Genomic DNA, 136012 nt, shown 5'->3' with positions numbered 1-136012 from the left:
CTGTGGGACTAACCGGAGGAAGACAGCTTGCTGTTTGAACTGATACGCGAACTACAGCATCGCGTGAGCAACTGCACACACCGAGAGCGCGTGAGCAGGGCTGCAGTGACGGTGCATGGACCCTCTCTGGGCACTGACAGCCCCATCAACCTCGTGAGTGAATTTGTTTGGTTTTGTTGCGCGATTCGCATGAAGCGGCCAATACAGTTTTAAGGCCTCAACGTCCCCAAGCTACGATTCAGGCCTGCATCAGGAACAGTGGTGTGTGTGGGGTTTATAGAAATTCTGGTGTGCCGGCTTAGGTAGGCTATTGTTTTGGGCCCATAGGTTAAAGGGTATAACTGAAAACTGCTAGTTTTATGCATGTACATGCTGTTATATGTAACCTGTTGATTTGGTAATGGTATTGATTTAAAAACCTCAGAAAAAGGATACGTTATACATTTTACATATACATTTTAGCCTGTGTTGTGTTTGCAGTTGTTTGATATCCATGAGAGCAGAGTATTTTTCTGATTTTTGTTAAACAAAAGATCAAACAGTTAAACAATAAAGACAATTTTTCACAGCCTTCTTTGCTCATATTTACCAACGGTGCCAATGTCAGTGGAGGGCACTGTATATAATATTTGGTGTAATCAGACTTTGATAGAATTGTGTATTCGTTCATGGGTGCATGCTTGCAAAAGCAAGTGTGTGAGTTTTAATATCAGCTGTAGAATGCCATTTGTATTACGGCTCAACCTTTAAGAAAAATATGTGACTAATGACAATGAACAGTTTACAAATACAAAAGTAACACACAAACTCTGTACAACGGACAAAGCCCTTTTAACTGTAATATAAAGTTTCTGCAGCTTATTGATGTTTTTCTTTAGCGTTCTTTCTTGCTTGATTAAGAAATTACTTTATAGGTAACATTTAGCCCAGTGGTGCTCTTTAACACTTGCTGTGTGCTCTTCAGCACTTCATTTAATGTGTTGCATGAAACCACTGACAGCAGAATGTGCAAAAGCGGAACAGAAATGCAGAAAGACAGAACATCTAACCACAGTTTGTATAATATCTAATGTCTAACTATTTGAAAGCTTTTAGGTTAGTATTAGCTGAAATCCTCTTATTGATCATTACTTGCAACCACATACCATGGTAAATCAGTGACTGTGGATCTCACATGAAGTCACATGATCTAGCACCAAATACTTGGTTCTGATGTGGGGATGCAGCTATCATCAGTGTATTTAGCTTGTGATAGAAAGTCAGTATTCAGTGTGTGTGTGTTTGTGTTTGTGAGTGTGTGTGTGTGTGTGTGTGCGTGTTTGTGCATAAATCTATAATATCTACAAACATGTCCAGCCTTTAATGTATAAATATGAGTCATAGACACTTCTCTATGTCAGTTCCTACCCAAACGTAATCATAAAACGTGACTAAAATAGTCTCAGAGCTTTATCATGAAACTCTCTTCATGTATAGAGAACTCTAACTAGGACTCATTAACCCATGCATTAAGTGAACAATCGTGAAACAAAAGCTCATAATTCTAATATGTATTAAATGTGTGTGTGTGTGTATGTTTCGTGAAAGTTGACGAGCCGACGCTGAAAATTCAAACCTCTCAGCATAATACAGTCATCTTTTTATAGTCGAAGAAGGAGATGCATCTGAGTGCACTCTTGTGGGTGTCGTCTACATAGCAAAACAAGGGAGAGAGAGAGAGAGAGAGAGAAAATATGAATAAAGGGGATGCAGAAATGAAAAGTGAATATCAGAGAGTTAAATATGAAGGGTGAAATGTGATCTGCATCCTTTATGTCACCTCAAATAATGAAATACTTCTGGGCATGCTGTTATAGGAAACCAATCAGTCACTGTTACCAGAATGGAGGTGGAATATTTGCCTATAAGAGCACATCCCGAAATGTTTTATTCCTGGACCCTGGAGACTCCTTCCATAATTGTTCATTTAAACATCTCCGTACAGAAAACACCTACACATGACTTTTAAATTCATTTATGCAGCGTATTCACCTATTTGTCACTACAGAAACAATAACATATCAGAACAAGCACGTGTTAATATAAATAGTTATATTTATATTAACACGTGCTTGTTCTGATATGTTATTGTTATTGTTATATGCAAGGCCATCTTCTTCAACAGCACCGTAAGTGATCCGTTTATAGCTGCAGCTACAAAGATCCAAATATCTACAGTCATTCATACAGCTTAAAAAAATTAGCAATGGGCATTTACTCTCACCCTCCCATCCATCTGTGCCATCTCCATTAGACTTTAATGTCTTTTCTAATAGCTGGCTAAGAACCGATAATCATTTTGATCATTACAATTGCCTAAAAACCTGGGAGTGGCCCGGGATCCCATGCTGCACGATAATCACATGGCCAAAGACTGCTTTATATAAAGTTTTGTTTGGATTTGAGCCTCACAGCATCCACTGTGAATAAAAACTTCAGCTGGAGAGAAATAAGAGACAATGTCGTCAGGTGAAATGAAGCACCATGTAACTCTGCTGTGTGTTCTGAGCTGCAGAACCAGGTTTAAAGAAATGCAAATCTTGTGTTCTTACTGTACACTGATAATCTGGGTAGGTAATCCATCTGAATGCATCATGAATGCTTTTTTTTTTTTAACCCTACCACATTTTACATTTCACACCTCAGTTAATCCCATTCCGGTCTTGTAATGTTCTACACAGAGGGAACATGACAACTCTTTCTCTTTCTCTTTCTCTTCCTTATCTCTTTTTGCACCTCAGCAGTGCAGCGGTGTTGTGGCCTAGTTTTATTCATTTTATTATAAACTCTGCAGAATGATGTGCAGCAATTTCAGCCATCTGTCCACATATTATAAGTAAATAAACCAAGACAGACCGTGCTGTTATACAAAAATAATCCCTCTGTCTGATACAATGCAATCCGTTACCACACTGTTGTAAGCTATAATGCGAGTGGAGACGTACGCAAATGCAATAAAATAAAGCGTAATTTATTCAGAGGCAGGTAGACAAAGCCAAAATGACCCTGGATGACAAATTATTGTTACAAATATCCAATTAAAAGTGAAGACAGACACACTCTTATAAAGTTCGGACTTTATTGTAGATAACAGTTTTGATTGTTTGATATTTTGATAATCCAATTGATAATTTGGATAATTGATTGTTGATAATAACAGAAACTTGTTGATCTTTGTCTGTTCATTTCACAGCTAAACCTTTCTATTTGGTATCATGCCCTGTCTCTGGCTCAGTTCAAAAGGCCTTGACTTTGACTCTTTTGAGTTGACTCAGAGACGGCGTCATTGTCTTAATATAGAGACTGAATAACAAATCTTTTACAATCATATTGTGAATTGTTAGACTTAATGTTCAATTAAGTTAATGTTAAAACCTGGCCAGCAGGAGCCATCTCTGCTCTTCAGGACTGTTTTGAGGGACATGTTCAGGGAGGCTGCAACTGACAGCAATTCCACAAACTCGGAGGAATACATGGCGTCAATGACCAGCTACATCAGCAAGTGCATTGATGACATCACTGTCTCCAAGACCATCACCACACGCTCCAACCAGAAGCCGTGGATGACTGTGGAGGTGCAAGCACTACTGAGGACCCGAGACTCCGCCCTCAGGACAGGTGATAAGGCGGCCCTAAGAACAGAGAGGGCCAAACTGTCCCGGGCCATCAGAGAGGCAAAGCGTACACATGCCCAGAAAATCCACAGTCACTTCATGGGTAGCGGCAACACACGGCGCATGTGGCAGGGCATTCAGGCAATCAGCAACTGTGACAGTGATTCCTCCCTTCCAGATGCGCTGAACAACTTCTACGCTCAGTTCGAGGCACAGAATGATGTGGCAGCGAGGAAGACAACCCCTCCCCCCAACAACCAGGTGCTGTGTCTAACCACGGCTGATGTGAGGAAAACTCAACGCAGCGTCAACCAATGGAAGGCTGCTGGACCAGACAACTTTCCTGGCAGAGTGCTCAGAGGATGTGCAGATCAGCAAACAGATGTTTTCACTGACATCTTCAACATCTCCCTGAGCAGCGCCATCGTTCCAACATTCTTCAAGGCTACCACCATTGTCCCCGTGCCGAATATGTCTCCAGGGTCCTGCATCAATGACTACCGTCCCATTGCACTCCCATCCATCATGAAGTGTTTCGAGAGGCTCATCGTGAGGCACATCAAGACCCTGCTGCCCCCTCACTGGACCCGCTGCAGTTTGCGTATCGCACCAACCTCTCAACAGATGATGCCATCGCCACCACCCTACATCTGGCCCTAACCACCTGGACAAGAAGGACACCTACATTCAAATGCTGTTCATAGACTTCAGTTCAGCATTCAACACAATCATTCCTCAGCACCTGATTGGAAAGCTGAACCTACTAGGCCTGAACACCTCCCTCTGCAACTGGATCCTGGACTTCCTGACTGGGAGACCTCAGTCAGTCTGGATCGGGAACAACATCTCCAGCACCACCACGCTGAGCACTGATGTCCCCCAGGGCTGTGTGCTCAGTCCACTACTGTTCACTCTTCCGACTCACGAATGTGCAGCAATGCACGGCTCCAACCACATCATCAAGTTCGCCAATGACACGACTGTGGTGGGTCTCATCAGCAAGAACGACGAGTCAGCATACAGAGAGGAGGTGCAGCAGCTAACGGACAGGTGCAGAGCCAACAATCTGTCTCTGAATGTGGACAAAACAAAAGAGATGGTAGTTGACTTCAGGAGAGCACGGCATGACCACTCTCCATTGAACATCAATGGCTCCTCCGTGGAGATCGTCAAGAGCATCAAATTCCTTTGTGTTCACCTGACAGAGAACCTCACCTGGTCCCTCAACACCAGCTCCATAGCCAAGAAGGCCCAGCAGCGTCTCTACTTTCTGCGAAGGCTGAACAAAGCCCATCTCCCACCTCCCATTCTCACCACATTCTACAGAGGAACTATTGTAAGCATCCTGAGCAGCTGCATCACTCTCTGGTTTGGAAATTGCACCTCATCGGATCGCAAGACCCTTCAGCGGATAGTGAAGACAGCTGAGAAGATCAGCGGGATCTCGCTCTCCCCCCATCACAGACATTTACACCTCATGCTGCATCCACAAAGCCACCAGCATTGTGGATGACAGCACACACCCCTCACACACACTCTTCACCCTCCTGCCGTCTGGAAAAAGGTACCGAAGCATTCGAGCCCTCACAACCAGACTGTGTAACAGCTTCTTCCCCCAAGCCATCAGACTCCTCAATACTCAGAGACTGGACTGATACACACACTCACACACACACACACACACACACACACACACACACACACACACACACACACACACACACACACTCTAAACTGAACACCATCCCATTCTCATTGAAATATTTGCACATTCCTGCATTGACACTGTTGCATTTTTTGCTGCCACTGTATTATAAAAAATATAGTTTCTAATTTATTGTCACTATATACACTTTTTATACACTTTACCTGGCTGCTACCACAATAACTGCTATGTCCGTGTTTGGTATAAGCTAATCTGCTGAATACTAAGTCATAGCATGTTATGTTAACATTTATACCATTTTTAAATTATATTTTTACTCCTTGGCACCAATCTCTTGCACCACCTGTATATCACACACTTCCAGACTAAAACTGTGTACTGTTCGGCGCTACACTGTCACTTGCTGTGCCTATTGTCCTGTTTTAGTAGTACTGTACTGTCCTGTGTTGTTAGCACACGTCTGCACGTGCACTTTATGTAGGATGTTTGTAGATCTTATTTACTTCTGTGTCGTCTCATGTGGTTAGTGTGTTGCTTTATGTAGCACCATGGTCCTACAGGAACGCTGTTTCGTTTCACTGTGTACTGTACCAACTGTATATGGTTGAAATGACAATAAAATCACTTGAACTTGAACTTGAACTTGTTGTTGTAATAACTCTTCCATTCAAAGAATTCTATGTCTATTACTCTTAGTAGCATGTCCCTTTACAGTCAGTCAGTATAACCTCTCACCTCTACCTGTCTGATTTGGCTCCAGATGCTCAGTGCTCTCCCTTGATCTCTGGGCCTGTCTCAGCCTCACTTTTGGAAGCATTAGAAATTTAATTTAGAGTTATACATCATATATCTCTATATTATGCTAAGATACAGTACAACTCATTTAGAATATTTATAGTGTGTTAATTTTTTTCATCCGTATACTAGTATTAATATACAATTTAGAGGTTCCGCCATAGTGAGTTTACTGATATCGACAACTAAGTTGGGCAAGGTCACTGAATGCGAGCTGAGACGAATGCAGGCGCAGTTCCACTAGACAAAGCTGAGTGTACACTTCTCAATGTAAAACAGACACACAATGGTATAAATAGACAAACCAATTTAGGGGAAACCAGAAACAGCTGAGAATCATAATGACACATGAAGGAAACAACCAATCACAATACATGGGGGTAGACAGGACAGAAACCAAAACAAAACACACGTGGAAAAGAAAATGAAGACATAACAACCTGGAAGCATGTGTTGTCAGGATTCGGAAGTTCAAGTGAGAGGGGACATCCCTGGCAGGCAGTACCTGTCGATAACTGATTAATAAGCTCTATTTGTCCTTCCAGCCTGACGATCCATCCGTCTCTGCACGCATCTCTGCTTGCCTGTCGGACATCTCGGTCTGGATGAGGGAACACCATCTTAAGCTTAACCTGGCAAAATCTGAGCTTCTCGTCATCCCAGCCTATCCCTCAATCAACAACCTCACTGTACAGCTCAGCTCACTCACACTCATGCCAACCAGGACGGCCAGGAACCTTGGGGTGATTCTTGATGACAGCTTGACCTTTACAGACCACATCTCAACAAATGCAAGGTCCTGTAGGTTCATCCTGTACAACATCAAGAAAATCCGACCCTACCTCACCGAACAGGCTACACAGATACTAGTCCAGGCTCTTGTTATCTCTAAACTGGACTACTGCAACTCACTGCTTTCAGGCCTCCCAGCCAGCTCCATCAAACCCCTTTAGATGATTCAGAATGCTGCAGCGTGCCTTGTCTTCAACCAGCCCAAGAGAACCCATGTCACACCCCTCTTCATCTCCCTCCACTGGCTTCCTGTAGCTGCCCGCATCAAATTCAAGGCCTTGATGCTCACCTACAAGACCTTGTCAGGAACAGCACCCTCCTACCTCAACTCTCTCCTGAAGGCCTACGTTCCCTCATGGAATCTGCGATCGATTAGTGACTGACGTTTAGTAGTTCCCACTCAGCGTGGCACAAGGTCCCTTTCCAGAACCTTCACACTAACTGTTCCTCAGTGGTGGAATGAACTTCCAATCTCAATCCGGACCGCAGAATCTCTCACCATCTTCAAAAAACAGCTAAAGACCCACCTCTTCCGTGAACACCTAACCAACTAATAAAAAAAACAAAAAAAACAAAACAAAACAAAAAAACAACAACAACAAAAAAAAAATTATATATTTGCAGTTTCCACCTCTACTCTGTGCACTTTGCTTCTTCTGGAACTCAATTAATGGATCTTGTATGGTAGCACTACTTGTATTGTTCTCTGCTAGATATATCGCTTTGCTTGTATTTTTCTCATTTGTTAGTTGCTTTGGATAAAAGCGTCTGCTAAGTGAATGAATGTAATGTAATGTAATAAAGCGATAGATTTTAAACTTGATATTCAATGAAAACATAACACTCAGAGTGAAATATTGCTGGACTTTATTACAGAAATAAACAGTACTGGCTGTACCATGAAAATGTAGGCTTTTGTACTTATTTGTAATGAAATAAGATGTACTTTTTTTTAATGAAATAAGAAATAATGAAATATGAATGATGAAATAATAATGAAACTTTTTAATAAGTGGTGTAAGGTGTGCTCATGGAGAGGTAGTACCTGGTGGGGGTAGCAGTCATACTCCTGCGGGGGTAGCTAGTCCACCTTTGGTCTCCACATGGCGCTCAGCTCTCACCTGTGGCTCCAAGAAGCTGCAGTATGCGCAGCGGCCACACCACGGGCAACGGCTTTGACTGGCCGGCTAAACCAGGTTGAGGGTAGCTGACGGGTCTCAAACCGTCGGTGAGTTTGGGGCTTGTCACCCATAGCATGTAAAGACTGGATCCGGCGGACTGCACGGAGGAGCCATCAGCTGGTCAACGGGCAGGAAGATGGACCCAGCAAAGCGACGTGGAGCGCTAAGAGCACGGCAAGACACATAGGACACCTTGGTCATCCACTACATCCAGTCTCCATTCCAGCTGTCTAGACTACATCTTGCCACTGGACTAAGTGGGGCCTGGACGAGAGAGTGAGGCTGACGTAGCGCAACTCTCCCTCACTTTAATCCAACTCACGCGCAAGTCATTTATGTCATCATCCTATATGAGCTCCCTGAGAAAACTGCTGAAGATCAGTTGGCAGGACAAGGTACCAAACACAGTGGTGCTCAGTCAGGCTGGCATGACAAGCATCCACACCATGCTGTGCAAGGCACAGCTCCGATGGGCTGGCCATGTTGTCCGCATGCCGGAAGAATGCCTACCCAAGAAGATGTTCTATGGAGAGGTACAGCAAGGCAAGAGATCTCACGGTGGTCAATATAAGAGGTTCAAGGACACCCTTAAGGCCTCGCAGAAGAAATTTGGCATTGACCCTAGCAGTTGGGAGAATGTCGCTGCTGATAGATCTGCTTGGCACAGTCAAATCAATGCCGGTGTGGCAGCCTTTGAGCAGAAAAGGCTGGCAGACGCAGCTGAAAAATGTGGTCTGGGCAAATTCAGGAATAGCAGTTACAGATCTCCCAGTCAGCAACCTGCTCATCCTTGTCCTCACTGCAACAGACTCTTCCGGGCTCGGATTGGATGGATCAGCCATCTCCGGACCCACCACCCAAGTGAATAGATGACATAAATGATGCTCTTCGACACCTATGGACGAACATCAATGAAATAAATATAGAAATACTAATATATTTTAACTATTCATGAACACTCCAAATAACTCCTTTTCGTTGTCGATGTCAGAGTGTAGTCTCGCATGTCAAAACAAACACCACGAGGAGACAATAGCCGGGTTTCCATTGCAGTTTCACGCAAAATACAAGCGATATTTTAAGAATGTCAACAAAACATGAATGCGAATGGTCTGCTTTTCCATTAAATGACGGATTAAATCTGGGTTTTCCTCTTGCGATAGTCATTACAATTAAACATGGTGATGAATCTCCAAGATCTGATGAGTGTTGACATGGTGATTTCAACTGCATCCACCACAATAGCCATGGTAGTGTTTAATAGAAGGCGACGAGGGCATGTAATGCATGCAATCATGGAAAGGCAAGCCCCTTATACCTGGCAGCAGCCACATATCCAAGATTTCTGGGAGATCATAGATGAGCACCTCAGAAGATATGAGTTGGATCACACAGGCAACATGCAGTTACTGGAGCAGAGAGAGATTGTTGATTACTATCCCCTGGCTGCTACCTTGAAGCACCACATTTGCCTGCCATTTTAGGTGCATGATTTTAGAAGTTAATGCCAGGGTTTGGAGGGTTACTTTAAAAATGTATTCCGTTACAGCTACAAATTACTTCATAAAAATGTCATCAGTAACGTAATCCAAGTGTCACAATATGAAAGTAATGTAATCTGATTAGTTTTGGATTACTTCAGGGTCACGTATGTAAATAAAGTCAAGAGAAAAGCAATATCAACCACTGACTGTAATGAGGATTGTAATGCAAAACTGATACCTGTCGTCTCCAGTGAGCGGACACAAAGTGAACGCGGCTGGAGAGTGTGTGAGAAATGGAAACCACAGAGCGGATTTTGATTACAGAATTACAGAATGCTCTCTGCTCAACTCTGCTCATACAGCCTACAATGCTGTTACACCTACCAGAGGGGCTGTTACACCTGTGAGGGCAAATGGGCAGTGGCTCAGGCCACATAGCCACATCTCTTTGCATGTCCCTGTAATATATAATCATGTTAAAGTTCACAAGAGAGAATAAAATGACATACAAATTCATTTAAAATGGTAATTATCACTACCCAGAAATCTCATTCAGTCCCTCCAGGATTTTGCGATTTTATCATTGTAGAAATTAACACAAAATCAAGGAAAGCAATATTTGGAGTAACTTGCAATTTTTCAGAATTACTGATTGTCTGCAGATTTGGGCCAAGGCGCATTAAGCCAAAGCCCTCTTCGATTCACGTGCGTCAAACATGAGTACAGCTAAAAAGTCTCATTTACCAACAAACATCACTGCCCAACAATTTCGTGCAATTCCAATTTCACCAATTCAAGTAGTTTTCTGTAAAAAAGCACAAAAACCTCCACAGGGACATTACAGCTTCCAGTAAAACCAATACAATTCTCATAATAATCATTAAAACAATTACAAATTCCATCAGGGTTTCTATTATTTTTTTTCAGCACAGTTATACTACCAAATTTATTGATATGTATAAGAATATAGCTTCAGAGTTCTTTGCTGAACTGAGCTAAAGGTCAATGATGATATAAAAAAAAAACACTGCTGGAAAAAGGTTTATTGGGCATTCATATATATTCACTGTCACGATCTCCCATTTAGACAGCACTGCAGCCTGCAGCGGGTTCGGAGAGCCGGAGTAACTTGACTTTCTTGCTCCGCTGAGGACGTGGCTCTGCTTTCCTGCTCCACTGAGGACGTGGCTCTGCTTTCCTGCTCTGCTGAGGACGTGGCTCTGCTTTCCTGCTCCTCTGAGGACGTCGCTCTGTTTCCGTGCTCCACTAAGGATGCCGCTCTGCTTTCCTGCTCCGCAGACCACGTCGCTCTGCTTACTTGTTCCACTGAGGACGAAGCTCTGCTTTCCTGCTCTGCAGAGGACGTCACTCTGCTTACCTATTCCGCTGAGGACGTTGCTTTGCTTTCTTGCTCCGCTGAGGATGCCGCTCTGCTTTCTTGCTCCGCAGAACACGTCGCTCTGCTTACTTGTTCCGCTGAGGACGACGCTCTGCTTTCCTGCTCTGCAGAGGACGTCACTCTGCTTACCTGTTCCGCTGAGGATGCCGCTCTGCTTAACTGTTCCACTGAGGACATTTTGCTTTGCTTTCTTGCTCTGCTGAGGACGCTGCTCAGTCTCCTGGTTCAGCTGGAGACATTTTTCCCAGGGGACCAGGACCGCCAATGGAGGAGAGTGTTTCCTGTTGCTCCAGGAGAGGCGCCCTTGGGGGGGGGGGGGGTTATGTCACATTCTCCCCTTTAGACAGCACTGCAGCCTGCAGCGGGACATCCCTCTGCTTTCCTGCTCCACTGAGGATGTCACTCTGCTTACCTGTTCCGCTGGAGGAGAGTGTTGTGGGGGGGGGGGGGGGTGCGCGCTTGGAGAGCCAGAGTGCGCACGCAAGCATGAGCCAGGTGCCAGAGAGCGCACTATCTTCAAATGTTGATGACGGTCACATTGTTTACTGTGGACACATGCGTTTGTTTTGTTTCTCTTCTGTCACTTCCCAGTTTTGTCGTTGGTTGTTATTTGAGGGTGTGTCTACATTGGTTTCAGCCGTCAGCACTCAATGCTCAAGGTTTGTGATATATACCCCTCGCCTCCCAGTACACGGCGTGGAGTATTATGTAGTTAGATTCATTCAAAGATACCTTGATAGATAGCTAGCTAGATAGATAGTTTAGTTTAATGAAGTTTAGTTTTCTTGTCGCCACGCTTTTGTTTCCCGCCTCTTGTTTCCCAGTTCCCGTTTCATGCTTTGTGTTTTGACCTCTTTTACTGTGACCTCATTTTGGATTCCTGGCTAGCCCAGTATATGTCTGTTTGCTGATCGCCCGACCCATTGCTTGTTTTTGACTATGCCTCTGTTTCACGATTTGGATTTGTCTGCCTGCCTCATTTAATAAAACGTCTTTACCTGCACTTGCTTCCGTACTCGGGACGTGACAATCACTGTAACAACATGCAAATTCATCTAATTCATTAAAGATCACCGTATTTCACAAATATAATTTCAGCATACATCCAACAATATACAACAATATAGTCAACCACACACAATGCACACAATTTGAGGCTGTTTTTCTGCCATAGGACCTGGATATTTTGTTAGGATACGTGGCACCATAGCAAATCAAATATCAACAGATATTAAATGAAGCTCGGACCTTAACCTGAGTAAGTAACAAAGCTTCTCATTATGATGTACACCCTAACAATGTTTATATTGTATAGCAGGGCCTAGTATGTCATTTTCCTGATAGAAAGCTAATCAGGGGCAACTATCCCTGAGGAATGTATTGCTGTATAGCCCAGACCACATAAAGCTTTATATATGGAAGGGAGGGGACTCCTGCCTTCCCAGATGGCAGGGAGATTTGTAAGAAGATGCATCAACTATAATTCTTGCATCTGTCAAATATTTTAATGATTTTAATAAATGTCACCTGAATTTCATGGAACTGTTTGTTTATTTTGGGAGCATTTTAGTAGAATATTAGCATATAAACAAATGGCAATTTACTATAATTGTCGGGAAAAATATATAAAGACCTTTGTGTTATTTGTGTGTTATTTTTAACACATCTTTGTGTGGAAATGTTTAACATACAGCATGTGTTAAATGTACTAACACATGTGTTGTCCTTAAGTAGACACGCAGTGTGTTAAAAATGAACACATGATTGAATGAAGTTTGTATCAATATATTGACCCATAAAACCATTACCGTACACTAGAAAAAGCAAAAATGTGCGAAAGCAGTCCAGTTTATGATAGTAAATGCACCGCTATCTTCATTAGCTTTGGCGAAATTGTTTGTAATGCCCACTGTGATTGTAAATTGGTTACACAGTTTTTAAAAAATCTTTTAAACATTTCCTTTTGATCAAAATCTGATGTTTTGGCCTTAAACATACGACTTATTTGAGTCATTTACTTCAAGGTCTATATATAAACACCACTTTAACAGCTCTAGCAATACATTTCTGAACACCTTCTTGTGCATGAATAAAGGAGATATCATGTTGACATGTTTGTTTATAATGTGTTATATTTTACATTTTCCACGGGTAAAAATAACCCTGAAAATGTTACCTATTCATGAAATAAAATTAACCCAGCATTTTGTAAAAATGAAACCATCCTTTATGTTGAAATACAACCCATTTGCTGGGTTAAAATTAACAACCCAACTTGATGGGTTAGTTTAACCCAAAATGTGTTCTGTCCTATATTTACCCAGCCATTTGGCTAAAAAGAACCCAATTTGGGTTGTTATTAACCCAGTGTTTTTAGAGTGTAGTGTTTGCCCTAAGCTTCGGCATTGTTCGTCACTGTTGTGAAATGAAACCACTATTAAAAACATCCCAATACAGCCAGCCTAACTTAGCCTAAAGTAAAATAGCATCGTTCAGGATTGGAAATGCCCCCAAAATGAATAAAAATGCCCCCAAAATTCAATATATGAATATCCCCTGCATGAGTTTTTTAAAATTTATTTATTTAGAACAGGATATAGTTAAGCAATAGTACATGAGCAAGAGTGCTGTTTTCCCGAATATCAGCACGATTGAATATGTAATATTCATTTTATTCAACAGTTCAATAAAGAATAAGTTCATATTGACAGTTTTTAGACACAGTAATGTCCATTTTGACTGTTTTTGCTCTATTTCGCCAATGAAAATAGTTCCAAACAAAGCAGAACAGTTGTGTCTCCCAGCAACACAAAGTCTTGTTTCTTGAATAGTTCAGTGTTTTTGAACGAATCGGGCGAGTCAGTAAGCATATCGACGTTTTCATGCAACCAAATAATCCGATAGTAATCCAATTGATGGCTCAATCGGACTAAAAAGTCTTCATGTGAACACCTTTATTGATCCGATTGTGCTCGATCCAAATGAAATTTCGATGGGATTGGAAGGGGTGGTTTATTCTTTTTCTAATCCGATCAAGAGGAAAAAAATGACCATGTAAACGCTTGAATCGTATTATTTTCTCAATCAGATTCAAAAATACCTCGTGTACATGCACAGTGCAAATGTTCACTTCTTCGGGTAAGAACAACTCTCTCCCACCAAACTTGACTTTGTACCTTCATCCAGAGTTATTGGAGGTGGAATAGACATAAGTGTAACGTGGTGAAGCTATACACTACACTGCTTGTAGTTTTCTTCGTTGGCCGAGTAAAGTGAGTAAGATTTGGGGGGAGAACCGTTTATATATGTCAACAAAGCAAATAAATCCTATTAGGTCATTTGGTGTCACGTCCATGGCTTTCTTTCTCCGCTATTGTATGGTTGGCATGAAAACAGATGCTGAAGCTTTGTTCGGAATACATATAATGCACATATAAACAAATATTTGAATTGGATTGCAACGTTTAGGTTACATATAAACAGATCTGCAATCAGATTGAAATTATTCGGATTGACGAAAATGGGTGCATGTAAACATAGTCAATGACTCATTCATGAAGAGTCACTTGCTTCGTTCATGAATGAATGAGCCGTTTTGGACGTATAGGTTGAATGAATCATTCAATGACTCACTTATTAAGACAGTTCCTTGCCGCCACCTACTGGCGGTTTTATTTTCATATATAAAAGTATCGTTTCAAAGTATCAAAATTTTACAAAAATTTGACTTTTTACAAAGCACTGGCACACCTTCCATGAATAATAAACGTCTCATAGCAGAAAATTTTATATCATTAATTATACACTTTTCCTTGTTTTATAACAACACATTTTTTAATCCATCGGTTGTTATGTTGGGTTGTCCACCATGTAGGTCCTTGTGTGTTTCTCTTGTCACAAATGAGCTCTGCAGTTATCAGTAGATTCACCTAATTTGATATCAATCAAATTCCGTTCAGAAAATAGGCAAATTATTGCGATTCATCCATCAGACTGCGAGAGAGTGAAGCATGATTCATCACTCCAGAGTGCATGTTTCCACTGCTCCAGAGTCCATTGGCGATGTGTTTTACACCACTCCAGTACATAGTGATCTTAGGCTTATGTGCAGCTCCTCGACCATGGAAGCCCATTTCATGAAACTCTAGATGCACAGTTCTTGTACTGCTGTTACTTCCAGAAGCAGTTTGAAACTATGCAGTGAGTAAATCCACTGAGAATGGATGGTTTTATGCACTACGCACTTCAGCACTCAGGGCCCCGCTATTTGAGTCTACTGCTTCCTGGCTGAGCTGTTGTCAGATGTACAGTAACAAGGCAGAAATTTCATGAACTGACTTGTGGTGAGATTGTGTAAGGACAGAGGTGTATTGTATAATGACTGCAAGGAGGAAAGACTTGCTTACAGTAAGTGTTCTTGCTTAAGAGGTTGCTGCTCAATGCACTCCAGAGTTTTGTTTTATCTGATAGGGTATTTGACATACTGGTTGTCGGTGGGCAAAACAGCAGCAAAGGAAGTAGGATTAAAATCCCCTGATTTAAGGAACAGTGCTTATGGCTGGAGGGTCTATATAGTCCATCAGTCACATAATGAATGACATCACACTGTGTGTGAATTCCCTGGGACATAGTGTGGTTGTATGCTAACCGCTAATGTATGCTGTACACAAAACTGTTTTTAATGCTGACGAGAACCTAAGATTACACCATTTGTTTTTAAGAAATAATGCAAGTACCTCTCTGCTTTTGCAACATTCCTTGTTGTCTTTATCTGCTCTCACCATATGAAAGCCCCCAGTGGTAGTGTTAGTAACAGGGTATTGGTATGGAGTGTTCTACTATAACAACTGTGGCTAAATCCTACTTCATGCATTTTACTTTAATGATGAAAGGATACCAGACTCTCGGGGCGCTATAATGCCAAATCAGCTAATTTAGTCTGTCAGCTGCTAATGATTGCCATCAATCTAACATTAGCATAGCCTAACTAGATAGAACATTAACTAAATAGTAACACTAAATGTATCCTTAACATACCTGTAGAAAACTAGCAATTTGAGAAGAACATAAAAGCTTTATATACACTTACCTCATTTCAGTTCATCATCATCTTTTTTTTTATTATTATTACTTCACTCCACAGCTCTGCTCTTCATGTCACTTAGCAGTCATGGATGCAAGCATGCCAGAAATAAGTTCACTGAAATTATCCAGAATAATTCACCTTTGACCTAATTTATTAAAGCTGTATTTTTTTTTAATCAGTTTTTACAATACCTGTACAAATCTGTCTTAGAATTTGTATTTAAAGTTCTGATTCTTGAAAAAAAAAATTAATCAAATGAACAATTAACTAATTTACACATTCAAACTACACATTTAGTTATTGTGGATCTAAAAATATTAAAATTTTACATGTGAAGTACAGCAAACTACATTTTTACAAACTGCTGCTCATGCTATGTCACACAAATTTAAGGACTGGTGCACATACTTCTTAATGAATGTGATCTTGGTTTGACCTATGAGCTTGTTACTCATCACATGAGAGAAAAAAATACTCTCACTTGCACACCTTTTTTTGTGCTTCGTGGGATTCCAGTCCCAATGCACACCTCTGTACTCTATTCCAGAGTCTGCACAATGTTCCAGAACTAGACCTGCTAGTGGTAGACACATGCCTTGGTTTTGTGAGCAACATTTTTCTGTAGATGTGAGCTGCTAAACTGACCCGTGAGGCACACACTGAGCCAAAGGACCAAGATAAAGTGCTGTAGAAAGGCCATGTGTTCTGCATATCAGGATCAAAGAACAAAAGTAAATGCCACATAAAAAATAAATGCTAAAGTAAAATGATTTGAACTAGTTATATATAACTATATAATTATACATCTAGTAATTTATTCCTATAAAGAAGAAGAGTTGAAAAAGTAGTCTTTAGTAGTCAGTTTCTTTATTAAGCTTTCTTATGTATATAACATGATCTTTGTAGGTGGATAAAACATGAGCTAAGCTAGAAAGTTAAGAAATATGGTAAAATATGTTTATTCAAATAGAAGTGTCAGATTAATTCGGGTTAGACTTTTGGCTGTTTGCCCACATTTAGAACAGCAGCATTCATCAGGTTCCATCAGACTACCACAGATTTTTTGCAGAAATAGTTAACAAAGCACCGACGTTATTGCTCTGCAAAATGCTCCTTTTTTTAACACCATGATCTAAATTACTGTCTTACCTACATACAGTAATATTAACATACATTGTGGGTTTGCATTGTCATTGTCATATATATTTTATATATATATACATATATATATATATATATATATATATATATATATATATATATATATATATATATATATATATGAATACTCATGAGTGGTAGACGATCTCATTGACAATAGGCTGAGGGAGAGAAAGGAACTCTGCTTATTATACTCACTTATTAAAGTAAAAACCAGTTGACATGTATTTCCCTCAGGAGTAACACAAAAAATCCTTGGAAATAAAATACGTGACTGTTAAATGAGGTGCTTTTTTTTTACAGCAGAAAAATCAGCCAGCTATCCTAGTCTCCAGACATACAGAACAGGATGTAGGATCTGCTGCTCTAGGCAAAAGGACATATTTTGTCCATTATTGCCTAGGACCAAAACAGAAGTGAAATTAGAGGACGGTGTTGATGTGGAAATAAAAGACCAGCACCTGACTCTTAACTCCATATAAACAGCCCACACAGTACAGCTGTCAAAGACCAGCATGACACACACAGTCTGATTTCCTTGCAGGGTAAGTGCTTTTACTGTGTACCTTTTTTTTTTCTTTTTTTTTGTGAATTAAATAAAAAAATAAGCATTAAAATATTTTAAAGGGATTTTAGTCAGAACGTGTTTCCTTCTTTTAACTTTCACTTCTTTCTTTTTTTTTTTATAATGGTTTTATTACAGTTTACCCACAGTTTCCAGTTAATTAAATATAAAAACATTCAAACAAGCGCTTCATTGTATAACTACAGTAATTGTTTGTAGGCTATTTAATGACTTATTCAATGTGCACTCTCAGATTGTAATTGAAGTGTATTAAGTGCTTTATTAACGTGCGCTTGATTGGTGAGCATGAACGTGTTTAATTAGAATGATCCAAATAGGCTTTTTTCCAGTTAACATTCCTCAGTTCACACTGGATTGAAGTTTATCTTTTTGATTGACAGTGTGACAGAATATGTGTCAGAATATGTGTCAGTTGGTTAAGAATTGTGTCAGATTGATTTGTCAGACAATTTCCTCTGACAATTTCCTCCTGGCACAATTTCACAATTATTTGTATTCATTAAGTCAAAAATGAGCAAGGATGGTTACTTTTTTAATATTATTAAGTCATATGCTAATAATTTATTATTGAATTTTTACTTAGGGATGAATAAGGTTTATCTTAATAGATGACAGACTTTTAAACAGTGGTTACATAATGTATGAACCACTTGGGGGTGTACTCATGAAGGAAAATAATTGACAGCGAGGTGGTGTGATACAGACTGATGCGAAGCTGAGTTGATGTTATCACAAACTTGATTATTTTCCAATAACAGCATGTTTTTTTTGGAGAAAAAAAAATATTAAAGAATGACATCATACCTTTTGTCCATTTATATTTACATTTAATGTTGTGGAATGTTCATGACAAAAAAAATCTTCTTCCTCATTCTTGTTATTGCTTCCATTATAACAGCTATAACCAATTATTCTATCAATTATTCTAGCCTATGTTTTTTTCCTGTCTCTAACATTTAATAAGACAAAAATGAAGCTGGTTGCATTATCAAGAACTTTCCAGAGTTAGAAAACATTCACTGACACTGGGGACTACTTCCTAAAACACTAAATAAAAGCCTCCTTACAGAAAACGTCACCATTTCAACAATTACTCACATTTTTAATCCTTTTATGTGGATTTCTGTCGGGACAGTTTATGCCCCTGTGTAAGTTGGTTCTATAGAAATTATCAAGTATTTCTTATTCTATTTATTATTTATTATTCGGCTTAGATTATGTGGAGCATCTGCATACAATTCCCTCTGTTACTGTACTATAGAAACTATAATGTATTAGAGTGAGCACATTAAAATAAAATCTGTGATTTGAATTTCAGCCAGAACTACAGTTAAAGATGCTGTTATAGAAAATGATCAGGCTTGGGGATTAACGGAATACATGTGTTACGTAATCAGGATACAAAAAACTGGTAGTAAATGTAATTGGTTACAGTTGCATCAAAAAACAAAGTACTCAGATTTCAAATACGTTTTGTAAAAAATGGGAATACTATCAGGATAATTTTTTTTACATTTAAAAGCAAAGAAATTAATCTTTTGACATAACACAATATTAGACAGCTGCTTCTGGTTCTCTCTTGCCAGTCGTGACTCACATAAGCAACCTTCTAATGCATGTGCAAATAATTTTTATAATTTGGTTGAAATTAACAGAACTTGTTCTCTGAAATGCTTTTTTATTTTTTATTTTTTATTTTTTTATGGTGACCATACGTCCTCTTTTTTTTTTGGGCCTTAAAAAAGTGTCCAGCCAGGATATCTAAATTTGAGAAAATATACGGGATTCAGCTTTAGTTTCGTTATGATGTGCTTATGGTCTAATACTGCATCATGTGTGCGCATGGTTGCATCGCTTTAACCCCGCTCTGTAATTCCCACCTTCTCACACACCAATTGGTTGATTATAAAAGGCTTGCAGCAACTATTTGACAAATTCCTGCCTCACAGCCATTAACCTACTCTCAGCCAACGCACGAAGGTGAAGCGCTGTTGTGTATGGAGTCAAATAGTTGCTTGACAATTGCAGCATTTGCCAGCTGTCCAGAGTCGAAACAATGCCCATGGCCATGTAAGATAATTTTTAATTTCATGTTATCACATTGCTTCGTATACATGGCCATTCAAATGTGTAAATGATGGCAGAAGGTTCACTCATGGTATCTGATATCTTACTTTATTCCATGGACATTCAAAAGAATGTAGGAAAAAATGTCAGACGTGAGCAGAGTGAAACCAATTTTGTTTATATACAGTATCTCACAAAAGTGAGTACACCCCTCACATTTTTGTAAATATTTGATTATATCTTTTCATGTGACAACACTGAAGAAATAACACTTTGCTACAATGTAAAGTAGTGAGTGTACAGCTTGTGTAACAGTGTAAATTTGCTGTCCCCTCAAAATAACTCAGCACACAGCCATTAATGTCTAAACGGCTGGCAACAAAAGTGAGTACACCCCTAAGTGAAAATGTCCAATTTGGGCCCAAAGTGTCAATATTTTGTGTGGCCACCATTATTTTCCAGCACTGCCTTAACCCTCTTGGGCATGGAGTTCACCAGAACTTCACAGGTTGCCACTAGAGTCCTCTTCCACTCCTCCATGACGACATCACGGAGCTGGTGGATGTTAGAGACCTTGTGCTCTTCCACCTTCCGTTTGAGGATGCCCCACAGATGCTCAATAGGGTTTAGTCCATCACCTTCAGCCTCAGCTTCTTTAGCAAGGCAGTGGTCGCCTTGGAGGTGTGTTTGGGGTCGTTATCATGCTGGAATACTGTCATGCGGCCCAGTCTCCGAAGGGAGGGGATCATGCTGTGCTTCAGTATGTCACAGTACATGTTGGCATTCATGGTTCCCTCAATGAACTGTAGCTCCCCAGTGCCGGCAGCACTCATGCAGCCCCAGACACTCCCACCACCATGCTTGACTGTAGGCAAGACACACTTGTCTTTGTACTCCTCACCTGGTTGCTGCCACACATGCTTGACACCATCTGAACCAAATAAGTTTATCTTGGTTTCATCAGACCACAGGACATGGCTCCAGTAATCCATGTCCTTAGTCTGCTTGTCTTCAGCAAACTGTCTGCGGGCTTTCTTGTGCATCATCTTTAGAAGAGGCTTCCTTCTGGGATGACAGCCATGCAGACCAATTTGATGCAGTGTGCGGTGTATTGTCTGAGCACTGACAGGCTGACCCCCCACCCCTTCAACCTCTGCAGTAATGCTGGCAGCACTCATACATCTATTTCCCAAAGACAACCTCTGGATATGATGCTGAGCACGTGCACTCAACTTCTTTGGTCGACCATGGCGAGGCCTGTTCTGAGTGGAACCTGTCCTGTTAAACCGCTGTATGGTCTTGGCCACCGTGCTGCAGCTCAGTGTCAGGGTTTTGGCAATCTTCTTATAGCCTAGGCCATCTTTATGTAGAGCAAGAATTCTTTTTTTCAGATCCTCAGAGATTTCTTTGCCAAGATGTGCCATGTTGAACTTCCAATGACCAGTATGAGGGAGTGATGACACCAAATTTAACACACCTGCTCCCCATTCACACCTGATACCTTGTAACACTAACAAGTCACATGACACTGGGGAGGGAAAATGGCTAATTGGGCCTAATTTGGACATTTTCACTTAGGGGTGTACTCACTTTTGTTGCCAGCGGTTTAGACATTAATGGCTGTGTGTTGAGTTATTTTGAGGGGACAGCAAATTTACACTGTTACACAAGCTGTACACTCACTACTTTACATTGTAGCAAAGTGTCATTTCTTCAGTGTTGTCACATGAAAAGATATAATCAAATATTTACAAAAATGTGAGGGGTGTATTCATTTTTGTGAGATACTATTTATATGATTTGAGTAGTGTGTCTTTTTCAGTGTATTAAAGTCTGCATTCATAGTAACACTGTTTTGAATGCTATTAAGACAAACCCCCCCCCCCCCCTCCAAAATGAAATAAAATAAAATAAAATAAAAATAAATAAAAAGGTGTTTTTGGAAAACCAGAATATGGTCACTCTAGCTTTTGTGATGTAATGTTACCTGCATCAAGCACAGTGATCTTTTATTTATTTATTTCATTAAAACAAATCCAAACATGTTTTTAAGCTCTAAAACAAGCTCTAAATAAAAGTATTTTAGATTCATATTGAATTTCTCTTGTCTTTATTTACATATGTGACCGTGAAGTAATCTAAAAGTAATCTGATTACGTTACTTTCATATTGTGATACTTGGATAACGTTACTGTTTAGAATTTTATGAAGTAATTTGTAACTGTAGCAGAATATATTTTTAAAGTAACCCTCCAAAGCCTGAAAATTAATAACATCTTCTAAATAAGCCGTATCTGAATAATCAGCATATGGAGGATAAAATACTGTCCAAAAGTCTTAGGCACATGCAAAGAAATGCTGTTCAGGAAAGATCCCTTCAAAAATAAAGAAATTAAATGTTTCTACATTAAAAAAAACAAAAAAAAAAAACAAACAAACTATAAAGTGCAATAATAAACAGTAATAAATGAAACAAAGTCACTATTTAGTTTGAAGACCCTTTGCTTAAAAAAAAGAAAAAAGAGTAGTCTCTGGTACACTTTCTACAGTTTTACAAGGAAATGAGCTGTAAGTTTTATTGAGCATTTTGCAGAACCAGTCACAGTTCTTCTGGAGACTTGGACTGTCGCACTCGCTTCTTATTTTTTTTCAGTAAAACCCAGCAGACTTCATTGTGTTTTCTGTCTGAAAAGTGTTCTCTTACATAATATTCTTTAGTGACATATTTAATTTTTTGCTGGAAAACTAATGTTTGGGAATATCAATTTTTTTTTTTTTTTTTTTTTACTCACTTAATAATGTAGAAGTCATAAAATAAAAATCTATAACAAGGTTTGTACTAAAAAAAAATAGGGTGCCTAAGACTTTTGGATAGTACTGTATATAAAGTATCTGGGATGTGGCAAATTTAACTCCTTTTGAAGGTTTTGATGTTTATGTTAAAATGTGCTTTATGTTTACTAAAAGTAGATTTTGTTAAATCAGTTAAAGATACTCAATCAGTCAAAAAATAAAAAGTAATGTGTAATGATAAAATAATAATAAGTTGCAGAAGACCAAGCCTTAATTGTACCTAACTCCTGCTGTAATAAGTACATGAAGCTAAAGCAGTATTCTTGTTTCCACAGGGGGAAAGTGGGATGAGCTTTTACAATTTTATCATGGACACGACCGATTTCATGCTTGATTATGTATCTACGGACTATGCAAACTACACAGATGATAACCAAACGTACACGGATATGTCTCACAATGGACACGAATTTTGCTCTGGAGAGATTCTGTGCATGTTGCTGCTGGTTGTGAATGTGATCATCACTGTACTGGGGGTTGTGGGAAATGGTGTGGTGATCTGGATCGCAGGTTTAAAGATGAAGAAAACGGTCAACACCACCTGGTACCTCAGCCTGGCCATTTCTGACTTCATATTCTGTGCCACATTGCCCTTCAACACCTTTTACATAGCCACATCTGACTGGATCTTTGGACTTTTCATGTGCCGGTTCACCTCCTTCGTGATGTTCCTCAACATGTTCAGCAGCATCTTTCTTCTCGTCATCATCAGTGTGGATCGCTGCATGACTGTCATGTTCCCTGTTTGGGCACAGAATCAGCGTACCATAAGGAAGGCTTCATTGATAGTCCTTCTTGCATGGGTTTTATCAGTGTCCTTGAGTATCCCGTCCACTATTTTCCGTGACATTCAGCACCACCTAGGCAGAACCCGGTGCCACAATAATTACTTTAGCCAGGACAGCCACAAATCTATAGCCATCTGCCGGTTTATTTTTGGGTTCCTTATACCTTTCCTGGTCATCGTTGTCTGCTACTCAGTCATTATATTCAAGCTGAGAAGCAACCAGATGGCGAAGTCCACAAAGCCGTTCAAAATCATGACCGCTCTCATCGGGACTTTCTTCATCTGCTGGCTGCCGTACCACACATTTGTGCTGGTTGAACTGAACCAGAGCCTCCCCAATGACATCATAGCCTTTGGGCTCAAGATCGGAACCGCAGTCGCTTCAGCTAACAGCTTCCTCAACCCAATTCTCTATGTCTTCATGGGCAATGATTTCAGGCAGAAGTTTAAGAACTCCATCCTGTCTAAGATCGAGAATGCAATAGGAGAAGAAGGGCGCACCATGAGCCGCTATTTATCCCGTTCCAGTTCTATGGATGCCAGAGCATCGACTCACATCTGATTTGACCTGAAAATATAAAACCGATAGAAAATCACGTCCTGATTCATTTGTACATACGATATATCAATAGGTCATATTCTGGTGGGAAATATACTTTTTGAACAATCTTTTGGTCTCAAAGTGATTCTGTTAAATTCAGTGTTAATTGTATAGCACATTTAACAATATGTATTGCCACAGATCAGCTTTACAGAAATTCAGCTGTAGATTTAGATCCCTAATAAACAATCCAAAGGGGCAATAAAAAATAGATTCCTTTAGATGACATGAACAAACTTTCCCCGAAATGGTAACCCATTCTCCTCTGGGTGACACACCAGTTAAACGGATCATGAAGTGTAGCTGGTTGGATTTGCACATGTATTATGATATGAAGAACTGGAAGTCAGTAGAAGTTGCTTGCTGAGCTGTCAAAAACTGATGCAGTGAAAGTATGTACCTTTAGAATGTGGACAAGAAATATGGACAAAAAAGACCTGCTATCAAAGGAGGAAAAAGAAATCACGGTAGGAACTGCACTTGCTCTTGTTCTAGTATGTATTTTAAAGGAGTAAGTGTGAGGATGTCAGTGTGAGGTGTAAGTGTGAGGATGTAAGTGTGAGGAACCTGTTAATCATGCTAACCGTTAATCAATTTCATTTGTACTCCATCTTTTTTGTTAATTGTCCAATGATCACTGTATTATCTTACTAATATGTTATTGGTTGCGTCAATGGCAAAATGTAATAAAAACATAGATCATAAAAAGTAAATGGATTTTCAGGAAATATTTGAATGATTTGTTCAGTACCTTAGATTGTACAGATTTATTGACTCTTCATTCATTTATACAGCACCATTCTCAAACCCAAGGTTGCTTTACAATTGTCGAAATCTTAGTTATAAACAATAATCGTATGGAAATAGTTCTACAGAAGCCCCTCCAGTGTCTGGAGAATTTCCTGCATATTTGTGATGGTGGGAATGTAAATAAGAGACAGCCAGAATATTGCTTGATTATAACTCCTTGTTCCTCTCAGGGAAAAATGATCATTTTATTAAACCTTAAATACATGATTATATGCATTCAGAGAAACTTAAACGGGTTAATAGGGCTTAGCACAGTCTGCTGTATCAGTGGCAGAGCCTTTGCCTTTTTACTCATGAAAAGCTCGAGCCTATTAGCTAACTATCATTCCAACATTTCTCCCATCCACGCTGCCTCCGGTTTTATTTTTTCCCCTCCTTAGTCACGTCAGGGGCTAATGGTTTAAACAGACAGGGCAGAGGACCTGTACTGCTATATATTGTGTCTCCATTTTGCCCTGGGGATTCAGGAGGAGAGAAGTCCTCTGTCTCATCTGCAAACTTTTTCTCACTAAGGCTCGCCCCCTTTCCGTCTTCCTCCCCTGCCTTTCCCTGCCACCTCCACTCTCCCTCCCTTCTTCACACAGCCATCCACATGCATTTCAGCTGCATTTTTCAAAAACAGCTGAAAGGGGGACTGAAAGCTGAAAGGACTCTTTAACATTACACAAAAGGTAAGAGAACAGAACGTTTTGTGTTTTGTGGTTAGCCTACACCATACTCTTCATCAATATTAATTCTTCTAATTCTTATATTCACTCAATGAGCAATAGAGGCTGCTGCTGCTGAAGAGCTTCAAGAAAAAGTTTGATACATAAACATGAACGGTGGTTTGCAGACAACGTTGTTTTGCACGGCTGCTGGCATCTTACAAAGCTCCTAACTATCTTAATGTTAGTTTACCAGTCATCTCATCATCTTGATTTGGTGTGCTGGTGGAAAAACTGCTCAGTTTTGTACATTTGGCCGCGTCAGTTTGAACTTCTTTTTTAGCAAGGTGCCGCTGTCGGGCGAGTCAAAAGATAATTACGTCATCATTAAACTGCACTCTTCGAGTGGGCTGTGGGAAAATAATAAATAAAAAGAGTGGGGCTGTGGTAAAATGGTGCAGTCAGCCTAGAGACATTATCCATATTTCAACCCAGTGCCATGACATCGGCTCGCGGCTCAAAAAACAGACCGGCCCACTGGGAATTCTCCCGGTGCTCCCGATTAGCCAATCCGGGCCTGTGTGTGTGTGTGTGTGCGTGTGTGCACGCGTGTGTTTGAGATAGAGATATGTTGGTTAACTGATGTGACAGATTAGTTCTGCATACAAAAAAATAAACAAACAAAAAAAGAGCCTAGGCTACATCTCTACATCTTTATGTAGAGCACCAATTCTTTTTTTTCAGATCCTCAGAGAGTTCTTTGCCATGAGGTGCCATGTTGAACTTCCAGTGACCAGTATGAGGGAGTGTGAGAGCTATGACACCAAATTTAACACACCTGCTCCCCATTCACACCTGAGACCTTGTAACACTAACAAGTCACATGACACCGGGGAGGGAAAATGGCTAATTGGGCCCAATTTGGACATTTTCACTTAGGGGTGTACTCACTTTTGTTGCCAGCGGTTTAGGCATTAATGGCTGTGTGTTGAGTTATTTTGAGGGGACAGCAAATTTACACTGTTACACAAGCTGTACACTCACTACTTTGTACACTACATTGTAGCAAAGTGTCATTTCTTCAGTGTTGTCACATGAAAAGATATAATCAAATATTTACACAAATGTGAGGGGTGTACTCACTTTTGTGAGATACTGTATATAGACAAAATTGGTTTCACTCTGCTCACGTCAGACATTTTTTCCTACATTCTTTTGAATGTCCATGGAATAAAGTAAGATATCAGATACCATGAGTGAACCTTCTGCCATCATTTACACATTTGAATGGCCATGTAATACGAAGCAATGTGATAACATGAAATTAAAAATTATCTTACATGGCCATGGGCATTGTTTCGACTCTGGACAGCTGGCAAATGCTGCAATTGTCAAGCAACTATTTGACTCCATACACAACAGCGCTTCACCTTCGTGCGTTGGCTGAGAGTAGGCTAATGGCTGAGAGGCAGGAATTTGTCAAATAGTTGCTGCAAGCCTTTTATAATCAACCAATTGGTGTGTGAGAAGGTGGGAATTACAGAGCGGGGTTAAAGCGATGCAACCATGCGCACACATGATGCAGTATTAGACCATAAGCACATCATAACGAAACTAAAGCTGAATCCCGTATATTTTCTCAAATTTAGATATCCTGGCTGGACACTTTTTTAAAGCCCAAAAAAAAAAGAGGACGTATGGTCACCATAAAAAAATAAAAAATAAAAAAGCATTTCAGAGAACAAGTTCTGTTAATTTCAACCAAATTATAAAAATTATTTGCACATGCATTAGAAGGTTGCTTATGTGAGTCACAACTGGCAAGAGAGAACCAGAAGCAGCTGTCTAATATTGTGTTATGTCAAAAGATTAAATTTCTTTGGTTTTAAATGTAAAAAAAATTATCCTGATAGTATTCCCATTTTTTACAAAACGCATTTGAAATCTGAGTACTTTGTTTTTTGATGCAACTGTAACCAATTACATTTACTACCAGTTTTTTGTATTCTGATTACGTAACACATGTATTCCGTTAATCCCCAAGCCTGATCATTTTCTATAACAGCATCTTTAACTGTAGTTCTGGCTGAAATTCAATTCACAGTTTTTATTTTAATGTGCTCACTCTAATACATTATAGTTTCTATAGTACAATAACAGAGGGACTTGTATGCAGATGCTCCACATAATCTAAGCCGAATAATAAATAATAAATGGAATAAGAAATACTTGATAATTTCTATAGAACCAATTTACACAGGGGCATAAACTGTCCCGACAGAAATCCACATAAAAGGATTAAAAATGTGAGTATGTTACGAAGCGTAGACGGAGACAAGCGCGGGCGAGCGGAGAGATGGCGTGTGACTGAACACAGGACGAGAATCTACTCGGGACCGAGCAGGTAAGCTGTATATCAGGGACGTAGGCAAAAGCGTAGTGAGAGACGAGCGTGAAGTCGAGCACCAGGGAAAACACTTATAATGAAACCGGCTTGGTAATCAAACAGAGACGAGGCTGCTGAGCGGTTACTTCGCAAGCGGCTCATGCTAGGGAGGCCCTTATATAACCTTAGGTGTGTACAGGTGTTCGTAATTAGAACTCCGGCGAACTCGAGCGCGGGTATGACTGGGAAGTGTAGTCCTCCTCCGCCACGTCCCTGGGCGGCACTACACTTCGTGAGCTGCCGCGCCGATTTCGCCGTCTCGTAACAGAGTAATTGAAATGGTGACGTTTTCTGTAAGGAGGCTTTTATTTAGTGTTTTAGGAAGTAGTCCCCAGTGTCAATTAATGTTTTGTAACTCTGGGAAGTTCTCGATAATGCAATCAGCTTCATTTTTGTCTTATTAAATGTGGGAGACAGGAAAAAAACATAGGCTAGAATAATTGATAGAATAATTGGTTATAGCTGTTATAATGGAAGCAATAACAAGAATGAGGAAGAAGATTTTTTTTGTCATGAACATTCCACAACATTAAATGTAAATATAAATGGACAAAAGGTATAATGTCATTCTTTAATAAATAATTTTTTTCTCCAAAAAAACATGCTGTTATTGGAAAATAATCAAGTTTGTGATAACATCAACTCAGCTTCGCATCAGTCTGTATCACACCACCTCGCTGTCAATTATCTTCCTTCATGAGTACACCCCCAAGTGGTTCATACATTACGTGACTGCTGTTTAAAAGTCTGCCATCTATTAAGATAAACCTTATTCATCCCTAATTAAAAATTCAATAATAAATTATTAGCATATGACTTAATAATACTAAAAAAGTAACCATCCTTGCTCATTTCTTCGGTGTTGTCACATTAAAAGATATAATCAAATATGTGTGTGTATGTATATAAATATATGTGTGTGTGTGTGTGTGTGTGTGTGTGTGTGTATGTATGTATGTATGTGTAATATACATATATATATATTTATATATACATACGCATATATATATATATATATATATATATATATATATATATATATATATATATATATATATATATATATTAGGGATGCACCGAAATGAAAATTCTTGGCTGAAACCGAACATAATGAAAAACTTGGCCGAATACCGAACACGTTTTTTCGTGTTTTTTCCATTCATTTTGCCATTTTTTTCATCATTGCATAAATTAAATAGTCAAAATGTGCTTTTTACTATTTTGTAAATCAATTACAAAAACTACAATTACAAAATATTTATTTAACACTGAACATTTTTTTTTCATTCCAGCAGGCATAGGCTACCAACAAGGCACAATATAACTTTAAATAAATAAATTAGTAAAATAAAAATATTTTGATGTGGTCATCTTTGAGCCCCCCTTGAATAGCCTATGTTAGGCCTATAACTGACTGCTGGAAGAATGTAACACTCTGTAGCCTACAACAAAAAAAGTGCATTAAAAAGTGCATTGACAAGAGTGCAAAAAATGGTTATAATCGGTTCTATATGACTGATTATATTGGGGATATATACCGCTCACGTCCCTGTACACCTCACAGAGTATTATAGTAGATATAGTATAGCTAGATACGTTGTTAATGTTATGCAGAGTACGGAAGCAGGTAAAGACGTATTTATTAAAATATTATTAAAATTAGGGATTAAATAAATACGTCTTTACCTGCTTCCGTACTCTACCCCCTTACGTCTCGCGACGTGACAGAATACTCCGGAACAGAAACAAAACAAATGCACGTGTCCAAAGTAAACAATGTCACGGTTGTCAACATCTGAAGAGCATGCACTCGTGCACGTAGCTCGTGCATGCGCGCGCCCCCTCATCGCTCTGAGTGCACTGCCAGAAGTGGAGGTCGTGAAATTTGCGCGTCTCACTCTGGTTGCTAGGCTATTTGGTCGCGTCATCAAACACGTCATTGTTCGGTTAAATTTATTTGGCCTTTTCACTTATTCGGCCGAAAAACGAAAGTGCTTTTTTTGCTATTTTCGGCCAAATAATTTTGGTTGCCGAACATTCGGTGCATCCCTATTATATGTATGTGTGTGTGTATATATATATATATATATATATATATATGTGTGTGTCTGTGTATATGTACACAGTTGTGCTCCAAAATTGCATGCCCCTTGCAGAATATGCTAAATCTTAATACTATTAACAAAATAAAAAAAATTCATGTTGTTTTTTATTTAATCCGGTCCTGAATAAACTATTTCACATAAGAGATGATAAGTATAAATTGTTATTATTTTGTTTAAAGCTCTTTTTTTTTTCATTTAGTACTGCCCTTCAGATGCTAAATAAGATAGTTACATGTCTCCCAGAAGACAAAATAGTAACAATTTACACCAATCATCCTGTTCAAAAGTTTACACCCCTCTTAATGTATTGTGTTACTTGAGCATCAGTGAATGTTTGCACCTTTTGTAATAGTTGTGTATGAGTCCTTCAGTTGTCCTCAGTGTGAAAAGATGGATCTGAACATCTTATAGCCGCTGTTGGAAAGGGTTCAGATATTCAGAATATGCTGGAAAAGGAAAGAATGTGCAGGACCTGGAGGATTTTTCTGAAGAACAGTGGACAGTTTAACTGCTCAGGGCAAACAAGGGACTTATGAACAACTATCACAAAACATAAACACAGTCGTGGATCATCCAGGTAACAACACACTGTATTAAGAATCAAGGGTGTGTAAACTTTTGAACTGGGTAATTTTTATAAATTCAGCTATTATCTTGTCTTGTGGACTATATGTAAACATCTGTTATGTGAAATAGTTTATTCAGGACAGAACTAAATAAAAAACAACATGAGATTTTAATGAGCTCTTATTTTGTTAACAGTATTGAGATTTAGCACATTCTGCAAGGGGTATGTAAACTTTGCGCACAACTGTGTATATATAAGGAGAATACATATATAATTCACACATATAAAATTCACAATACAAAACATGTTTTAACAAAACACAGAATTCATGACCCAGTATGTCTTCCTCATTTTGCTAACAAAACTCATATTTTATTTTCAGCTATTCTGTCTCCATTTTACAGATTCAAATCATGGATTCAGTCTTACATTCTACTACAGATGAAGCAGGTGACTACTCTGAATATAATGACAATGATAATAAAATGGACTATTCATCTACAGCATTAGTGCCCTCAACAGTGGCTCCAGCACACTGCACTGACGTGATCTGTGTTTTACTGGCAATAGCCAATGTGATTATTATGGCTCTTGGTATTGCTGGAAATGGTTTGGTGATCTGGATCGCAGGGTTTAAGATAAAGAAAACAGTCAACACTGTCTGGTACCTCAGCCTCGCTGTGTCTGACTTCCTCTTCTGTGCCTTCCTGCCCTTCTCCATCGCCTATAATGTTAAACGTGAATGGGACTTTGGACTCTTTATGTGCAAGTTTACGTCTTTTATCTTGTTCCTCAACATGTTCAGCAGCATCTTCCTCCTCCTCATCATTAGCGTGGATCGCTGTGTTGCGGTTATGTGTCCTGTATGGGCACAAAACAAGCGCACCATATGCAGGGCCTTGGTGATGGTTGCACTAGCCTGGATTATCTCAGCATTGCTTAGCTTGCCACCGGCCATTTTCCGAGATATAACAATATACAACTCAAAACATGTCTGTTTTGACATAAATCTTATATATTAGTTTGTGATGTTTATGGCAGTGCTTATGAAATATATATATATATATATTCTGTATCTCATGTTTGATTTTGTACCTTTAATTCTACATTAAAACATTCCTGTTTCACTGCATGCGGTGTTATTTTGAGTACAGTACATAGTTTTGCACTTATGGGATATAATTTGCTGGTATAATTTTGGTGTGGTGCTAATTTAGTTGAGCATAGGTCAGTTTTCTTCCTGTTTGACAGCACTCAGGTTAATGGATTATTTTAAATTTCTGTAATCAAATTACTCTTTCATACAGTTTAATTATAGTTTCATTTTTTGCATTGTTCCTATATTTCAAAGCAAACTGCAGTAGCCTATTAATTATGTTTGGCATGAAATTGGAGCAGACATCACGGATAACTCACGTTCACCAGATATAACTGAATTTGAAATAAAATACAGAGGAACACACAAACAGCTTCCAGCTAAAACAAGTAGGTAATGATAAAAATTCCACATAGAGAATAAATCAGCTCAGTGTCATTCACTAGTGAAGCAGCTACAGAACATATAAATGCCTTACCTGTTCAGCAGAAAAAGCTAAAACACCATCAGTCCCGAATCCCTTTTTCCATACATTTTTTAACTGTTTCACTCATAGACTCTCACGCTCTTCTGATTGGCTACCAGCTCCTGTCTGTCACTCTGAAGTCAGACGACTTTTGTCCCTGAAGTTGGAGTGCGATGAAGTATGACATATAACATACACATATAATGCGAATATAACATACATTGCATAGAACATACACTGTATGTTGGATTATGATGTATGCATACAAATGTTACTGTCCCAACACCCCTGACACAGCACTGACTGTGAATTTCTTTTACAGGATTGTCAGGGTGACTCACAGCAGCTTCACATCACATTATAGAGTTTATATCAAAAATATATATTTTTATCATTATTATTTTACCAAAAAAGTCACTCACTGTTTCATGGGCCTTCATTACACTAGTGCAGCTATGTAAAAAGTAATTGGGATAAAAATGTCTAGCTGATTTAAAAGGAAACTGCCACCTACAAACAACTAGATGTGCATTCAGAAATGTATTTTTTATTTTTCCTCAGCGTTGCTTTGATGTTTGTTTATTGTAACACAGATACCTTATACTGTATGAATGTATTATATGATTAGTAATGTATTTCAGCATATGGTCATGCCAGAAAGAATGCGATTGCATTTAGAGCTGTTTATTATCGAGGACCCATGAGCCTCATTCAGGCAAGTACAAAAATAGTACATTGTAGTACATGTTTTTCCACTTTTTGAGGAAATGAAAGCCAAGTCTGTCCACAGTGACATAGTATATAACGAAAATAAAATCATCAATCAACATCACACAGCTAATAGTCATCATTAGTATTACATTACACTCAATCCATTGAAAATACATTCAGATTGACTGGGGTTCTGAGGCTCTGTCGAAAAAATAGGAGTGACATCACGTCTCTTTCAGTCTCAGCCTACAAATAGAGTTTTAAAGCCTTACAAAAATATGTGTGTACTGGAAGCAATACTTGGTTTACTACCAGGTGTGTGATTTTAAGCGGGGATTAAATGTAAGGTAGGTCATCTGACATTTTCACCCTTAAATAGGTGACCAAATTCTAAATAAAATGCTTCCTAAAACACTAAATAAAAGCCTCCTCACAGAAAACATCACCATTTCAACAATTACTCACATTTTTAATACGTTTATGTGGATTTATGTCGGGACAGTTTATGTCCCTGTGTAAGTTGGTTCTATAGAAATTATCAAGTATTTCTTATTCCATTTATTATTTATTATTCGGCTTAGATTATGTGGAGCATCTGCATACAAGTCCCTCTGTTACTGTAGTATAGAAACTATAATGTATTAGAGTGAGCACATTAAAATAAAAACTGTGATTTGAATTTCAGCCAGAACTACAGTTAAAGATGCTGTTATAGAAAATGATCAGGCTTGGGGATTAACGGAATACATGTGTTACGTAATCAGGATACAAAAAACTGGTAGTAAATGTAATTGGTTACAGTTAAGTCAAAAAATAAAGTAATCAGGTTATAAGTACATTTTTGTAAAAAATGGGAATACTATCAGGATAAAATTTTTATATTTAAAACCAAAGAAATTAATTTTTTGACATAACACAATATTACACAGCTGCTTGATTTATAGTTCTGGTTCTCTCTTGCCAGTCGTGACTCACATAAGCAAACCTTCTGATGAATGTGCAAATATTTTTTTTTTTAAATTTGGTAGAAATTAACACAAATTGTCCTCTGAAATGCCTTTTTTTTTTATGGTGACCATACGTCCTCTTTTTTGGGCTTTAAAAAAGCGTCGGCCGGGATTTCTAAATTTGAGCAAATATACGGGATTCAGCTTTAGTTTCGTTATGATGTGCTTATGGTCTAATACTGCACCATGTGTGCGCATGGTTGCATCGCTTTAACCCTGCTCTGTAATTCCCACCTTCTTACACACCAATTGGTTGATTATAAAAGGCTTGCAGCAACTATTGGACAAATTCCTGCCTCTCAGCCATTAGCCTACTCTCAGTGAATGTGTCGAAGGTGGAGCGCTGTTGTTTTCTGTAACGTAATGGAGACTAGGACGGATGCAATTGCAGATAAGAGCTTTTAATAAAGCGAGGCAGGCATACAAATCCAAATCATGAGACAATAGCGTGGTCAAAAACAGGCAACGGGTCATGCGATTGGCAAACAGGCATAAACTAGGCAAGGCAAGAATCGAGAATGAGAAACTAGAAACAAGATCAAAAACCATGAAATGCAACACGAACAAAAGCTTGGCACGGTGAATACGCTCAATACTTCGCAAAGTTATTGTGTACAAACAGTCTCTTTATACTGTGGTTGTGAGTGCTGTGAATTGGATGCAGGTGTGCGTGATTAGAATGAATGTGAGTGTTCTGGGAATTGCAGTCCATGGTGGCCACGGTTGTAGGCCGCAGTGCAGGATGGGAAATGTAGTCACTGGTTTGCTGTGATATGACATGCTTCGGAGTCAAACAGTTGCTTGACAATAGCAGAAATGCTAGCTGTGCTGAGACGAAACAACGCCCATGGCCATATAAGGTCATTATTAATTTCATGTTATCACATTGCTTCATTTTACATGGCCATTCAAATGTGTCAATGATATCAGAAGGTTCACTCGTGGCATGTGATTTTATTTTATTCCATGGACAGTCAAGAGAATGTAGGAAAAATCATGGACACGACTGATTTCATGCTAGATTACATATCTACGGACTATGCAAACTACACGGATGATAACCAAACGTGCGTGGATATGTCTCACAATGGACACGAATTTTGCTCTGGAGAGATTCTGTGCATGTTGCTGCTGGTTGTGAATGTGATCATCATTGTGCTGGGGGTTGTGGGAAATGGTGTGGTGATCTGGATTGCAGGTTTAAAGATGAAGAAAACGGTCAACACCACCTGGTACCTCAGCCTGGCCATTTCTGACTTCATATTCTGTGCCACCTTGCCCTTCAACACCTTTTACATAGCCACATCTGACTGGATCTTTGGACTTTTCATGTGCAGGTTCACCTCCTTTGTGATGTTCAACATGTTCAGCAGCATCTTTCTTCTCGTCATCATCAGTGTGGATCGCTGCATGACTGTCATGTTCCCTGTTTGGGCACAGAATCAGCGTACCATAAGGAAGGCTTCATTGATAAACCCATGCATGAGGACTTATCAGTGTCCTTGAGTATCCCGTCCACTATTTTCCGTGACATTCAGCACCACCTAGGCAGAACCCGGTGCCACAATAATTACTTTAGCCAGGACAGCCACAAATCTATAGCCATCTGCCGGTTTATTTTTGGGTTCCTTATACCTTTCCTGGTCATCGTTGTCTGCTACTCAGTCATTAACTTCAAGCTGAGAAGCAACCAGATGGCGAAGTCCACAAAGCCGTTCAAAATCATGACCGCTCTCATCGGGACTTTCTTCATCTGCTGGCTGCCGTACCACACATTTGTGCTGGTTGAACTGAACCAGAGCCTCCCCAATGACATCATAGCCTTTGGGCTCAAGATCGGAACCGCAGTCACTTCAGCTAACAGCTTCCTCAACCCAGTTCTCTATGTCTTCATGGGCAATGATTTCAGGCAGAAGTTTAAGAACTCAATCCTGTCTAAGATCGAGAATGCAATAGGAGAAGAAGGGCGCACCATGAGCCGCTATTTATCCCGTTGCAGTTCTATGGATGCCAGAGCATCGACTCACATCTGATTTGACCTGGAACTATAAAACAGATAGAAAATCACATCCTGATTCATTTGTACATATGATGTATCAATCATATGAAATATACTTTTTGAATAATCCTTTGGTCTCAAAGTGATTCTGTTAAATTCAGTGTTAATTTTATAGCACATTTAACAATATGTATCGCCACAGATCAGCTTTACATAAATTCAGCTGCAGATTTAGATCCCTAATAAACAATCCAAAGGGGCAATAAAAAAAAAAGATTCCTTTAGATGACATGAAGAAACTTTCCCTGAAATGGTAACCCATTCTCCTCTGGGTGACACACCAGTTAAAGGGATCATGAAGTGTAGCTGGTTGGATTTGCACATGTATTATGATATGAAGAACTGGAAATGGAAATGGGTTTTCAGGTAATATTTGAAGGACTTGTTCAGTACATCACATTGTACAGATTTATTGACTCACCATCTTCATGTTTAATTTATACCGCACCATTCTCAAACCCAAGTGTCACAAATCAAGGATGGGCTCGGAAGCAATCGCACTTAGATATCATTTATTATATAAACAAATAACAAAACATAGACACTAAGACAACTAGGCAAAATACTGTGGCATGAAACAAAACATGGGAACATGGTAGTCTAAGACAACGAAAGACCGAGAATCAGTGCAGACAATGGCTATATATACACAAGAGTGCTCATTAACAGAAACGTGAATCAGGTGCAGGTGGTCATTTGACATGTAGTGCAGTGCAGTGGCTGATGGGAATTGGAGTCCAGAGTTTCCTGATACATGACAGAAACCCCCCCCCCCCAAGGGTGCTACTCCCGGAGCGCCCAAACATGGACCCCCTCCATCTGGCGGTCCAGGCCCCCTGGGCAAAATGTCCCCAGGAGAACCAGTAGACTGAGCGGCCTCCTCAGCAGAGCAAAAAAAAAAGGTGCAACGCCCCCAGCGGGCCTGGAGCTCAGAGCGAAGTCTACATGGCAGGACAGCGGGACAACTTCCTCTGCAGGACAGGAGAGGGGAGCGAAGTTCTCCGCGAGGCCCGAGGGAAGCTCAAAGATTTCCGCGAGGCCATAGAGGGGAGCGAGGTTCTCCGTGAGGCCAGGGAGAGGAGCGAGGTTCTCCGCGAGGCAAAAGGGAGGAACGATGCTCTCTGCGGAGCATGAGAGGGGAACAATGTCCTCCATGGATCAGGAAGGGGGAGTGACATACGGCACACAGCAAAGAAGAGGAACGACGTCTTCAGCGGAACATGGAGGCAGCGCGACGTCCTCCACAAAGCAGGACGGCAGAGAGACTACCTCAGCGGAGCAGGACGGCGGAGCGACGACCTCAGCCGAGCAGGAAGGCGGAGCGACGTCCACAGCCGAGCAGGAAGGCGGAGCGACGTCCTGCACTGTACAGGGAGGCGGAGCGACGTCCTCGGCTGAACAGGGAGGCGGAGCGACGTCCTCGGCGGAACAGGGAGGCGGAGCGACGTCCTCGGCGGAACAGGGAGGCGGAGCGACGTCCTCGGCGGAACAGGGAGGCGGAGCGACGTCCTCGGCGGAACAGGGAGGCGGAGCGACGTCCTCGGCGGAACAGGGAGGCGGAGCGACGTCCTCGGCGGAACAGGGAGGCGGAGCGACGTCCTCGGCGGAACAGGGAGGCGGAGCGACGTCCTCGGCGGAACAGGGAGGCGGAGCGACGTCCTCGGCGGAACAGGGAGGCGGAGCGACGTCCTCGGCGGAACAGGGAGGCGGAGCGACGTCCTCGGCGGAACAGGGAGGCGGAGCAACGTCCTCGGCAGTGCAGGAAAGCGGAGAGACGTCCTCGGCTGAACAGGAAAGCTGAGTGACGTACTCAGCAGAGTGGGCAGGCTGAATGAGAGCCATAATAGGGGAGGGAGGGCGGGAGATGGTATTAGCCCCGACCACAGACTCCCCCTTGTACCTGGACTCCTCCTCCTGTTGGCGTGGCATGGCGTAGTCCTTCATGAACATAGGCGGTAAGTTGAAGCCCAGGTAATTCCTGGCGACCTGCTGCTTTCGTAGTGCAGCTTGGTAATCTTCCGACTGTTGGCGTAGCGTGGCAAAGTACTCCACTAACATTGGTGGCATCCTGACGCCCCAGTCGTCCATCTTGGCGAACTGCTGCTTCCGATTGAAGGTCTTTCATTCTGTCATGAATCAAGGATGGGCTCGGAAGCAATCGCAGTCAGATAACATTTATTACATAAACAAATACAAAACATAGACACTAAGACAACTAGGCAAAATACTGTGGCATGAAACAAAACATGGGAACATGGTAGTCTAAGACAACGAAAGACTGAGAATCACTGCAGATAATGGCTATATATACACAAGAGTGCTCGTTAACAGAAACGTGAATCAGGTGCAGGTGGTCATGTGACATGTAGTGCAGTGCAGTGGCTGATGGGAACTGGAGTCCAGAGTTTCATGATACATGACACCAAGGTTGCTTTACAATTGTCGAAATCTTAGTTATAAACAATAATTATGGAAATAGTTCTACAGAAGCCCCTCCAGTGTCTGGGGAATTTCCGGCATATTTGTGAAGGTGGGAGTGTAAATAAGAGACAGTGGAAATACTGTAACACCTTGTTCCTCTCAGGGCACAAGCCTGCTGTATCAGTGACGGTCATTTTTCAATCTGCTTCTTCGACAAGTCCCTAACACGTCATCAGCAGTGACAGAGACGGCGCATGTGAAATAAATCGGCAGATTGTTATTTGGCGTTATTTCCACCTTCCTAATTGGCCCCCTAAAACTGCATTTGGACAAACAAAATTATAAGTAGATGGATAAAGCACGCATTTTCCAATCAAAGTACCCATTACACAAAAGGTAAGACAACAGAAGGTTTTGTGTTTGGTAGTTTGAGTGAACGGGTTACAACTTTTCTGTATATGTTTGGTATTCAGACAGAACACAGCATGAACCAAGTAGAGCAAATTCAGCTGTCTATCTGATTTTAAGTGTGTGTGTGTGTGTATGCGTGCTTGCGTGCGTGTCTTTATTATACCATCGATGAGACCTCATGAAATAATGCACTGCTCAACCCTAACAGTAATAATGTTGTCTTTCTTGACATATCACATGAATTTGCACATGAATACACAGCAAAATCCACAGAAACAAGTCAACTCTATTGGAGTTAATTTCAACACTTTTAAAGTGTCCGGAGGGGTCCACACTCAACAGTGTCATTTTAACACTTTTAAAGTGTTGGTATTTTAACACTTTAATAGAGTTCACATTAACTCTTTGTATAGTTGAAATTTAACAATACTCAAGTGTTAATTTCTCAACACCAGTGTGTAGTGTTAGAAATTAATTCTCATAGGAGCAATTCATTAACTCTCAGTGTTAATTGCATACTATAAAATGAGTTGCCTCTAACACTATAAAGTGTTAATATGCTACTTCACAATTAAAATTACATTTAAATGATTACAAATCTAAAAGTCAAATAAAGAAGAAAAAAACCCCAAGTTTTATTTTTTTAGGGCGTTAACATTACTGACCCCTCAGGTCAAGTCTTTCTAAATATAACAAATGGGCACTATGTACTCTCTTTGAATATTCTCATTACTTAACTCCTTACATAAACAGAACTTCTGAGACACTTCATCACCAAACATCATGGAAAAATCCTGGTCAATCTATAAACAAGGTTTATACAGGTTTAAACATAAACGGACATAAATGGGTGAAAGGTCAAATACTAAAAATTAAGATCTGCTGTGTTATTTATGCATACATTTGGGATATAAAAGAACACTGAATTTCGCAGTTTGGACCGGCCTGTTGGTGTTATGGTGATCATCGAACAACTCCTTTCTCTACTGTACCAGTGAACTCATTTAATAACTACAGAGAAGGTAATTTCCTTTTTCAAAACTACTTCCAAAGCTAAAGATTTTCTTACCAATCCAGGTACATCAAGGAAACTAGGGAACAAATCCAGGACTGAAGATGATGCATCCTCACTGACCATCTTCTGTCGATACTGGAAAGTCACTCTCATCTTCTCTTTGACCACAGAGACCACTCTGTATCAGTGGAATGTCGGATTGTAGATATCGCCTCCCTGCACTCCTCACCAAATAGCTGTTGACAGGTTATCAGAGATTCTCATCTGGTGTTTGGACCATCCTGAAGAACAGTCTTGGAATGACACCGGGAGCCAGCACAGGTGTTACGTTGAACTGTCTTGATCCTCCATGCAATGAAGCCAGTATTACCCTCAGGATCATAGTAGTGTTCCTGTTTAAGAAAAGACCCAAACAGAGTTTGGCTTCAAGAATGAATTACTCAATGCAATAAGTTCACACAATGACTATATACCATTACAAAAACAAGTGGAAAATACAAAGCTGAGCAACCTATAAACACTCATCTAAAACAAGATCATTTTAACATTAAAACTATAAAAGGGAAGAAAATATAAAAACACACACTGGTTTGGGTTTTCAGACAGAATACAAGAACTTACATATCCATGTTTGGAGAAAGGATCTTGGAGGTATGGAAAAAGTGTCAATTCCCAGTGCATAACTGGCCCTTATGATATAATCATTTGATGATATAATCCTCCTTTAAAAATAAATCAGTTTACTTTGCAAGCGTGTATGTTTTGCAAGAAGTTAAAGGATAAATGCCCCTTTTCCAACAACACAGAATTGCATTCTTTAGCTGCGCCACATGAATCTGTTCTGATGACAAAGGGAGGGAAGTGACCTCCAATTCTTACCAATGTAGCTCTAACATGTCTGCAACCAGGACGTTCACCATCTGTTTACATGTGGCATTTGTTAGTGTTTTGGTCTTTTCATACTCCATGAATATTTCCTCACCCTTTGGATTGGTCCTCAGAACACAATCAGCTTTCTGCCAAAACATCCTACATTGTTATGACATGCTCAGGGAAATTTAAGAGGATTTTTAATGCCTTTCCTTTATGCCGAGAATACATTTACAAAACACTTCTACAGATAAGTATCAATAATAAACAATTACGTAATTGAGGATTTTAAATGCATTTATTCAAAGCTTACCTGTCTTGCTTCATTCCGGTCCATTAACCCTGTTGGGTTCCTCCTCTTTCTTGTGGACTCAAGGACAATTGTGGAATCTGATGAATGGGATGAAGCTGGGGATAGTGGAGTCAGTACAGAGGAGGATGCTTGATCTGAGAAAAGCTGAACATCCAGATCTACAAAATCGCAGACAGAATAAAATCAATTTAAATGTACATGTATTTATAAGTAACAAAAGCATTTCAACAAATACTTGAATGGTTACATAAAAAAAAATATAAAGTATATTATCTCCATTAAGTACTTTCCATATACGAGTAAGATGTACTTAACATAATGATCAATAGTATAGCAAATGATAATAGTTTGTGGTCCCTCAAAAAGATATTTTAGACAACACACTATATGCCTCTTAGTTTACAATGCCTGTGATACCTCATCAAACCCCTGCCTTTTCCCATGCCGTCACATCCTTACCCATTACTGGTAAAGGGACCTTGAAGTTCATCAAAGACATCTCCAACCACCTCTGTTCCTGACACATCAGTGACTGAGAGCTGGCCCTCACTGAATCTGTCTGGCTGCAGACTAAACTTATCTGTTACTAGGAGAATAAAAAGTACAGTACATTGTGATAATACAATATTAAATAGGCATGGAGATGATTTTTGTTTGCTGACAGAACCATTTTTGTAATTCATATGCTAACACTATAGCACTTGCAAACTGTTTATTTAGAGAATCTGCAATATTGCATGTTCAACTACAGTGATAACATTAAATGCAAAAATATTCCCATAAATAAACTACAAACCTTCTTGAAGGAACTTCTCAAATTGAAAGACTTCATCAGTCTGTGGAACTCCTTCTATCTCCACTTTCGCCAACACTTCCTGTAAAAGGATATAGAATAACTATTTGTTAACCAAGCCAGGCCTCCACAGTCCAAACAGTAGCCGAAAGTTATAATGCCTCTCTAAAACAAGACATTGTTACACAAAAGTGCATTGCGCGATGTGAATTCATGTCAAAACATGCAACAAACACATCAGCAAATTTAGCACATTTTCTGTCTGTCAGGTAGATTATTGCTTGCTTATGAAAAGTGAGACGAAAATTGATAATTTGAGGACAATCGCATTCATTTGTCAGTTGGTTTGGCTGTAATTCCTGCACCTCTATAGTTTAACATTGTAGATTTTGGAGGTGGGCGGACGTGCTCTTTGTGCACTAGAGCAACTCTCTCGAGTCTGCCATAATGTTACCGCCACCAACCTGCCCACTTCCCATTGAAAATGAACTGAATACTAGCAGTCTGGCTTCCCAAGTGAAAGTGCCTTTAGCATGCATGAAAAACCTCTTGTGAATGAGTCCTTCAAATTTACTTTCCTAACTTCAAACTAACTACCAACACATGTCTGATAATCTGAATTTAAGTTTGATATGCCCAGTTCTCATATCAGGATCTTTGCTTCCATGCAGATAAACGTGCACAGTAAAATTCCTAGTGTTGAATTAACACCCAGAGTGTTCATTTGTGTCCAATGGACTTATATAAACACTGTATGGTGTAAATTCAACACTCTGGGTGTTAAATCAACACTGGGGATTTTGCTGTGTGGGGGCAGGTTCTTGTCTAACTTTAGCTAATTAGCTAGCTAATTTTAGCTGTTCTCTTCTTCAAAAGACTGTTAACATAACTGATGTAACGTCACATAATTGACATTGGCAAACTTTGCAAACTCAACGAGATTTCCATTTAGTTCACTTATAGACCAGTAATCAGAAACCGTACAAAAGTAGAAGAAACAAACGCTAGCTAACGTTAGCTTGCCAGACAGTTAATTAGGAGCTAATGATAACGTTAGCTAACGTTAACATTAGGTAACGTTAGTTTGTCGGCTCTAGCTTTACTGTTGCTCTTCCTTGCAATGACTATAAACATCATACCAAAGTATAAATACGTATTTTCATCTGTGTATAACAACAGCACACATTGGGTCATCTAATAAATTGTTACTTACCGACACAATGCCAAAAGTCTTCTTCCACAAAATATCCTTCCTTCCACCTGCTGTGCATTCCACTAGAGTTAAGGGAGGGGTCTATTAACCTAACTCCCGCCAGAAAGATCAGCGACCAGTCTGATCTAGGTCAGTCACTCCTAATGGTGCGTTCCACCATAGCGGTGACACTATCAGAGTTGATTTCTAGAAAACAGTTATAACATTCCATTTTGACACCAACTCTTTTGTGGTACAGTGTGAAAGCTAACAGTTTAGACAACATGCAGAGTTAGATCAACTCCAAGTAGAGATAGATTGACTCTGTGTTCATCAACACCAAAAATTTAACTCTGCTCAATTTGCTGTGTAGGAGGAATTAACCCATTTCTTTTATTCAGAGTTCATACTGTTGCATTGCTGTGTCTGTGTGTGTGTGTATGTGTGTGCGTGTTAGTTCTGCATTTAAATAAATAAATAAATAAATCATTCTTCTTATCTGACCCCAGCACTGCAACCACCCTGGCCTGTTGCTTAAGAGCAGGTGGGTGGAGAATTGTGTGATTATAAGCTCACATTTGGTTTCTCAGAACTGCAACAAAGGAGACTTGAAAGACAGGAATCGTCCAAAACATTGGACCTGCACCATTCGAACAAGAGTTGGAAAACTCTTAGCTCTGAAATACTTTACTGAAGAAGGCGTTTGAAAGGTGAGTCATTGCTCGTGATAAAATGAACCCAAGATATGAGTGAAAGCCTGAGTGTTATGGTATATGGTTCTATTAAGAAGTCTATCAGGATCTTTTTCACTTTCTCTCTGCAGAGATGAATTCAATTTTAATAATTTGCATGTGAAATTTATTCATGTCTGGTGATGTCACTATCTTACTTAGCATCTGAAGGGCAGTACTAAATGGAAAAAAATTATCTAAGACATGTGTCTTAAACCACCTAATGTAAGATAAAGCACTGCATATGTATTTAAGCATTTCATATCATATATGAAGAGGGAGAGAGAGAGAGAAAGATACTAAATCAGGTGCACATATATGCAAAAACTTTGACAGCACCAGATTATTTGGTGGGTGACTCCTGGCTATGCTTCCTTAGACTTACTTACTTTGAGAACCACACTACTGATGTATATATATACCTTTGCAGAATCTGCTAAATTTTAATACTGTTAACAAAATAAGAGGGATCATAAAAATCCCATGTTTTTTATTTAGTCCTGTCCTGAATAAGTTATTTCACATAGCAGATGATCGGTGTAAATTGTTATTATTTTGTTTAAAGATCATTTTTTCCCCATTTAGTACTGCCCTTCAGATGCTAAATAAGATAGTTACATGTTTCCCAGAAGACAAAATACTAACAATTTACACCAATCATCCTGTTCAAAAGTTTACATCCACTTGGCTCTTTATGTATCCTGTTACCTTCTTGAGCATCATTAAATGTTTGCACCTTTTGTAATAGTCATGTACGAGTCCCTCAGTTGTCCTCAGTGAGTGAACCCAGATGTTCCCTCCCCCCGAGAGGAATTTTTTTTCCCCCATTTGTGTATTTTTTTTATTTTTTTTGGCTTTCCATAGCGGAAGGAGGAGTCACAACACGAGCCGGACCTGGAAGAGAGAGCAAGAGATAGAGCAGCGCTCATCTCTGGCTCCTCTTCCAGATTCATATGAGATCCCCAGGACTTGAGCCATTAGCCAGCCTTGGCAGCAGCGGGCCCAGATCCGCGAGGCTCTGAAACCCAACTTGCTTTCTCCAAGAAGAGAGCGAGTCGCGAGCGGAGCTGCCTAATTGTAAGGTGTTCACAATGTGAACAGTCAGACCTCTCGAGGGCTGCCCTGGCATACTCCACCCTAAACTCTTAACACAGAAAGTGTGTCCATCCTCCCCCCGTGATGAAACAGGAGCAAGGTGTAACATACTTCCTGAATTCTCTCACTCATGCTTTTCTCTCTCGCTCATTCTTTTTTTCCTTCTCTCTTTTTTAAAGGGATAGAAAAGTCCAGAGATTTTGAGAAAAGATAGAGGGGGGAAAGAAGCATCGTTTTGTTTTCGTTACCCAAACGACCGGCATGCAGTCTAGCTGAAGATAATAAGGCTGACGGCGTTGTGTCGTTTATATATCACGTGACACACTTAATTGCCACATCACTTGATCACGGCAGGCCTATAAATAGGCATGATGTTACACAAACTTCAGATTCCAGTCACACGCGAGGGTGCTTGCCACAGTGTTCACCTAACGCAATGTGAAATGCCCTTTGAAATGAACATGTTTCAACAAAACACAGAATTCATGACCCAATATGTCTTCTTCATTTTGCTAATAAAACTCATTTTATTTTCAGCTATTCTGTCTCCATTTTACAGATTCAAACATCATCATGGATTCAGTCTTACATTCTACTACAGATGAAGCAGATGACTACCCTGAATATAATGGAGCTGATAATAAAATGGACAATTCATCTGCAGCAATAGTGCCCTCAACAGTGGCTCCAGCACACTGCACTGACGTGATCTGTGTTTTACTGGCAATAGCCAATGTGATTATTATGGCTCTTGGTATTGCTGGAAATGGTTTGGTGATCTGGATCGCAGGGTTTAAGATAAAGAAAACAGTCAACACTGTCTGGTACCTCAGCCTCGCTGTGTCTGACTTCCTCTTCTGTGCCTTCCTGCCCTTATCCATTGCCTATAATGTTAAACGTGAATGGGACTTTGGACGCTTCATGTGCAAGTTTACGTCTTTTATTTTGTCCCTCAACATGTTCAGCAGCATCTTCCTCCTCCTCATCATTAGCGTGGATCGCTGTGTTGTGGTTATGTGTCCTGTATGGGCACAAAACAAGCGCACCATACGCAGGGCCTTGGTGATGGTTGCACTAGCCTGGATTAACTCAGCATTGCTTAGCTTGCCACCGGCCATTTTCCGAGATATAACAATATACAACTCAAAACATGTCTGTTACTACAACTATTCGCACGATGAAGAACATATTGCTGTAGTGGTATGCCGATTCATTTTTGGATTTGTGATCCCCTTACTGATCATCATCATCTGTTATGTCCTCATCACCCTAAAGCTGAAAAATAACCAGATTGCGAAGTCCAATAAGCCATTTAAGATCATGACAGCACTGATAGCTGCTTTCTTCATTTGCTGGATGCCTTATCACATTTTTAACTTATTGGAACTAAACCTAAAATATGCCTATATCCTCCCTATCGGGCAAAAATTTGGAAGCACTCTTGCCAGCGCCAACAGTTTTATGAACCCGTTGCTTTATGCGTTCATGGGAAAGGACTTAAAGAGTAAATGTTATGCACTTCTGTCTAAGATTGAGAGCACATTCGAGGAGGAAGCCCGGAGTACACTACAAGGGACGTCTATTACTAACTCAGGAGACGGCAAACTTTCAAGTACAGTCTAAAGTTATCAGGCCTTTAAAGAATTCCATATGAACAAAAAGAGGAATTAATTTCTGCTTCTTAACAGCCAGCTTAATAACAGTGAACTAAAGAAATACAAATAAACAGCACTTTGTATAATTCTGAATAATAATCTCAATGCAAAATAATCCTTGTTTTAAGAGAATGTATGTGGAAAGAAACATTTACACAGAATTACATTTACTTCAGGTTATGAAATTTATTTATTTAAATAAATTACGTAAGGAATAAAACATGACTGGGTATAATAAAAATAAGAAAATATAAAAGGAGAAAAAAAGAGAGAATGGTTTGGGAATGGTTTGTTTATATAGCTATAGTTTTATAGCTGTAATAACGTAACAGGAGCTTCGTTTCACAGATGTTCCACAGCATTAGATGTAAATATAAATGGATGTGAAATGTACGATATGTTTGTCTTTAAACGCAAAAAAGACTTGTCAGCACTTCTTGTCAGTAATTATAGTCATTGCTCTTCTACAGGACTAATACAATTTTATTAGGAAGGAAAATACTTGTGAAATTATCTCACTCTGAAAAGGTTGCCTGTAAATGTATGCAAGAGCATTTACTGTCACCTTCTATGTCACTATTTATAATTATTCTCAGATTATTATACTTATTCTCAGATTGGTTTTACATTTATTCACTTAGCAGACGCTTTTATCCAAAGCGACTTACAAATGAGAGTTTTAAGTCACCTTTTATTTGATATTCACTCTGCACCATATGTTAATACAATTTGTGCATTAACACCTAATAAATGTGATTGCATTATTTTTCTCCTTTTTAATTTTAAATAATTCTGTAATTTTTTTATAAGTAATTTTCATGTTAAAATCTTATATATTAGTTTGTGATGTTTATGGCAGTGCTTATGAAATATATATAATATATATATATAATATATATTCTGTATCTCATGTTTGATTTTGTACCTTTAATTCTACATTAAAACATTCCTGTTTCACTGCATGCGGTGTTATTTTGAGTACAGTACATAGTTTTGCATTTATGGGATATAATTTGCTGGTATAATTTTGGTGTGGTGCTAATTTAGTTGAGCATAGGTCAGTTTTCTTCCTGTTTGACAGCACTCAGGTTAATGGATTATTTTAAATTTCTGTAATCAAATTACTCTTACATACAGTTTAATTATAGTTTCATTTTTTGCATTGTTCCTATATTTCAAAGCAAACTGCAGTAGCCTATTAATTATGTTTGGCATGAAATTGGAGCAGACATCACGGATAACTCACGTTCACCAGATATAACTGAATTTGAAATAAAATACAGAGGAACACACAAACAGCTTCCAGCTAAAACAAGTAGGTAATGATAAAAATTCCACATAGAGAATAAATCAGCTCAGTGTCATTCACTAGTGAAGCAGCTACAGAACATATAAATGCCTTACCTGTTCAGCAGAAAAAGCTAAAACACCATCAGTCCCGAATCCCTTTTTCCATACATTTTTTAACTGTTTCACTCATAGACTCTCACGCTCTTCTGATTGGCTACCAGCTCCTGTCTGTCACTCTGAAGTCAGACTTCTTTTGTCCCTGAAGTTGGAGTGCGATGAAGTATGACATATAACATACACATATAATGCGAATATAACATACATTGCATAGAACATACACTCTATGTTGGATTATGATGTATGCATACAAATGTTACTGTCCCAACACCCCTGACACAGCACTGACTGTGAATTTCTTTTACAGGATTGTCAGGGTGACTCACAGCAGCTCCACATCACATTATAGAGTTTATATCAAAAATATATATTTTTATCATTATTATTTTACCAAAAAAGTCATTCACTGTTTCATGGGCCTTCATTACACTAGTGCAGCTATGTAAAAAGTAATTGAGCTAAAAATGTCTAGCTGATTTAAAAGGAAACTGCCACCTACAAACAACTAGATGTGCATTCAGAAATGTATTTTTTATTTTTCCTCAGCGTTGCTTTGATGTTTGTTTATTGGAACACAGATACCTTATACTGTATGAATGTATTATATGATTAGTAATGTATTTCAGCATATGGTCATGCCAGAAAGAATGCGATTGCATTTAGAGCTGTTTATTATCGAGGACCCATGAGCCTCATTCAGGCAAGTACAAAAATAGTACATTGTAGTACATGTTTTTCCACTTTTTGAGGAAATGAAAGCCAAGTCTGTCCACAGTGACATAGTATATAACGAAAATAAAATCATCAATCAACATCACACAGCTAATAGTCATCATTAGTATTACATTACATTCAATCCATTGAAAATACATTCAGATTGACTGGGGTTCTGAGGCTCTGTCGAAAAAATAGGAGTGACATCACGTCTCTTTCAGTCTCAGCCTACAAATAGAGTTTTAAAGCCTTACAAAAATATGTGTGTACTGGAAGCAATACTTGGTTTACTACCAGGTGTGTGATTTTAAGCGGGGATTAAATGTAAGGTAGGTCATCTGACATTTTCACCCTTAAATAGGTGACCAAATTCTAAATAAAATGTTCAGTCTCTCTTTAGTTGCTTATTGTGGTTAGCCAACATGAATGCAAGAAACAAAAGGGGATATTTCCAGCATAGAATAATTAATAATAAGTTCACATAAAATAAAATTTTTTAGAATGACCTCATTGCAGATAAAATATATAACATATACGTTTGTCAACTTTAGCAGGAAAAAGAAATCACACAATTACTTATATAAATATTCAAGTTTAGTATGTGTTCAGGTATTGAGGTTCCACAAACACACATATCCTACTTTTTCATTTCATTTTAGAGGCAGAGGTGTCAAATACAATATTCAAAGAGCCAAAATGGCTGCAGGATTGCGTCTGGAATAATATACTGGCTCTTCATGGTTAACACTGCACTCCTGTGCTAAAGGACTGAAGGTAAAGACAATGAGGAAAGCCCAAAATATAGGGCACTATACCAACATACAGCACATACACTTTTTTAAAATGAAATTTGCAGGACACTGGGTTGTATGAAAGTGTATGAGTACCATTCTAAAAAACTCCAATAAGTCATGTGGTCTGAGAAGGTGCACAGAAATTCAGCAGATTGTGTAGCAGAAATCTAGTAAATGTTGGCCAAAATCATTCAAAAAGCTGCTCAGGAAAAGCACAACACTTCGCTTTTCTTAAACATATAAAGCTCTAAAGCTCTGGAAACCACACAAGTTCTCTGCAACAGAGAAAATAAAACAACCAATGGGTCTCATTTATCAATATTTTAGTAAAGTTGTTTTCATAGGCCGAAACAAACTAAAAAAAATAAAAAATCCCATCAGTTTTCCAAAACTATAACAAAGATTTTCTTCATACTTGTGCATATTGATCATTTCAATTATGTCGATAAATTACTATGTGCATTGTCAGTTCAGCTAATTTACATTTCGTGCCACCTACAAAACCCTACAAAAGGCACAGTTCACAGAGCTTAAAATGACAAAATTCCTGCTTTTATATGGTGCAATTACTTTTGTCCTAGTTAAACGGCGTGTCTTATTTTATTTTTTAATTGACGGAGTTGTCTTGGATAAAATTATTTGCTATGAAATATAAAATGAGTTTCACAAAATGCTCATTAAATCTGTGTGTGTAACTGAAATAACTTGACTTAAAATTGACAGTGCCATCTAAAGATACATTTGAAGGAACTCATCAACAATTATATGATTTGTAGCCGATCAAAAAACGTTCACATTTGCGATTCCCCTTTACATTTACATGTATACAAACTCAGGAAAATCAAACTGGATTTTCATGAATACCACCTCCTGTACACGTTCCTGCAAATGATTTACAAATAAATGAGTTTTTATTCAGCTTGTTAAATGAGGCCTATAATGTCCAAGGCACACACTGTCATGGTAACAGTAAAATAATGCTTGACAACAGCTTGATAACGTAACAGAGTAATGTAATGTAAAATTAAACAGAGGGGAATACTCTGTGGTTAATTAAATAGGTCATGCAGGGGTTAATGGATCAGTATTTTAATATCAAAGTCTGTAGTTTCTCATTGGTGTGAAGAAGGTGGCATTCGCACATGCACAGTTCTTTGAGCCATTTTCTTTCTTTGTTTTTGGACGTTCATTTCCACAGTTAATAAAGTTTTACTGAAAAAGTGATCGCCAGCTGATTTAATGGCAACGGTCTCTTCTTTCCAAAGAAAACAACTCCCACAGTCGCAGTTCATAATGTTGTTCAAAAAACAAAGAGCTTTCTGAGAGAGCGAGAGAGAGAGAGAGAGAGAGAGAGAGAGAGAGAGAGAGAGAGAGAGAGAGAGAGTCTTGAAATAGAACGTAGAGAGGAAGTTGCGTTATTAGGGCATTTGTTATAGGTAGCATTTGTTTAAAAGCTTCTGCCATGTCTCTATACAAGATTCTTATTCTACACCTATAATTCATCGCTTTTTGCATAAACACAATAATACAGTGTTAAAATACAGTAATGATCACTGTGTAGCTACGGTAGGGTCCAAAACGCTGAGTTTATCATCTGTTTTGTGGCCATGAACGAGTTAGAATTAGTCCACTGTGACCACAGGAACTTAAACATGACTGAGATGAGATCATATTCCACTTTAATCCTAATCCTAATCTATGTTTAGGATAATGTATGCTGCCCGTCAAAAGCTTTATTTATCTTGAGTTATCTATAAATCCGCATTTTTTCTTTCTTTCCCCAGCTTTGATATTAAAGGCTAACCAGGTTTGTATTGAGGAAAACAAGGTGACTTTGTCATTCTTATTATTGAAAACTTGCTTTTAGCATCTTGCTCTGTACTTTCGAGATCTCGTGCAATTTTTCATACCCCAGCTTTGATGAGAAGTGTATTAACTACATATTGTTTATTTGTTTGTTTATGCCTTCATTCATCTTGCAAACTGGAAATTCGTGGCAAGAAAATTTTCCTTACAAAAATGTTCAACAAAAAAAGCCTCATATTTCTGTTCATTGTCTACTCTACTATGTTTCTCTTTGCAGAATTGCAGCTAAAACAGAATGAAGCCATAAAACTATCAGGTTATGACATCAGGCTTAGACTCAGCTGCACATGTCATTACTCCACCTAGTGCCATAATGTTGGTCCGGCCAGTAAACTGTGCATCAATACAGCATGTCTCCATGACCACACACACACACACACACACACACACACACACACACACACACACACACACACACAGAGGAGACAGCACATAAAAAAGTGCTTCACCCACAACAGCCATCATAGTAGGCTGTCTGTAGTTACCAGATTGTCTTGCTTTACCATCAGCATGTCATGTGACTTTTAGGAACTTTTCATCCTTCTGTATCTGCTAACTCAAAGTGCTGGTTTATTGTTCTTAGTGTTCCTCCTTCTTAAAGGTATTTTTTTTGGTTGAGCCACAAAAAATAAGGAAACTGTGGGGGTTTTTTTCATCGGGAAGAAAAAAAACACCAACCCAAAAATACTATAGGAACAAAAACAAGCGGATAAACAAAGAGTGTGAGGTTGTATCATCTTGGTCTATAATCATCTGGAATCCCTGAAAGGTTCCTCAGTTTCAGCACAACATCCACGCTGCGTATGAGGCTGTCAATCTTTTCCCGCATCTCCGGTGTGTACGGATCATACTCGAGCTTTCTGAGGCCCGAGCGCTTGAAGTTGCCATCTTTTTGTGCCACGACGCACAACAGCCGATCCTCTGATACGTCAAGGCCCAAGAAGAGAACCATGCGCTTCAGCTGAGTGAAAAGGTCAAGCTTCAGCTCCTCGAAGTGCACAAGGTGTACGTTTTTACCATACTGGAGCCAGTCGAGTGTATGTGATGCCCACCACGGTGCATAGTTCTTTACGAACTCAGGCCATTCTGAAACACAGTGAGAGAGCGAGGAGAAATTAAGAATGGGGTAAAGGAAAGAACTAGAATATCTACTGTAAACAGTAATAAAAGCACATATTAAAATAAGAATAAATCTAAAATTATAATATTAATTATAACACCTGCCAAAGGGCAAAGGGTTTTGCAGATTCGAAAGCATGGGATTATGGTTTAACCAAAAACGAAACTGGGCAGTTTTTTTTTTGTACAGGTAACATTGCTGCCTTACAGTTCTTTCCTGATCTCAGTTATTGTCGTGTAGCATTTAATGTGTTCTCTGGGTTCTCCACTTTCCAAATGAACTTTGACTATATTCAAGATATTTTCACTTGATAAGATGCCAATTTTTGCGATGAGGAAATGGAATTGTTTGTTTGAATGAAACTGGAGCTTGAGTTTGAATCAGAATTGCTTCACCTGTGGCAACCTGCCTTTAATCACATTGATGCATTTGGATGTGCTGAATATCTGCTGAATTGTGAGCAAACACTTTATTTTGAATGTACTATTGGAGTGTATTGTATGTATTGGTTTGATTTGCCTGCACTGGTTTCAAAGTAAACTTGATTGTGTTTCAACTGAAGCTTGTGTTTCAACCAAGCCTTCTACCAAAAGTCATATCTTGTTGATGGGCCATTGTAGCTGGTTTGTCTTGGTCTGGAGTCATACACTCCAGACCAGACCTTTGCCATCACGTATGGCTTCAGTGACTCTTGCCATTATCTGTGATCCTTGTGGTGCTGAACAATCAGTTACCACAACAATATCTCCTGGACAGGACTGACGCCTGACATGAGACCACCTTTGTTGTGTCGCTCATGTCCAGCATGTCCAAAAAAGGTCTGCGATGTATTGTATTTGTCACCATCATCTTCTGGAGTACAGGTCCGTTTTCCAAATAATCCTGGTGGTAAGGGTTGGACCTTGAGTTGGAGTAAGTGATCGGGGGTTAGTGGTTCAAGGTCATTGGGATCATCTGAAATTGTTGTTAAGGGACAGCTGATCATAATGGATTCAACCTCACATATCACTCTGGCCAGAGCCTCATCATCCAACGGTTGTAAGTTTGTAACAGACAAGAAAATCCTTTTGATCATTTGGATCAATCATTCCCAAACATCTCCGTGATGGTCACCAGCAGGGGGACTGAGTGTCCATTGCACACCTTTTGGAAGGAGACTGTTTTCTATCTGTTTCACATTTCAAGACTTTAAAGCTTCCCTCAACTCCTTTTCAGTCAAGGTAAAATTAGTTCCATTGTCTGAACTTATCTCTTTCATATGGCCTCTTCTAGAAATAAAATGCCTGAATCCATTTATATAGGAGTCAGTATGATACCGCTTTCCCATACCTCGCCCTCTTTTAATGTCTATCGGTCCAAAATAATCAACTCTGACATGTGAAAAGGGAGGAGGGTGTTTAATAAAAGTGATTAAAAGGGATTTTTATCAATGTCCTGGACTAATGGTGACACAGAATCATGTGTCTTCCGAAGCTTTAGCATTGTTGATGCAGTCAACACTTCCACATTATGCCTTTTCTTACAGCTTAAATTCTTGAACTTGAGCTTCCATGCTACAGCATTCCTGAATTTATTCCAGCTTGAAAAGTAATTCAGGAATGTGCTGGTGGCATCATAGTTGCTTGTAACTGTGACATTGACTATAATTCGACTCTCTTCTCAACTCAGGGTCATCTAGAAGGATTGCAAGTTTGGATGGAGGATCAGGCCAAAGTTGTGGTAAGTCAATTAAGAAGTTCGGTCCACTGATCCAGGTTCTATTGTTAGGAACGCCTCAACATGCAGTCCATGGGAGGCATAATCTGCTGGGTTTACCTTGTCAGGAATGTGTTTCCACTGTGAGACTTCAGATGTACCCCTGATGATGTTGACACGGTTTGCAACAAAGATGTGGAACCATCTGCTTTCATTTCTAATGTACTTCAGAACAGTCATACTGTCTGTCCAAAATACAGACTGTTCCAATTGCAACTACATTTCAGTGGGCACTGTCCAATCAACATGAACTGCCAAAACTGCAGCAGTCAGCTCAAGAGGTGGGATAGTCATCCAATTTAATAGAGCCACTCTAGATTTCACCATAACAAAGTCCACATGTACTTTGTCACGTCTGTTGGTCGGTCTTAAATAGGTCGCAGTGCCATTTCCAGATTTACTTACATCACAGAGTTCCTCGGCTTGAAGCAGCAAGTGATCTTGATGTCTGTAAGACCCTGAAGTCCATGCAGCCAATGTTTCCATGATTGAGCAAGACGTTTGGAATTTCTTCAAATTCATCTTGACTTGATGAAACATCTTCTCCACATCAGCCATGATAACCATGTTCTCAAGGCGAAAGAATATCAGGACTCCAATCAAAGAATTTGTAAGGTTTGGACCTTGTATAAGTTCACTGTTGAGAGATGTTCCTTGATATGATGCAGTACAACCAAACACCACCCACAAACTTTCTTGGGATGATAGACCCTGTGGTAAGGTATGTACCGCCCCTTTCCATTCTTCAGTTTCAGTTGTTCTTCAGGTACAAGCTCAGCATGTCCACACTTCAAAATGTAGTCCATGAATTCCCTGTATTCCAAGCCTTTATTTTTCCAGCTATATAAGTCCACTGCTCACAGCCTTTTCAGACTCATTTCCTCTCTGTTCCTTCTTCTGAAGTTCACCGTTAGTCTTCTGAATGTTCAGAATGCTTGGGTGGCTTTTTGAACACAGAACATTTAAGGCACCTTTCACAATCTTTACTCATATACCCTTTATCTAAGCATCCAAAGCAAATGCCCTTTATATACAGTAATTCCACACGCTCATTATGAGACTTGCATAGCAACTCTTCACATTAATATATGACATGTGCACCATTGTAAATTTAGAAACAATTGGCTTGTCATCCAGGACTTTCTTTTTTAAGTGCTCTATTGCAGAAAGCTCAACAGGTCTATCAGGTGCAGCTCCCACTGTGCAGGCGAAGCTACTGCTCTTGCTCTTCGACTTAAATGCAAGCTTGTATCACACAGACTTGGCCTGCATCACCCTCTTACTGTAGAATGGTTTATGTATGCCACCAAAAAGAGGATCTTGCATAATTCTAGCCTACCTTGCCATGAAGTTAACAAGAACACAGAAGATAGCCTTTGTTTTCCTTTGCTCCAGGATATCAAATGCTGCAGAACTCCACCTTTCTTTTAACTTATGAGGGAGTTTTGAAACAATAAGCCTTAGGTTAGAGGGTAGGTTGAGTTCTTCCATGTATTGCAAGTTCTGTGACAGATTGCAGCATCCTCGAAGAAAGGGTGCGTAACTGGATAATGCCTTTCCATCTTCAGCTTTAATGCCATTCCAGTTTAAGGCCTTCACCATATATGCTGGTGAGCTTTATTTCATCACCAAAAGATACTCCAACAGCCTTTTGCCTCAGTATATCCCTTATGTGCCTCCATAAATAAACAACTACATTGGAACCCCCTTTTTTAATGTTTGGCATTTTGATCCTTTGAGCAATTTGATTTTGATTCCGCTGTGTGTCTTTACTTTACATACATATTAGTAAATGTAATACCTGTGGGTCACAAATGGAACCCCAATCATGGAAACACCCAGGTATAATACACAGACACAAGTTCTGCAAAAGAAGCCCAGTGTTGCTGGGGGTATTTCCAAAAAACTTCCCCACTGAGGTCATTTTGAAACAAAACTACCAAATTACTTAAACAACTCAAAGCGCTTTGTGATAAATAAAGCTCTTATTATAAATGGAGGTATTCAGAAATGGTGGGAAATAAAGTTCATGTACATAATGCTGAAGACCTCATTCCTGACCCCATCACCATGCATATGAACATAAAACTGTGGTATCTACAGTATGTGTGAAGTAAAATACCTTGAAATTTGCAGGAACTGTAAAATATGTGTGTCACGACATATTAAAGAAAGAAAAAAGGCTGCAGTTCTATGAATTTTTAATTATGTATTTTCAATCAATAATTTGGGGATCTGTATGTTACTTTCAAAAAAAGTAATTTAAAAATAAAAAGAATGAGAGAACTAATTTTCTTCTGCGCATGATCCACCTTCCTGCTGAACATGTGGCTTGTGGAATATGTTTCATAGGGCTGTGTTCAGTGTTCAGGTAAAAAGTACGAGTGTAACAAACAATAGATGATTTGGATCATCACAATCAGACGATACGTCAGTTTAAAAGGCAACAATAATAAATTGTGTATTACTGATTAGAATTGATTATAACTCAATTATTATAGACAACGGACAAACCAGTGGTTTGTAATTAATAATTCATATTATTAGATGTGTAAATATGCAGGCAAGGTGATTTCCCCATAACTGATAGCTTTAACTTTAATAGCCTGTTTCTTTAATAGTCCATCATCATTCATGATTCAAAGCCCTACCCTTGTTGGCGTTCTCTTATTGTCCATCGCATAAACAATTTCCCTTTCATAAATGACCACTTACATTTACTGGGTAAACCAACATCCAACAAGATTTCAAATGAATTGTTAATCTATGGATGGGTGACAAAGGGGAAAAAACAACAACAACAACAACATAAACATAAAACATTGTTCTCTGCTTGATATATCGCTTTGCTTGTATTTTTCTCATTTGTAAGTCGCTTTGGATAAAAGTGACTGCTAAGTGAATAAATGTAAATGTAAATGTAAAACATAAAAATCATAGTAAGCCCAAGAGAGACAACCAAAACAGCTTTAGTGCTCTTTGGCATTTGACAAGTCTCTGGAACTGTACTCGAGCAATGAACTCCATTCTTCTTAATGATTTTCCTTCAGTTGCTATGTAACTGATGATGGTGACAAAGTCCTGGACTGAATTTTTCTGGAAAAGTTAAGGTAGGAAAGACATAAAACTGTAGGCAAGCCCCAAAAACTCTGAAAAGGTGTGAATCACACTGAGAATAAATCACAGATCCATTTCCTACCATTCATTGGAAACAATGGAGGTGAAAGTAGTGAGGTAGTGTTTAAAATTACATCATAACAAAATTACATCAGTATTAGTGTGACTCGAGTCTTGAAAACTTATATATTCTACCATCGCCTAAGACACATTACAAATGGCAAGCATAACATGTTTTGATATGAGTTTTGAGGGGTGCCCTGAAGGCCAACACTGAGTTCATGAAAATGTCAACACACAAAATATATAACTCGCCCCAAAATCCACCGATGGGTGGAACGTACAATGCTATACGAGGAATCCCCCTAAAGCGGCCCCATCTCACTCACGTGTGGGACTTGTGTAAGTTTATTTTGTGCTTCTCAAATGGAAGAGAACTTGCTTGGAAAACAGAAAAGAAAGAAGCAAAACAAGAAGAAGTTGAAAAGAGGAAGCAAAACTCTGGTAAGTGGTGGAGATCATCTAATAACAAAATAATTAAGCAGTAGGTTGGCACTTGGTTTGAAGCATGTCATTTGAATAATTTAGATAGCTTTCTTAGTGGAATTCAACATTTTGTTCAAAGCTTGGTCTTTTAAAGTATAGCTATACAGAGTACAAAACCCAACATTTTACTAAAAGTGTTTTGTTATAGCCCACATGACATAACGATGGCTCTTTAATTGGGAAGCTCGATCTAGCGGTACATCTAGCATGCAGAATATAATGCTAAGACTTTCAGACCGCTATCCTAAGGTTGGCTCAGCGTATTGATATTTTATAAAAGCATCAACGAGGGAAAAAAAATGCCAAGATGGATTTCCCTTCCTGCGGCCTGGACAGTCCAAGAATCGCCTCTGTATATTCAGTCTCACCTTTTCCTTTCCAGTGGGCCTGAGAAGCGAATCCGATATGGCCGCCATACTTCCGGTTGAATTCAGCCATGAGGGCCTTGTAGGGGTTGCGAATCATCAGGAAGCTGGAGTCGAAGGCCTCGATTTCTTTCTTGCCACTCTCGTGTGTCTTTATGCAAATTGTCCTGCCACTACGCCAGTGGTCCCTCTCTCCTTTAAAACCTGCAGAGCCAGATATTTTAATGTTTATATTCTGTCTGTGTGAGAATGATAAATATTTTATATAGGGAAGGATTTTTCTGTGTCTATTTCCATAAATATTATTTCCACTAAGGTATGAAATTTTTGGTATTTTAATATATTAATTAAATGATTTAAAAAATAAAATTAAAATAAAATCAACAGACAAAGAGAACAGGTTGAACAAGTTTTAGTTAACTGTGATACCTTATACACCAACAGTGAGAAATGCTGCCCACACTCACCCTTGTTGTATAGTGAACCATCAAAGTAGTAACTCCCTGTGTAATATCCAGTGGCCAACTCGATGAGGTGGCGAGCCCATGTATTTCCAGCTCCAGGGAAGCTTGCTAAAGCTGTCAGCTTTTTCGAACGTGTGGGCAGGAACCGCCGGTCCATACATCGATTGTCTATGGAGGAATAAAACATAAAAAAATGAGACTGCAAATAAAGGAATTGTTATGCCGAAATGTACACATTATAAGTCAAATATAGCTGATCATTCAAATCATGAGTATTTTGAAAATTCTGCAGTGACTACATGGCAAATATAGCTAACAATAGAGGCTATAGTAAACGTGAACAAGGTGATTTATTTTCTCAGTCACTGTTTAAAAATTTCTTTGCAGAAGAAACTAGAAGTTAATAGACTAAGCGAAGATTGTCCAATTAAATTAAAAATTACATTAACAGACCTGTAAGCTTTGTGTGGTTGACTTTAAAAAAACAACAACTATTCAGTATGTGTGTTCTTGTGTGTATGCATAATAGTTTTATGTTTATGATGAGATGATGTGCAACATGATTTATCCATAATGGTTTCAGAACAGTAAAGCTGAGATACCGATACTGTATAAAGAAAAATGTTCTATTTGTGACCAGCTGTCACTGCTAGTTAATCGTCTCATTATCTGGTTGGTATTGTGTCTTTGCGTGTTTTGTGGTACAGCTTTAAGCTACGTTACTTGTATATTTTGAGGTTGCTTCATTATTATCTTTATAATTAGAGCTTATTAGGCTATCTATGTAGATCGGTGTGATGGGTGATGGACCACAGCAATAAATACCACATATATGACTGAGAAGAAATGCCTAGAACACTTGATTCAATGATTTCACACTTGAGTCCAGCTATTCTAGCTGGGGTATGTACCTTATAGAGGTCATTCTCAGTACTTATAGAAAGCTCTGTATTCATTTTATATTCACATTCATTTGGTAATTTGGTAAAATTCACCCATGTTAAAGCCTACATGAGAACAAAAATGCAATTGGATAAGGATGAATCTGCATGGGCAGCGTTTTTGGGACATTTAGAGAGACTTTATTTGGTGGTGAAACTCATGTGCTATAACGTCATTATGCATACATAGGGAAGTGAAAGATGCTTGCTTAGGAAAGTCATCATATGTCTTAATAACACTGAGTCACTATGCAGATCTAAACCCTCTTCATCATCAAACTGGCCAGTCAGCCCATATAATGTATATACAAACTATATACATATACACCGAAGAAAAAAAAAAATGTTTTCATAGTGTGATTTTAATCTCATGCGATCGTTCTAATTTTTCTTATTGTATGTCTACATTCTTGTGCACTATACTCAACCTATGCCTCTGCATTAAAAATAATATAGACACATAATTAGTGTATTAACATCAGAATTTATTGCAGCTCAGGCTGAAGTCATATCAGCATACAAATTAGCTGAGCTCACTGCATTAGTCTCAAAAACAGTGACTGCAAGAGATACTGAAGATCACTGACTTTGCTTCGGTTTTATTTCTTACTTCTGTAGCACCTTCCCAAAACCCAAGGACAATTGACAAAGAAAAAATGTAAATGTAATAACAATGAAAAAGCTAATAACAATGGACAGGCATCTTGAACCAGACTTGTGGCAATGCTTGATCAATGGCATGAACCAGTCATGAAAACGTGCCGAAAATGGAAATAGTGGAAATTTAGGTGGTAAATTTGATGGTGCTTTTCTGTCTTTGGCTTGAGTGAGAAAGTATTCCAGTCCGACTACATTGCCATTACCTTGCACTTGTGTTTGGTAAACTATAAAGTAGTCGTCATTGCCACAGCTCTCGAAGTCCTCGGCTGCACAGCGATTAAGGCACAAATCCTCTTCCTCAGGCTCGTGTAGGGTGAAGAGGGTGGTGGGGAAACCACAGTGGCATTTAATCCCAGCCAAAGCAGCCAGAGAAAACTCCTGCACACACACACACACGGACAGACACACACACACACACACACACACAAACACGTCTCACTATCCTTGTGAAGACCTTCCATTGATATAATCATTAATGCAGATAATTAATGAAACACTATACACCAACTGCAAACAGCAATCCCCCCCCCCCCCCCCCCCGTGTTTAATTAACACTTACAGACTTGGGGGGAAAAATAAAGTACACCCTCCGTCAATTCTTTTTTCATTTATCAGGGCCTAAATAACAATTGTGTCGTCTTACCAACTTCGATAAACAAACAAATAACCTCAGGTGTCAACAACAACAACAACAAAAATCCAACATATTTCAATACGTAGTCATTTCTTACCAAAAAGTAAACCAACATTCAGAACCCAGGTGGAAAATAATAAGTACACTTTGAATTCAATAACATGTAGAACCACCTTTAGCACCAATAACTTGAAGTAAATGTTTTATGTAGGAGTTTATTAGTCTCTCACATTATTTTGAAATAATTTCTTTTGGCCCACTCTTCTTTACAACATTGCTTCATTTCATTGATGTTTGAGGGCATTCCTTTTATGCACAGCTCTCTTTAGATCCTGCCACATCTGACTGGGGTTGCGGTCTGGACCTTGCCATTGGCGTGATGACAAAACATCAACACCTAAGTCTCATCAGTCCAAAGGATATTGTTCCTGAATGTATGTGATATGTTGAGATGCCATTTTGCAAACCTAAGCCATGCTGCCATATTATTTTTGGTGATAAGAAACTTTTTCCTAGCCACCCTTCCCTGAAATCTGTACTTGTTCAGTATTTTTCTGATTGTGCTGTCATGAACATACACATGTAACGTGCTTACATACGTCACATGATGTACAGTGGGGGAAATAAATATTGAATGCATCAACATTTATTTCAGTAAATATATTTCCAATGAGGCTATTCACATGAAATTTTCACCAGACTTTGGTATTAGCTCAAGAAATCTGCAAATATACAGAAATCCAAACATTAAAGTCCATAGATTAAGTTATGTGTAATAAAGAGGAATGACACAGGAGAAAAGTATTGAACATGCTAACTGAAATTTATTTAATACGTATCGGAGAAGCCTTTGTTTGTAATGACCGCTTCAAGACGCTTCCTGTATGAAGAAATTAATGGGTTGCAGTATTCAGGTGTGATTTTGGCCCGTTCTTCTAAACATATTGTCTTTAAATCTTGTTGAATTGGATTTAAGTCAGGTGACTGACTGGGCCATTCTAACGCCTTCATTTTTTTTCTCTGAAACCAATTGAGAGTTTCCTTTGCTGTATGCTTTGGATCGTTGTCCTTCTAGAAGGACCACCCATGTCATCTTCATCATTCTGGTGGATGGCAGCAGGTTCTTCTCAAGAATCTCCTGGTAAAGGGCTCCATTCATCATTCCTTCAATTATATGAAGGCTGCTAGTACCATACGATGAAAAACAGCTCCACACCATGATGCTTCCACCTCCAACTTCACTGTTGGTGTAGTGTTTTTAGGGTGATGTGCAGTGCCATTTCTTCTCCAAACATGGTGTGTAGTATGACAGCCAAAAAGTTCAATTTTGCTCTCGTCTGACCAGACTACACTCTCCCAGTATTTCATAGGCTTGTCCAAATGAGTTGTAGCAAACTTTAAACAAGCTTTGACATGCCTTTTCTTTAGTAATGGAGTCTTGCAGGGTGAGCGTGTAGGTTATGGTGGTGGAGTGCACTGCCTATTATTTTCTTTGTGATGATGGTATCTGCTGCCACCAAGCGGTTCTGGAGCTCTTCCCGAGTGGTCCTTGGCTCTTGGGCTAAATCTTGTGAGGAGCTTCTGTGCGTGGCCGGTTGATGACAATATTCAGAAGTTTTGAAACACATGCGTATCCGATTCCATCAATATGTTTCGCAACAATAAGGTTACGAAGGTCTTGGGAAAGCTCTTTGTTTTTACCCACATACATTTTTGAGAGGAAGTTCAGGTTAAGAGCTTCTAAGAGTTAAAGAGATTGCTAAAACCTGTTAGTTGATAGTACCTGAAAAAAAGAGCTAAAAGATTCAGAATATTTTACCATATGTGGTTCATTTTAGGCCTAGGATTAGAGTTTTGGTTTAATCTTAACTCTTACCCTGAACTTCCTCTCAAGTGTTAAAAAGGAACATCAAGTTCTAACTCAACCATCTTCAGTAATCACTTTATCAGGTGCAGTTCTCTCTCTTTCTGGGTAAAAGTGTATGTGTATGGTGGATGGTGTATGGGGTGAGCTGATGTAACACCAATGCTTCCTGCAATATTAATAAGCTCTCTCTCTCTCTCTGTCTCTGAGCTAAAGTGTGTGTAGGAACAGGAGATGAAATGTAGAGCAGCTGAAAAGAAGCCAAGCCATATTGGTCCAATTGCTATTTTCTTTCTTTTCTTTTTTTCCCTTCAACTACAGCTCACGTGCAATCTCACCCCAAGTTCCCCGTGTTCTTGAGTCAGCTGTCTTTGTCACATAATGTTTTCGCACATTCCTAGGTGAAAGCAGAACTAAAATACCATCAGTAAGTAAAATCCGTGTGAGATCTGAGGCAGACGCCTTTTTCTTTCCTATATCGTTATTCTACTTTTACTTTTACTCTTGAAGAGTTCATACTTTCCGACTTGAGCGAAGACTTTTACTGGAAGAAAGATGTAAGAGAGCACATGGATTTTTAGTGAGCTAAAACAACAGCTTCTGTATACGTACACCACTTGCCCACAATCGCAGTACCTCAAAAACACCGATTTTTCTCATTTGACATGTCCCCTAGAGTTTTTTTCTGCTCACTGATTTCCAGTTATTATAACAACAAAAAACCACTATGAGAAATACTACACCCATATACACACAACCAAGCAAATTTTATGTGTGAGAACACACACACAAACCTTCTCTGTGCACATGTCAACACACTTCTCCACGGACATGTTCTGAATGACAGCAGCAGCAGGAAGTGCTAGTGTGATGTTGTCCGGTCTCCTGAAACAGCCTTTAAAGATGGCACTCCCATCTGAAACACAATCACAACACAAACATTTAAATGAATGAATGAATGAATATATATATATATATATATATATATATAATCAGTCCACTATGGGTTTGATTCAACAATAATGAAAAAACATGAGGAATAAAACAATTTGGCACATGTGGTTAATCAATGTTGGCATGGTAACAGTGACTTGATTATTTTCCTATAACAGCATGTCCCAAAATGTTCTGTTCCTCTTATACCACAGCAATCTGTCAATGTAGCTTTTTGCTCATTAATGAACGACACACTTTGCTTATTTTTATCCATTTATAGTTATATTTACTGTTGTACAATGTGGAACTGACTATTACAAAACGCTCACACTAGAGAAAGTCCTCCCAAGAAAGGCTCCTCACAAAAAACAAAAAATAAAAACAGAAAGTAGCATCACTGCTGTATTGAACTAATTAAAGTGATTAAAATGACTGATGCCTGTAGGAATTAATGCTTGTAGAGTTCCGCTCAAATGTCACAGAGTGTGAATAACATAGAAAGGTCGGAAACAGTCTCAGCCAAACCCTGCTAAAAGATCATAATATTGCAATGAAAAAAAAAATCCCTTTAGCATAAATCACTTTAAAATGGAACCAAGGACTTTCAGAGGAAACAGCTACTCCACTAGTTGTATGAACACACACACACACACACACACAATCTGTCACATGATGAGTGTGTTTACTCACTAATTAGACTCAATCTGAGGAAACAGGAAAGAAGATAGAACATTGAATCTGTTGAACTTTATTTGTAAATGAGTGCAAGACAAACAGCAATGTCTCTTCCTAACACATCAAAAATAAAACAACAACGTGTCTTCCTAACGCAGCACACACAAACAACGTCTCCTCCTACCACAACAAGGTCTCATCCTGATGTAGCAAGGTCAGGTTGCTCAGTTTCCCTCGTCCTTTTCCTTCCTCCTTCTGGTTGCCCTCGTATGGCCCCTTCCACCCTTAATCATGTAGGTTAATTGATTGCTGGTTGTCTCATTAGCGCCGTATAAAAAGAAGGATATTCAGGTGGGACACGGCACCCTCTTGTTATCTTTTGTAGTGTAGTGTAGTGTAATGTAGTGTAGCGGCACAAGCTTGGCTGCTGCATTGAAGAACGCTTCAATGTCCATATTCACGTTGTGTCCTTTACTTGGCTGGTTAAACTTTGTTACTGCCAGATTAATCCCTGGGTATTTCTTCGTGAAAAGCAAGAGGTACTTTAACAGTTGGTGAGCTTCTTATACAGCTTCATGCACCATGTGCTTTGCTCTAAGGCATTTGTCCTATCTGTCTGAGAGTTGTACCTTGGATTCTGCCATTGTGCACTGTACGCAGCCTTGAGACGGCCGTTTGGCTCCTTCTTCAACTTCAACACTCGTAAAGTGTGCTGGTGCTGCTGCTTTGCTGATCTTACTTGCTTGCAGATTCGTCTTGCTCTGCTAAGTTTGATTGTAACTCCTTCTTGCTTGCCAAGTTGCTCTGCTGCACTCACTACACGCTTTTAATTGCTGTATCAAGTGGCTGTACTGTGGCTGTTCGCATAAACAGCGGTCGAATATGTCGCATACCTGAGCTTCTGGGTGCGCTGCTTGGCCTTTTTGGCTACTTAATGTGCATTATGTTTTCCTTAACTGCATCAAGCACATGTCCTGTTATATATGTAATTTTTTATGATGGTGTGATTTTGTCCCATTATTGCTTAGGATATCTTTACTTATTTTATTTCCTGTTTTCTTTGGGTTGGATGCACTTTTGGTTTCGTTATTTTGTTTTGTGAGCGTCTGTTTATTTTTGGATTCCTGTCTCCCCCTTTGAGAAAAATGTTGTTAAAGTGAAGCTGGTAGCTTAGCCTAGAGGTGTTCCTCCTCCTGGTGACCAACATTCAACTGGGTTTATTGCATTGCATGATTATATATGTGATCTTTGACAATATCCACGTCTCTTTGCTTTCTAGGTGTAACAAGCGTGTGTGCCTTTTCCCTATAGATCCAAATTCCCTGGGTGAGAGTCCTAGGGTGGCATAGTCTGTTCTCTTCACATTACTTTATTTATCCCATTGGTTTGTTGGTAACACACACAACAATCTCTCTTCCTCATGTGGCATGCACCAAAGTCTGTGTGGATGTAGTACAGTCCCCTCCAAAACTATTGGAATGGCAAGGCTGATTCATTTGTTTTTGCTGTAGACTGAAAACATTTGGATTTGAGATCTCAAGATGAATGTGAGAAAAGACTTTTAGAAGTTCAGCTTTTATTTCCTGGTATTTATATGTAGATGTGTTACACGACTTAGAACACGGCACATTTTAAATCAGACCACCCAATTTTTAGGCAAGCAAAAATATTTGAACGTTACTGACAGGTGTTTCTTGTTACCCAGGTGTGTCCGGTTAGATTGATTGTTTAAACATTAAATAACTCTGTACATCTACTCTTGGTTTTAGCCTTCCATTTCACCTGTGAACTCTGCATTTGTTGTGCAAAAGGATAAGCCAACTTCATATCAGAGAGCTATTTATGTCTAAAAGCAAGCTGAGAAAAGATGGATAATCAATCAGAGATATTGCAGAAGCATTGGTCATAGCCACTACAACAATTTGGAATGTCCTGAAAAAAGAAAGAAACCACTTGTGTACTGAGCAACAGGCACCAAATGGGTCGGCCAAGGAAAACAATAACAGCTGATGATAGAAAGCTTGTGGGAGCTGTGAAGAAGAATCCAATGACATCACCAACAACCTTCACAGGGCAGGAGTGAAGTTATCACAATCCAAGAGAAGACTTCAAGAGCAGAAATATCGAGGCCATATCCCAAAGATGCAAAACACTCGTCATCAGTAAGAATTAGAAAACCAGATTGGAATTCACAAAGAGCTACAGAGATGAGCCATGGATTGCATGGCTGCTTCTGGAACATTCTCACTAATCTTTATTGATGATGTAACTCATGATGGTAGCAGCAGAACGTGTTCAGAAGTTTACAGAACCATTATGTCTGACAGTTTACAGAGAAATGCATCCAGGTTTATCGGGGGGGGGGGGGGGGGGTGACTTTATCCTACAGCAAGACATGATAGAAAACACACTGCCAACTCAAGAAAGGACTTCATCAGGGGGAAAAGTGGAATGTTTTAGACTGGCCAAGTAAATCATCAGACCTTAACCCAACTGAGCAGTATTTCACTTTCTGAAGAGGAGATTGAAGGGAGAAACCTCCCGAAACAAACAACAGCAATCAAAGCCTGAAAAAGCATGACCAATGAAGAAATCAACAATTTTGTCAATTTTGTCAATGTGTCACAGACTTAATGCAGTTTTTGCAAGCAAGGCATATGCAACCAAATATGATTTGGTTATTATTCACTTTATTTACTTTAATTTAATTCAAGGCTGATCTGTTTCTATATTTTTGCTCGACTAAAAATTGGGTGGTTTGATACAAAAGGTTCTATGTTCTATGTTGTTTAACACATCAAGATGTAAATACCAGGAAATAAAAACTGAAATCCTAAATTCCCATCTCATATCCAGCTTTTGATCTCAAACCCAAATCTCTAAACACAAACAAATTAACTGGCCTTGCTTTTCCAGTAGTTTCAGAGGGGACTGTGGACTGTGTATGCATGCATATGTGTTTATATGTGTGCATTAGGGATGTCACGAGAACCAATACTTCGGTACCAAGTCGGTACCAACATTCTTAAAACGTGATGGTACTTGTTTTTCTGCATTTCCTTTGGTACCGATTGTAACGAATGTACCGAGGTTGCGATTCTTCCGGACCTGATGGGGGCAGCAAATACGCGCAAGTGTTTTAGTCGGTCCACAAATGGTGAAGAAGAAGAAGAACGCCTACAAGCACACAGGAACAACTACAAAAGATTAGCTTATCTTAACAAGTTTAGCTCCGCCCCGACTCGTTGAGAGGAAAAGAGAGGAAAGCTAGTATCGGTTTCCGGTGTGCAACCGATGCTATCGTTCATTTCAAACAAAGCGACGAAACACCTGGAATTTGGCAAAGCACCTGAAAGATGATCCTATATTATGTTTGTTTGAGGCAGCTGGCGTTGTTGCCATGAAACCAGCTAATGTTATGCTCCATGTAATGTTTGTGATAGCCAGTTATTTGTTAACAACGCTAATGCATTGCAATGTTATAAACGACCTCCTAATGGGCCACCATGCATCGCCATTCAACCCGTGTCCTGTCCCAACCCCCCCCTTGAAAGTATCAGCCAGCGGAGGATGTCCTCCAGGAGAGTTTTTTAATTTATTTTTTTTATTTTATACCACACCGTGGTCTTGACTTTGGTATCGAGTATCATGTATTTTTGGTGGTATCGGTACTGACTACTAGATTTTTGGTATCGTGACATCCCTATTGTGCATATAAAGATAAAAAACCATACAAGCTCATCTGTGAATCATGGTGGAGGTAGTATCATGGCTTGGGCTTGCATGGCTGCTTCTGGAACATTCTCACTGATCTTTATTGATGATGTAACTCATGAACGTCCATGCATACAGCAATTTGCTTGGCTAGAGGTGTGTGTGTGTAATTGCTCACATCTCCGTGCTGACTCCTGGCTCAATTCTAGTCTGTAGATGGACAGGCGGTTGGCTGCTCCACACAGCTTGCTTTTCTCACCCTTACACGGCATGTTACACTCGTTGTCCGACACGTTCGCCGCCTGGATCCTGTGGCCGCAGTAACACTCCGCTCCAAACTCCAGGCCAGAGTACAAGTAGCCCCTTAAAATGGAGGGAATGAGTTAAGACACAAGTTGCCTACAGATGTCGCACATTTACATACTATTACTACTGCTACTAACACCACTATTACCACTACTACTACTACTACTACATATTATAATTATAATAATAATAATAATAATAATGAAGGAAGGATTTGATCTGAGATGTCACATAAAATAAGTTTCCACAATAAATAAATGATCAAGTATAATAGTTTTAGTGTCTTAAAGACACTACTGGTAGATTGATAGAGATGGATGGAGAGAGTTTGTGTCACTGATAGAGAGATAGATGAAGAGTCTCTGTTACAACTGTACGTCTGATCAGTTAGAAAAAAATACAGCGAAAATCTTTTTGATAGTTTGATGGAGTGGTGTCAGTCAATAAGGGGAGCTAATTTAATCTTTTCCTGTCTTTCACCACAGCACACCTGTACTGTAGAGAGACACATTTAGAGAAGTGGATGTTTTAATAGTGCTAAACTGCTAACTTGCCAACACAATTCCGCAGCGTTAGTACTGCGCATTTCGCACATTCTGAAAATGCTTCTGAGCCGATATATATACAGAATATAAGGTGGAGCTTCTAAACGGTCATTTTGACGACTATTTCCACCAACTGTGTGTTACGCCACGGCGAACACGCGGCCGCAGTACTCATCTTGCAGCGCCGCCTACAAACATGGCTACACTTCCCAGCCATGCCGGTGCTCAAGTTCGCCTGAATATTGAGTACCAACACCTGTGCGGCTCATAAGTTATAAAAGGCCTCGTTAACCTTCGCGCCTCGCGAAGTAAATGCTCAGTTCTAGTGACTCAGTTGTTTAACCAAGCCGTTAGTTATTCGTTTGGATTTTCCTGGTTTTTCGGACTTATTCGCCTGTTACTCGATTACGAATCCCTGCCCTGTCCTGTTTGGATTGTTCGCCTGATTGCCTGTCTTCCTTCTGGTTTACGTCTTTAATTTTCCATCGTTTCTACGCACGCTACCCTGTCCGTCCGCGCTTGTCTCCAACAGGTAACATGACACTGTGTGCAAAGTGAATGGACGTTTTCCTGTTTGCAAATTCCTAACAAGTGAACTGCTACATTGAAAATACAATACAGCTTTTAGATGCATAAGATTGAAACAGATAAATAATAAAGAACTATAAACGGGCAAGATGCTACATATAAATGTGAAAAATTAAGAAAAAAACCCCCCAAAGCATCAGAACATGGCAAAGGAATAGTATTTGAAAAGGTCCAGTTAATATTCTTGCTTACAAAAATCTTTTAATTAACAAGCAACTAACATGGCGTTAAATTTAATGCTTAATGACTGGCTCATGGCTATACATAAGACGATTTGAAGTGGTTATGTTTTGTTTCGTAGTGATGTCTCACAATACCACTGTAGACTAGGGTCAAGGACTCTGAATGGATGAGATACATACTAGATCTGGAGAATAAATGTCACGTCTCTTTCCAATCATCTTTCAAACAGTTTTAAAAAAAATCTTTTAAATGAGACCAGAGAGTGTAAATAAAATGAAAACCTGTAAAAACGCTTCCCTTTCCGACCTCGTTAGCCCTGTAGCTAATGTCTAGTCTGATGAGGTGTCTTCAGCTAAATGAATTTACATTAGTGAGGATTTTCTACAGGAGCCACACTGTGGTTTTTTTATACACATATAATTAATTTTCATACATTTATTGTCTCTGGTACAGTATGTTTTCCAAATACTAGGTTCGTTCTACTGAAATACTTAGCTGAGTCTGCATCTGGACTGTAGGCTGTCGGTTAACCCCTGTGTACAGACTTATGGCATTTTTACACACTCTAGTACTGACTCTGGGATCGTTGAGGGCGGGGCTCAAAATTGCCAGTTTGCTTTCTCATAGAAGAAATCTGTGTGTGTGTGTGTGTGTGTGTGTGTGTGTGTGTGTGTGTGCTTTTCTGTGTACTCTGTGTTAATCCTCCAATTGCTCAGTCCACTATCTGGCCAATCAGATACCTTGGAAAAGTCATATGACCTTATACTGAAATTTGGTGTAATCAGACTGCTTGAGTTGTACATTTGAACATGGGTGGATGCTTGTGAAAGCAAAGCATGAGTGTGTGTGTGTGTGTGTGTGTGTGTGTGTGTGTGTGAGTGTGTTTCTTGATATCAGCTGTAGAACACCATTTGTATGAAGGCTCACTCTTTACGAAAAATGTGACTAATGTTACTAATGGCAAAAACAACAACAAAAAAGTTTACAAACACAAATGTAACATAAATTCTGTACACTGGACCAAGCTCTCTCTCTTTAAACGAAACCGCTGTGAGCAGAACGTACAAAAGCAGAACAGAAATAAAGAAAAAGAGAACATCTAATCTCAGTCGATGTCTAACTATTTGAAAGGTTTTTTGATTAGTATTAGCTGAAATCCTCTTATTGATCATTACTTGCAACCATATAGTAAATCAATGACTGGGGATAAGTCACATGATCTAATGCTGAATACTTGGTTCTGATGTGGGGATGCAGCGTTCACAAATAATGTGTAGTCAGACTGTGTTAGAAATGTGCATGCAGTGTGTGTGTGTGTGTGTGTGTTTGTGTTTATGCATAAATCTATAATATCTAGAAACATGTCCAGCTTTTAATATATAAATATGAGTCATAATTAGTATATATTAAGCATAACGTGACTAAATTTAGTCTCAGAGCTTTATCGTAAAACTCTCTTCACGTATAGAGAACTCTAGCTAGGACTCATTAAGCATGCATTAAGCTAACAAGCACAAAACAAAAGATCATAATATGTATTAAATGCGTGTGTGTTTTGTGGAAGTTGAAAAGTCAAACCTCTCAGCACAGTTGTCCTGACAGCGGAAGACAGTCATCTTTTTGTAGTCGAAGAAGGAAATGCCTCTGAGCGCCCTCTTGTGTGTGTCGTCTACATAGCAGCCAATGTACTTTGCTTGAGAATGGAAAATAAAGCAAAGAGTTAAGCACAAGGGGTGAAATATGATCCGCAACCTTGACGTCACCTCTTTAATAATAAAATACTTCTGGGCATGCTGTTATAGGAAACCAATCAGTCACTGTTACCACCAGCAGGTGGTATAATGTTTTATTCCTGGACCCTGGAGACTCCTTCCATAATAATTCAATTAAACATCTCCATACAGAAAACACCGGCTTTTAAATTCATTTATGCGGCGTGTTCGCCTGTGTTATGTTACTATAGAAACAATAACATATCCGCAATAACATAACATATCAGAACAGTCACATTGATACAAATATAAATATAAAATGTTAAGCGATTATGTCCACGTGCTCATCTTCCTCTTCATCATCAGCACCAAAGGTGATCCGTTTATAGCTGCAGCTACAAAGGTCCAAATATCATACCACTTAAAAAATTTTTTAAAAGTCAATCTCAATGGACATTTACTCTCACCCTCTTATACAATCATCCATCTGTGCCATCTCCATTAGACTTTAATGCCTTTTCTAATAGCTGGCTAAGAAGAGAACGGGATTTTATTATACACGCACTAACCCATAAGCATTTTGATAATTACAATTGCCGGAAATCCTGGGAGTGGCCCAGGATCCCATGCTGCACAATAATCACATTGCCAAAGACTGGTAATCTGCTTTACACTTACAGTTTTGTTCGAATTGATGTGGTGCTGTGGTGCTGCTGTGAGTAAAAACTTCAGCTGGAGAGAAATAAAACGTGGCCCTTAACACAAAGTGAACAATGTTAAAATGCGAAAACACTAGCGGCCCAAGAACCAGCATTAATGAAACACAAGGAAAGCTGCTTTAGGTAAGACACCCATTCAATTCTAGATTCATTGAAAAAAGGGATTCTGGTAGAAATGTTTCAAGAAGTATTGAAAAAAGTTTTCCCCTCACGCTCCAGCACATGTTTTACAGTGATTTTCTGAGACAAGTGGAATGTGGCTGCTTTTAAAAAAGGGCTGCAGCCTGCATTTGCACATTCATACAAGCAAGGGGGGGGGACAAACAAACATGGAGGAAACACGGAGTGCCAGTGAAAAATTTGTCTTGGGAGCGAGTGATGTGGAATGTAAAAATAGTTTATTTCCAATATTGCAACATATCTATTTTTGCGATATTCACCGGTAAGCAATGCGACATCCCACATCACAACTGTGGCACACAAGCAACTCGATTTCTCTTGATTTTCTGCCTCCGACCAAAGCTACAACTAAAGCAAACAACCTCCTTGCTGCCAGAATTACACCTAGCTTTAGCTCTGATAATAATAAATCTAATATTGATAGCAAGGTATGCCCAAAAGAATGAGACTACAAGGAACTAAAGGGAATTCCCTGATACAGACAGGATCACCTCTTGGAAAGTGATGCTTTCATTGCTCTTCTCCCCATCTCCATGTCAGCATTTAATTCATAATACCCTGCAATACCCTGCTGATTGTTTTATTTATTTATTTATTTTTAGTGGAAAAACCTCACTGATGTAAGAGCAATGCAGTGAAGGTTTTGCTTTTCAGCGCGACACATTTTCGTCATGTCAGAAAACGAAAAGCAACGCCATTTGTAACAAAGAGCCGACAGTGAGAGTTTGGCAGCGCTGGCTCTCTGGGGTTACACCGATCAAACGGTTCTTGGAAGGAGACTTAGGCCTAGATCGCCAGGGGAGAAAGGTAAAGTATGGGACGGCAACGGTGCAAAATGGTTGAAAGGCGTATCAGAATAAGCAGTCGTGTCAAATGAGGTGCATGTAACTCCGCGGTGTGTTCTGAGCTGAACCACCAGGTTCAAAGAAATGCAAATGTTCTTACTTACACTGATAATCTGGGGAGGTAATCCATCTAAATGCATCATGAATGCTTTTTTTTAAATTTTCTGCCACATTCTACATTTCACAACTCAGCTAACCCCATTTCGGTATTGTAATGTTCTGCACAGATGGAACATGACAACTCTTTCTCTTCCTATTCCTTCAGCAGTGCAGCGGCATTCTAGTGGCCCGCTTTTATGAGTTTTACTACAGAGTGATACGCTGCACTTTCGGCCCTCAGCTAACTGTACGTATTACAAGTAAGGAATAAAACAAGGCAGACCGTGCTGTTATACAAAAATAATTCAAGCTGGGTGATATGATGTAATCCGTCACCACTCTGAAGTGAATTATTGTCGTAAATCGTCACGGCCAACACGGAAGCGTTTCATTCTGCTCATAATGTGGCGATTTGCCAACAACGCAATTTGTCATTTTATTAACAAACGAATGTCACATCCGATCAGGATAATTCAACACAATGCCACCAGAGAGCATCCTGCACTAAAATTCTGAGAGCACGTCATCAGTTGTCACAGTCACTTCCTGTTCAAGCGCTATATAAAGCACATGCTGAAAATTGTTACCTCTTATGTAAGTGATCAGTTATCAGCCATTGTCCTTGCCTTCTTGGTTACCTGCCTTTTGGGATTATTCTGAAACTGTTGATATCTTTGTGCTTCCCCCTGCCTGGCTTCCGGATTATTCTCTGGATCGCTATCCACTGGCTCTAACATCATTATGATCTTTGTCCATGACCCTGGCCTGTTTATTGTTATTGAAATTTGGTTTCTGGATAATCTCGTCAACGAACGAACTCTTACAATACCTCTACACTGACACATCATGCTTTTTAATTGTTTATAATTATGTTATGTAATGTAATGTTGTGGAATGTCTGTGAGAGAAGTTAGTTATTGTTATCGCTTATGTTTTAGTACATATAAACAGTCATTTCCTCACCAGCCTCCCTTTTTTCCTCCCTCTTGCCGTTAACAAGACCAAAAAAGGAAAAGAAAAAAAAACACCCTCCTTTACAAAGCATTAAGTTAAACGAACCATTCCTAATGCAAAATTTAATCATATCTAAGATTATACATATCATTATTGAAAAATAACAACAAGGCTTTTAAAAATCCGTTTAATTAGTATTATTCTAGGATTATGTAGCGCATCCGTCATACAAGTCCCTGTGTATGATAACTTATTGGAACGAGCGTTTTAATGTAAACCTGTCATTTATATTATGGTCGGAACTACTGTCTGTTCGGAGCTGCTGTTATAGAAAATCAATGCACACCTTCTGATTCGAGTATTCATCTGTGCTGTGGTATGATATAGTGATAAATAATGTAATAAAAGCTAGAAGTATGAATTTCATAAAGAATAAAAGGCTTGGGGACATGCCATTATAACAAAATAAGTTTACTTCGCATTTATGGAAGGAGTCTCCAGTGTCAGCGTTTTGCACCAATCAATAAGATTTCCACTATGGCACGAGTCTTCATTCAGGACAGAGGGCATTGAGTTTTCAGGTTTGTCTGTAACATGCCAACTGGCATTTTTAAAAAAAATCTTATTAACTTCAAGATCAGCCATAACATTAAAACCACCTGCCTTATATTTTACATTAGCAGCAGATCCTTTAAGTCCTGTAAGTTGCGAGGTGGGGCCTCCATGGTTTGGACCTGTTTGCCCAGCACAACCCAGAGATGCTCGATAGGACTGAGGTCTGGGGAATTTGGAGGCCAAGTCAACACCTTGAACTCTTTGTCGTGTTCCTCAAGCTGTTCCTGAACCATTTTTGCCATGTGAAAGAGGCCACTGCCGTTAGGGAATACAGTACCATTGCCATGAAAGCGTGTACTTGGTCTGGAACAATGTTTAGGTAGGTGGTACGTGTCAAAGTAACAACCACATGATACCCCAAGCCCACTTGCCTTCTTCACATAGTGCATCCTGGTGACATGTCTGCTCCAGGTAAGTGATCTACATGTACCCAGCCATCCACATAATGCAAGACAAAACGTGATTCATCAGACCAGGCCACCTTCTTCCATTGCTGCATGGTTCAGTTCTAATGCTCACGTGGCCATTGAAGGCACTTTCGGCCGTGGACAGGGGTCAGCAGGGCTCTGACCGGTCTGCAGCTACGCAGCCCCAGATGCAGGAAGCTGTGATGTACTGTGTGTCATATCATATCATAGCCAACATTAAATTTATCAGCACTTTGTGCTACAGTAGTTCTTCTTTGGGATCGGACCAGACGGGCTAGCCTTCGCTCCTCATGTGTACATGGTCCCCGGTTCACTGGCTGTCCTTCCTTGGGCCACTTTAGGTAGGTACTAACCACTGGAAACCTTGAACACCCCATAAGACCTGAGATATACACCGATCAGCCATAACTTGATCAGCCATAACCACCTGCCTAATATTGTGTAGATCCCCCTTGTGCCCCCAAAACAGACGTGTGCGTCACTTACCTGGGGAACACCACCTACCTAAACATCATTGCAGACCAAGTCCCCTTCATTGACAATGGTATTCCCTAATGGCAGTGGCCACTTTCAGCATGATAATGCACCCTGCCACACTATAAAATTGTTCAGGAATGGTTTGAGGAACATGACAAAGACTTCAAGGTATAGACTAGGACTCCAAATTCCCCAGATCTCAATCTGATAGAGCGTCTGTGGGATGTGTTGGACAAACAAGTCAGATCCACAGAGGCCCCACCTCGCAACTTCAGGACATAAAGGATCTGCTGCTACCTTCTCGGTGCCAGATACCACAGCACACCTTCAGATGTCTTGTGGAGTACATGCCTTGACGTCAGAGCTGTTTTGACAGCACAAGGGGCATCTACAAAAAAAATAAGGCAGGTGGTTTTAAAGTTATGGCTGATCGGTGTGTGTAGGGGAGTCAGAATCTTGGACCCTACTGCATGACTGTGAAAAAGAATAGCAAAGATCTGTATCTGAAGAGAAATTCCCACATTATTCCCACATTACAAAATATTAAAATAAATCATGCATTCTGCTGGAAGTACCAAGAATATGAAAGATTACAAATCACATTTATCAGGAACTACCAAGAATATGCAAGCTTACTGCTAATATGTGTTTTATCAGGCATTTCAGGAAAACAAAAAACAAAAAAACTCATCTACAAACAGCTCCTGCCTTGTCCTGCAAATTTACTCAGCAGGAAATGAGATGTAAAGCAGCTGTTTACGGATGCGCATTAAAGAAATGATTGAAGCTGTGACGAGGGCCACAAGGAGGCAGAGTGGAGGCACTGAACCCTGAGCCAATTATATTATATGTATTTTTTAAAATATAGCCATAGGAAGACTCTGTATGGAGAAAGGCATGATGATAAATGACCTCACAGACTTTAATTTAAGCGCGTGTATTATTCAAACTCATGGATAATGTATAAGGAGCATTAAGATCCAATATCCAACATTTTCATCTACTCTGAATATGAAACTGCATGGCCTTTCTTGTGCTTGTTGATAAATTTGACATTTCTCTGAGAACATGACGCAGTTTTTAATTTTGTTTTGCATAATCACATTATAGTGTTTCATGAACTATACTGGGCTGTATGACGTGACTGAGACACAACAAAAGAATCATGCTAAAGGGGGTTGTCTGTAGATACGATTTGTTCAATGTTACAGCATTTTGATAAACAGAGGAATAAGGAAGCTCAATCCCAGGCCAGGGTTATGATTTAATGTGTTTTTTAAACAGAGCTTGGAAAGTGCTAGCTGTAAGCAATGACTCAATCTAATCTTGTCTTAAAGCTGATGGTGCAGCCATACGGTTTTGTTTTGTTTTTTTTTTTTAAATCAGAGGTTAATTGTAGATGACATCTCACATATGGCTGGGGAGAGAGAGTGGCATGAGACTAAAGGTTTACCATCAAGAGCCATCTGTTCTCAATGTTTAAACCTTATTGAGCATCATCTTAATGAAAAGAGATGGGCACAACTCCCTGTTACATTTTTTTTTTTTTCTGGCTTCTATCTGAGGTTCTGCAACTGTTGCACTCGTAGATTTAGGAGCCATTCTGGTTTAATTAGAAAATGAATTTTGATGGCAGTGTTCCAAGCAGTGCATAAAGGTCCTCTAACAGAACAGGAAGGAAAGAAAAACAGCAAATAAAAAAGTGCTGCCTCGACCAAGCCAAAAATCGAATTAAGTGTAGAATATTAAAAGCTCTGAGTAAATTTGAATTTGGAGCTTACCAAATGCTTACCAAATACAAAGCAGCCTTTTATATGAAACTATATTACAGCTCTATTGGATTCTTGATTCTGATATTATATCTGGTCATTTATTTATTGAGAAAAATGATCCAATATTACAGATCTGTGAGTGGCAAAATTATGTGACCCTCTTGTGCAGCAATAACTGTTGATCAGTCCTGTACATCAGCTTGGAGCAATTTTAGTCCATTCCTCAGTACAGAGCAGTTTCAGCTCTGGGATGTTGGTGGGTTTCCTCACATGAACTGCTTGCTTCAGGTTCTTCCACAACATTTCTATTGGATTAAGGTCAGGACTTTGACTTGGCCATTCCAAAACATCATCCAAAATGTTAATATTCTTTAACCATTCTTTGGTAGAACGACTTGTGTGTTTATGGTCATTGTCTTGCTGCATGACCCACTTTCTCTTGAGATTCAGTTCATGGACAGATGTCCTGACTTTTTCCTTTAGAAATTGTTGGTATCCTTCAGAATTTATTGTTCCATCAATGATGACAAATCGTCCTGGCCCAGATGCAGTAAAACAGGCCCAAACCATGATACTACCACCATCATGTTTCACAGATGGGATAAGGTTCTTATGCTGGAATGCAATGTTTTCCTTTATCCAAACATAACACTTCTCATTGAAACCAATAAGTTCTATTTTGTTCTCATCCATCCACAGAACATTTTTCCAATAGCCTTCTGGCTTGTCCACGTGATCTTTAGCAAATGCAGACAGGCAGAAATGTTATTTTGGAGAACAGTGGCTTTCTCCTTGCAACCCTATGATGCACACCTTTGTTGTTCAGTGCTCTCCTGATGGTGGACTCATGAACAGTGATATTAGCCAATGTGAGGGTCTTTAGTTGCTTAGAAGTTACCCTGGGTTCCTTTGTGACCTTACGGACTATTACATGTCTTGATCTTGGAGTGATCTTTGTTGGTCTTCACTCCTGTGGAGGGTAACAATGGTCTTGAATTTCCTCAACAATATAAACAATACAGTCTGTCTGACTGTGGATTGGTGGAGTCCAAACTCTTTAGAGATGGTTTTGTAACCTTTTCCAGACTGATCAGCATCAACAACTCTCTTTGTGAGATGCTCAGAAATCTCCTTTTTTCATGCCATGATACACTTCCACAAACATGTGTTGTGATGATCAGACTTTGATAGATCCCTGTTCTTTAAATAAAACAGGACGCTCACTCACACCAGATCGTCATCCCATTGATTAAAAACACCTGACTCTAATTTCACCTACACATTAAACTGCTAATCCTAGACATTCACATGCGCTTGCCACTCACAGATATGTAATATTGGATCATTTTCCTCAGTAAATAAATGACCACGATTAAATTTTACATTTACATTATTTGGCGGAGCGACTTACATTGATCTCATTATACAACTAAGCAGTTGAGCATTAAGGGCTTTGCTCAAGGGCCCAACAGTGGCAGGTTGGCGGTGCTAGGATTCGAACTCACAACCTTCGGATCAGTAGTCAAACATCTTAACCACTCTTGGCCATAATTCCTAAACAGTTAATGCAATTTTTTTTGTTAAACCCCTTGAATAAAAGCTGAAAGTCTACAGTTCAATCACATCTTCATTTCAAATCCATTGTGGTGGTACAGAGGCAAAATTTTGTAAACGGTGTCACTGTCCACATACTTATGAACTTGACTGTAATCACCTTTGGATTGGTAACAGTGATTCCACTTTGTGCTGGGCTTCTTCACACCACCCTGTCATGAAGTATTTTCCTATAACAGCACACACCCAAGTTTTTGATTCCTTATATAACAAGATGAACAGTAAAGAAAACACAACAAAACAGAGTCTCTTCCACCATTATTCTTTTTATCTTGTTTATATCATGGTGAGATGTACAATTTTTGAATGCTTTGCTTAGTCATATCCGAATATGATACAAAAAGCTCAATTCATTATTTTATTTAGATGCCTTTTAGTCCTTCATTTACAAAAACACACTATAGTTGCCATGATGATCTCCATGCACTGTAGCCTATAATTCATTTCTTGCTGCATAAATAAAATGAGAATCATGGTTCAGCAGCACTAATGTGTATACATAATAGGCATATGACTAAATTATTGAGTTGAGGTATAATATGTATTTAAAATACCTAAAATTAGGAATTAATGCACACTTGCCAACAAATCAAAATAGGGAATTTTTGTGGCCATTTTTAAAATAGTCACAAAGTCTTTTGGGATCGCGCGTGTAATGACTGTACCACAAAGTCACCAGAAAAGAGAATTTACAAGTTTGCCTAATAGTAGTTCAAAACAGCTCAAAATGGAGCAGGTCTTCAGTGCTCCCACTGAAAACACCAATACTTATAGAATAGAAAGCTACAGTGTAATTGAAGAGACAGTATGATTAGCTAATTAGCAGTTTGCACAAGAGCTAAAAAAAAAAAAACAACAGTTAGGTCTGACAGAGCACACAAAGATGCTAAACATGTATGACCTCTAGTTTTATGCTGAAGATAATGTAGGTCAATTGACATTTTATTTCATAGCATACAAATTTAATCACTTGGCTTATGAGATGACATTAGTTACAACTATCGCAATAATATTAGAATAAATTCTATTATGAAGACTGATCCACCTCTGGGACAGAGCCAGATGTGATTTTTTTTTCCACTAGAAATATGCCCAGCTGTGCACAACAATCTGGTTCAAAATATGTAATAATCTGTCCACACTACACACCATACGCTATGTATTCCAATCATAAGCTCCAAGATAATTTCATAAAAGTGTGGAGAGGCTTCTGATCTCTATTCTCATTAATTAACTCAATGAAAACACAGACAGAAGAAATCAGTGTTCATAAACAATAGCAACACTAGAGTTTAATAAAAGCCAAGATTAGCTATGAGTACACTTGGGACATCGATGTACTGTACAGTCAAACTGTTAATTTTATTGTTTTGATGCATCAATGTATAGAGTTCAAGTAACACTTTGAAATGCCCATTTACAGAGCCTTGCAATCTGACCTCCAAAAGGGTTAAGGCAGTGAAGTAAGAGTAAACAAACAAATAAACAAAAAAAAAAGACCCCCAGAGAACAAGAAAATAAGAATCAGACCTCAAGATACAAATATGCACAATAACACACTGCGACAAAACAAAGAAACAGCAAGGTACACTAGGGATGTCACGAGAACCGATACTTCGGTACCAAGTCGGTACCAACATTCTTAAAAGGTGCACTTGTTTTCCTGCAGTTCCGTTTGTACCGATTGTAACGAGAGTACCGGGTGTACCGAGGTTGCGATTCTTCCGAACCTGAAGGGGGCAGCAAATACACGCAAGTGTTTTAGTCAGTCCACAAGTGGTAAAGAAGAAGAACTACACACACAGGGAAAAACTACAAAAGATGGCTATGGCGACAAGTTCAGCTCCTCCCCTACTCGTTGAGAGGAAAAAAGGCAAGAGTCAAATATGGAAATACTTCGCATTCGAGGCGGATAAAAACTGCCGGAGACCATGTCAGTGAATTTAAACTAATGCTTGCATTCAGCGTATAAGGTATGTGTTTAGGAGTGCACCTTAGCACCTGTAGACTCCACTGTTTTAGTCATTGTCAGACAGTGTTTGATAACTAAAATCTCTCTCTCTCTCTCTCTCTCTCTCTCTCCAGTATCAGCCAGAGGAGGATGTCCACCAGGAGAGTCAGGAGCAAAGTCAGCAAACATTAACACAGCCAACCTTAAGAGAAGCTTATAAAAGGCACAGAAAATATGACAAAAACTCAAACGAAGCATGGAAACTGGATAGGGCAGTTGGTGAATTCATATGCATGGACCAAGTTCCTGTCTACACTGTAGAAAAGCATGGATTCCAGCAAATGCTTCAGCAGTTCAACCCCAGATACCAGCTACCAAGCAGAAATTACTTCATGTATACAGAGATCCCCAAACTATACACCAAAACCAGAGACCTCATTTCAGAACATCTCAAAGAAAAACCATTTTATGCCTACATATTTATTATATATCTATTTTGTAATTGCTTTTTTTATGTAACTGTTACCACTATTGTTTTTATAATGCTCAAATGTTTAAATAAAGGAATGAATATTTAAGTATTATTTATTTATTTATTTTTACACACCGTGGTAGCGACTTTGGTATCAAGTACCGTGTATTTTTGCTGGTATCGGTACCGACTACTAGATTTTTAGTATCGTGACTTCCCTAAGGTACACACAGACCAACTAGTCAATAACTAGCATGAATCAAGATGGACACAAACGGGAAACAAACCGATGACAAGACAAACCAAGGCCGAAGAAAGGACTACAACAAAACCCAAAACAAACACATGCTATCCCATAAGGGAACTCTGAAGCATAGCTTTAATCCATCACAGGTATGATAATATATACTATTTTCCCAAAAGTATGTGACCATCACACCCATAAAGTTGGAAGCTCACAAATGTATAGAAGGTCTTTGTATATTGTAGCATTTAAATTTCTCTTCACTGGAACCAAGAGGCCCAAACCTGTAGCATGACACAATGCCTCTGTGCACAAATCGAAGCTCCATGAAGACATGGTTTACCAAGTTTGGAGTTGAAGAACTCGAGTGTCCTGCAAGGAGCCCTGACCTCAACCCCACTGAGATGAAAGGCCTCCTCACCCAACATCAGTGCTTGACCTCACCAATGCACTTGTGGCAGAATGAGCACAAATCCATACAGCCACGCTCCAAAATCTAGTGGAAAGTTTATTATAACAGCAAAGGGGGACTAAATCTGGAATTGGATGTTCAACAAGCACGTACGGGTGTGATGATCAGGTGTCTACATACAGTACTTCACTGGAACTAAGGGACTCAAACTCTGAAAAACAGCTCAGAATATTATCCCTCCTCCACCAAACTTTACTGTTGGCACTATGCATTCTGGTAGGAAGCGTTCTCCTCGCCAGATTCATCTATCAGACTACCAGATGGTGAAGCATGATTCATCACTCCAGAGAACACATTTCCACTCCTCCAGAGTACAGCGGCGATGCTTTACACCACTCTATACTTTACACCACTCCACGCTTGACATTGCACATAATGTTCGGAAGCTTGTGTGCAGCTGCTTGGCCATGGAAACCTGTTTCATGAAGCACAGTCCTTGTCCTGACGTCGCTTCCGAGGCAGTTTGGAACAACCCTACCCTGTAAGTTTGCATGGTTTACCGCTTCATGGATGACCTGCTGTTGCTCCTAGGTGCTTCAATTTCACAATTACAGCATTTACAGTTGGCCGGGGCAGATGTAGCAGGGCAGAAATTTCACAGACTGCCTTGTGGCAAAGGTGGCATCCTAGAAATTTTCAATACATCAATACAACCCATTCTATTGTGTGTGTTTGTTTAAGCAGACTGCATGGATGTTTTCTTGATTTTACGCACCTGTTAGGAATGGGTGTGGTTCAAACCCTTTAGCTCAAGCATTAGGAGGTGTCCACATACTTTTGGCCATATATTGTATAGCATATCTACAGTATCTCACAAAAGTGAGTACACCCCTCATATTTTTGTAAATATTTGATTATATCTTTTCATGTGACAACACTGAAGATATGACACTTTGCTACAATGTAAAGTAGTGAGTGTACGGCTTGTGTAACAGTGTAAATTTGCTGTCCCCTCAAAATAACTCAACACACAGCCATTAATGTCTAAACCGCTGGCAACAAAAGTGGGTACACCCCTAAGTGAAAATGTCCAAATTGGGCCCAATTAGCCATTTTCCCTCCCGGGTGTCATGTGACTTGTTAGTGTTACAAGGTCTCAGGTGTGAATGGGGAGCAGGTGTGTTAAATTTGGTGTCATCGCTCTCACACTCCCTCTTACTGGTCACTGGAAGTTCAACATGGCACCTCATTCCAAAGAACTTTCTGAGGATCCAAAAAAAAAATTGTTGCTCTACATAAAGATGGCCTAGGCTATAAGAAGATTGCCAAGACCCTGACACTGAGCTGCAGCATGGTGGCCAAGACCATACAGCGGTTTAACAGGACAGGTTCCACTCAGAACAGGCCTCGCCATGGTCGACCAAAGAAGTTGAGTGCACGTGCTCAGCACCATATCCAGAGGTTGTCTTTGGGAAATAGACGTATGAGTGCTGCCAGCATTGCTGCAGAGGTTGAAGGGGTGCTCAGACCATACACCGCACACTGCATCAAATTGGTCTCCGTGGCTGTCGTCCCAGAAGGAAGCCTCTTCTAAAGATGATGCACAAGAAAGCCCGCAAACAGTTTGCTGAAGACAACCAGACTAAGGACATGGATTACTGGAACCATGTCCTGTGGTCTGATGGGACCAAGATAAACTTATTTGGTTCAGATGGTGTCAAGTGTGTGTGGCGGCAACCAGGTGAGGAGTACAAAGACAAGTGTGTCTTGCCTACAGTCAAGCATGGTGGTGGGAGTGTCATGGTCTGGGGCTGCATGAGTGCTGCCAGCACTGGGGAGCTACAGTTCACTGAGGGAACCATGAATGCCAACATGTACTGTGACATACTGAAGCAGAGCATGATCCCCTCCCTTCAGAGACTGGGCCGCAGGGCAGTATTCCAGCATCATAACGACCACTGCCTTGCTAAAGAAGCTGAGGGTGAAGGTGATGGACTAAACCCTATTGAGCATCTGTGGGGCATCCTCAAATGGAAGGTGGAAGAGCACAAGGTCTCTAACATCCACCAGCTCCGTGATGTCATCATGGAGGAGTGGAAGAGGACTCCAGTGGCAACCTGTGAAGCTCTGGTGAACTCCATGCCCAAGAGGGTTAAGGCAGTGTTGGAAAATAATGGTGGCCACACAAAATATTGACACTTTGGGTCCAATTTGGACATTTTCACTTAGGGGTGTACTCACTTTTGTTGCCAGCGGTTTAGACATTAATGGCTGTGTGTTGAGTTATTTTGAGGGAACAGCAAATTTACACTGTTACACAAGCTGTACACTCACTACTTTACATTGTAGCAAAGTGTTATTTCTTCAGTGTTGTCACATTAAATGATATAATCAAATATTTACAAAAATGTGAAGGGTGGACTCACTTTTGTGAGATACTGTATATCTATCTATCTATCTATCTCTCTCTCTCTCTCTCTCTCTCTCTCATATATATATATATATATATATATATAAAAAAGAGAGAATTGTATTTGCCACACTAATAAATAAGCTCCTAAGTACACAGAACATTTAAAAACCTTTCTTGAGTCTTTACATTGCAAAATTGTAAAATATCTGACGATCGGCTGTCACGGCAGAAATTTTTCACTCCATTCTACACCTAGTTGGCGACACGTCCACATTCCAATCCTATAAAGCTATGAATCTTCTCTTTGTTGTCTTTGCCGATCAGTATAGCGTCCAGGATGAGGCTGCGCCACTGCCAACCTTGTTCTGGCAATTAAGCTTGTTACAGAGAGGCTGGCACAAACACTGCTCTTTCCATTAAACACAGTGAAAGAGAGCCATGTTCAGCTTTCTCCCCAGACTCTGAGAATGAGAGAGAGGAGTGAGCAGCAATTACTAAATCTGTGCTGGGTCATTACTGTGCAAAAGCAATTGACGAAACACATGTGACCTTGTTGTTCACGCAACTAATGAGCTCCTTAACCTCGTTCTTAAAACTATCCCACCCTCAAATTATACTTGTTAATCACACTATAAATAAAGCATGACATGCTGTACTGTTACAGGAAAATAATCAACAAAAGGGTCGTGTTGATGCAAAGCGAAGTTACTGTTACCATGCCAATTATTTTATAACAACAGCATGACCTGACGTGGTTTATTCCTCTTGTAACACAGCAATCTGCCGATTGTTTGCTATGGATACATTGAGATGTTGAAAATGTTACGTGGTGCTCAGATCAATTCAAGGCCTTTTTCGCCACTATATGTATGCGCAGATTATTTTAAGAAATTATATCACAGCAAATAACATAACAAATAATAAATACAAGACCAGGAAGTCTATTTCAAGCTTCCGATTGCTAAATAATTTCTTTCTAGAAATGCTTGAAATGAACAAAATTATCTGCCAACAGAATGAGACAATTTCAAGCTTGAATGAGTAGAAATATATAGAAACTGGCTTAAATATCTTATATTTGTTTGAAAACAATCGAATAAAGAGAAATATTCATCGAATTTGAATGGAATCTGCAGGTTGTGAATGCAGGTGAGAAATTACACCTCAATCATACAAAAAAAAGCATTATTTAAAATGTGTAAAACCTTTGTTCTTTCTTGCTTTTCCTATGCGTTTTATCTTTTAGTTGGGATTTTACACAAAGGCAAGTCATAAGTTAGTAATGTATGACAGGGCTCCGACCTTATTTATTTAATTCTTTAAACGTCAAGCCCGACTAAAACAATACGCTGAGGCATTTAAACGATAAGGTTTTTACGAGGATTTAAACGAGTCGATGTTGTCAATGTTACACCAAACTATTTTACAACAATATGAATTACAAAAGTATTATTGCGTATCTAATTGAGTGTTGAATGTGATACAATATCTTAAAAATCACAGAAAGTTCTGTATAGGGTAATTAAAAAAAAATTACTAAGTTTGAGTTTCTTAACCTTAAACTTGACGACTTGGCTCACTTTCTTGAATTATTGAATTTATTTATTTATTTATTTATTTATTGAAATTCAGAGATTTCAGGTTATTATGATGTCACTGTAACAAAGTGAAATTAAAGCGTTAAAATGGTATTTCAGGGAAGCGAATCTCTTATTTATATTTACAGTTGTACATACACAGCTGACATCAGGTAGAACCCAAAACATGGTAAAGTACTTTAGGTGTTCATTACCAAAAAATATTAAGATATATTGTGTATTTTAAAACTGATTTTACAGTTGTATTGATATTAAATCTAAATAGATTACAGATCAAGAGAATACCCTTGGGTCAATGGTGATATTGATGTATTGGTAATGAAATGTGTTGATGTATTGGTGTACTGGTGATAAAATGGACTCTACCTCTGCCCTCCTCGGGTTCTTTGTTGATTCTTGCTTTCGTCCAGGTGAGCCCGAACCTTCGTGTGGTTTGCGTGTCCTTAAATGCCCTCCTGACGTTGCCCAAGCCCTCGGCGGACGTAGCCATGCGCCCCATAACTGACGCTAGTGGGCCGTGTCCACCGCCGGAACCCGAATCTGCCGAGAAGCCCGAGTGGAGGAAGACAAGACTGCCGGCTGTGAGGTAGAGGAGGATGAAGGAGAAGAAGCGCACAGGCTTGCGGCGGAAATAGCGCTGGATCTTCAGCAAGGGCCGTGCCATGGCCTCTGGGCTCATGAACAGACATGAAAAAGTTCTACGAGCCGTTCTTTCTCTAAAAATAGCCTCTTGAATGGTTTCTTCCACAGCTCCAAGGACTGATGCTGCTACAAGAGGACACTGAAGGCTTTAAACTGGCCATCGCTGAAGAACAAAAAGGCAACTCCAGTCATTGTGTGGGTGTGTGTGGAAGCCATGTTGTGAAAGACGAGACGAAAGGCGATAGCGCTTTCCCTGACGCTATCTTTCTCTCAAGGTCTCTTTCCCACCAAGCCAGCTGTCAATCAAGCCTCAGTCAGACTAAAAAGAGAGAGAAAAAAAACAGAAAGAAGAAGAAAAAAAAGAGAGAGAGTAAGTAAGCACAGTCAAGTGCTCTGGAGTGCATTTGTTCAGTCACTTTGCCAAAGGCAGCTAATTCAGATTCCTTTTCACAGAGAGATATCTGATTTTCTCCTAGTAATCTAAAGGGTGAAAGAAAAGCCCAGATTTCTTTCAAGTCTTCTTTCAGACTTTTAGGGCAATGTGAAACTTTAAGCAAATGACCACATTTTTCAGACACAAATCTAGAACAAACCGCGTGACTGTTGTGTCCCAGATGACCGCACTAACCAGCTGCATGTAATCATTTTCTGGTGAAATACTCGGAATACTCAAAGCTGCACTGTCCATGTGAAAGAGGCTGTGAGAGCAGCCTCCTTTACATGATAATTATCTTCTGATAATCCTGTTGATTAACCTAACTTCTAAATTATTGTATGTATGTATGTTTTATTCAGGTATTGATTATCATATCATATCACATCATAGGGCCATATTCACAAGTCACACATGTATAAACTCTTGGGACTAAACATACAGTACCAACTTTTCCTGTACCTTAAATAATTTGTAAATGATTCCAGGTAAACTATACATTTTAACAGTACAAAACATGTTCCCTTGATGGTATCGCTCCAGTGACAAGGAAAAATACAGTCTGCTACCTTAATTATATATTAACGTATTAGCTTGATTAATTTCAAATCAGCAAAGGGAAAAATGTGTGCTTCTTGTTTTCTACACAAGTCCACATTTTCTATCCCTGATTTATTTTTTTTTTCCCATAAAGGCAAGTGCCTGTGTTGAGAGGTGGTGGCCTACACACCATCTTGCTTCAACTCGATAAATCTGGCAACCTTGGAGGTGTGAACTACATGCAGGTGACTTGCATACTCTCAATGGAAAGCGGAAAATCAACTTAAATCATGCGCATAACTCGACCTTCGACTGAATACGGAACTTTCCTTGTGTAATTGTAGATACAACTTAATAATAATTAACCATAACATGGACTCGATTATATACAGCGCCTCAGTGTGTTATACATTATTACTCGTAAAAGGAGAGAGAGAAAGGAAGTGGTCTAACCCTAAGGGAGGGGGACTCATTCTATTTCACTTAATCACATAGTCGTTTGTTAATTAAAAGATCTCATCAGCTTCACAAGCTGTGTAATGAGATCTCTGAAGATGGTTCACTTCCTTAGCTTTTTGTTAAACACGATCCGTCCGTTTCGGATTATCCTTAAGTATGTTCACTGATCTATGTTTTGCTTAGAAACTAGAAAACTGTTTCAACAACAAAAAAAAGCCCTTTTATTAAAAGCATTTGTTTAGAGGACTCGGTGGCCATTTATGAAAAGTACAATTTACTTCACTAAAGGCCGTTAAACGGCCAGCTTTCTTTATATGGTAAATGGTCTGCACTTATATAGCGCGTTTATCCAAAGCGCTTTACACTGATTCTCATTCACCCATCCACACACACACTCACACACCAACGGTAGCAGAGCTGCCATGCAAGGTGCTAACTTGCCATCAGGAGCAACTTGGGGTTCAGTGTCTTGCTCAAGGACACTTCGGTATGTGGAGTCATGCGGGCCGGGAATTGAACCGCCAACCCTACGATTAGGGGACAACCCGCTCTACCACCTGATCCACAGCCGCCCCTTTTTTTAAAAGTCTACAATGAATGCACTTGAGTCGATGCAGATATATTTCTGGATGGAACATTTTGAGAGGAGAATGAGAGAGTTTATCCTTCATACTCTCCTTCTCTCAAAGGCTGCAGTGTGTGTGGAGGTCATACATACAAACACACACACACACATGCACAGAGAGGCTCTTAGAGAGTGTGCTTAAACTACTTAATCAGACTCCACTGCTACAAGGACACAGGAATTTTCCATAACCAAATCCTCTCAATTATCTCTCTTTCTCTTTCTCTTTCTCTCTCAGGTTAGTGGTAGTAAACAATTAGTGCAGGTGATTTACAAAGAAAGAATTGTGTAACAATATTTGTGTGTGTGTGTGTGTGTGTGTGTGTGATATTTCATGTAAATAGGGTTACCATGAGTCTTATTTTCGGACATTAAAAAAGCGTCTAAATTAGAGGAAACGTCCAGGTTTCGGCTTTAGTTTCGCTGTGTTTATGGTCTGTCATCATGTGTGCACATATTTTCATCGCTTTAACCCCTCTCTGTACTTCCCGCCTTCTCGCACACCAGATGGTCGATTCTAAAACACTTACAGCAACTAGCGGACAAATTCTGGCCTCTCAACCTTTAGCCTTCTCTCAGTGAACATGCTAACATGAGGTGCTGTCGAAACAATGCCCATGGCCATATAAGGTCATTTTTATATTTTATGTTATCGCTTTGTTTCTTATTCCATGGCCAGATGTGTAAATGATGGTATAAGATACACTCGTGGCATGTAATAGTTTATTTTATTCCACAGACATTCAAAAGAATGTAGGGGGAAAAAATTAAAAACGTGGGAAGAGTGAAACCAGTTTTATTTGTATATATATTTATATATATTGGCACCATAGTCTAAAGCAAAACTAAAACCTGCCACAAGTTGCACAATTACGTGGCATACAAAGTATAATGTAGGCATTAAAGGCAGTGATATGCACTGAAAAAACTGTTCCAAATAAGACATGAAGATAAAATCAGCATGTGGATATGGGTGTGTGTTCTGTTCCCAAGGTAAATTAATATGTAAGGAAAATCTTTTCCCAGGTTCTTTAATTACTAGTAGTAATAACACACTTTCTGTCAAAATGTCTGATTGATTTATGACCCTTCACGTTCCCCTGACTGAGAGTTCTGTAGGTTGTGTAAATTTCTTGGGGGGGGGGGGCATGGGGGTGCCAATCGCCCTAGACAAACTCCCCTGACTCCTTTTGTATTTTAGAGCGGTAGTTCTGTGTAGTGCGTAAATATCGTCGCTGGCAACCCATTCTGAAAAAATAGTTTACAGTTTAAACGAAACGCACGATTCTTTTAAAATGCCATATTTAAAACCTTTTTTTACCCCCTAAAGAACCCTGGTTAGAAGGTATAGAATAAATATTTTTCATTTCTTCGGACATATCGTCACCTCAGACTCCACAGAGAATAATTGTGTTTTGGGTTTTATTTCAGTAAAAGAGAACGACATCATACGACATCGCGCGACTGCAGAACTTTCATACACTTCGCAGCGTTTTCTCGAGAATGCCAATCAACAACGTTTCAATCATTTCACAAACCTCAGTCTGTTCATTTCTTGACGACGTAATTACACACAATGTCCACAATTCTAATACATCTGCTACATTCAGTCACAAGGTCCAGTATATCCCTGATAGATGCACAAACTGTTTCCCCTACATTATTGCACATATGCATGTATTGATGCAGCTCTTACAAAGAACCATATTCTCCTGAAGTATGCTTTACGCTTCAAAATAAACAATACTTACCATAAAAATCATTTCAGAAACAAAGATTCACTTACACCACAAAATGTATACACTGTGTGAATGAAAACTGTGAAAAGTAGGGGTTAACACTAAACTCACAAAACACTGCGTAAGCATTCTGGTCAACAAACCCAGAAAACACATCCATCCATCTATCCATCTATCCATCCATCCATCCATCTATCTATCCATCCATCCATCTATCTATCCATCCATCCATCTATCCATCCATCCATCTATCTATCTCTCACACATACACACACACACACACACACACACACACACACACACACACACACAGAGACACATACACACACACACATAGAGATCAATAGGGTTATCAGAGGTCATAAATTTACACAACCTACAGAACTGTCAGTCAGGGGAACGTGGAAGGTCATAAATAACAGAGGGTCATAAATCAATCAGACATTTTGACAGAAAGTGTATGTTATTAGTGTAATATTGCTATTGACATCAGACGTGAACGCTTAATATAACACCAACTTTGTGATAGAGTTCTCATTATTTTGTGATGCTGAGATCAATTTCATTAAGCTTCAATAAAATGGGAGTGGAGGGGGGGAGGCGGTAATGCCAACTTAAAGAAAAAGTTATCTGGATCTATTTGGATTCATGAATATTTAAATTCTAATTTAAATATAAAAAAATAATGTTTTAGTGTGTGCCAAGAAAATACTAATCAAATAAAGTGTTCCCATTTTCATTTTGAAACAAAAAAAATGCAATGCACACAGGCCCAGATTAAATTTCATACAAGATTTATTTATTTTTTTTTTTTTTGTTTCTTTTGAATTGTGTAAATGGGTTGTTCTGGGTGGAAAATGCTCTTATTTGTCATTTGAACTTTCTCTCCCATTCATCTCCCTTCTCCTTTAGGCACAAATACAAGCATCGCTGTGCATAACACACAGAGCCACATTTAGATTCGGAGTTGAGGAAAGTAAAAAGAAAAAAAAACAACAATGTGAGCTCTATTTTATATGCAGTACAGCTGGGTTCTTTCCTAGCAGGATTAGGAGGTCTAAAAACGCTGTGTATTTTTTTTCCATCTCAAGCCTCCATGATGCATGTGAGGTAGTTAGTCTCATTACAGGTGGTAAAGTAATCATGAACACCCTGGTGAGCATGAGTATCAGGCCAGGTGTTTCTAAATAAACACTGCTAGCACCTGGTAAAGATAACATCCAGATCATGCACACACAAGACAAAAATTTGTGTTTTAATGAATAAAACTCCTACTTTCCGTTTAATTCACCCTTGTAGATGTGCAAATGTTGTTAGCAATGAAATCCTAGCAGGCAGGCTAGGAAGGAACAGAATTCTCCCACAAAACCCCGAGCGTATGTCAGTGGACAGGCTGCAATCGGCAGAATTACAAAAGCTTACTTTATATAATTCTTATGAAATGAACATTCCCAGATGTCAGATGTTGCACATAATAAAGCATACGAGTATATAATATAATATAATAGAATAAGTATGAAGACTTTAACCTGAAAAAAATGGTCTTTACACTTTTATTACTGACATCCATCCATTTTCCATACCACTTGTCCTATACAGGGTCGCGGGGAGCCTGAAGCACTATCCCAGGGTACACGGGGCACACCCTAGAAGGGGTGCCAAGCTATCACATACACATTCACACACTACAGACAATTTAGAGATGCCAATCAGCCTATAACTCGTGTCTTTGGACTTTGGGAGGAAACCGGAGTACGCAGAGGAAGCCCCCGAAGCACAGGGAGATGTCCTGTGCAAAGTCCACGCACACAGGGCAGAGGCGGGCATCACACCGGAGGTGCGAGGCAAACGTGATAATCACATGGCTGCCCAAATACCTTCACAAAATAGCTCAATGGCTCAAAAAAAGGTTATTAAAAATATTAAATGGCTACACACATTTTACCCTGCACTTTAAAAAAAAAAAAAAAAAAGAGCCACCTATTCAGCCCATTGTTTTCTACTGTCTCACAAGACCGATGGTTGCGAAGTGAAATTTGTGTTGTGGGGTATAGTTGTGGGGTATAGTTTCTCGCCAAAACATGATTTCATTGCTTATAATAAACTTAACTGAACAAGTATCTAATCTACTAGACTGAATTATGTAGAGTGAGTGTGATCAATTCATGTAGTATTAATGTGATTAACATATGAGGAAATGACTACATTGACGCCTCTCAACGCCAGGGTCCTGGGTTTGATCCCGAGCTTGGGTGAGACAGCAAGTGGAACCATTGTATACATTTGAATTAAGTAAATTCAGTTAAAAAAAATTTCAGTGTAGATAAAGCCCTCGTAAAGCAAAAGCACCTACATGTTACTTTCACTTCAAGCGTCCTTTCCCCTTCAGTGAACTGGCTTTTTTTCCCCACCAGGTGAATTTTATTCATGTTTGTTCTGACTGCTGCTTTAGCTGAAAATACAGAAAAGTCTATTTCTATCGAAGTATTATATACTGCAGCTAAACTATAATATATATTTTGGATCAGTGGATTTGGTGGAACCACATTATCCAAGTAACGAGCACCTTCAGTAATCAACGTTTCTTACATCCATGAGTAAAAATACTCCATATAAATGAACTTTGTAACTGTCTTAACATTACATTACATGCTGCATACTAGTGTTTCCCCGCTTTACAGTAGTTAACACTTAAAGTAAGATGAATTAAAGTGGCTCGCAATGATTCTGAGCAAAACTGTTCATCCTTTTAATTATTATTATATTATCAACACACTGTATTTATATTAATAGTTATTTCCTCATTCAATTCAATTCAATAAGAGAGCTGGGATGAACACAGGGCAGTGTTTATGAAAAATAGCAGCAGTTTTGTAGGAACAAATCTAGCACATCCAGTTGATATACTGAAGAAAGGGTGAGAGTTGACTGATTTTTGGAAGGACCATCTACAGCTCCAAGCAGAAATAGAGCATCAGGATAAAATCAGGCAGGTGAATAGTAAAAAAAAAAAGTGTTTCACTGCAATCCTGCGCTTTTTCAGATCTTCCGAGTGTATTTTTCATATAAAAAAAATGCTTTTCAGCAATGTTCATGCTCAGCACAGCATATGCAATTCTAAAAACCACCAAGATAAAAATAGATCTGTTACCTTTTCCCCTTTTCCTTTGAATGGAATTAAAGGACTAACATGTTGAAATCTTGTTGCTGCTTAGTGAAAGGAAAAGAAGGTCCGTGGGTCTGATAAACAATGTTCTGAGGATGTGAGCATTTATAAAACAAAGGAAGTGAGTCAAAGAAAAATGGTGTCACATCGGGTCAGAACAAGAGAGGTGAATGCAAAAGACTTGGTTCCAATCTTTTGAGGTAAATGCAAAAGACTGAAGATTTTCAAAATAATTCTGTAAAGCAGGCAGCTGCAGTAGCATGGGAGCTCACTATAAGCTACTGTCCTTAACCATCCAGTACACACACACACACTCACACACATTCATTATCAAAGGGCATGCAGACATGTACTGTGGGAAACTAGTGCAAATGGCCATGTGTCATATGTGTATAAAGACACAACCACAGCAAGACCACCTCAACTACTTCTGGTATTCTTTATTTAGATCAAGTTTGTCTACACTTGTCTATTTGGAAATAAAGGATAATTAATGAAATTATTGATTACAACACTTGGGAGCATGCTGTTTACAACAAAATAATCAATCAGTGACTTTTCATCTCTCTTATAATACCTATAAATGGATTTATAAGTGTTTCTCATATAACTCTTATGCATGAATAAAAAGTATGACATTCTTTTGTCATTCGTAATCATTGGCAAAATCGACCATGCTGCCTGGGCGGGAGAGACGGTATACTCTTTTTCCTGTCAACAACAGCGACACTAACCAATCATGGGATTGGTGAGATCATGTATGTAGAAGAGGGCGGATAGCGCTTATGCTTTCTCACACTTGAAGAAACTTACAATTCAATCTCTTGGTCTTGGGTCTAGAACAAAAAGTACACAAACAGCCGAGCTGTGAGACTACAAAGATCAATAAAATAATTGGATATTAATAAGGATATGAATAGAATAAACTTGTTCAGAATGTGAGAAATCTAGGAAATATGTGAAATATGTAGGTCTGGCGAAAGAGAACACCTCGCATGGTAAATGATGTAGCTAAAACTTTTCACATGTGGGTGGTTTCGTTTTGCCTCAACTAATTTCAGTTTTCCCTTCAGCTATCAGTGCGTTACCACAGGGGACCTTTTCCGCCCATGGTTTCCTGCGACGACACATGGATTCAATTAATCCGACCACCCATGCGCCTTATCTTAGTGTAGCCAAAACCTTACACTTCCACACTCAAAGTTTGCTACACTTGAGAGCAGGACATTGGAAAGCATCTTCCACCTCCTTGAAAGGTCATCTTCCTCTTTTTTTTCATGTTTTTTGATGACATTAGGGCTGGAGAAATATGCTGGGTAGGCAGAATTTTCAGCTTGTATCATTTAAGGATTTGTCGAACAGCCAAACACGCTTTAAAATCGTACACCACTTTACAACTGTCAAAGTCTGTATATTTTACATTTGTCGCTTTCAAACCTCCACAATATACAGTATGTATAACAATAAATGTACATTTCTTGGTATAAACACTTTTTAAAATGTATGTTTATAATTTTAATATTATAATAAACAGAAAAAAAGTGATTGACCTTTGGCCTAAAACTAGATATCATTACTACATGGAAAGTAATTTATGAACATGTCTTGCTTGGTCAAAGTATCAAGACAGCATCGATATATCGTTCCTACAGTTCCTACTCCTAAACATTTTTATTAAAAAAACAACAACACTGTTGACACTCATGAGGGAAAATATATCCGAAATTTAAAATACGATAAATGCCACTTCTGATGTCATATAGACAGACAAATGAGAGAGCAGACATAAAAACGTGCTTATTACACTGGTAGCTATTTATCTTTACATGTATGCATTTTTTTGTTTGTTTGTTTGTTTGAGGGACATGAAGTAGGGGTGGGTGATATGAGAAAACTATCATATCATGATTCTCAACAGTATTTCTACAATGCACATTATATGCATCACATGGTACCAGGCATCCAGCAGTACAGTGCTGGTGCATTGAAAAATGCGTTTTTTCGTTAAGAAACAAACGTATAATAAAATAGTTTTTATATTTAAAATATATTTATAAAGGATATTGACACTGAAAAAGAGAAAACAAATGGCATCTGTATTAATAATTTTAATAGTAAAAAAGAAAACTGAAAAAGAGAATATTCGTACCGTTTTGAAACATTAAGTACCAAATGTTAGCATCAAGCCAGCTGCTTCCAAATTGTAAATACAATAAGCATATTGTGACATTATGAGACTCTGTGGTTAAAGTTTGACCGCTGAGAAGTAAATACATGTACATTCCTAACAATTTGTCCTTTCTAAACGATGTGCTCCTGATGTTGATTTCAACACTGTGTTGCTCTTCAGTAAAACAATATTTTAATTTCTGACTCATTGGTGTAGTATGATGCGATATTTCATTAAATTAAACCAATTATGTGCTAGACCACTTCTTTTCTATAAAGATATCGATTTTGGCACACATCTCTCTGTCTCTCTCTCTCTTTCTCTTTCTCCGCATTTCTCTCTCTCACTCTGCAGACCGTTCTACTGTTTCCAGAGTCTATTCAGCAGCACAGCTATCATATCAGATTAAATCAAATAAACTCCAAGCACAGTGATGTTTACATTAGATTTCACTGCCCCAGCAGCTTCTAACCATGTGTGCGTGTGTGTGTGTGTGTGCGCATGAGTGTGTGTCTTTGCTGCCAGTGAATTTAGCTCATAGCCTACTTTTCCTGATCAAATCTGTTCCACTCCACTTTACTTTCCTGAACATCCTCTAATACACTAACTGCATTAAAATCGTTTCCCTCTCCATCTACATACCGAACAAATCTGTGCGGTATTTTTCTATAATGTAATACATTCTTTAAGCATGCTCGCAAATTTAAGACAAAAAAAAGATCCAGTGTTTAAATTACAGGAGGGTCAGATGGAGCTGTAATATTTTAATGCTTGGCCTCCCTAAATTCTTCACAGTGGCATTTCTCATTTTTATGTTGTGGATGTGCTTCATGTCAGCTGAGTTGCTGTGTATCCCTTGAGATGTGTCATCATCGTCGACCTGACAATGCACAAAACCTTGGTGGAGTTCTGGAAACACCTTATTATTCTCTGCTCATGTTGCTAACTGGACTCGGCCATGTGGTCTTCTTTCAAGAAAGACAGCCTTTATACATATACTGTACAAGTACAGTGAATAAAAATTCTTCACATACCCCCAAATCATTTAAACGCTGGGGTCAGTGCACAGCCATGATATGTCACCCAGAGAGCATTTTGGAGCTCAAATATGGCTCAAATCTCAAAGCCCTTAGCACTGAGCCACCACTACTCTACAGGAGAATCCAGACACTTCCCTCAGAGGCCACTCAGATGCTTGCTCAGTCTCTTGTCATCTCAAGATTGAACTATGGCAACTCACTCCTGGCAGGTCTTCCCCTGTGTGCAATCACACCTCTGCAATTGATCCAGAATGCAGCTGCACTCTTTGTTTTCAATCTCCCCAGGTTCTAGCACATCACCCCATTGTTCACAATATGATCATCCTTTCTACACACTTAGCGGTGTTTGTCTTTACTCTTCTACATCTTTATACTGTAATGATTTATAATCACATTATCCAATGTCACCAAGAAGAGCATGGGCTCCTTTTCTGCGTCTGGTTCCTCTCAAAGTTTCTTTGTCTTCTCAGGGCGTCTTCCCTTGCCACTGTCACCTCTGGCTTGCTCATTAGAAATCTAAAGCTCCATTTTTGTAAAGCTGCTTTGTGTCAGTGTCTATTACCGATATGATCTAGTGGCCTTCTTGCTCTCTGCTGCTAGAGCTTAAACAAAAATGGCCAGCATCCTAAATGAAATTTGTATGGGTAAGCCAAAATGACAGGAAGCTTTTACGGGTGATGGATAGCCAGCTCAAACAAAACTACATTTAAATAATGGACAGCGGCGTGAGCAGATGGGCATTTATACAAGCAGCCAATAATATCATAGCACTTCAACGTTTTAGAACCAGCAGTGCTCAGCTCTAATCTTGGACCGGACTCACTTACTGATAAGTTGCCAGGCACAGTGAAGGCATTTGCCGATTGAATGAAATGTAAGCTGTAATACTACATGAAAGTTGTATAACTCAATCATCTGTGCTCCGGTGGCTCTGCAGATGTATACTGATAGAAAATGTGCACTTTTTCTTTAGGCGTGCATTTAACTCATGCTTTAATTATATTTGGCAGAACAGAATGACAGTCCTGAAATTAGCAGCAAAATGACTCCAGGCTGGAAGCCAGATGATTATCTGCCAGAACGTCAACAGTGCGCAGAGACTTGGCAGCGAGGAGATGAACTGAGATGAAATTGCTACATGAAAAATGGTGTAGCTTCTAGAGTTAACATGGTCTCATGGTAGAAAATTCATAAGAATTTACATAAACCAACTTTGTGGGCACCAACTTGTGATCCTGATGTTACTGTTGTGGCTTAGCAAATGTATTTTAACGATGTTGCAATTAAGGGTTACAAAGTCTTACCTCTGTGACTGAAAGGGAGATGGCATCGCCATTTGCCTAAAATAAATGATTTCCACTTCACCCTCCTAACCTCAGTATCAATCAGTGAGCACTCTGAATTTTTAACTTTGAATAGTGAGCTCAGCAACGAAAGCTCACTGACAGTTGTTGGTTGCTATAGACTACCTTCTGCGTGGCATGTAGTGAGACCTTATCCTCCCTAAGTCAGCAAGTATCCAAGCTTAGTTTTAATGAGATCCATTTTAGTGGGGGATTTTAACTGGGGTTGGTTTTCCTCGAATTCTGATGGCTTAAAATCTGTGTGACTGTTTTAACCTTATTTATAACCAAATAAGCCAAACAAATACTCTGACAAATGACCCCAGTGATCATTGAACCATAGCTGTGGTTAAAAATACAAAACTTTGAAAGAAAAAGAAAGCCCTGGCTTCTTTTTTCAAATGTTATTTTAAACACTTCTGTGAGCAAGCTTTTTTTCTGATTGGTATCGTCTTATTTATGATGACGTGGAATTGGCGTGCGGTTTTTCTTAGACAGTTTAACTAGTGTTATTGACAAACACGCACCTTCCTGTACATTTAGACTAAAGAGCAGAAATAAACCTTGCTTCTCCCCTTAACTGTCTAGCCTTTTAAGGGAAGGGGACCTTGCTTGGGGTTGTGCTAAGAAACCCACACTTGTGGCTTGAGGCTTGTGAATTCATAGGTCAATGCTCGTTTGCTTTAACTGTAAAAAAGCAAAAAAGTGTTTCACCATAGCAAGTTAAAAAAAAAAACTATGACTAAACCACATATATTGGAACCTATGCAATTAATGCAAATCACAAAGACAATAAAACCATCACCTAAGACTTTTAAATGAAGAACCAACAAAAGCAAACCCTCCACCCACACAGCAGTCAAAAGCTATTCGAGTTTAGCCAAATTCAATGACTCTGAAAGCTAAGCAAACGGATCAGCCAAGAGCATCCCATTGTAATCTGTATAATACTCCACAGTCCATTAAGTGCCCATTCCTTTATTAAATGCAGAGAGAAAGAAACTGAAATGGAGGGAAAGAGAGGACAGAGAGGTAAGTTAAAAAAAAAAAAGCTAAAAAAGACCATAATCCGCTAATCCATATCTGAATATGTGGCTATGATGTCAGTGTCCGAGAGCTAAGTGAACAAGGTTCCACAATAGGACACTGGATTTCCCAGCCAGTTTGAGATTTAACTGGAAAACACATCTAAAACCAGTATAATAGAGCAACTTTAATAATAATAATAATAATAATAATAATAACAACAACAACAATAACAATAGTAGTGGTAGTAGTAGTAGTAGTAGTAACAGAAAGGAATCCAGAAGAAATGCAAGGATTTCTGGAAATGTCTACATGTTCTTTTCAATACCGCAGCACTGTTGAGTTCTCCATTATGATTTGTCAGAGGGTGTTAATTTATAATAATAATAATAATAATAATAATTTTCTCTGTCAGTAGTTCCATTTGTAAGACAAAGTAAAGAGCTCTGTCTAATACATTATCGTTTCTATGGTACATTGAAAAAAAAAAAACAATACTGGAGTGAGATTTACTCAAGAAAATCATGGTAACAATTTCCACACATTTATTAAACCTTATTTAATAAACCATTTACTAAGGTTTATTAAATAAGGTTTACATGTCACCAAGGATTATTCTCATTTAAAAAAATCTAAGTAAATTTAAATAGCAGCTTTTATTATAATTAGTTAATTTTTTTCAAAATAAAACAATTAAATTAAATATTTGTTCCTTTTTTTAAGCAAATTTGACTTTTATTCATTTTATGCAAGAGAGCTTAAATGAGCTACATAAATATCAACATTGTAAAAAAGTACCCATCATCTAAAAGTTATCATTGCTTCTTAATGGCCACTAACAATTTAAATGGTTTCCAACCGCAAGTAGAACACCAATGGGTGAAATGCATTTACATCAGCCTACATAAAAACTGAACTGGCAGAACCCAAGATGACTAATTAACTGACTTGCATGCACGCGCACACACACCACAAACTTGAAACTCATAAAGAAAACAACCAATATTGAAAACAACCCATTCATAACGCTCAAAATGAAATCAGTTTGAAAACGCATATGCAAATCAAGTTCAAAAACCACGTTCCCACATTAGTATGCACTCGCTTCACGTAAACATTGCTTCTTCTTTTTTCTAATTTTGTGAGCAGTTGCACAATAATATTACATTTAACCCAGCCAAGTAAGCAAAATCTACACTTTACCGGTTTTAGCCACATATTTACGTGCAATAATTTAGTACAGAACGTTTAAGTAAGTAAGTAATTCTAATAATTTGCTTTTTTCATGTAAAAAATATTCATATTTGCTGAACCACTGAATCTATTTTTTTGTTTTCAGTGTAACACAGGGACGCTCCACATAAACATATCAGCGATTTTGTAACACTCGGGAGGTCAAGCTGTCGGAGGCAATACTTTTAGCTTTACTACACAGGAAATCTTTACATATTTTCTGTATGGTTTTTAATCATATTAACGTCAAGTGTTTATAGTATGACATGTTGTTGTTTTAATACCAACTGCTGATTTAAAAAAAAAAAAAACACACACACTTTGGGATCTGCTGTTATAGGAAAATATGAATTGCTAAAAGACAATAAATTCCTATATCACACCATTCCAGCGTTGATTATTTTCATATAACATCCTTAAGTGTTTCATTACTCACTGATTTCAGAGAACTATCAGGTTGGTAGCCTTAATCCATGGTTAACTTTAGTTGAGAATAAACTTGAAGTGCCTAATGCAAAATTAACCTTTTTTATGTGGCTGTATCTGGGTTATAGATAAAGCAAAGCACACACAAGCATTTTAGCACATCTGGAACTGGAAAGAAAACTTTAAATATCTAATTAACCACCAACATAATTAGGAACAAATGGTGGAATCAATAAGTTTTGATTTCCAATTAATGGCAAAAAAAAAGAAACACTTAGAAGATTCTGGAAGACCAAGTTATGCTAGAGATTGTAAGCATGAATCTCATCTGCATTGACAACGCGAGTCATAACATTCAGAAAGTAGATCAGCGAACCTAGCTACATTACCATGTATCTAAAATGAGCTCTATATCTACCAACGTGCTGCAAAGATGTGGTCATAGATTTAGTTTTAGAATTAGTACAGGTTGATGAGCGGCAACACATTGGGGGTTTTTTTTCTTTCTCAGATGGGGAAGTACTGCAGTGATTAAAGCTCTGTAAGGCTGTAACAGGCATCATGCAGGAGAAGCTTGGAGCGTTCATATTTGTATGTATAATTATAACGTACAGGTAATGACAAAATGTATTATTAGCTTGTCTAGATTAAAGCTTAAATTCAGTTACATTTTCTGTATTTAGAAGAAAAAAAGCCAGTGAGAGTCATGGTCAACAAGCCTAGTCCTTAGAAGTCTAACTTCCTGTTCCAGTTAAACTGAACCAGCTGATCTAACTGCTTTAGAGTATCATGGACATTTTGACTGGTTCACCATCATTAGTTGACCACTGGCTTGGCTTGAGGACATTTATCAACCCTAAAATTATGATATGAACCATTTTAAAAGCGCTACAAACTAACAGAATTCTGCACTGTTAACTGTAACATTAACACATCAAATGTATTCAACTTGTACAGTGCCTCAAGGACCGTTCAGATCGTTCTAGAGAATGAAACCAAACAGATGTCAGGGAAAAAAGGCAACTCCTTAACTGGTGCTCAATTTGGGCTAATTATCTTCAATGACCAATGAATAGAGGCCAGTCTGTCAGCAAGAGGTCAGATGATGTCCTCAAGCCACCAGAAAGAACAAAGACTGTCTTTGAGTCGTTGGGAAAAAAGGACTGCTTCATGGTGTATCTGTCCTGAGGAGCCTTTCAGTCTCATCATTCAAAGCTATGGTTTCACAACCTAAAGATTAGCTTCGGTTTCCAGGTGATACTGTGTCAGTAGAGAGAGCTGTTTATACCACTGCCCAATCAAGCACTCACCTTGAGGGAGGACAGCCATTTATCACAAAATCCTTGAAAGTGAGGGGAAATTTAAGCAAGGTTTTGGAAAATGTGTTCACAAAAATGTTTGGAATCTTTCCAGTTTTCAGTGACGTTGCTTTGGGGACCAAAATTCTGAGTACACCATGAAAAATTTATTTTTTTAAATTCCTTGTTTAATAAAATGTAATCAAACACTAATACCGCTGTCAAAAGATATTTTTTCAAACAATATTCCAGCATGTTCACTAAATCACCAGCCTATTCACTCTTTCAATGTTAATAAGACAAAAAAAAGGCAGCTTGCCATGCTACAGAGAAACCGCACGCCACAAAGTTCTCTGTCCTGAATACTTTCCCAAGTGCTGAAAATGGAGACGCATAATAAACACCCCCTTACAGAAAACTTCACCATATAAACAGTTACTTAAGTACGTTTATGTGAAACATTCACCATACAAGTCCAGTTGTGTGATGTGTTACTATAGTAACAGTACCGAGAACCTGTGATTTGCTTTGCACCTGGAACAACTGTTTTGTTTTGTTTTTAATGAACGAAATGAACATTCAGTAGTACTGAATGCCGATGTGTTCATATGTGGTACACTGGTTTAATAACATTTGAAGCACTTTTCTAATCATGATGATGAGGCCAAATGCACCAGGATGAAAACAATATCCATGATTGAACGTGTGTTTATTTTCATTTTTTTTAACTGCTCTCATTCAATCACATTGTAATGAATTGTGGAGCTTGGCATAGAGTCCATTTAGATAATTACAAATCATCCCTAAATAATGTACAAACACATCCTGTTTAATGACTTACAGGAGTTTACCAATGAGTACATGGCAACATTGGTATGTCATTTTATCCCAAAATAAACCCAATAACACTTTTTATAAAGTCCATATTCATAACTCATTAGAAGTGATAATTGTAATATATATATATATATATATATATATATATATATATATATATAATTTATCTATAATAATAATTGCAAGCATTTGTATAAGCTCAAATAGCTAATAAAGCTTTGATGTGCTATAAGTTGATACTGTAATCACGTAGAAAGTGTAAGCTAGTGTCACCATTCCTTGTAATGCTATGTTCTATGCATAATTGTAAAGTAAAAGGTAGTATTTTACACAGATTTATTAAAATACTTCAGGTGTTTCCTCTGAAGCAAGCGTTAGCCTTCACCCTCCCCAGGTGGTAGCTCTCACATGAGAGAGGAGAGTTGGGGGTGGGGGGGGGGGGGGGGTGGGAATTAGCAGGTGACCAAATTGAGAAACAAATGGGGGGGCGTGACTAGGTTCAGAAATCCTTTTTCTTATTTTATGTAAAACTGTAGTTTCTTTAATGGCATCCATTTTGCTTATCACACTTTGAATGCACACACACATTATTCCTCTTCCTCTCATTTCTCTCCTTGTCCAATTGTATTTCCCACCTAATTGTACATCCGATCCAGCATCAGGCAAGATGTGGACCCATGAGATGAGAAGATCAGCCAATAATATGATTTGACAGAGATCAGTCATCTCACCAGGATGTAGGCTAGCAGAGAGCGGCAAAAAAAAAAAAAAATAGAAGAAAGAGAGTCCATAATAAGAAATTGAATCAAGTATGAAAGTCAATACAGCCCGATTAGATGAAAGTAAAGAGGTGGAAAAGAAAGGAGCGGGCTCTTGTGGCCATCACATGCTTATGTGGAGTAGAGACAAGTCCTACCTCCTAATCACTACCTCCTCCAATTAAATAAGGTATTAATACCAAGGGTAAAGCAAATTTTCCCCATCAACTCCATGCTCAACAATAAAAGATTCCCAACTGAGCCATGGAAAACTATCATTTCCACTAAAGTACACACTCGAGCCATGTTTGGAAATGTGGTGTCTAATGGTTTAGCGAACACTAGACATTCCAAAAGATCCTAAACAAAGTAATAACTCATCTCATGGTACAACTGTGTGTTTGAAATGAACTGCAGTTGTGAACTGGACATGCTCTAACTTCCAACTGATTAAGAAACACAGTGCCAGTGTGATTTGTTTAAATGAAGGCTGAACCTTCTTCCCTTGGCAAGCCTTACTCAGGCACTGCAAGCCACAGATTTGATCTGACCTTAAACAAAGCATTTTTTTTGTGTGTGTTTTGTGTATACTTGTTTGATTTCTTATAATGAAATGGAGAAAGTGCAGGCAAATGTTGCCATCAGAATGTAATGCAATCTAGAACTTTTCAAACAGCCCCCTAGCAGTGTTTGTGTCCGTGTGTAGTTACGGGCCTTTATTATCCATGAAAACATACTGAAAATGATACTCAAAGTCTAAAATCCCTCGGCTAACGTTGACATACAAGGCTGTGTTCCAAAACTTTGAACTTTTATACTCTTTGGATAGGTTCCGTCTCCATATTAAGGCCTGTTGCGATAATAAAATGAAGATTGTTAGATTCACAAAATGGTGGAGGCACTGAGGCAACATGACTGTAGCAGAGATGCCAGAAATGCTAACAAGAACATCTTAGCAGGCAGAGAGAGAAAAATTTTTAAAAATAAAAAAAGAATTTTACCACAAAACATATGTCAGTGGATGGGATGGCTCAACACTAATGACAAAAATAATAATGTATAAGGATGTACAGTACAAGCAAACAGCTAATAAGCTTATTTTATAATAATTTTTTAACCCAGCTGTTACAGACAGGGTTGCCAAGCTCATGGTTTTACCCTCAAATTGGCCTAGTTTTGGAACAAGGTTGAGGGCGGAAAAAGGTTTTTTTTTTGTAAACAAGTGTACCAGCTGTAGTTTTTTCTGCAGTTCAGTCCAAGTCATATTACATGATGATAAATTGTCTACAACAGTAGTGAAAGATATTAGCTGTTAGATAACTGATAGCTAGCTAGCTTTGTTCAGGTGTGCACCAAGCAATAGAGAGAAGAAAAAAAACAGCGAGGCAAACTTTTGGTGTGACTGCTAATTAATAATAAGCAAATCATCCATTGTTTTACAAACAAAACTGACACTTGTGAACTCACATGTCAAATGTCACCTAGATACCGGAAGCAAATATCTTCCATGTCCTTTCCCCTTCAGTGAACTGATTTTTTTCCATTTCATGTTCATGTTTGTTTTGCCTGCTTTTTTTTTTTTTTTTCGATGGAAAAAGTGGCTTAAATTAGGTTACTAGTTTGTTTAGTTTTTTTTAAAATTAGACCCAAATTTCATTGGTTCATCACAGGCACGTAAAAACAAAACTAACAATTGTGTGAACAGGATTTATAAAACCAGTCACATGCACATCTCTAGACATTTATGAACTGGAGTGATGTAGCTGAGGTTGAGGAACTGTCAGAGGCAGAATTTACGCACCATGCTGCCAGTGCTACCATTTCTACATCTTGGTTGTTGTTTTATTAATTTATTTAAATAAATAGTAAAACTATCCAGAGCACTACACAGATACAGATACTCTATACATACTTCAAATAAAATTTGCAAATAAATTGCTTCACCTACATTGGACTTCTGCATTCTTCTTCTTCGTTTTTTCTCTTTTTTAAATCCCCTTGTATACTTCCCCTCTCTCCCTGCGGTGTGTACCCTCATGTGATGTTGTTGATATACACCTCCAATTTGTGAGCGGAAATAAATCATATCACATTACAAACAGTACTGAAACATGAGGCTACAATCACTATAGTCAGAAGTTACAACACAGTGTGTAGATAGCACAGTATTGCAATGTTTTCTGTAATATAACCAACAATAACAGAGTGTATATCATGTGACATTCATAACTGTGCAACTGCAAGAGATCTGCAAAAGGAAGTGAAACTTTGCTGAGAAAGGAAATGGCCCTCTTCTATTTCTCACACCTACCTCTTTCTTTATCTTTCATCTCTAAACCCTTAGAATTGTCCTTCATGTCTAACATGCCTAGCTCATCTCTTGGGCAGTGCCAGACTTTGTTCAGCATAACAACCCACACTCTCTTTATGTACATTTACAGTCATTGCTGCAGCATGTGACATTTTTTTCTCCCCCAAAACACCTCTGCTTTTTCTTTTTTTGACACTCGCTTCTCTCAAAATGATGTGTGATTTAGTCATACTCAAACCCACGCTTATGCACATGCACATTTTCATTCTATTCTTTCCCTGGAATAGCTACTGTGCAACATGGCACAGTTATTATACTTCATTTTTCTTATTTATTGTTTGATGGACTGTTTGTTGGATTCTCATTTGTAAAGCACTTTGGATCAAAAGCGTCTGCCAAATGAATAAATGTTTGCGTGTATATTCAATCATTTTTAAAGCGTTACTTTCCTGAAAACCCACAATTACACCTTTTCTAAATCAACTGACTCATTTTTAACAGAAGTTTGCTTTGTTTTTTAACTGAGAAATTCAGTTTGATCTTTAACACCTTAGTCGTTCCAGACTTAAACTACATCAATTTTCGGTTACTTTTATAGCAGTTAATGAACCACTCATAGTGCTTACTGAATAACATGCTTTATGATGAGCGACCAAATAATAAGCAGAGACATTAAGGTATTATAAATATTTTATACCACACCGCTGTTGAATTCTTGATTCTGATTGGTCAGAAAGTTATAGAAAAATAAATTGTCTATAACGGCAGTGTTACGAGACGGAACTGGAGGCGGATGCAGGTGCAGGTCACAGTCTTTATTAGACACAAGCTCAGGGTTAAAGTAAACGCGGTCTTCACCGGGAAACGAGAACATTCGAGGAATGGGAAAACAAACGCAACTACTGATCCAAACAATACTCACAAGGATCAACCAAAGACACGGTATAATACTGAGCGAAGTGCTCAGTCACCCAGGCATTTAAATAAAGAACATCATTAACTCAAAGCATGGACACCTGGGGCAAATTAAAGTCACTTAACACAAAATGCTCAATCAGGAAGCGAGCGAACAAAAACAATGTCACGTGACTCGTCCGGACCCGAGCCAGTGCCCTCTGCTGGCCGTGGCGTAACAGGCAGCTGTGACAGTAATTCTGGCTGTAAGGCAAATCGCATGTTTACATCAATGCATTCTTTCCAATGTTTTATAATTTCTATAGCAACAACTAATTCACAATGACTTGTATGTTGAACGTTCCACTTTAAAAAAAAAAGTGTGTGTAATTGTTAATATGGTGAACCTTTAAGTGCAGAGACATATTAAGCATTTTAGGAAGGAGTCTCTACTGTCAGTGCTTTGTAACGGTCACATGTAAAGCAATGACTTTACGTTTTCCAACACTGGAACGTTTTCAGCATTCTATGGAAAATGACAAGCCGCGTTTTAATGTGTTTTATTCACTTCAAGAGCCAGGAGAAAAAGATAGGCTAGTTAGAACATGTGCATGTATTATAAGGAGTCCAAGAATCATGGTATCCAAATACTTAATAAACTAATACACATGCTTGGGTCAAAACAATGAGGAACTACAACACAGGGAACTATATCTTGGTGAAGCATGAAATATTCGACAAGACAAACAGTGGCACACGGAGGATATAAAAGTGGAAAATAATTAAGACTCAAACACAGAACAGATGAACACAATCAGTAACACACTAATAAAAGGCAGGGTCTAAGACAGGACTAAAACAGAAACAAAGGATCATACTAATAATAAACAAAAGCATATGGAGGACGAAAAACAAAACACATGACTGGCCATGCTGGAACTGGGATGTTTGCTGGAAGAGGGAATTTGTGACACTGGTGAGGAAACGGCTAGCTGCTATAATTACATTAAAGTAATAATATTAAATGTAAGTATAAACAAATAAAAAGTATGATGTGTCGTCTTTACCAAAAAAAAAAAATCTTATTGCCAGCCAATTGCTGCGATTGCACCCTGTCATTGTTGACTATTTTCTGACAAAAGCACGGCCCCATATTTTTTATTAATTATGTATAAACTGATGTCTTTCTATCTACTTAAAGAGGGAGTTGACTCATAAGCGTTGCTCTTTTATTATAAGCTCAATATACACCGCTGAGCTCAGAGACACTCTCCTTTCAGAGTTTGTATTTCTTTGTTGTTTTGCTTCTTCTTGTCTCTTCATATTTCTCTCCAAATTCTGTTTCCATGTCAGTTTTCAAGAACGCTTCTCCATATCTTGCTCTCCGTCCCTGCAGATCCAGCATCAGTTCTCTACGGTTTCTTGATTCTTTTCTTAATTTTTCCTTTTCTCCATACAGATGCTATCTCTCCTGTAGAACTTCAGTAATCAGTGATATAGATCAAAATGAAACTCCCACTGGAATGGGTGATTATATGCAGAGTCATGTAGCCTGTGGCATCCACAGTTGCGCTTTCAGTGAATGTTAAAGGGTTCTTCAGCGTGTCCATTTGGTGGATTCTTTAAAGGTTCTACAACAAAAGTGTCCAGTTATCCAGAGACTTATGTCTGTCTCAGCACAGCCATGGACACGAGAGACACAATCCAGTCATGATCTGTGTGTCAGGCAGTGAAGGGCACTGTGGCTATCAGAGATGCCAGAACAGCTTATTATAGGTTATATAACAGAGAGAGAGAGAGAAAGAGAGAGGGAAAGGGAGTGAGAGAGATAAAGTAAAGAGACAGACACAGAGACAGAGATTGATAGATAGATAGTTAGATAGATAGATAGATAGATAGATAGAGTAAATAGAGACACAGAGAGAGAGAGAGAGAGAGAGAGAGAGAGAGAAGACAGGGCCGAAAAAACTAATGACAGGTGGCTAGGAGCCTTTTTATGGTTGTTTACATAGTGTGTGTGTGTGTGTGTGTGTGTGTGTGTGTGTGCGCGTGTGTGCACTTGTCACTATGTGCTTGCAGGCTCTGCCAAACCCTCCATTCGGGAACCTTTCTAAACATGAATTAAATATGAGCTGCGCAGACACACAAAACCAGCAGAGACAGAGAGAGAGAGAGGGAGAGTCAAAGTCCAACTAAGAATACAGACAAAGGGATGAGAGTGAGAAGAGAGAAGAGGAGAGAGAGCATACGTTAGTCTATAAATTATACAGACGAAAAGAGGATAACAGAAGATATAAACAGAGAACGAGAGAGAAAGGCGGTGACGCGTATAAGGGGTTAATTAACGACTTGTTGTTTGTTTATTAAAGCTCGATTATGTATGATGCATTAGTCTTTAGCCTCGAAGACCTATATTGCTACATAACTGGAGATCTGTTATGTGAAATGTAATTATTATTTGTGATAATAACTCTTAATACTTAAATACGCAAACCCTTGAGCGTGAATTAATAATCAGCGATCTTTAGCTAAGACTGAATAATACTAGTGTGCTCAGATGCATTTTAAAATCTATTATTCATGCGTCTGTTTTTAATAATTAAATAATCATTTTTCAAAAATCATTGTGTGTGTGTGTGTGTGTCTGAGAGAACGATTTGATTTGCTCCATGACTCTTTGTGCATAACATTCACCACCTTGAGCCAGAAATGCACACACACACACACACACACACACACACACACACTCTCTGAACTGTAGAGTAATTCTTAAAAGTGCTTAAAGAAGAACAATCCCAATCATTGTCCACCTCTTCTTCAGCTCAAAGCCATTCACTCCAACAAGACAGCAGGGATTCTACAAGGTTCTCTCCTAGGACCGATGTCAACTATTGTATCTACTACAGTTAACAGCCAGATTGTTCTGTAACTATAATAAAACTTGACATTACAGTTTTATCAGCCATTACGCACTGGTTACTACAAGTCTTGAAAAATTTACGACATCTCCACGCTTGCTCCAGGGTCTGACCCGTCCTCGCATGCTCGATGATTTCATTTCAGAAGCAGACTTGCTAGGGGGGATGTGGAATGTCTAATACAGGTGTGGACTGGCATTGGCTGGGAAATTTTCTCCTTTCGTTGTGTTTCTTGTGTCACAGAGTGAAGAATAACGTGCATCAACGTGCACAGCTAAGCTGTAGTCTTTAGTATATTAAAATACAAGCACACAAGCGTATACTAGGGCTGGGCAATATATCGCTATAATATTGATATCGTAATAAATAATTACTCGATACACTTTTCTGAGATATCGTTGGTATGGTGATGTATTTTTAAGTTTTTTAAATAATTACAAATTTAATTAAATTTTTTTAGCTTAATTAATTAATAACAGAGTATTGCCCCCCCCCCAACACACATTTGCTTTTGTTTTTTTTCCAAATGGGAAAATGGGAGTACGTTTTACATAATATTTGCATGTGGTCACAGTGTGTTACAGGACATTAATCAACAACTAGATGGTGTGTTGCAGCACCGACATGACGTCTTACCACCCCAAAACTGATCGTTTTCCTAGCATCGCTTCCTGGACTATTTTTATTCTTCTTACACTGCAGTGTTCTGACAACGCTTGTACTTTTAAAATGCATTCATATTAAACACGTCATACCATTTGAACCATTCATAGTTTCACTTAACATTGTGAATATCTTGTCAACAAGGCAAATTAGTTCATGTATCATATCATTTACATTTAAAGCAGCTATTTAATAGTGGTTAATAATACAACGTAGCTTGTTTATGTTATTGAGAAACCACATTCGTCTGTTTATCTGTTTATCTTTAGGTTTAGATTATGCCACCATACAAGTCCCTGTGAATGAGCTGTTACTATGGAAATGAGGGCATTGATATAAATCACTACTTTCAACGCTTCTGTTATAGAAAATTAATCATCACTTTCTGACCAATCAGATTCAAGAATTCAACAGCATTGTGGTATAAGTGAATATAAACGTTAGACACTGTATAATGGTTATAAAGTGCTGTTTATTTTAATGAAATGTATTTACTTGATATATTTCCTTTTTATTGCCTCCCAGCGAAGACGCTACACAGACAAAGTAATGCAACCCATAGCAATAAAATTTTTATATACTCTTCCAAAGCATCATATTGTGATTTAATATCTTTTAAAAAAAATAATAATATAATCATAATAATATATTTTAAAAAAGAATAAACTAAATACAACAAGTAGTAACTTTCGTTCCAGCACACGAGCCAGCATCTTCCTGGGAAATCACATGCATTGAAAACTATCTGGGTGAAAGTCAAGTTAGACCACAGTTAAGTTTGTTGTGGGAAAAAATGCTGAAGGTAATTTTGGATGGAAATTTTTCTCCTTAAGAAAAATGTATGATTTTAGAAAAAGATCTGATCCAGCAGTATATTGTCTGTAGGGGAAAAACTTCCACACTCATGCTAAAATAAATAAATAAATAAATAAGACAAAACACAAGTTTCATGATTCAGATACCTGAAAAACAATTAAACACACACTCAAATGAACTACTGTAATGTGAATTATACTTTTATGTGATGCCATCTTTTAAAATATCAAATTTAATACTCTGGGGTAGTGTAGTTTATTTTAAAATACAAAAAAAAAAAACAATTTTTGTCTTAGTATTAATTACTCCAATATGGAACTTAATCTGTGAAAATTAAGTGTGATAAGGATTTGAGGAGCTGTGTGCTTAATATTAATAGGGCTTTGCAGCAGAGGCTTACAACAGCATTAACAGAAGATCAACAGAAAAGCTGTCTAAATAAAAGTCCATCTTTCTACTTCCATTAGGTTTATTTTTTTAATAACATTAAAGCGTAACAGGATAATAAAGTCTATATTTCTTCTATAGGGTTTAAATCCAAAGACTGAGATATGGATTTTTGTGCTCACACACACACCCCACCATTTGTGTATTGATTGTGAAGTATGTTTGGAGTCATTAACTTGCCAAACGTTACATGTTAACCTCCTGGTAGAGGCAACCAGACTTTAACCAGACTGATATATCATAGTAACTAGTTTAAATATTGAAGCGATCAATTTAATGATGCACCACCATATTGTACAGTGGATTTGGGATTTTCCTTTGCACACAGCGCCCTACTGCCTAACATTTTAGGTCTTTGCTGCCAAAAAGTTTGCCTTTGGGCGCATCTGACCACAGCACATGATTCTAATGCCAATGGTTTGCTGAAGTTTAAGTGCAGCATTTAGTGAGAGACTCTCACAAAGAGTTTCTTTCATGCAACCCTTCCACACAGTTCGGTTCATTTAAAGATGAATAGCATCATAAAGTCTATGTTTGTTCTCAGTTACGCCAGATTTCGCATCATTGTTCACCCTGATTGGTTCATTTCAGTCTTTTCCTTCTGTATTCTGTTCTGTTTAGTTTTGATTTTGTGGCTTCAAGGCACGTTTTGCCTTGCGCCATTGTGGCTTGATGAGTGCCATTGCTAGATATGAAAACAAAATTTTTTATATAGATTTTTAATGTAAATATACGACTGTTTAAATATATTGTGCTGTTTACGGTAAATTTGTTGTTATGGCGTAGTATATTTAACATTAATGGGAACAAAACTGCTTTCATTTTGAGTTCATGAGCGACTAGGAGAAGCTGCTCTACTGTGCGCCACTTTTTTATTCTCTATTATTTTCCCTTTTCCACAAAAAAATGATACCTTTTTTACATTCTCATGGCCTCTGGTCCTCTCTCCCCATTTGTCTTCTTTCTACAATGTCTAACAAACACACAAACACGCACACACACACACACACACACACACACATGCACTCCACCCTCTACCAATTCCTGTTTGTGCATTGTGTCATGTAGCATTATTTTCCCACACGAGGCAAAAAGGCCACAAGAGATACAAAAGAACATACAAACCACAACAAACACAACAATAATTAGTTCAGAAATCCACCTTTAGAAAAGGCTGTGATCCCCTGAGCTTTTGCTAATAATGCATAATAATGTATAATTAGGTCCAGTTGATCTTCATGCAAAACATTCCAAGTTCCTTATTTTTTAAAAAAATAATTAAATTAAATGCTTGAGAATGTGGATGACGTCTCTCCCTCCATGACCTTTCAGAGGGGACTTTATCTGTCAGGATTTTTTTCCCAGACATTTTTGCCCTTTCTTCTTGTGAGATGCTTGGCATGCTCAAAAACTCACAAAACTTCAAAAATCAGAAGTGCTGGCCATCAGGGTCTAACCAAAGCTTGGACTCAGCATGGCCCAGGGCCTCCATAGCACCCCCGTGACATTTTTCTTCAATGTGGGAATCCAGTTTCATCTCAATTCACAAAATTTCACCATATTGGTCTTCTTAAGCCTTTTTAGATTTTGTTCATTTGGACCGGTACTAAACCTATACCTATTCGTCCTGCCCAGTTCAAATCAGATTCCAACCACATTTGGTCAGAATGATGGCAAGATATCCAAGACGCTATTCTGAAGGTGTGGAACAGTTCTACGGTACATCATACAATGTGGCCCAAACTTCACATGTCTGTTCAATGATGGGGCATAGTCATCAATTCCCAATACTGGCTCATGAAACAGACATTGCTGCACCTATGATGCTTGGGCCTGCTAATCGCTGCTTGCAGCTATATTGGGACTTGTAACTGCTTTAAAAAAAAAAAAATCGTATTCATTGACTGACTTGTGCAGTCCAGCAACCAAAGTCTCCTTTGTGATGAAATGCCAGAGAAAAACAACAGAGTTCCTGGGGACAGACTAATTTACAATAAGTATAATTTGTTAAAGCAATTTGTTTGCATTTATTTGAAATAATGTTTGAGTCCCTAATGTTACCACGTTTTGGAAAAAATGCATTCATGATCGATTTTCATGATGTGTGCCAATAATTCTGGAGGCAAGTGAATGTACATCTTGGTTTATGCTGTCTGGTTGCAAATACGTCCATGGTTTTTCATAATAACCTTTCCCCTAGTTCCTAGATTTTGGTTTTCACTTAATTTTACCAAATTTTCTTCCAGTTTCCATCCACTAGTTATAGCGCTCCCCTTTCACACCACAGACACCAACTGTGAAAGGCGAAACTAAAACATGACAACACCTCTAAGACAGGTGAAACTCTTTTCACACTGCTGCATCGTTTCATAATCTCATCTACATGCTCATTGACTGGGGAGAGAGTAATGTCATTCTTCCTACCCTCAGAGCAGCACCAATTACATTCCCTTGGACTCCTAGCCAGTCAAGAACTTGAAATCATTGTTGTTTGAACTCAATGTCCAGTATATATTTTTTTACTTTGTGAATCTGTTTTTAAGAGCTAACTGGCCTCTTTATGTACAGCAAACATATATATATATATATATATATATATATATATATATATATATATATATATATATATATATTAATGTCTCTCTTAGCTGCAGTGGCCCCAAAGACCTTGCCTGATGATGATAATAATGACATCGTCGCTCTCAACCATTACCTATCCATTACTGTCAGTTCTGCCAAATCCTAGATCACAAATCACAGCTCTGGGCTTTAATGGCTACGGATCCATCATGTGTGTCACAGGAAATCCATCTTACCCATCTGGATTCTAAAAGATATTGTTACCATACCTTGTATGATATGCATTCACTAAAAAAAAGCCTTTTTGTTAGTTTCCTTTAATGAGACCTCTTTTGCGGTTCTTTCATGCCACTTTCTTTGCCCTTTCCACAGACCATGCCACACGATGAGCCTACATCCATCACCCTCACAGCCACAAATCCCCATCCTCCATTATGGCTCTATGTGGACTGCCCCTGGAGAACCCTTCAGCCATGAACATCAATCAGCAGGGCACAGTGATACTGCTCACACACAGAGCATCGGTCATAGCTTGAGAGCCAGTAGAGATGCTGTCTGAGCTACAGAACAGAAAGACGTAAAAATTACTGGCTTTCAGGACATCCACAAGAACTTGGTTTAATACTTTGCTTTATGTATTCGAAAGGCACCATAAATAAAGACAGCTATGTTCTAAGAAATAGTTTTTTGCCCAAATTTTTTTAATTGGTTGTTCCCGTTGTTAAATGTAACTAAAGAAACAAGATTTCACAGGCTGTGTATGAATTAAATAGGGGTTTAAAAACATAGAACTGTGCTGTTATAAGAAAATAAATAAATAACTGACTGGGCCTCAGTTATTACTGAGAGGCAGTCTGTCAGAAATTTGTTAGAAACCCAGAAGGTGATTATTATTTTCATATAACCCTAAGTGGTATTCCTCTCATGCCAGTGACTACAACTTTTAATTTACTAACGAATTACATATCGTATTTTTTAATTGTTTATAGTTACATTTAACATTAAGACATAAGTTAGTTCCTGTTCCTGTTAATTAACTGTTACTATAGAAACGATAATGTATTTTTAAAAAAGCTAGAATTGGGCAGTTGGTAGAATTGGCTCAATGGTTAAAACTCTGGGTTACTGATCAGAAGGTTGAGAGCTCAAGCCCCAGCACTGCCAAGTTGCCACTGTTGGGCCCTTGATCAAGGCTCTTAACCCTCTCTGCTCCAGGGGGCGCTGTATCATAGCTGACCCTGCGCTCTGACCCCAACTTACTAACAAGCTGAGAAAAGGCTTGTTTTTCTTAATTAACACCTTCTGACCAATCCGATACAAGGATTCAGCAGTGCTGTGGTATTAATTTAGTTAGACATGTTTTTATTTAAGAGGTCATCAAGTGGTTGTGGCTATACAAAAATCTGCTACTAACACATGGACCAGTCGATGTGGGAAAACGGCCAAACTACGATATTTACTCCTCACAACGTGTTCTTACTCTAATGTAGTCCGTATATTTCAAATTCATACAACAAATTACTGAATGTGATTATTCAGCTGCATTATGGAACTAATTGTTGACAAGTAATGAACTCTGGACAGAACTCTAGACTGTAGGCTATTTAATGATTTTGCATACTGTGTGAATAGTTTGAACAATTATACGTTTGTATAGAAGAAGTGGGATTCCTCCTATTACAGCAGATTCAGAGAGTCATTTTTCATCTCCATAAATATTACATGCAAAGACCTAGCTCAGCTCTCTGAGCCTGTAGACATTTTCCTTGCTGTTTGCTTTGCTCTTCCATGATGTTTTGATGTTTTGGGTCATTTGCTGGTTAATGTGAAGATGTGGAGGATCAGAGAGGAAAAAAATTACAAAAGAAAATTTATATTTGTTTGAACTCTTTATGAATGCATTTAGACAAAAGCATGTACTATCATAGGTTATATATCACTGACATTCATTTAGTAATTGAAATATATTTTAAAATGTCAGAGGATTGACGGTCTACCTTTGATCCTTGATGGGATCTCTCGCTCGCTCTCTCTCTCTCTCTCTCTCTCTCTCTCCCTCTCTCTCTCTCTCTCTCGCTCTCTCTCATTCCTGTAGCTATAAAACTACTCACTCACAACGTTAAAGATTGAGAGATGTTTTATGACATGGCTGTTTAGTGAAAACCAAAAGATCAGTAATAATACATTATGTACAGCCACCATACTTGAACTTTTCCCCATGAGGCCCACTTCACAGTTTTTTGAGAACTCGCAATTACTAGTCCTAGCTAGTACCGGCTAACTAGCCTAGCTTGTGCGGTAGATGAAATTGATTATTATCAGTAATAAAGATGAAATAAAGATAAATAAAAAATGTAATAAGATAAAGATGTCCCAAAAATAGAAAGGTTATTATCTTTAGTTATATTGCAACAGAATATTAGCAATTATATTTTTGATTAAAACATGTTCTAAAATCTCACAACAAGATTTTTTCTTGCTTGCTCCCAACCTGCAACCTCATTAGTCTGAAGATAAAAAAAAAAACTTTTCAGAAAAATCTTTTTTTTTTTTTTTTTTTTTTTTACATTTGGAAGCTTCACTGTGACAAAAATAAATAAATAAAAATAGGTCCACAGGCAGCTCTTTTTAAATGTGTAGTCGTATTCTGCCCACCTTGCAGATGCTTCTCAAATGTGTGTTGGTGGTAGAGGAAAAAAGTTTCAGGTGTGAAACAGGACAAGAAAATCTTTTAAATTTCCCTACACTTCCATGTTAATGTTAAATCCTGGACAAAAATGCTGGATGTGATCATATAGTTATCCATAAATATGGCTTCACTGATTTACGGGTGCTTTGCAAAAATAAATATCGTAAAAATGTTATTAACATGTCACAAATAAAGTAGCCACACTGGTCACACTGCCTAGACCTGTGATATATAAATAAATAAATAAGTTGTTAGGAGTAGACTATTTTTTTCATTTTAAGGCAAGTTTATACACTCGGCTATTAACTCACCTACAAAACATTCACTTAAGGACACCGACTCTAGCAGCCAGTCAACAATAAACCATAAAATCTCTACAGAGGGAATAAAAAAAACACAGCATAATTAGCCTCTCTCCTGATTCCACTGATTGAATCATGATGTGATGACCCTTGCGTATGGCCGGCTGGGCTGTGGTCGATCTCGTGTTCAATAGAAATAGATTTTTCAATACACCATGGTGTATTGAGCCTTGGTTTAAAAGTCACCCTGTCCCTGACACACTCACTACCAAGCGCTTGGCAAGAACTTGTGTCACGAGAGTCTTGATATGAATTGTGGTGCACTGTTCAAAGCCTTAAATAGCACAGCATGCTTGAGAGTGTGCAGCGAGCTATTCTGACATGAATAAAAGAGATACTGTATAAAACCTCTACAGATGAAAGTACAAAAAAAAGCCACACAAATACTTCTGCTTACGTGAATATACACAGACTTGGAATTGAAATACAATTTCATGCTTTAAACAAAATAATGAGGACTTTATCCCGGTGGAAAACTTAAAGTTTGTAAAGACTGTTACCATCACGTAACGGAGGCGAAGACGAATGCAACTGCAGGTTAAACAGTTTAATGAAGTACAACAAATCCAAATCGACAATTAGGTGCAAGGTCAGAAACAGGCAAAGTTGTGCAGCCGATGTGCAAACAGGTCAGAGAAGACAAGGCAAAGACGAAAACAGGAAACAATGTGGGTCAAAACCAGAATGACAAACCCAATTAAACAGGCTTGGTATAGTGAAGAGCACTAGGACAAACTGAGTGTATTCTTTGTAGTGAATGTGAGTGCTGAGAGTCCTTATATACTGCGAATGAAGTGGTGCAGTTGATTAAGTAAAGCTGTGGACTCAATGATCAGTAATCAAGAGATTGTGAACATGAGAAGGTCTGGGTGTTGTGGTTCTCTGCAGCCATGTTTGTAGGCCGTGCTGAGTTCTGGGAAATAAGAGTTTCCAGACTGTGACGATGTGACAGTTACAAAGCATTTACACTGAAGACTCCTTCCGAAAATAAACATTTCCTTACAGAAAACATTGTGATTTGTAACACAACTCATTTTTTAAAGCTTTTATTAATATAAACACTACTGTTTTGCTGGCAGTTTGTTAACAGCCATATACAGTACATTGTGATACATATCCTGTATCACAGACACACGCACGTCATTACGATTTGAAGAAAAAAATGAAGAGAACAGATTATTCATATATACTGTATTATATATGAATATGTACTGTATTATTAGGGTTTCTATACAGCTGTAAAAATAAGAATTATTTGTTACTGAATATTGCACAATATACATTATTCACTAATACAATAATCAATTACTGAATAATGTATAATTGGAAAAAATGCTTCATATTGTATACTTTTTTTTTTTCTAAATTATGATAGCCCTCTGTTGTGTACTGGAACAAATCAGAAGCCATCAGTCTGTCCAGTGAACTGTAAACTCAGCCTGACCAAACCGACCTGCAGGCCTGCTACAGGAGAATGAGGAAAAATGCCAATTAGAGACCAAATAACTGGCATTTCCCAAAGCTTCGGCTTCAGAGTCATCCTCAAATTTACAGAGCACTGTCAGATTATATTTGTGCCACTTGGTGATACTTATTCAAGAGAAAACAACGCTGTCTGTTTAACTTTTACAGCCAAGACAGACTTTATAGTCCTACTATGAGTCCCACAACATAAGACCATACTCAAACTGCAGGTACAAGCTGCCACTCGATAGCTGCATAGTTTTTCAAATTATTTTTTTTTGCAAGTGTTTACTTGTGTTATCATCGGCTGCATAATCTGTCCTTGGATTGCAATACAATACATAATAAACCATGCTAAGTGGTCACTGCTAAAAGTGTTTGGAGTGTTTGTGTGTTGCCATCTAAATAAAATTCAATTTCAAGGGCAGACAAATCATGAAGTTATTAACTAGCCCACCAGCCAAGTGGAAGCTTTAATGTGCTGCCCAGTCCCATGTTTTGAAAACCGAATCGACTACGCAAAACAGTGGTAGCTAATACATTTAATATAATAAAGTATGCCAAGTTACTTAGCTAGTTAAGTGCAATTCCCACATAGAGGATGATTCAGCCGCAGCCAAAATCATTTTCTAAGAGTGCCTGAAGTGGCGTCTTAGTACTTCCTTAAATAAATCGTGATCAGGCATATATTAACAATGAAAGAGCGAGCTAGAGCGAGAGAGAGAGAGAGAGAGAGAGAGAGAGAGAGATGCTAAATTAATACTGACAGATACAGGCTAGTACATGGAAGCTCTAATGTGCTGCCCAGTCCCATGTTTAGAGTGTCCACCAGACATTAATGCTTCCACGTACCAGCCTGTATCTTTCAGTAATAATTTTCATCCTCAGCTTGAATTTTCGACTTTATCATAAGCACTAAATTACAGCATGTCCTTTTCAATGCTCAAATCAGAAACCAGCAGTCAAAACTATCAGAACGGACTGACAAGCAATTCTATATTACTGAAACTCTATCTGTAAAAGCATTTTGTTGGGAAAGTATTCATACAGCACACGTTGTTCATACTGACCTACTTGCTAGTGAATTTAGTGAGTTGCCCCAGAGTTATGCAGCAGTATTTAAGTCAACGTCTCGACTCAGCACTGCATTACAGGGTTGGGAAGATTTTAGCGGTTCGTTGTGTCTCTGTATTATTCGTGACCTGGCGTGCATTTACAACACGACAGCAAGAGCGTGAGTGGGAGCATGCATAAGCACCCTCATTACCAGACTATGAGTAAAGCATTAACAGTGTATAATTACATTTCAGCGAAGTGTTTTAATACACCCACTGAGAAAGATACAAAAAAAAGAGGCAAAACAAAACAGGAGTTCCATAATAAATCTGGCAAAGACACACACAAAAAAAATAAATGAGCAAAAAAAATGATAGAATAAAAGTGATGACACGTTTTAAATTTCAGAAATGCCAGAGAATTTTCAGCAGAGCATGCAACAACCAAGAATCAACAGCCTCAAACCCTGACCATCTCTCTGTCTTTCTCTAATCTTTTAATCCAAATGTCAGCGTTGTCCTCGAGAAGCACGTGCCTCCCTAAAAATTTTCTGCTCTGTTCCCCTAGCAATTGTTTTGAGATAACATCTAAATCCTTTGTGAACTTCGTGTTGCGTTAATAAAAGCAGTGTTCATTCGTGTCCAACTGGAAAGCAACACAATATATGCTGATTAATCAGTGGAGGAGTTAATTAAATAAGGGATTAGATTGGCTTCTAAAATATATTTTTTTAATTGCTTGCAAATTACACACACAAACAGTTCGAATACGCTACGTTTAACTGAGACCTACAGTCTTAATGTGCATTAGACTTAATGTGCAGCTAGACTTGCAGGAACAGAAACACAAGAATCGCTCGAGTGTTAGTCCAACACTGGGGGGGTTTTGCTGTGAGTACACATATTAGATCACTTCTATAGATGGCCTGTCAAAACAAATCCATCTCACGCCCATTTTCCACAGGTCCACGTTAGGGTTTCTTGTTCACAAATGACACTGACATTACATACAAAATAAAAGTACGCAATTATAATTTCTCCAGATTAGTGTAGCAAAAAGTCTCAGGACTTATATTGCTCCAAATTCATTTTAAACCCTTGATTCTTTTCTCCAGTTTTCTTTTGAACAATTGCAGTCATGGAATTTTTTTTTTAATGTACTACAGAATTGATGTCTTTGTCTTCCCAAAACAGCTCGTGATACGCTTCATGAGTTTGATCAGAGATGTTACAGAATGAAAAGTGCACAAAATGTGCAGTGAGACTGGGAAACTGTGCACTGCAAAAACTGGCACTAAACAACAGAGAAGCATCAATGCACTTGATGTACAGTACAACTCCCCACACAGATTTGTTCCCAAAAATAAATAAACAAAATAAATAAAATACACATGACATCATGCAACCAAAAGAAATAATGAAATTATGATCAAGTTAGTGCATGGGCGCGAGCCTGTCTATCAACACCCTGTGTAATAAATAAAAAAGAAAGGATGTTAAAAGAAAGCAGATGTTAAAATCTGTGAGTGGAAGCATGCACTCTTGCTTAGTGCTCGTTTTAATGTGCGTGTTTGCACTGATTTACCTGAAGTGAGGGCTCGGCTGCAAAAGACACTGCCTCGCTGAACTCGTGCCGAGACTAGCTTCCTGCGCGAGCGCTGTCTCGGTTTTTGCCGTTTTCTTTTTCAGTCCCGGTGCTTTGAGGCAACAACGAGGACAAACAATTCGACCATCAGCTCCGGTACACGCTCAAGTGCACGCCTACAAAACCGTTATCTCCGATGATTACTGCCGCAGAGCGCGCGCGCGGGTGCGTGTGTGTGTGTGTGTTTGCGGTCCCAGTTTCACCGCTGCATTAATCGGGTCCTAGTGGAACGTCCTCGTGAGAAGGTAGAAACACCACCGCTGTGTGAAGACTGTCTGTCCTTATTCTCTCTCTCTCTCTCTCTCTCTCTCTCTCTCTCTCTCTTCTGTGAGTGTGTGTGTATGTGTTTTGATATCCTGATGGGGACGAAATGTCCCCACAAGGATAGGTATGTCTGAGCGGCTGACAGGAATTTGGCTGGTCCCCACAAGGCGAACTCTTTTCGTGTGTGTGTGTGTGTGTGTGTGTGTGTGTGTGTGTGTTGGGGGTGTTTTACCAAAACTGCAGCTTTTATTTTTTAAAAAAAAAAAAGTTCCCTTTTGATTACTGAGGTTGAGCTTCGGGTTAGATTTAGGTGTAGTTATAGCATTATTTGGCTGCATTAACAATTATTTCACTAGAAGGTCCTCACAAGTGTGTGTGTGTGTGTGTGTGTGTGTGTGTGTTCACCCTGCTCTGCAGCCCCACAGCACTGCCTACAGCTTTTAAAGAGGCACAACACAGCAGTGTATACTCCTCTTTTTTTTTTTCTTTTTTTTTTTTTCTTTTTTTTTTTTTAATTATTTGCTGTTAACATATGTCTTAAGGTGGACTATTTTGTACTTTTGTGGAACGAAGCACAATGGCATGATAAATGGTCACAATAAATATACATAGAATGGTATGAAGAAGCAAGGTTGGGGCTGATTTCTTTCTAGCCCAGACTATGGATTCATTCAGCCTATCAGCTCCCTACACCCATCTTAATGAGCTGACGTTTTTTATAGCCTGCTTTTCTATCAGCAGATTGAGGAGGAGCATGTGAAATACAGTCATGGTTTTAATGAATGTGAAAGAGATGAATTATTTACACTATCATTCTTTTTTCAAATATTGATAGATATTAGATTTTCACATCCCGTCTCATATTACCACCAGCAGGTGTTGGTTGTACACCCATGCATGTAATGTCAGTGGCATTCAGACATGGAGTCTGGACCTTATAGTCACTCACTGTCTGGAAGTATGCATGATGCATTTAGTCCATTTCTGTTCACTGACTGAATATAATTGATGTCAGACCACTTGGAGACCACTTCTATAGATAAACTTACCATGTTTCTACACTTGTACACCAAAAGTGAAATTTGTAGGTGTATTTGGACCTGATCCAGTCCTATCAGCATCTCACTCACACTACCATGTCAGTGACACTGCTGGACTGATAACATTTGGTTAGAGTGGTGTTTCTGCGGTCTTCTCTTTCCACTGATGGACAGGGTAGAGGGGCCTGACAAACTGTGTACAACAACAGATGGGCTCCCGTCAGTAACTGTACACCTGAAAGTGCACTGATATGATAGGTTTAGCTGATAAAATCAGTCTGTACTGGAGTTTTTTGTGATTATTTGCAGAAAACTACTTGAATTGGCGAAATTGCGATTGTACAAAATTGTTTTGCACGGTGTTTCGCAGTGATGTTTGTTGATAAATGAGATCTTTTAGCTGTACTCATGTTCAACGCACATGTATCGAAGGGGGCTTTGGCTGAATGCACGTTGTGATGACGCCACATGACGCATCTCGGCCCAAATCTGCGGTAATTTTGAGTTTCCTTGATTTTGCATTCATTTCTGCAGTCAAAAAAAATCACAAAAAAATCACAAAATCCTGGAGGGACAAAATCCTGAATGGTTATTGAGAGTAGGTACAGGGTATGTTTACCTAATAAAGTGGCCTCTTGTTGTATAGAAGATGTGAGATTGTCAGTGCAGGTGCAAATGATCCCCAAAGGCCCTATGAACACAAGCACAAAATTTTGTGGAGGAAGTAGGAGAGGAGAGCCTGGCAAGGCAACTTAATGAAAAAAAATCTGCCCAAGTCCAGAAAAAACCCATATGTAAAGATAAAAATATGGCTATAAGCCAAAACCAGAAGACTCCAAACACAAAGGCCAAAAGACTCATTACAAACTGTACCAATATGTGAAAGCAGTATTCTCTGAGACAAATGTCTTAATCCCATCTAAGACTAAAGTGATTATCAAAATGTCACTCCCCACAGATGTAGCTAAACTCCAAAGCTTTCCTGGCATGGCTAACTATCTTGAAAAATTCATTCAATTCAGCGCTCCTACAGCAGCTCACACACAAACACACAGGACATACTTAATGCATTAAAGAAATTCATATCTAGCACCCTGGCCCAATACTACTACAATTGCAACCCAAGAAATATCATCTCAAGCTCAAACTATGATTCCTTAAAGCAAATACATGGAGAGCATGTGTAGAAAAAGGCAAGGTAATTGCAGGGCAGTCTCTGAAAGCCAATCAACATAACACCTTAGGCTTAGAAAAAACATCATAAAGTAGTTATCACAGAGTCACTGCACTCAAAGTACATTAGAATCTAAGAGCAAGGTCATACATCACTGAATCTGCTAACAACAAAGTCTGGAATATATTCTTTTGGCCCCCATTGATCAAAGATGTTGAGAAGACAACTAAGCCAGAGTGTGCAATTATTCTGGCCTTTTTATGGTTATTATTTGTCTATTTGACATTGTTCCGATAAAATATTTGGCTGAATTCTATAGCAGAATGTGCAGTGTGTTTTCCAGGTCAGATTAGATGATGAAGATCCTCTATCCATAAAAATAAGATTTAAAGAAAATTACTGTGATCTGCTTACATCATCAGTCAGCATGATTGTGCAGATATGCTGCACAAGCCCTTGATATAATAGTAGCAATGTTATGCCTGGAGACAACACACTTAAAAGGCAAAGAATTCAATGTTCTAAGGCCAATTCACATTCGAATTCACTTCAAAAGGCAAAGAATTGAAGATTCCATGCAATCTGAAGGTTTTACAGAGATAAGGCAAATTTGTACCACCCTGCTAGTCTTATCCAAAAGCATCCTATCAGGTCCAGGCACAGCTCCTGAAAAAGCCAGTCCCTAAAATAAAATCAAGGACATGCAATGTGGTGGTGTGAATGCAGACACCACAAGGATTCAATCAGATTGAAAAGAGTCACCAAGAAGAAGAAAAAAAAGTCAGTCCTAAGCTAACAACTGATCTTTTGAAAGTGAAAAACCGATACCTTGCTTCACCCAGTGCCCAAGACTTAGTGCAATGAAGATTGCAAACAAATTTTAGATGACTATAGGGAATGACGTGTGTCTCTCTCTCTCTCTCTCTCTCTCACACACACACACACACACACACACACGCAAATAAAAATGGCCATCGATGTAGGTCCCAACAAGACACGCTCAAGCCACAAGGTCCATCTAAATCCTGTATATAAGGACTAAATTACATGGATTCACAGAAATTATACTGTATATTTTTTGAGTAAAATTTAGGCACACTTTATATAGAAGTTCACATGCTAGATAATTATGCCTGTTATTTTGTCTTCATAGAAAAAGTTTCCTTTTTTCATGTTTTTTAAAATATACAAATACACAAATATAAAAAGGTTTTAATAAAATATAATAAATATGAAATATTTCCAATGAAACAGGTTCCCAATGTACAGAATGGGCTTTTGTGCTTAATACATCTATTTATCCATCCGTACATTTAATTCATCAATACATCCATCACACTGCTGATAGTAAGTAAGTAAGTAAAATTTATTTGTATAGCACGTTTCACACAGCAAGTCTGACCAAAGTATTGAACAGAGTAAGGAAAATAAAATAGAAACAGAATAAGACCAAATAAAAACAGACAGTAGACAATAGTAAAAATTAAAAATTTGATCAAAAAGCCTGGCAGAAGAGATATGTTTTAAGCCTCTTTTTAAAAGTGGTAATGGAAGGTGCAAGGCGGATATCCAGTGGCAGTTGATTCCATAGACAGAGGGCAGCAACAGCAAAAGCTCTATCCCCCTTTGTTTTAACCAGGAATGAGGGACATGCAAAAGAAACCTATCAGAAGATCTTAGAAATCTGTTTGATGAATGTGGTTTAAGAAGATCCTTGAGATAGGAAGGAGCTTGATTATTAAGAGTTTTAAAAACAAACATCAAAATCTTAAACTGAATCCTAAAACGGACTGGGAGCCAATGAAGAAATGCTAAAATTGGGGTGACACGAAAAAACTTCTTTGCCCTAGTCATCAGCCTTGCAGCTGCATTCTGAACCATCTGAAGTCGAGCCAGAGATGACTGAGGAAGACCCAAGTATAATGAATTACAGTAATCTAAGCGAGAAGTAATAAAAGCATGAATAACCTTCTCCAAATCCTGAAAAGACAAAAATGTTTTGAGTTTCGAAATAATCCGTAGTTGATAAAAACGTCTTAACGACTGAATTTATCTGCTTGGTTAAGCATAATTCTGAGTCCAGAATGAAGCCAAGGTTCCTAACCTGGGAATCAATTGAGGGGAAATGATTATGGAGATCGTTAATGAGACCATCTCTCAATCTCAGGGGGCCAAAAACAATTATATCAGTTTTGTCATCATTAAGTTGGAGAAAATTATTTGTTAACCATTTTTTAATGTCATTTTTTATTGACAGTCCAACAATGGCTGAATGGAGTCACCAGCTTTCAGTGGAATGTACAACTGGGTATCGTCAGCATATAAATGAAAAGAGACATTGTGTGCCCCAATAATATTCCCCAACGGACGCATGTATAAGTTAAAAAGAAGTGGGCCCAGAATGGAGCCTTGAGGAACACCACTAATAATAGGACTAGAAGAAGAGGAGAAATTACCCAACGCTGCCGAGAAGGACCTGTCCTTAAGATATGAGCTGAGCCATTGTAGGGTGGTACCTTTGATACCAAACAGATGCTCTAAGCATCAGAGAAGTATGTTATGGTCTACAGTATCAAAGGCAGTTGTAGGATTTAGTAGCATCAACACAGTATTTTTTCCAGCATCCACTGTGAGTAAAATGTCATTGGACACTTTTAACAAAGCAGACTCCATGCTATGAAAAGCAGTGAAACCAGATTGTAAAGGTTCAAATAACATAGCTGAATTTAAAGACAGGAGCAATTGAGACTGTACTACTTTCTCTAGCAGCTTTGACAGAAATGGTAGCTTAGAGACAGGCCAATAATTATTAAGGCAACCTTCATCGAAACCCTGTTTCTTAAGCAAAGGTTGAACAATAGCATGCTTAAAACAATTTGGGACCACCCCAGCATCCAAAGAAGAATTTATCAACACTTGGATACTGGGGCCAATTTCAGAAAAAGTTGCTTCCATAATCACAGCGGGAACACCATCAAGTGGCGTGGATGATATTTTCATCTGGTTACCAGATCACATAGTTCCTTTAGAGAAACGTGTTGAAATTAATCAAAGGAAACCGGTAAAGCCAGTGAATTCGGGGACAGGTCTGAGAACTATGAAGTGAAGGAGGAACGAATGGTAATTACTTTATCAGCAAAAAACTTTAAAAACTTCTCACAAAGTTCAGCCGAGGGTCCCCCATGGAATTGGCAGCTCGGATTAATAATTGAATTTATCGTGGTGAATAAGATCTTTGGTCTATGACAGTGTGTAGCAATTAAGTCAGAGAAATACCTAGACCTAGCTGACTTTGCTGCACTCTGAAACTTAAACAAACAATCTTTAAAAATCTGGAAGGACACAGTTAAATGATCAGTTTACTGATCATTGTAACTGATTATCACAGTTACTGATATGTCATCTTCTCTGATCATAAATAGAGCATGCCATTCCTCTTCTAGGTCAAACAATAAATACATGACACTCTATCTCCTCTGATACCCACTTCTTCAGCCATTCTGGAAATTTCTCCCAGCCTTCCGGAAGGACATAGAACAGCTCTCATACTCTCAATGCTTTGTTTAGACCATCTACAGTATTTAATAGATGAAGGTCACAGGGACTTGTCTATTTTTATTCTAACAATGCTTGCTGGAAGTCTTAAATTTCAAGTCTATCATTTTTGTCATCATAATTATTTTTGTGAGTGGACTCCTATTCACAATATGCTCATATAATGTATGTTCATCTCAAGACTCCTATTCACAGTATACTTCTAACATATTTTCAGTGTGTTCAGTGCTTTTTGTCTTTTCATTATTTGATTGATTAAAATCTCACTATCAAGTGTCCCCCAGGATTGTTCTTCTTTTGAATCTTCTTTTCTGCTCAAGTTTCTTCTTTCTCTGCTGTCTCAGGGGTTGTTTTTTTTTTCCTTTGTCATTGTCGCCGGTCACTTGGAAACTTGATCTAAATCCAGATATATGGAAAGCAGATTTATGACAATATCTTTTGTTAAAGGCACTATACAAATAAAATTGAATTGAATTGGAATATGTTTTTAGACACTTTGACGAGGTATTACTAGAGGTCAATCAATTTGGATGAGGGAAAGTAACAAAGTAAGTAAATAAAAACATTTGGTTATGCATGTCACTGTGATTCTATTAAAACTGCCAGGAGCACTGAGAATCACCTGGATACCTTCTTGTATGCATGCAAAAGCAGGTCAAGACCTTAAACAATGTCACAGTGTTATCATACAACATATTATTTGATATAAATGCCATCTCACCCAGTTTTCTTTGGTTCGGCACTGGTTCCGAATGACAGTGAACACTGACATTGTTCTATACATCACTTTCATTCTGTTTCACCCCTCTTAACTACCTGGGGAAGTGAGAATCACCTTGATAACACATGCCTTGTGAGGAACCGACCCATTTACTGGAAAGGTGTTTGTGTGTGTGTGTGTGTGTGTGTGTGAGAGAGAGAGAGAGAGAGAGAGAGAGAGAGAGAGAGAGAGAGGGAGAGACGTCATTCCCTATAGTCATCTAAAATTTGTTTGCAATCTTCATTGCACTAAGTCTTGGGCACAGGTAAGGGTGAAGCAAGGTATCGGTTTTTCACTTTCAAAAGATCAGTTGTTAGCTTAGGACTGACTTTTTTTTCTTCTTCTTGTTGACTCTTTTCAATCTGATTGAATCCTTGTGTTGTCTCCATTCACACCACCACATTGCATGTCCTTGCACTCATGCCACTTGTATGTGTGATGTTAACCATGTAGAACCGTGTAAGTAGCAGCAAGACTTGGAGACACAACTTTAGAGTTGCATGTCAGGGTAGAGGCTTGGCATCTGGCCCAACTGTAGGTGAACATGATGACATCCAGCACCCAGTTGACCAGACAGCGGAGCTCCTCATGTCTTCACACCAATGTGCATGAACAATTGAATGATTTAATCAAATCACCACCATGATTCCCTAAAAATCTCCTTTCAGAAAGCTTGTGACAAGTTTCTGTTTTCCCAATGGGACACCATCCCCTGTGCTGTAATGCAGATGGGGAATTTTCATTGTCTATCAGTCCCTATAGCAAGGCTAATACTTTTGGAGCTAGTCAATACAGTGGATTCAGGTGACAGAATGCCCACAATTCATTGAACGGTTTCCACCTGAGAGCACAACAAGGACCATTTATTAGGGACTCTTGAGGATTGTCTCTTATATTGCTTGATCACTGTCCTTAATCTGCTCTTCACCAAGAGGCACCAAACCTACAGATGCAGGTAACTTGTCTGAGGATGCAAAACCTTTCCTTCCATTTAAGACAATAATTCTAGTTGGGGGAGGCACAAGGACACACGCACAAGGAAGAATCGGATTAGGCCTGCTAGTCTACAGACAGCTCGGTACATGGAAGCAGGGGAACAGTGGCTCCAGCCCCAGTGCATTGTAGCAATCCAACTAATATAGTAGGTTTGTTATGAGCAGCTTTTCAACACAGTAGCTGTGCTTAGCCACAGACCTGTTGTCTGACAAGACAGGCAAGTGTGCTGATGATAGTGTGGAGGCCCATATTCACACTATTCCTCTGGAAACAGTGAACCATAAAAGATGGTTCATTGAGGCTGTTGGAGCAGATCATAGATGAAAAAACAACAAACCAACAAATAAACACAAAATAGTGCGCCTTCTATTTGTATCAAGTTAACAAACTTTCTTAAAACAATTTGTTTTAGTGAGCTTTCTAAAAAAACACACACACAATGTATAGTATAACCTCCTGTTCATATCAGAAGGCATATTTGTGTCTGGCTAGAAAACACAATCTGTTTAACATGAATGTATTTGTTCAGTATGTATGAATGTATTATCCCTAAGAGGTACAAATGGCAGCATGTTTTGTGAATTCTGGCCACACCACATCACTCCAGTTCATAAATGGTCTTAACTATATATATATATATATATATATATATATATATATATATATATATAGATTGTTCTATTTCCAAAAATATAAACATATACAGTAATATTAACATATAGTAAATATAAACTAATTTAAACCACTGCAACCCTGACCAGGGGGTTTTCCCCCATTCCCCCCCCCCCCCCCCCCAATTTGGTCATTTGCTAATTCCCACCCACTAGCTAACTCCTCATCATATGACAACTACCACTCAGGGAGGGTGGAGCAAACGTGCTTCGTCTGGGAGGGAACAACCTCCACATTTTTTCAAACTGCTGCTCATGCTGTGTAACACACTTAGAGGAGAGTGCTATTTACCCTCTTCTGCATAGATGAGCTATTATTGTTATTATTATTATTATTATTATTATTATTATTTCTCATACAGCTTGTCATAAGTTCATATCCCTATGATGATTCATAAATTTTTATTTTGTATGAAACACACACACACACAATGATTCACCACTGCTGAAGATTGGCTGTTTTGGAGGCAGGATATTTTCTTGACATATCAATGATATACAAGGACTATTAGAAATACCTTCCTTTTTCTCTGGACCCAGTCATACAAATCCTACAATTCTCATGTAGAAAGTTCTCAATCTATGAGGTAACACTAGTGTTAAAAAACGTTTTGTGTCCAGCATGTACTGTCCTCATAATGTTCTATGTGAGACCATCATGTGCTCTAAGCATAATAATGGGTGAATTCTACTAGTGTGGCCTACCGCCTCCAACAACAATCACATGTTTGTTTTTCTTTACACCTTTTTTTATTTTTTTTTAGATGGGAACTTCACCTTTGGTGTTGAAAAAGCATGAGAGGATGTGATCTTGCCTGAGTAAGCATGTACAATTACAAACTCAAAAAACAAGACTACAAGTTCAACTTCTTGCACTCATGTTTGTGAACAAATGTTTTCTGTACCATCGTCAATGTGTTCAACATCATTGCTTAGCTACAAACATTTTAATGCACACATCTGTCATGGATTTACTTTTTCGAATATTTCTAATATTTCACACATATCATGTTCACAGGGATTATGACAATAGAGGTCGGAGAGCTATTTGTTTAAACCAGCCAGTGAAACATCCACTGAGCAGAAACTTCCTTCCCTGTCATTAGTTGAAAGAGTAAGATAACTTTCCTATAATCCAGTTTATATTTTTTCAGTGGGTTCTGGTTAACTAACCATTCCTTCTGGAGAAATCCTTAGCACCCACATAAAGGGCATTTCAAATATTTTATTTATTTGAGGCCCAATGGCGAGTTGCAACAGCAATACGTAAATTCTTTCATAGCCTAATTTGAAAGTAAATGGCCACTACATTCAAGTGCTACTAAATGATTAATGGTTACACCAAGTCGCATAGCTTCAACAAAGTCTTAAGTTGTACACCTACACCCAGATAGGTTCAACTTTCATCATAAATAAAACTATGTGGTAAGATTTTGTTCATTTATCTAGAGTAAAAATGTACCTAACTATAAGGTGTATTCCCACATTCCACCCAGGATAGGCTCCAGATAATCACTTGCAGAAAGCAGGAGTGAGACTTTGCACTAAACGGAAGCATGTCTGAGTTATTTAAAGGGATCAATGTGACTGGAAACCAGTTCCACAGCAGGTGGACAAAGCAGGTAACTTGATCTGGCTGGGGATCTGGTTGGGAAATGGAGTTCCTGTTATTGACTGATAAAGGTCATAATTTGCTGAAGAACCTTCACAGACATGGTGCACGGCAGCCATGAAACACTTTAATGGGCAGGGATGGCATGACCTGGGACCCGGCTTCTCTCCTCAGGATCATAACCCCTCCCACTCCACTAGATTCTATTTCCTATGTCCCAAAATCTGGAGTCCAAGGTCTCCTTAACAGTGTAAGCTGGCTGACCTTTGAGATCAAGGAGCGGTGGTTAAAATTTCTTCATTCAGGTTACCAGGGATCAAGGGCTTGGGCATGGACAGGAAGGAAGTAGCTATGTGGTATTGTCTGGGCAGACAGAGATTGTAAGTTACTTTGATGATGTGTTGAAGGATTTTAAAGCGGTTGATGTATCAGTGCAGAAGTTTCCTGCACAAAAGAAAAGCATTTACCCTCCCTCATCATCAGGAGATAACAAGTGTGAATTCTGAATACTCCATTCTATATTTAAATATTTTGAGATACTGTATTTTTGATTTCCGTAAGCTGTAGGCAGTAATCATCAAGATTTAAAAAAAAAAAAAGGGATTGAAATATTTCACTTTACGTTTAATGAATCTAGAATATATGAAAGTTCCACTTTTTATATTAAATTATGGAAAACAAATGAACCTTTCCACAATATAAATTTATATATATATATATATATATATATATATATATATATATATATATATATATATATATATATAAGAAATTGATAGGGAAATAGAGTTTTGATAAAATTGCATTTTAAAATTGCAATTAGTTAAGAAACCATAAATATATATTTTTAACCAAAATTAAATGGAAATGGATTTTATTTACTTTGTAATCTTGCCTTGGCTATCGTCTTGCAATGATTATGTCAGTTGAGGAGCAAGTCTAGCTGGCACTCTTGTAAAAGCAGTCAGTTTGTGCAAAAATGTCTAAAACCTTGCTAGTTAAATGTAATTTCCTCACACAGTGAAAGTCTAAATTTCATCAAGTTGTTATATACTGTAGGTGCCTGTGCATTGTAGAAAAATAGACTTAAGCCTAATCAAATCAGATGGTAACCTGATACTGGCTGTCAAAATGTCTGCTATGCTCCTGTGGCACATCAGGAATGAAAACTAAATGTACAGTAGTTTTCTCCTTTTTCACTTTTGGGCATAACTAGAGTTTAAAATGCTAGAATTTTACTTGCCAAAGAGATGCATATTTTTGTTCAGGAAGTCTGTATATTTCAGAACTAGTATATATAAACCCGAAAACGATTACAATTACAATTTCACCATGGGAAGGGTTTTTTCCCAGTAGTATGAGTAGTACCAAAGCCTATATTATACAGATTGAATGTTATTTGTTATGCTGAATTTGTAAAGTTTTCACTGCTCATGTATTGTTATTGAATTAACATCAGATGTCACATGGTGTAACACACTGATGCATTGATTCTGACCCTTTAACCTTGGTTTTATTTTTCATTATGAAATAATGACCCGTAATTCTGTGAGGCACATAACAATTAAATGATAACATTATTTATTTTTCAGTTTAGTCATGTTTTTGTGAGTGTGTTTGCTTTGTGTTTTGTTTGTGTGTGTGTGTGTGTGTGTGAGCATATGTGCACCACAGCCATGCCCTAAAAACATGAACATTATGTAAATGCAAGCTGCTGAAAGGAATCAATGCATGAGGACAATTCCCAAGTGACATTATTTTTTCCAGTAGAACTACCAGGCACACACAGACAGACGTATGCATGTTTTCATCTCCTCATTCTACAGTATGTTCTCATGTTACACAAAAAATTATAAAGTGGATATAAAAGGTCTACACACCACTGTTAAAACTGCTGAACTGCTGAAGCCAGGGTATGCAAAGTGATTACAAAGCATATACAGGATCTCATTGAAAGGTATCAGTCAGGAGAAGCGTACAAAAGGATTTCCAAAATATTAGATGTACCATGGAGCACAATGAAGACCATCATAAACAGTTGGAGAAAATGGGGCACCACAGTGACATTACCAAGAACAGGACGTTCCTTCAAATATTTATGAAGAAGAAAATTTATCAGGGAAGCTGCCAAGAGACCAAGAATGTGTTATGGTCTGATAAGACCAAGGTAAGGCATAATTCTAAAAGATATGAAAACCAAGACCCAAAGATCACCATAACTTCGGTGAAGCATGGTGGTGGCAGAATCATGCTACAAGGCTGCTTCTCTTCAGCTGGGACTGGGGCTCTAGTCAAGAAAGAGGGAATCATGGATAGCTCCAAATAGCAATCTATTTTGGCACAAAACATGCTGGCCTCTTTTAGACAGCTGAAGGTGATGAAAATGTTTACCTTCCAGGTGGTTGCTATATCACATATATCAAGGAGAAAGAAACCTAACTTCTAATTGGACATTGTAAACATTAGGCTCCTGGATTGAGAATGCTTCTAAAGCTCTTTGAAGTACAGTATGCAAGAGTGTGAGCACTGTCTTCTCACACCTTCTGTGCTGCTGCTGAGGCTAGTCAAAGGAAAGAGTGAGCGAGTGAGAGAGAAAGAGAGAAAGAGAGAGAGAAAGTGGCCTGTGGACTTTATGGAAATAGCAACCCACATCCATCAGAGTGTGATCGAGCTGTCGGAATAAATTATTCATAGCTGCTCTTGCTGAAAACTACAGAAGGAAAAAAATTGCCTGTGAATTATTGAAGACACATGCAGAATTAATTAGCAGCATGATTAAAAAATAATGAGATTATCTTAAGTGCTCTCCAGTAATCTGCTTCTCTAGCTCTCCAGCAATAAACAAAAAATCAAATCTGACTTGCCTTTTTTTTCGTGATAGGTGACATTGATGTATCATAAATGTATCACAATTCACCTCAATATTTCTGAACTATAATTGGTCCTCACTGTTCTAAGACATCTAGAAAAATCTAAAGTTTATTGTAGGCATGGTTGCTTGTAACGAGCATGGAGAACAAGTTGAATGTCAAAGATTCCTCTCTTGGAGAGACAGACATTTATTATAATGCTGTGCTTAAAATACAGCAGTCATTTCATATTCATCAGCAGCATTTACTTTACCCCCTCTAGTGATTAAAGTCCTCTCGGTGTTTATCTGTGTCACTGAGAACTTTGCAGACTTTTATGCAGACAGTAATTGCGTACTCCATCAGACTGGTTCATTTCATCTGTGTGGCAATGAAAATGACTCCATAAGATCTTCACCAGGTTCCATGAGAAATGAGGAAAGTCTCAGCCAGCCCTATAGTACAGGAAAACAGAACTTCAAACACTATATTATACAGTTGCTGGTCATTTTATTGTAAACCTGAACATTCATGCAATTATTCAATAAGCAAATCATGTGGAAGCAGTGCAATGCATAAAACCACGCAGATCTAGGTCAAGAGCTTCAGTTAATGTTCTCATCAAACATCAGAATGGAAAGAAATCTCTGTTATTTCAATTTTATAAGCTGCTGATCTCTTGGGGTTTTCATGCACAACAGTCTCTAGAGTTTGCACAGAATAGTGCGAAAAGCAAAAAACATCCAGTGAACGGCAGTTCAAAGGGTGGTAACGTCTTGTTGATGAGAGAGGTTAGAGGAGAATGGCTAGACCGATTTGAGCGGACAGGAAAGCTAAGGTTTCTCAAATAACTACTCTTTACAACCTTGATGATCAGAAAAGCATCTCAGAACCCACAACACATCAAACCTTAAGGTGGAGGAAAAGGCCGCATCCTGTCAGCTAAGAACCGGGATCTGAGGCTATAGTGGGCACAGACTTACCCAAACTGGACAGTTGAAGATTGGAAAACTGTCACTTGGTGTTTTTCCAATGTAGTCTACCTGTGTTGTCATGCTTCGCAGCAAAAGATCGCTGCGGCAACTGCATATGACATCACATGCCAACGTTAAAATATACCATCTGTATGCAGCGACACCACAATCCAAGCAACTTCTCCTTTGATGTTGATTTTATATTCTTTTAAAGCTGTGCTATAAAATGGGATGGTGCGACACCGCTATAATCTATGCTTGATTTTCTTAAGAGGTCACACCGCGTCAATCTTCTATTGGTCACACGTCTTCACATG

At 38.7% G+C, this 136012-nt stretch overlaps 3 protein-coding genes and 1 pseudogene across 9 annotated transcripts; 3 read left to right on the top strand and 1 right to left on the bottom strand.

Annotated features, from left to right (window-relative positions):
- The first annotated feature begins 17677 nt into the window (after nt 1–17677).
- cmklr1 (chemokine-like receptor 1) lies at nt 17678–24824 on the top strand. Its single transcript, XM_053610885.1, has 2 exons — nt 17678–17762; nt 22999–24824. The coding sequence occupies exon 2, from the start codon at nt 23011–23013 to the stop codon at nt 24070–24072; it is 1062 nt and encodes a 353-aa protein (XP_053466860.1). The 5' UTR covers nt 17678–17762; nt 22999–23010; the 3' UTR covers nt 24073–24824.
- Nucleotides 24825–25383: 559 nt separating this feature from the next.
- On the top strand, nt 25384–46836 carry LOC128599347 (chemerin-like receptor 1). 4 transcript variants are annotated; one of them, XM_053610887.1, is made up of 2 exons: nt 25384–25592; nt 43632–46836. In XM_053610887.1, the coding sequence occupies exon 2, from the start codon at nt 45441–45443 to the stop codon at nt 46488–46490; it is 1050 nt and encodes a 349-aa protein (XP_053466862.1). In that variant the 5' UTR covers nt 25384–25592; nt 43632–45440; the 3' UTR covers nt 46491–46836. The 4 variants fall into 4 exon arrangements, with proteins under 4 accessions (XP_053466862.1, XP_053466864.1, XP_053466861.1 ...); XM_053610889.1 differs by lacking the exon at nt 25384–25592 and having other exon boundaries at nt 43077–43751; nt 45427–46836; XM_053610886.1 differs by lacking the exon at nt 25384–25592 and having other exon boundaries at nt 43077–43751; nt 45405–46836.
- On the top strand, nt 32751–36234 carry LOC128599345 (chemerin-like receptor 1; annotated as a pseudogene).
- A 3854-nt stretch (nt 46837–50690) lies between the features above and the next one.
- wscd2 (WSC domain containing 2) lies at nt 50691–122228 on the bottom strand. 4 transcript variants are annotated; one of them, XM_053610880.1, is made up of 9 exons: nt 121741–122228; nt 86588–87182; nt 71295–71409; nt 68273–68457; nt 63564–63685; nt 60475–60649; nt 58674–58838; nt 58210–58410; nt 50691–52389 (listed from the first exon to the last, which is right to left on the bottom strand). In XM_053610880.1, the coding sequence occupies exons 2-9, from the start codon at nt 86898–86900 to the stop codon at nt 52037–52039; spliced, it is 1629 nt and encodes a 542-aa protein (XP_053466855.1). In that variant the 5' UTR covers nt 86901–87182; nt 121741–122228; the 3' UTR covers nt 50691–52036. The 4 variants fall into 4 exon arrangements, with proteins under 4 accessions (XP_053466855.1, XP_053466858.1, XP_053466857.1 ...); XM_053610883.1 differs by lacking the exon at nt 121741–122228 and adding an exon at nt 105905–107554; XM_053610882.1 differs by lacking the exon at nt 121741–122228 and having other exon boundaries at nt 86588–87970.
- Between the last annotated feature and the right edge of the window lie 13784 nt (nt 122229–136012).

The sequence above is a fragment of the Ictalurus furcatus genome, chromosome 22 (genome assembly GCF_023375685.1).
Source record: "Ictalurus furcatus strain D&B chromosome 22, Billie_1.0, whole genome shotgun sequence".
Taxonomy (NCBI): Eukaryota; Metazoa; Chordata; class Actinopteri; order Siluriformes; family Ictaluridae; genus Ictalurus; species Ictalurus furcatus.
This window is presented reverse-complemented; position numbering and strand designations above follow the sequence as displayed.

Bases quoted from the DNA above. Each gene is read 5' to 3' on its own strand.
- wscd2 (XM_053610880.1), bottom strand. From the start codon at position 86,900: ATGAGCCCAGAGGCCATGGCACGGCCCTTGCTGAAGATCCAGCGCTAT. The intron at 58,411-58,673 runs GTGAGTGTGGGC...CTGGCTCTGCAG, and splicing joins TGGTTCACTATACAACAAGG to GTTTTAAAGGAGAGAGGGAC. The intron at 52,390-58,209 runs GTGAGACTGAAT...ACTGTGTTTCAG, and splicing joins GGCCCACTGGAAAGGAAAAG to AATGGCCTGAGTTCGTAAAG.
- LOC128599347 (XM_053610887.1), top strand. From the start codon at position 45,441: ATGGATTCAGTCTTACATTCTACTACAGATGAAGCAGATGACTACCCT.
- cmklr1 (XM_053610885.1), top strand. From the start codon at position 23,011: ATGAGCTTTTACAATTTTATCATGGACACGACCGATTTCATGCTTGAT.